At 39.1% G+C, this 144,179-nt stretch overlaps 3 protein-coding genes across 4 annotated transcripts; 1 reads left to right on the top strand and 2 right to left on the bottom strand.

Moving 5' to 3' along the window:
* Positions 1-11,728: 11,728 nt before the first annotated feature.
* Positions 11,729-17,122, top strand: LOC127552451 (thyrotropin-releasing hormone receptor-like). The gene is made up of 2 exons (XM_051982965.1): positions 11,729-12,556; positions 15,358-17,122. The coding sequence occupies exons 1-2, from the start codon at positions 11,735-11,737 to the stop codon at positions 15,715-15,717; spliced, it is 1,182 nt and encodes a 393-aa protein (XP_051838925.1). The 5' UTR covers positions 11,729-11,734; the 3' UTR covers positions 15,718-17,122.
* Positions 17,123-34,935: 17,813 nt separating this feature from the next.
* On the bottom strand, positions 34,936-93,492 carry JPH2 (junctophilin 2). Of its 2 annotated transcripts, none has more exons than XM_051976516.1 (6): positions 92,580-93,492; positions 73,454-74,243; positions 47,320-47,438; positions 41,639-42,429; positions 40,148-40,244; positions 34,936-36,861 (listed from the first exon to the last, which is right to left on the bottom strand). In XM_051976516.1, exons 1-5 carry the CDS (start codon positions 92,956-92,958, stop codon positions 40,164-40,166), a joined length of 2,160 nt encoding a protein of 719 aa, XP_051832476.1. In that variant the 5' UTR covers positions 92,959-93,492; the 3' UTR covers positions 34,936-36,861; positions 40,148-40,163. The 2 variants fall into 2 exon arrangements, with proteins under 2 accessions (XP_051832476.1, XP_051832477.1); XM_051976517.1 differs by lacking the exon at positions 47,320-47,438 and adding an exon at positions 44,655-44,773.
* Positions 93,493-97,566: 4,074 nt separating this feature from the next.
* Positions 97,567-111,194, bottom strand: OSER1 (oxidative stress responsive serine rich 1). The gene is made up of 4 exons (XM_051976515.1): positions 111,022-111,194; positions 107,344-107,452; positions 101,321-101,434; positions 97,567-100,987 (listed from the first exon to the last, which is right to left on the bottom strand). Exons 2-4 carry the CDS (start codon positions 107,418-107,420, stop codon positions 100,291-100,293), a joined length of 888 nt encoding a protein of 295 aa, XP_051832475.1. The 5' UTR covers positions 107,421-107,452; positions 111,022-111,194; the 3' UTR covers positions 97,567-100,290.
* Positions 111,195-144,179: the final 32,985 nt, after the last annotated feature.

Below are 144,179 nucleotides of genomic sequence, written 5' to 3'. Positions count from 1 at the left end.
TTCTATCAACAATATGTGTATGTATGTGTATGTTATATGCAATTTATGGTTATGTTTAATTGGAACCATAAGAAATTAGAGGTGAGGAATTTTTTCTGCTTAAAAAGGAGGTAACAATGGGATGGGAGTAGGTAGATAGTTGTGTTTATTACCAAAGCTAATTGAACCATAGAGTCAATTTCTGTGGAATCATATTCAGAAGATTAATCATAGAATTTAGGGACTTAAAGGATACATTATGTTGATTTTCAAATATTTGGAAGGCTCTCATTCATGTGGAAGAGATAAAATATTTGTCCTGCTTGGTACTAAGGGGGAAAAAACCAGAAGGAAGAGGTAGAAGTTAGCAATGTTGATGCATGTGTTCTGGTAAAAGTTTAACAGACTTTTCCCTGCCCATTCCCTTAAAAGTATGGTGTAATTTGAAGTTGAATGTGCATTATTAATACACCATTTTCTTAAGACTAGATAATGAACAAAACATTAAACTAAGCCCTTATTGTATTGCTGGTTTTCCAGATGTAAATATTAACTAGCAATATGCTCTTAGAGCTCCATTTGGAGCTGTCTCTAGCACACCTCTGAGTAGATGTCAGGTTGACATGTCATATGTGTATATATATGTGTGTGTATATATATATATGTATGCATAAATCATATATGTGCCTGTATATATATGTGCACATGCATATACATACACACATATATATGTATATAATATATCTATGGCTAAAAAATAGACCTGTCAAAAGGGATGGGCCACTCTGAGAAGCAGTAGATCATTCTTATAGGAGGTCTCTAAGCAAAATGAGAAGCAAAATAAAATGCAAGTAAACAACAACAAAAAGAGTGAAAATGCTATGTTGTGAACCACACTCAGTTCCCACAGGCCTCTCTCTGAGTGTACATGGCTCTCTTCATCACTAAACAATTGCAACTGGTCTAAATCATCTCCTTGTTGAAGAGAGCCATGTCCCTCAGAACTGTCTATCACAAATCCTAAAATAGAATGGATATGATTTCCAAGGTTTTTATCACTGCTCTTCTAGAACTCAGTTTCTCCATTGTTAAAAAAAAAAAAAGGTGCATAATACAATTTCTCTGGGTAGCTTTCTCTACCTCTTGAAGAATGAAATCAATATGAAGGAATTATTAACTTGATAACTTCTTTTGGCATAAAGAGATATCCAGCATCTGCTAGTAATTGCAGTTCCCCATCATTATTATAACATACCTCTATCTTCTTCTTCCAAGAGTCTCTCAATTCTGATTAGCTAATAAGGATCTGTTAAGTGCCTACTGTGTTCCAGGCCCGGTATTAATCCTTGGAAAAGCAAAGACAGTTATAACCAAGAAGGACCTTACATTTTAATGGAGGACATCATAGATAATATCAGAACACAAAGACAAATTCAGAGAGATGGATGGTAACCTTGGGGGGAAGGTGCTAGCAGCAATTCTGGAACTGAGATGGACTTTAACTCTCACATTCTGTGGATCTACAATTTCTGAGCTTCCGTGTCATTTCAGGAGAATCTGGAGAGAGGAGAAATTGGCCAAGATTTAAGCCTGGGGTTGCAATTCAGGCAGTCAAACTGCTTCCAAGTTCAGTCAAGTGGCCGGGCCAACAGACACATTCACTTGATTTATTGTTCATCAGCAGAGTGAATTCATCAATGAGACATGGTTTTTCTAAATGGCTTCCACTGTAAGCTATGCCTGAGGAGAAACAGAAAATCAGGTTTTATGTGTTGGAATAAAAAAAATAAAGAAGGCAAGCAAGCAGCTTTGGGCTGCCCCAGGTTCCTGTTCAGGCTGCCCATGCTAATGAAGCCAAGGACTCTAGGGCAAACAGTCTGATTCTCATTGGCTTTGTTGTAATCCATATAGAAAGCTTTCCTGGTATAGGTGAGAGGAATAGTTGATTTGGAGGCCATAAACAGCAGGGAAAGTCTAGTTCTCCCATTCAAATGCTATATGATTTGGGGCATATAAATCCACTGCCTGAGCTTTAGTTTCCTCATTAATAAATTAAGGAACCAATAGATCTAGTTTCAAGAGCTACTCCCATACACACACACACACATACACACACTCATTAACATGTGACTCTGTGCAAGTCCCTTAATTCCTCTGGTTTTCTTCATCAATAAAGGGAATAAATGAATGAAGAAATACTTAATACTTACTGTATGTCAGGTACTGTGTTAAGCACTGGTGATACAGATAATCAAAGCTAGCATTTATTGGGAGCTTTACAATTTTGAACTTGTATCTTATTTGTTACTTAGAAAAACGCTGTGAGGTAGATGCTATGATTATTTCCATTTAACAGATGAGGAAATTGAGACTGAGAGGTTAAGTGATCTGTCAGGTGTCACACAGCCTAGAGGAGAAAATGCTAGACAGGCTTGGAGAAGAGAAGTGGGGGGAGGGGGAGATTCTGGGAAGATGGCCAGGTAGGTTGGTAAATTTCAAACTCTCCAGATTTTCCTCATAAATAAAACAAACTTGCAACTCAGGATGAAAATGGACTGGTGAAAAATCAAGAAGACTTGGGCAGAACAGGGGTCCTCCTGGTACAATCCAAGAAGATCTGAGGAAAGTCTGGGGCTGGGAATTAATGCTGTGGAGTGCAAACACCTCCAGGCTATCTCCTCAGAATGGGGTTGGCTGGGTTTGGCTGGAGCCTCAGCAGGAACAACAGAAACTTTCACCTTCTGGACAGTGTGGGGAGTTGGGGTCCCAGTCCAAGAAGACTGAGGGAATCTTGGCTGATTAGGAACATCAGGTCCAGGTGAGCTGCAGTGACACTGGCCCTGGGTGAAAAGAAACCAACCCAGTAAGTACAAAGACAGTGGGGCAGGGACACTGTTGGCTGTCAGCCCTTACAGAAGGAGGGAGTTCTTGGTTTGGAGTTCCTAGCCAGAGAGAAGAGCTGAAGTGAAGCTAAAGGCACCATCCCTCCATCCCATGATTAGTGGTACTTACACTAATAACTCTTATTTTAATAAAAATGAATTGGCAAGGAAGAAAGAACCCCACGATAGAAACTTAATATTGGAACAGGGAAGACTGGGGTTCCATCTTCAGAGAAGGACACTGAAGTTAAATAAGGCTTCTACCCCCAAAGAATAACATTATATGCCTCCCTGCTCAGAGATAATTTATAGAAGAATGCAAAAAGAATTTAAAAATCAAATGAGAAACATTGAGAAAAAATTTTAAAAACCATCCAAGAAAAACAAGATTATGAAAAAAGGTTAACCAACTAGAAAAGGAGATACAAGATCTCAAAGATGAAAATAATCCTTTGAAAATGAGAACTGAACAAGGGGGAGCCAGTGAATCTTTGAGAGACCCAGAAATAAGAAAACAGATTATAAAGAATGAAAAAAATAGAACAGAATGTGAAACAACTTATTAAGAAAAATGACAGATCTGGAGAATAGATCAAGAAGAGAAAATATAAGAATAAATGGATTGCCTAAAAGTTGTGGCCAAAAAAACCCCAACTTGACACAATAATGCAAGAAATAATCCAAGAAAATTGTTCTGAAGTGATATAACATGAGGGGGAAGTTGAAATAGAAAAAATTCACTGATGACCACCTCAAAGAGATCTTTTGTGGAAAACACATAGGAATATAATTGCCAAATTTCAAAACTCCCAGGTCAAAGAGAAAAATTTGCTAGAAACAAAAAATGATTCAAATATACTGGAGCTACAATTAGAATTGTACAGAACTTAGCACCACAATAAAAGACTGCAGATCATGGAATCACACTTACTGACAATCAAAAGAACTAGGCCTGTTGTTAAAAATATCACATGTAGCAAAATTATCTATAATATTGAATGATAAAAATGAATATTCAATGAAATTACAGATTTTCAGGATTTTCTATCAACCAAACCCAAACTTAATAGAAAATTTACATATAAGAGCCAATGTCAAAAGTTCAACTTCAAAGAACTCAACATGAACAAATTGTTTATGATTTTTTTTACATGGGAAATATATACCAAATGTTTAAGATTGAGATCAACAATTCAGCAGCTCACAGGAAAGATTAGAACAGAATTAAGATAAAAATAATATCCATGGTATACAAAGGAGGTATAGAGGAAAAATAGATGGAGAGAAAAGGAAGGCTCATAGTTCTGAAAACCTACTCACATCAGGAATGAGTTCAATAGGTAATATTACATATATACCATGAAGCATATAACACCCTCCAAAATGCAGGAAGAAATAAGGGGGGAGATTTGGGCAGATGGGGAATCAAAGGGTGAGGGAAGAAGATGGGTAGGGAGAGGTTAGATAATAGCAAGGCAAGTTAAGGAACAGAATTAAAGCAATTTGCAAGGAACTTTTGAGGTTACCTAATTCAATCCCATCAATGTATATATTAGGAAAATGAGGCTCAGAAGCATTAAGTGATTTGCCCAAAGCTGCAGAGATAGTGAGTAACAGAGGTAGGATTCTCACTCAGATACTGTGTCTCCAAGTTCAGCTCTCTTTTCATGTAGGACTGTCCATATTTATCATTCCATTAATTCCTAACTTAAAAGCTTTGATTCTGTCTCCCCAAGAGACAGCATTGTGCCTGAGGAGTTGGAATCCACTTAATATGGAGAAAATCATGGGGGATGCTCCTAGCAGAGGCAATAATTTTGGTGTCTAGGTAAGGACACACTAGAGACAATTTCAACCCAACCTTGGACTCTCTGACATCAGCCTATGGGGGAGCCCTCAAATTGAACCACCTTAAGATCACCTAGGTGTCTAGGAAAGCCACCACCTGGGATGGATCAGGGCGTGTGTATTGGGAGATGGAGGGTAAACTGGACAAGAAATTACATAGTATTGCTGGTGGAGAAGGAATGGGAGGAAAGGAGGAAAGGACCCATTTTGGAAACTTTCTAGTTTAACTATTCCTATTATGCTATTCCTGAAACACCAACTGCCCCTGGATTCTTTTTAGGCATCTCAAACTCAGCTCATCCAAAATATAATCATTTATCTCACCCTCCCCCCAAAAAAAATCCAACACTCTTCCTAATTTCCCTATATCTATTCAATATAACATACCACCATTATCCCAGTTACTTAGGGGCACAATCTCAGTTGGCCAACATGACCCCCTCCCCAAAAGAATATAAAATGATTTCCAAGTCTTGTCACTTCTATTTCTCATGTCTATTTCCTTCTCTCCTCTCCTTTGGGATATTCAGGTTGACCACCTCTCATCTATTCCATTACATTCATACCTCCCTCCCTCTAGTCTCTCCTCACTCCAATCCATCCTCTGCACAGCTACCAAGTGATATGCCTAGAGCGCAGAATCCAATCCAATCAACCAGAATGTATTGAAGACTAACTGTGCTAAGGTCTAGGGATACAAATGAGTAAAAAAGAAAGATATTTCCTGTCCTGAAGGAGTTTACATGCTGATGAGGGAACATATAAAATAGAGCTAAGAAGGGGTGTGAGGAGGGGGAGGTACCATTACAGAGGAATGAAATTGTAGAGTCGGAAGCAGTCAGGAGAGAATAAAAGATGGCAGCACTCCCCGTGTCAGTGCCCTGCTTAAGAGGCTTAAAGGGTCCCTTTTTGTCTCTGAGATCCAGTACGAACCTCTCTGTTTGGCCTTTGAAGCTCTTCACAATCTGACTCCAGTCTCCCTTTCTGAGATTATGATACATTTTTCTCTCCACACACTCCACATTCCATTTAAATTGACTGATTTGTTGTTGTTGTTCAGTTATTTCAGTTCTGTCCGACTTTCGTGATCCTATTTGAGATTTTCTTGGCAAAGGACCTGGAGTAGTGTGCCATTTCTTCCTGCAGCTTATTTTACAGGTGAGGAAACTGAGACAAACAGGGGGAAGTGGTCACACAGCTAGTGAGTGATTGAGGCAGATTTTAAAGGGTTCTCCAGGTCCAGCGCTCTGTGCACTATGGTGCCATCTAGCTGCTCTTCACTTACTTACTCGATATATTTATATATATTACTCGATCTCACCCTCCGTCTGCATCTTCTCTCCTGCCTGGTTTTAATTCCACAGAACAAGCTGCCTCTCCCAGAACAAGATCATCACTTCTAAACTCACCAAGCTGCTAACTCATCTTCCTCAGCCTCCTCTCCTTTCTGATTGGAAGGCTGAAGGGCAGAAAACCATGCTTTCCTTTTTAGAGGCAAAACCTGCATTGTCAACTTCTTCCCCTTCCCATCTGCTACCCTCCCTGGTTCCAATTCAAGGAGCAAGATGTGCTGGTACCCACTTTCCTGCTTCCTTTTATTCCACCTTTAAATTGCAAGCTCACTGAGGAGAACTGTCTTTTTATTAATTGTAAGCCTAGATACAGTGCCTAGCACATAGCAGGCACTTAATAAATGTTTATTGGATGAGATTAGATTGGATTTTTCATCTCCATGCCCATGCATAGATTGTTCCCTATGCCTATATAAGGATAGAATTGATTTATATAGTTACTCAATCAAGTTACCAATCCCACCTAAAATAAGGATAAAATGTTCAATCTACCAATTCTCAATGATAAGCTTTGAATTAAATGTGAAGAACTTGTGAAAGTACTGGATGAAGCAAAATGACTCCAGGCTGGAAGTCTGTTCTAATTAATTTACAGATGGTAATATTATCTCTAGGTCCTGTATTATAAAAAATACAAGGTTGACTGGAAACTGGGAGTTCTGTGATCCCTTGTAAGTCAGGAGATGGAGCAAGTTCCAGTGTATCCCTAAAGAAGAACCATTATGGAGAGGTGGTAGAAGAACAAAGATCTTGGCTCAAGTCTTGTTTTTACTACTTTCCCCCACTGTCTTGGCTAGAGAAGAACTTTGGGAGTTTACTGAGTATGAAAGGTATTCAGCTTCCCATTTTCCCATTGGTATCTTAACCACATCCTCAGATCATCTGATGGCAGTCTATATTGAAAGCCAAAGACAGACTGAACATAGATCCAATCTTCCCCAAAGGAGTGAAGAAATTATACCATGCCTAAAGGGAATTTTTTCAGCACCCCACAAATATAGATCCCAGCAACTGAAAGCTATGAGTTATCCCTTTTGCCATATGTGATCTCTAAGTTTTATCCCACTTTCCCCTAGTTCCTTTAGGCATTCATAAGAGAGTATGTCACAAACTTTGGTGAAAATGTTTCGTGGCACCTGTTCTTGCTGTACCATTTTAGGAAATACCTCTTTCTAAAAGCTATTTAAAGCTTGATAACTAAATTCTCATTTGGTTATCTTGAAAGTGATGGAAACTATACTAGTGGGCACTCAAACTAATATCATTAGATCCACCCTAATGCCTCGGGAATTCATAGAACTCTAATCAGCTTTGCTTTGGAACCTAATTCTAAATTCTAAGATACACCCCTCCAGTGTCTACATTCTAGGGTCTCTTCTAATTGATACGTTGATAATGTTGATAGATAATATAGTTAGCCTTTATATAGCACTTTCAAGTTTGTGAAGCACTATATGTGTGTGTGTATTTATATATAATACACACTCATACACACACACACATATACACACATATAATTTGATCTTCACATCAACCCTTTGAGGTGGGGGTGTAATATTTAACAGATGAGGAAACTGAGGCTGAAAAAATAAAAAGACTTGCCCAGAGTCTCATAGCTATGTGTATGAGGGGTGGATCTTAGAATATAGAATTTGGGACACTGGGGGAGGAACCTTTAGAATACAAGATGTCAGGACTAGAAGAGACCTCAGGTTAGGTATAAAGGGAAGAACTCTAGTCTTGGAGTCAAGAGAAAAGACCCAGATTCTAACCCTACTTCCATCACTTACTGGCTTCATATCCATGGGCAATCTCTCTGAGCTTCAGTTTTCTTAACTGTAAAATAGGAGGGCTGGTATCACCTATCTCCAAGGATTGTTGTGAGAATCAAATCTAACTTTAGAGGTAGAGTACTTTAGAAACCTTAGCTACAGAGGGTTATTATTATTATTAGGCCAGAGAACATTAAAGCTTAAATAGGATGCTAAAACTTAGAGCTTAGACTACCAGAACTGGAAGAACTTTGGAATATAAATCATCAACTATCAGACTCAGATCATAAAAAAAATCACAATTGGAAAGTATCTTAGAAACCATCTAATCCAATCTTTTATATTATAGAAAAAGAAACTGACACCCAGAGAAGGAAAGAATCTTTCTCTAGATGACATACCAAGTTGCAAAGCTATACTTAGAACATGGATTTTTTGACATTGATAAGATTATATAGATTTAAAGCAGGGAAGAGACCTTTGAAGCTATTGGTCCCGCTCCCCCATTTAAAAATGGGGAAATTCAGATGTTCAATAAATCGTCCAAGATTACATGAATAAAAAGCTGCAGTCAGGATTTGAACTCTGGTCCATTCCAATTTCAGCACTCTTTCTATTGTACCATGATCCATTAATTCTTCTTTCTCATACATTAGCCCAAGGCTTCCTGCTTCCTGCTAATCTTATCTTTCCCCAGAATCCTGGAAGTCACACAATTTTTTATTTGCCTAGAGGTAAGGGAGGCCCTGTCCCATTGACCTGACTTTCAGGTCATTTGTCAATTATTTAAATCACAATTCATTTAGCCTACATGGTTGTGGATCTGGGTTTTGGGGTAAAGGAATGGTCCTAGCTCACTTGATCTCCTCTCTGGCTGCTGACAGTTCTAACTACCAGAGTTCCATAATACTCTTGGGTGGAGAGAGCCCCAGAGAACAACTGTTTTTCATATTTCTCACTATATGATTAAGCAAGTCAGGGTTTCCTCATCTGGAAAATGAGTTGGAGAAGGAAATATAAAGTGCTTTAGTACTTAGTTTCATCATCCATTTGGTGTTTTATTTTTTGTTTTTGGCAAAGATATTAGAGTGGCTTGCCATTTCCTCCTCCAGTTCATTTGACAGATGAGGAAATTGAGGCAAATGGATCAAGCGACTTGCCCAGAGTTACCCAATTATTTTAAGTCAGATTTGAATTCAGGAAGATGTCTTCCTGACTCCAGCCTCTCACTCTATCCACTTTTCCACTTAAGTACCTCTTGCATTGTACCTCTACCCACAAATAGGGATAGGAAAAGAGAAATAGGTTTAAAGGTTCAGGAACCCTAGTTTAAGTCCTGACTCTGTCACTAACCATATGACCTTAAGCAAGTAAGTCACTGGGCTTCTGTCTCCTTATCTGTTTATTTTACAGTAATATTTGAAAGGTGCTAAACAATCAGACTGGACATTTAATTTCCATAGGACCTTTCTACAGCTTCATTTTGTTGGTGGTAGCTGACAAGGATTCTCCATGATTCTGGGCTACTGGTCAGAGATTCGCTGGCAAGGAGAGGCTAGGGTATAGGACAGGAAAATAACAATGAGAAGGATTAGAAGCTGCGGTATGCTGAGTCATTGTGAGAGCCCAATGTTAAATTTTCAGTGTGAGCATTTACACCTATGAAATACACAAACAAATCTGGCTTGATTTATTGTGGGGGTATTTTTTTAATTGTCTAGATTTGAGAAAGTGATGGTTGGCTGAACAAACTGGTATATGAATATAATGGAGTACCATTGTGCAACAAAAAATGATGAGCAGGTAGATTTCAGAAAAATCTGGAAAGACTTGTATAAACTGATACAAAGTGAAATGATCTGAACCAGGAGAACATTGTAAGCACTAACAGAAACATCTTGTAACTTCAACTGCTCCTCTCAGCAATTCAATGATCCAAGGCAAATGACTCCTAATGGAAAATGCTGTCCATATCCAGAGAAAGAACTGATTGAATCTGAATGAAGATCAAAGCATATTGCTTTTGCTTTATTTTTTTTTCGTGTCTTTTCTCCTTTTGGTTTATTTCTTCTTTCACAACTGTGATTAACATGGAGACATGTTTTACATGATCGCACATATATAACCTATATCAAATTGCTTACTGCTTTAGGAATAGGGTAGAGGAAAGCGAGAGGGAGAAAATTTTGGTACTAAAATTTTGTAAAAAAACGAATGCTACAAGGGGCAGCTAGGTGGCGCAGTGGATAGAGCACCAGCCCTGGAGTCCCGAAGGACCTGAGTTCAAATTCGACCTCAGACACTTAACACTTCCTAGCTGTCTGACGCTGGGCAAGTCACTTAAACCCAATTGCCTCAGTGGGGGGTGTATGATGGGGTGGGGTGGGGTGGGGTGGGGTGGGGTGGGGTGAATGAATGCTAAAAATTGCCTTCAGATATAATAGGACAAATAAATACTATTTTAAAAAATGATGACTAAAATGTTAATAGTGCAAATTTAATTTAAAAGTGTGTTGTGCATACAATCCTCCCTTCCCCTTCCCCCACCCTCCCAAGCAGGTTGTAAAACATTTCTCCGCATACCCCTGACTGTCTCATCATTCTCTATCTGGTCATAGCCCAGTAAGCCCTGGGGTACGGAATGAAAGTGTGAGTGAGGACTTTGAGATAGAATGAAGAGATGCTGAGAGACCGAAAACCCCCAAGTTAAGCCAAAAAAAGCACAATTTCTTCCAGTAAGAGAAAAGACCATAAGATTTGTAGTTAGAAGAAATGTGTTCAAATTCTGCCTTAGTCACTATGTGATCATTGTCGACTAACTCCGCTAAACCTTGGATTCCTCCTTTGTAGAATGAGGATCATAATAACGCACTTCCCTTCCAGGTTAGTTCGGAAGACAGCAATTTGCGAGAGGACAAGTTTGGAGGATGCTGGGATGTATGCAAGTCCAAGCCACTAAAAGGTGGTTTGTTTCATAGAACGAACCGGGTGAGATGCAGAAAAACCCTGGTAGCTGTCGAAGAAAAAAGGGTCAGAGAAAAGCGCCGAGTGCTTAGCTGGTGTGTTAAACAATGCCCATCAACCTTTTCTTCCGCTGGCTTTCCCTGGGCTCTGAGCATCTCTGGCTAAGGTTGGGGGAAGCTGAAGGAGGCGCTAGGACCCCAGCAGGGCGGACCCACGCAAGGCTATGCGGGGCGGAGTTGAGTTGGAGCTGGTCAAAGACTGAGGCAGCAGCCCAGCGCCCACCGTTAGCTCCAGCACCCTGCTTCGGGTGAAGTCCAACCCCAGAGAAAGTCCTGCGGTGGGAAGGTAGAAGGGGAAAGAAGGCAGGGAGGGGCGTCTAATTATTTTAACTCGGGTCCTACAAACTCCGGGCAGGAGGAGCTTGGTTGGCGAAAGGACCCTCGGCTTGCATGCGCTAAGAGCTTGGAGCCAAAGGAAAGGTAATGTCCTGCCTGTTTCGTGCAAAGGGCAACCACAGCTGGATTTATGCCAGGGTGATACTCCTGAAGCCCCGGGCGGAAACAACTGAATCTGGAGGGACTCTAGCGGGGTCGGCAGCTGAAGACGGTTCTCAGTAGATCTCATAGGATTGAAGAGTTAGAGAGAGATTTTAGACGTTATCTAGTCTAACAACCAAATTTTACATATTCGGAAACTAAATCTAGAGAGGTTAAGTAACTTGCTCCGGCATAAACAGTTCGTAAATGTCTGAGGCAGGATTCGAACCTGTGTCCTATTCACGATGAATTTTATTGATTCTTTAAGTACAGTAACCTCCTCAGAGGATGGGGAAAGGAGGAGGAGAGGGTAATAGTTGAATCCGCGGTGGGAAGTGACTAGAGGTGGACAATTCTTCACTGGCTTCTTCCTGTCTCCTCCAAGGCTAGGTGGTTCGACCATGGAGAACGGAACATGGGAAGTCAGCAGTCTCTGGAGTAACGACTCGGATTCTGGTAGGACCCTGGGCCTGATGCCTCGGACTCCCCTGGCCGTTCAGGTGGTGACCATTGCGCTGGTGCTGCTCATCTGCGGCGTGGGCATCGCAGGCAATGCCATGGTAGTCCTAGTGGTGGCCCGGAGTCGCCATATGGTCACTCCCACTAACTGTTACTTGGTCAGTCTGGCGGCCGCTGATCTCCTGGTGCTTCTGGCGGCTGGGCTGCCCAATCTGTCCGACGTTGTGGCCTCCTGGGTGTTTGGCCACGCGGGCTGCTTGTGCATCACCTACCTGCAATACCTGGGCATCAACGCGTCCACAGGCTCGCTCACAGCGTTCACGGTGGAGCGCTATTTGGCCATCTGCCACCCCATCCGCGCACAGTCCCTGTGCACAGTGGCCCGGGCCAAACGCATCATCGCCCTAGTGTGGCTGGGCACAGCAGCCTATTGCGTCATGTGGCTCTTCCTGGTGGACACGAGCGAGGTGGTCTTCGCCGACGGCGTGCGGGTGCAGTGCGGCTACCGAGTGTCGCGCAAGCTCTACCTGCCCGTCTACTTCCTAGACTTCGCCCTGTTCTATGCGCTGCCTCTGGGACTGGCCACTGTGCTGTACACGCTCATCGCGCGCATCCTCTTTCTAGGTCCCCTGCCCCGCGCGTCCGACGCTGACTCTGCCAATTCCATCCACCAGGGCCGTTCCCTAGAGCTCCCTTCCGACTCCAAAGGGTCGGTTCGCTTTTCGTGTCGCGGGAACAGGGGCGCCCTGAGCTCCAGGAAACAGGTAAAAGGGAACCCTGATCTTTCCCTTTTCCCCTTTCCCCGCCGTATAAAGTGGACCAAGGAATACGAGCGGAACACAACCTCAAAGGCGTATTAGGAAAATTGGCTGGGAGGGTTAGGGTCAGGTTTAGGGAACCCGATAGGTCTGACTGTAGCAAGACTAAGAAAACGGGTGGAAATTTCGAGAGGCCAGTTTGGGGAAACAAAAATCAGAACCTGCTAACAATTGGAGCTGTCGCAGAAGTGGAATGGGCTTTCTAAAGAGGAGATGGGTTTCCCTACCACCTTTGAAGTCTTCAAACAGGCTATATGACCACGAAATGCATGTATTATAATCGGGAGTCTTTGGAGGCACGTGTTGGATTAGATGGTCACTGAATTAACACGAGTTTTCAAAATTCTGTGATCCCTGAGAAGTCCACTTTGATTTTTAGAAACTTAAAGGGCCACTTTTGTGGAATCTTCACAGTTGCTCTGTTTTTTTCAGGTAGTGAGAAAAATCGGGACGTTTGAGCTTTTTCCCATAAAAAATGAATCAGCTACGAATCACTAGATTTTGGCTCTTCAAATTTTGTCAAAGCACACTCATATTCCTTATCAATCTGATCTCTTATGATGTTTCTATAATCCGTGTCCTCTCCATTTCTTTGCTACCATCAACTCTGACTTGAAATATTGCAATAGATTTCTTTTTTCTTATCTGTAGACTTTCCCTTTGTTGAGACAAAAACATTTATCAAATAGCTATAATAGTTAGCTTTATAATTGTGGGGTTTGGGTGCATATATCTTCTTTGCAAAAAAAAAAAAAACCTTCTTGCCCACTTATATTTATAATTTAGAATATTACTACGGGATGAACCTTAACATTGAGTAGATCAGAAGTAGGAAGAATCTTTGAACATATAATTTTGGAAGTGGGAGAGAACATAGTCCAACCAGTTAATTTTACGGATAAGGAAATTGGGGCTCAGAGAAGGCAAGTCTTGCTCATGAACCCTGACTATATTTGAGTATGCTATGGTGCATACCATGCAGGACTAAGAAGACAAGGTGGAAGTTTCCACCAGGGTAGGCACCCAGCAGCTTGAATTCACAGGAATTTCTCAAATGGTTTTGGAGATGATGTTCCATTCTGGCTGCTTCTCATAGAGCCAAAGGGAAGGAAATAACCTGGGGTAACTTGTCCTTTGGGCTATATTTCCTGAATTTCCAGCAATTCACCAAACATGAGAATAACAGCCCTTCCAGGACCAAACCAGCTATTAGAACTCCCAAGTAGGTGTCAGGGGAGGGAGGTTGAGAGGCTGGCCTAATTAGCAAGTTTGAAGTGCTAATGGTGGGCTTACTCACCCAATCTGCCTAAGCAGCCCCCACTTTCACTCCCCTGGATTGTTTATAAACAATGAAGCTAGTTAGAGCTCTGGAGAAATTCTCTTATTCTACAGAGTTGCTGTCCAACTCAGCAGAGATGTCTTCAGCATGATTACAGGGCAGAATGTGAAATGGAAGTTGCAGGATGGGGTGAAGGGAGCAGATCCAGTGCTGGAGAGAGCATAAAGAAAGAATCTCTTAGGGAGTTTTCAGGTGGAGGAGAATTAACCTGGAGTGAGACGTGAGTTTGAGGGAAACCACAGACTTAGCTTCATTGGCTCATAGAAGAATTAGGCTCATAAATTCATTTTCTCACTTACAGATTCATAAATCTTTCAAATTAAAGAGGAACCTTAGAAATTATCTGTTTAACCAATTCAATAAAATGCATCTGTTAAGCACCAGCTGTTGATACAAATAGTATCAAATACAAATACAAAAAAGTGAAATAATACCTGCCTTCAGGGAATTTATAGTCTGTCGAGCAAAATATCATGTACATGACTGTAAATGAATGAAAATTAAACCAAATCAATACAAGGTAACTTGAAGAAAAGGTAAAGGTACTAAAACTTGGACAAATCATGAAAACATTATGTAAAACCTGGCACTTGAGCTGAATTTTGAAGGAAATTAGGGATTCTTTTAAAAGATGAAAAAAAGGAATGCATTTCTGGCATGAGGAACAACGTTTATAAAAGCATAAAGAAAGGAAATGCGTTGTGTGAGGAAAAGTAAGAAATCCAGTTTGTCTGAAATGTAGAGTTTGTGAATGTAGTTAATATAGAATAACTGGGAGAGGATGTTGAATCCAGATTGTGCAAGACTTTTGTTGCCAAACAGGCTTTGTATTTTCTCTTAGAGGTAATAGTGAGCCAAAGGATTATATTGAGCATGGCAGTGACATGGTCAGACCTATATTTTAGTAATATCACTTTGGCAAATGGGTGGAGGACAGATTGAAAAGGGGAGAGAAGTGAGGTAGGGAGACCAATTAGGAGACTCTAAAGAAAGACTTAATAAGCATTTGTTGAGTTGAGATGAATTGAATCAGGTAAAAGGTATGGAACCATGCCCACAAAGCTACCAAATTTTTACATTTCATGGTTAATAAACTGGGAATCCAGGTACTTGGGAAGGGTTAGGGAGAGGGTAAAATGAAAGAGGATCAGCCCATTTCTGAAGACAGAGAAATGTTGACAGAATGACCCAGTGAAGTTTCCTAGTCACCATTGAGATAAACATTGTTACTCACACTCCTTAAAGTTGACATGTGATTCCATATTGTCCTGATTTTATAGATGGTGGGTTCAGAGGTTGTAAAAAGGGGATCATAGCTAGTAAACTCAGATCTCCTGATTCTAACTTCAGTGCCTTGACTCCTCTGCCAAACCTGAACACAACTTCTTATCCTTTTCTTGTCTGGCAGGTCACCAAGATGCTGGCTGTGGTGGTAATTCTGTTTGCCCTGCTCTGGATGCCGTATCGTACTCTGGTGGTGGTGAACTCCTTCCTCAACCCACCCTATCTGAATCTCTGGTTCCTCCTCTTCTGTCGAATCTGCATCTACCTAAACAGCGCCGTAAATCCGATCATCTACAACCTCATGTCCCAGAAGTTCCGAACGGCCTTTCAGAAGTTGTGCAGGTGCAGGACAACCCAGCCCGAGCCCTCATCCCAATATATGGCCCCTGTCTACTACAGTGTCATGAAAGATTGTTCCCGAAATAACTCTGACTCTAATGCCAACCAGTTCAACAGCATCCCTGGGCCTAGGCAGGAGAGCTAACTGTGCAGATAAGATAGAGGCCTGGGGTCTCTGAGGCTATGCAACAGAACCCCCAATGCACCAAGAGCCCCCCACCTCACCTCCAATGCCATTTCAGATAGGCTGGATGAGTTAAACTGAGGGGGGTGAATTTCTGTAACAAATGCATAACACGAGCATGTTTAATTGTGCTGGGGATGAGAGGGGAAATGATAGATTGATCTTATATCATCCCTTGTTATAGCCCAAAGGCCCTTATAAATCATCCAGATGAATAGCACCCCTTTGTTTTACAGGTGAAGAGAGGGAATCCAGAGACAGAAAGAGAGCAATTTGAACAAGATTACACAGAAAGTTAAAAAGAAAGCCAGGATCTGAACTCTGGTCCTCTGATTCCACAAGACCACAGTGCTTGTCTTTTTTGAAAGAGATATAGAGGGCTGGAAGGGCCTCCTGCTTCTTTCTGTCTGACCCCTCTTCCCCGAGGAGATCATAGTTAAGTCAGAATCCCCAGGAATTTGTTTGAGCTCAAGGAGATCACTCTCCCATCTTCAGCCAGAGTTTGCCATAACTGGCTCAGACATTATTGAAGAGAGACTTCCATGGAGGATGGTTTGAAGAGTAGGGAGGAGGACATTATGGCAAAGCCAACTAATCATCTCACCTGGATGAGCACCTCAGTCCAGTTACTTCCCATAGATACTCTTGATTTCCAGTATCAGTTCTATAACTCCTAAGTATGGAGGGAGGGGGGAGTCATTCTACTTGCTTAAATTTGCCCAGATGTTTTCAACCAGATAAGGCTGTCTGGGTGAGGGAGAACTCCTTAGGAGCGTTCTAATTTCTTGTTGATCTGGAGAAGGAGCATGCTGAAGACATTTTGGAAAGATGAAATTTTTATAGGATAAAGGGATGGAGCTTTTTGCATGACTAGAAGCTATGCTTATTCTTCTGTTCTTGGATTTTAAATAATAGTAGGTTATTCTTTTAATTGAGCTGTTGCCCTCCACTTCAGGAACAGCTGCATTTCTATGTATGGTAAGACATTCTTTATGCTTATGGGAATCACTGATGGCACAGAGGCAAGGGAGAATTCTGAAGTGATTCAATGGGGTAAGGAATTAATTTTAAATTCTCTAGGAGAAAGAATCTATTCCCGTCCAATCCACAACTCTTGATGATCCCTAGCTCATAGGGACCTACTAAAATAATCCCCAATGCTTTGTGATAAAAGAAGAGTACCTAGAGAAAAAGAAGTGGAAATTGAACAGATGTAGTCTCTAGCCCTGACTTGGACTATTCCCTAATTTTCTCACTGGGACTCTAAGCTGTGTGAAGTCACTGGGAAGAGGGATTTGACAATTGCCAAAAAGAAAGCATCAAGGCTTCTGTATGCTATAATTATATCTTTGTAATTATAATGATAATACCCATAATTCACTTTTCTTTGGTGCTTTAAGTTTACAAAATGCTTTCCTAAAATAGTCTGGTGAGGTAGGCAATGCAAAGTATTGTCTTCCCATTTTGAAGAAGAGAAAACTGAGGTTCAAAAGGTAAAGTAACTTGCTCAGAACTTGATCCCATGTTTTTCTGACTCCAAAGCTCATACCTTGCAACTATGTGATTGCTGAGGTGTTGGACCTTAGGACTCAGCCACATGGAGTGTGTTACCTTACATCCTGATCAAAGGAAAGAGTGGGAAGGATGGTCAGACTGGGTGGAGATGCATCAGTGTGTGGATGTGGAAGGTTATTAGGTGAATGCTTGGGAACTTGAAGCATCTTAGTTTGATTATTTTAGACTATCCAGAAACACATACATGGGATTTCAAAATGGCCCTTAGAGATCATCTAAGCTAATGCCCTTCATTCATTTATTCGATAAGCTTTTATTAAGTGGAGTTTATGTGCCAAGCACTGTGCTGGGGTACAAAGACAAAGAAAGAAACAATAACTAAGAAAACTGAAGCCCAGAAAGAGGAGATGATTGGTTCAGCATCATCGCAAGGAGCAGAGTGGGGATGCAGAATCAAAATTCTCTGGCTCCTTTCACTCCCAAATTCGTTCTGTTTGATCTGTCTGATGATTTAGACTCATTCAACTTCCTCTCTTCCTCCTGTCACTAACCCCTCCTCCAAATGACCTCCACAGGATGGTTTGCCATGGTAACAGGAAAACAGCTCCCCCTCCTTTTCATCCTGACACCAAATCTACTAGAACTAGAGTATCTCTAGACCTTTTCTCCCAGAAAGCAAACAGCTGCTTCTCACTTCCCACACACACTTAGATTTAATTGGCCCATGTTAAAAGGCTTGAACTGATGGGAAACCAGAGCCTAAAGCCCCCTTCCCCTGGGGAAGAGAAGCCAAAAGGCCCAGATGACTCAGGCCATTAGGCAGGCAGAAAATGGGACAGTAATAACAAAAGAGCACCCTCTTATATATTCTACACCCACCCTGCCCCTGCATAACCAACAGATGCCATCCATTTGAAGGTCCAGGTGGTAGAGAGAGCTCTGATGATATAAGATCCAGTCTCCACATAGCCACGCAAATCATTTTCCCCTCTGGGGTTTAGTTTCCCCACCTCTAAAATGAAGAAGTTGACCAAATGGCTTTTTCTTTCTACCTCTAACAGTATAACTTTGTAATAATAGGATGAGAATCTCTAACATATACAAAAAAGCTTTATAGTTTACAACCATCTCATATAATCTTCATAATAGTTTAAAATCTCCTAGCACTATTATAGCAGACAGTACCATTGTACCCATTTGAAAGATGAGATGATACTTAAAAGTTCAGAGCATTTGAAACATGTCTCAAGTGACATAGTAATAACAGACCTACATTTATATAGTGTTTTATAGTTTACAAACCAGGAGCTTATTTGAACTTGACAGTAGGCCCATAAAGATGGTAGTACGGGTCTAATCAGCCCCATTGGATAGATGAGGCTCAGAACTAATAAGTAGTGGAATCAGGACTTAGGTTTTCTTTACTCTAATCACTATATCAAACCACACTCCTATTTGTTCCCCTTTCCCATTTGGGGTGAGATAATCACTTTGGCATGAGGGATCTGGGGACAATAGATAGAAAGTATTGAAAATAGACAAAAATTGAGGGAAGCGCTCCAAGAACAGATCTAGAAGCTTCATCCTGCTTTGGAGATCTATGCCTCCAAAACAGAATAATTGTAAGGATGATAGCCAACCTTTTCCCTGCCATCTATCAATCATGTGGCCAAACTCCTATTTCATATTCTTATTTATCCTGATGCTTCAACCTTTGAACACTGTCTCCTGCATGTGCGAGGACAACAGATCGATAAATAATTGCATTAGGGTTTCTTGGAACCTGACTCTGGAAGCCACTAAGATGAAGATGGATGATGCTGGGTTCATTACCCTGCCTGCCACAGGATGGACAATAGTTGCCTTGTGGAGAAGGAATCAATGCCCTCCTTTCATTTGGAAGCACCTTGGAAGAGGATGTGGCTACCCACAAGGTGCAGGATTGCGGGGATGAGAGGGGTCTTTGAATATAGAATGTCAGAGCTAGGAAAGGCTCTGGAGCACAGAATGGAGAGTGCTAGTGTTGGACACAATCTTAAGTATTAAAATAATATATGCTAGTTCCCAGAATACTGGCTGCTTGGGAGCCTATCCCATTATAGATCCATTTAAATACCGTATTTTACCCAGTTATCTCCACCTTTTTAAATCCCATTTGTACTTTCAGTTTATGCCTGAGAGTGGGAGAAAAGGAAATTCCAAAGAATTTCTATTTCACAGAAAAGAGAAGTTTAGTTTCTAATTGTCTGAGATATGTCCTCTTTATAAAAAAAAAGCCACCACAACAAAACACCAACAAAAAACAAGAAGATAGAATGTAATCCTTAGTGTGGTCACTAGAAAACTTAGTTTCCAAATGGGGGAGATTATCCAGCCCTGCTCCCCATTCACACTCCATCCTCACCGCCGATGGCCCAGACAGAACCCAAGAATTAGGATTATAGTTTTAGGACTGGAAGGAACTTTAAAAACCATCTTGTCCAATGTCCTCATTTTTCCAGTGAGGAAACTGAGTCCCGTGGAGGTTAGATTTATTTCACATAGGTTGTAACAGAACTAGAAGTAAAACCATATCCTTTGATGCCATATTCAGTTGCAGGACACTTCCTTTAGGAAGCTACCCAAGTCCTGCTTGCTAAAAATGGGACCCAAGGCCATAGAAACTGAAGTCTAGTGTCCAGAGTTATGATAGTCTGTGTCTTTTGCCATCCCTGGATAGCCTACATTTAAAGTGGTGCATTTCTTCTGGGCAACTACTTGGTGCCATAGTGCACAGAGTGCTGGGTCTGGAGGCAGGAAGACTCATCTTCACAAGTTCAAATACGGCCTCATGGGACCCTGGACAAGTCACTTCATCCTGTTTGCCCAAGTTTCCTCATCTGTAAAATGAACTGCAGAAGAAAAGGACAAGCCATTCCAATATCTTTGCCAAGAAAATCCTAAATAGGGTCACAGAGCCAGATTTCAAACAACTGAGGAATAACTTAATTCTGAGTACAACATTTTAAAACTATTGTCCAAGGTCTGGCATATTTCCAGGAATTGGAAGCTCATTACCTTATGAAGCAATCCATTCCATTCTTGCATTTCTCTAATGGTTGGGGACCAGAATTTTCCTCCCTACATTCTTCACCTCTATTTGTTATACAATTAATTTATGACCAAAGATTAAAGAGAAGTACTGTGCAGTGGAGAAAGTGCTAGAGTCAAAGGATTAAGATTTTAGTTCCAGTTCTACAATTTATTTGCTAGGCAGGTCTTTTGGCCACTCTTGGTCTCAGTTTCCTTATCTGTACAAGTAGGGGATTGGCCTCTAAACTCCATTCCATCTCTCTTTTTTGACTCTTGCACTTTGCCTATTCCTAGAGGATACTCCTAAGAGCTCTCATCACTACCTCTTTTAAAGGCAATCAACAGATGATGAAAAAGCATCAAAATGGAGGTGATAGGAGACAAGAAATAGAATAGAAAAATTCATGGACTTAACATCCAAAGAGCTGTCAACAAGTCTTATTTACTACTCATATACATTAGGACAAGTCACAATCTCCCTGGGCCCAGTTTCCTTAAACTCTCCCCTCTCAAACCCTACATACTGAGTAAAATAACCATCATTTTTGTCCTGAAAATCTTAAAAGTAAAATTGTAAAGGATTACAGAAAAGTGAGGTACTCATTATTATTGAGCAGCATCTTTTCTTTTCAAAGTTAAAATGTTTAAGGACCTACTGAGGGTGGCTGGATCCATAGGTAAACATCCATCGGTTAGGAGGGGGAAGAGGAAAAGAAAGGTAGGAAGTCTATAAAGATGGGAAGTGGGATGGTCTAGGTCTTCTGGGAGGTTGGAGGGATGGATAAGGGAGGAGAAACATTTTCCCCCATGGAGGGTCAATGATCTCAGTGTAGTGGAGAAAACACTGAGTTTGCCCAGCAACTGGATGGAAGAGAGACAGAATTCCCAAAGCTAGGGAATGGTTCATCAAAGAGACTATAAACACATCAATAGTCTAAAAAATAAAAACCAAGAAGAAATGCACTTGAGGGATTCACTTTAATTGGAAAGAAAAATTATTGGAAACATAAAAAAGCCCCAGTGATCCAGGCCTGGGCTTACTCTTGGCCTAGGCTGATGGCCTTTGGGGAGCCTCCGTCTGTTGGAAGGGGAGCCCAGGGAGAGCTCTGCACCCTTTTGGTTAGTTCTAAATACTTTCTTGCTGCCTCTTTTCTAGCTTCTAGGCAGGGAGGAAACTTGGCCAAATGAAATTTAGCTTCTGTTTTCTCCCACAACCAAACTTAGTCACTCCCCAATGGAAAGAATATGAGGGAATCAACATGACTAATATGGAAATATGTTTTGCATGACAGCACATTTATAAACTATGTCAAATTGCCTACCATCTCAAAGAGGGGGAAAAGGGAGGGAGGGAGAGAATTTGAAACTACAGATTTTTTAAAGGAATGCTAACGATTGTTTTTGCATGTAATCAGGAGGAAATAAAACAATAAATCATTAAAAAAGAATATGTGGGAACAAAGAGGGTGATAGGGATGATCAATCCTTGCCCATGCTCCATGTCTAAAGTTTCCCTAAGCACTCTCCTAGTGCCTTACAGATAGTTGGTAATTTATACATGCTTGTCTGGTTTTCCATCCTCAACCATATTATTGGCTTCTCACAACAGCCCTAGGAGAGCATCAGGACAGAGTGATCATCCCTGTGTGATTTTGGATTTGGAAACTGAAATGCAGAAAGGGGAAATAATGAGCTACATAATAGATCACCTAAGTAGACATCCTAAAACTAGTGCTGGAGTCCTTGCTCTATCATTAATTAGCTAGGGAAGCTATGATAAGTCATTTCCATTCCCTGGACCATAGATTCTTTATCCCTATGTAATCGGTGACCCAGTCCCTGAGGATCTGGGATTATACAGATTAAATTCAGTCTCAGAATGTGTATAAATCAGGGAATGGGGGCAGGATGAGACGGTGTTTCCCTGTTGCATATGGTTCCCTAGATAAGTGTCTTGGATATGTGGTGTTCTGCAGCTAGCTAAGATAGCAGCCTAGAGCCTCATTTTAGTGATCAGGATCCAGACTCATTCTTGACCTGGAGTGCCCTTTGGAAGCCTCCATCTGCTGGAAGGTGATCTCAGGCACAGCCCCTAATACTTACTGGTCACTTCTATATGCTTTCTTGCTGTCTCTTTTCCAACCTCAAGGCAGGAAGAAGGCTGAACATTCAGAAAACCCCTTGGTCAAATGAATTTTAGTCTCATCTCCTTACAACCCATATTTAAATTTTCTGTGTGAGTTTTCACACTTGGGAAATCAGCAATACTACAAAGCAGAGTTGATTTATTGTTTTGTTGATTGTTCAGACTTAAGGAAGTATTAATAATGAACTCTGAATGCCGATTGAAGCATACTTTTTTGCTTTCTTAATTTTTCTTGCTTTTTTGGATATATTTTCTTTTGCAACATAGCTAATAAGGAACCATGTTTTGCACAACTTCACATGTATAATCCTTTACATATATAATATCTTCTCAAGGGATGAGGAGGGGAAAAAGGAAGGGCAAAAAGGAAGAAAAACAAATTTTTTTAAATGAATGTTCAAAAAAATTTATATATAAATGAGAAATATTTAGTGAAATAAAAATATTTTAAAAGTGTAAATAATTTACATATATACATACATACTCTGGATATATAGGTATATACAGTAGCTATACAAATCAAGAATTCGGTGGAAATAATTCATGATTTTCCAACCCCAACATTGTTGCAGAACTCCATATGGAATTGCAAATTATAGTTTAAAAAGCTTTGCTATAGAAGACTAAGGGAATGAAGTTATTACTAGACACTTAGTGACTGTAGGCTAAAACTAATGGTGATTATGATAATAATAATAATATGATTTATATGGTGATTTAAGATTTGCAAAGTCCTTTACATCCATTTTCTCTTTTGAAATCTGGAGACTATAGGCGAAAAACGAGGATGATGATGATTGGAATTGATATAGCAATTTAAGGTATGTTAAGTGCTTTACATATATTGTCTCATCAGAGACTCCCAATACCCCTGGGTTGAAAGAACTTCTAGCATAAGTAGGTTTGGGTTTTTGTTTTTGGTTTTTTGTTTGTTTTTCTGGCTCATACTCCTGGCTTGGTTTCCTCAGAAACATCACAATTCTCTACAGACAAAGAAACAACTCCTAAGTATTTGTACTTGAGTCAAAAATGATTAAATATTAGGAAAGACTTAAAATTTTGGCATATTCTTGGGTATACACAGTCCATATAATTCACAGTAAAGGACAAGGACCTGGTTTATTCCTGTACATCATAGTAAACAAGGCTCTTCAACTCTGGTCTCAACTGCTTCTGGTCCATGATCTAGGGGTTCTTAATACTAGAACTTTTTAATAAAATGCTGAAGTTCCCAGCCTGACCAAGAAACTCTTCCTATATTTCCCTGTCTCCATCACCTGTCATCTCTAGGCAGGTTCCCTGCTGTGGAGAATAAATTTCCCTGATGCATATGGTTCCTTAGATAGGTCTCATGAATATGTAAGCATATAAGCCTTCCCCTTCATGAAATGAAGTCCAAGTGTCTGTAGCTCCTTTCTTTTCTGTAGCTCCTTTCTCTCTCCCTTTAAAATTTGTTTTCTATTTATTTCTATTTCTATTCTTTCTATCATGTATTGGTACATTTTTTCCTTGCCCTTCCTCACTACCAGAGAGCTGTCCTTTGTTACTCAGAATATTTTTTTTAAAAGGAAGAGGAAAAAATAAAATCCAGCAAAACAAATCAATGCATCAAAAAACATTCTAAAAATATATACTTTTTTCCATAGGCAAGAACCCCTCATTTCTGCAAAGAACAGGGAGATGTATTATTATATCTCTTCTTCAGGATGTGTTTGTTCTTTGCAATTCTATAGTGGTAATGGTACTACAGATACCATTTTGTTGTGGTATATATTTACATGTACATCATAGTAGTCATTGTGTATATTCTTTTTTTGTGGCCCTGTTTACTTCATTTTGTACCAATTCACTTAAGGCTTTACATGTTTCTCTGTATTCAACATAGTTATAATTTATTAGAGCATAGTAATATTCCCTGACATTCATGTAACCACAATTTATTGAGTCATTCTCCAATCAATAAATATCTACTTGGTTTTTGCTACCATAAAATGTGTAGCTATAAATACTTTGGTGTATATGGGGATTTTCTTCTGATCAATGATCTCCTTGGGGTAAAGGCCTAGCATTGTAATCTCTGGGCCAAAGAATATAGACATTTTATTCATTTTATTTGAATTTCTTTCCATTTTGAGCACATGGTAATAATTTGCTTCTCTATCAGCAACAACAATGTTTTGATGTACCTATTTCTTTTTTTTAATTTTAATTTTATTTTATTTTATAATAACTTTGTATTGACAGAATCCATGCCAGGGTAATTTTTTACAACATTATCCCTTGCACTCGCTTATGTTTCGTTTTTTCCCCTCCCTCCCTTCACCCCCCCCAGATGGCAAGCAGTCCTTTACATGTTAAATGTGTTGCAGTATATCCTAGATACAATACATATTTGCAGAACCGAACAGTTCTCCTATTGTACAGGGAGAATTGGATTCAGAAGGTAAAAATAACTCGGGAAGAAAATCAAAAATGCAAATAGTTCACATTCGTTTCCCAGTGTTCTTTCTTTGGGTGTAGCTGTTTCTGTCCATCATTTATCCATTGAAACTCAGTTAGGTCTCTTTGTCATAGAAATCCACTTCCATTAGAATATTGATGTACCTATTTTTTACAGTCCTTCCAATACTAATGATTCCCATCTTTTGTTATCTTTGCCAATTTTGCTAAATGTGAGTTGAAGTTCAGAGTTGATTTGCTTTTCTTTCTCTTGTTATTTGTGATCGGGAGCATACTTTCATGTAGTTGTTTATAGTTTGCAGTTCTTGGGATAGTGAATTGAGCCCTTAAGTCAAATTCTGCCTCTGTCTGGCTCAATTTCATCATCTATAAAAAATATAAGCACTCCTACCTCCATTGTTGTGAGGATAAAATGAAGTAATATTTGTAAAGACCTTTGCAGACTTCAAAGCTCTATTTAAATGCCAGTTATTGTTGCTGTTGTTTTTCTCTCCTTTGATGACTTATCTATTGGGAAATCTCCCCCAAACTCCAAGTCCAGGGGTTTAGTCCAGCGGTATGAATAGTCATATATCAGTCAACCTCAATCAATGTGGTGTAAGGGCAAGGAGAGTTTCATGTCTTAAGAGGAGTCTTGACAAGGAAATTCTTTATCTTTATTTTTCAGTGGATTCCAAACCAGGTTTTTGCTTTTATTCTCTGAAAAAATCACAAAGCTAGAGCAAAGGCTTTATGGAACAGTCACACTAGGCCTTAGGACAATGCCTGAAGGGTACTCATTGTAAAAAGAGGGAGGTAGACGAAAGCTCTAATGTTCTCATTCCGATAAGGAAGGAGAGAAGTCTGTTTGCTCTTTCTTGGTTTCCCTTCCATGCCTTGGTGCTAAAGGCAGGGAGCAATTTATGAGGAGGGAAGTCCCTTCTCACAAAGCTCATTTTGTTCTTAAATCTATAATGTGTGCTTAATTATCCCTTTGATCTCCACAGTTCACTTCTGGAGCCTTGGAGTTTAAAGAAGCTACCTGGGGACTAGGAGGAATGGGGAGATGGAGAGGGAGGAAAGGGAGAGAGGCAGGATTCCTGCCAAGCAGAGACCTTTGCTATGTAATTGGGGGATTCTATCCAAGATGCTGCCTTGTTCTTTGATTTCAGAGGTTGAAGTGGGAGGGATGCTCTACCAAGCACTCTCCTTTCTTAGCCTAGCTCTGGCTTCCAGCTCTCTTCTTCCTCTTCCTTATCAGGATAGTCTTCCAGGTAGAGATGGCAGTAGGTGGAAGGATCCCAGGAAGCTGGAATTGAGGGAAGCAGGTACAAATAGGAGGAGGACAGGCAGGGGCAGCTGAGAACCTTAACTCCTTGTAACACTAACGACTCACATTTCCTCATGATAACTCTGAGTTATTATGTGAGGTGAAACAAAGATTGTGCTAGTGCCTTTGAGAATATCTCCAATAATAATAGCTAGAATTTGTATAACAGGCTTTATAGATATTATCTCATTTGAGAGGTTGGTGTTATTAGGGATTAGTTAGGGAACCTGAAGCAGATAATGGCTAAGTGACTCTCTATGGGTCACAGGGTTTGTAAGTGTCTAAGGTGAGTTGAAACTCAGATCTTTTTAACTCCATACCCAGAGCTGTCCACCTTGTCTTATTGGTTTGTACATAGTTGTTTGCATGGTTGTACTAGGGACTGGTCTACGGCAAGTCTAATGACTAGTCTACTAAGTAGTCTGTCTCCATTCTGCATATTCCTCTTCCCCTCAGTCCTGGAGTGAGGATGAGGACAGTTCTCCTCAAAGCTCACAAGTTTTGCCTTTTCAAGACAGTCCCTGGATTCAGGTGGAATGCAGGTGAAACCTATCCCATGCCTTCATGGGGCTCCTCAGATGCTCAAAGATTCCCAACGCTCCACTTGGACCTGCCCTACTTTTTCATTTTTCTATGCTTTTACAGTAGGGCTTAGGTTTTTGTTTCATTTTGGTTTTTTGGTAGGGCTTTTTTTGGGGGGAGGGGGAAGGGTTCATTTTTTAGTATCCCATGTTACAGATGAAACTGACCTCCAACAAAAGTGGCATGAATTCCTAAAAGCATGTATTTAGGTAGTGTTGGAGGTAGGTCTTGAAAACCACTATTGAAATTCAAAATCTCCCTATCTCTCCAAGAACACCTAATATGTCCATCCAAACCAAGTTGTTACCTGTATTTCTTTTTGGGATAGGAAATCTTTTTTTTTTGCATTTTTTTTATAGCTTTTTATTTATAAGATATATGCATGGGTAATTTTTCAGTATTGACAATTGCAAAACTTTTTGTTCTGATTTTTCTCCTGCTTCCCCCCATTCCCTCCCCCAGATGGCAGGTAGACCAATACATGTTAAATATGTTAAAGTATATGTTAAATACAATCTATGTATAAATTGTCCATACAGTTGTTTTGCTGCACAAGAAGAATCGGACTTTGAAATAGCGTACAATTAACCTGTGAAGGAAATAAAAAATGCAGGCGGACAAAAATAGAAGGATTGGGAATTCTATGTCGTGGTTCATAGTCATCTCCCAGAGTTCTTTCACTGGGTGTAGCTGGTTCTATTCATTACTGCTCTATCGGAACTGATTTGGTTCATCTCATTGTTGAAGAAGGCCACGTCCATCAGAATTGATCCTCATATAGCATTGTTGTTGAAGTATATAATGATCTCCTGGTCCTGCTCATTTCACTCAGCATCAGTTCATGTAAGTCTCTCCAGGCCTTTCTGAAATCATCCTGCTGGTCATTTCTTACAGAGCAATAATATTCCATAACATTCATATACCACAATTTATTCATCCATTTTCCAATTGATGGGCATCCATTCAGTTTCCAGTTCCTTGTCACTACAAACAGGGCTGCCACATACAGGTCCCTTTCCCTTCTTTAGTATCTCTTTAGGGTATAAGCCCAGTAGAAACACTGATGGATCAAAGGGTATGCACAGCTTGATAACTTTTTGAGCATAGTTCCAAATTGCTCTCCAGAATGGCTGGATGTGTTCACAATTTCACCAACAATGTATCAGTGTCCCTGTTTTCCCACATCCCCTCCAACATTCCGCATTATCTTTCCCTGTCATTCTAGCTAATCTGACAGGTGTGTAGTGGTATCTCAGAGTTATCTTAAATTGCATTTCTCTGATTAATAATGACTTGGAGCAGCTTTTCATATGGCTAGAAATAGTTTCAATTTCTTCATCTGAGAATTGTCTGTTCATATCCTTTGACCATTTATCAATTGGAGAATGGCTTGATTTCTTATAAGTTAGAGTCAGTTCTCTATATATTTTGGAAATGAGGCCTTTATCAGAACCTTTGACTATAAAAATGTTTCCCCAATTTATTGCTTCCCTTCTAATCTTATCTGCATTTGTTTTGTTTGTACAAAAACTTTTCAATTTGATATAATCAAAATTTTCTACTTTGTGATGAATAATGATCTCTAGTTCTTCTTTGGTCATAAATTCCTTCCTCCTCCATAGGTCTGAGAAGTAAACTATCCTGTGTTCTTCTAATTTATGTATAATGTCATTCTTTATGCCTAGATCATGAATCCATTTTGACCTTATCTTGGTATACGGTGTTAAGTGTGGGTCCATGCCTAATTTCTGCCATACTAATTTCCAATTTTCCCAGCAGTTTTTGTCAGTGAATTCTTATCCCAAAAGCTGGGGTCTTTGGGTTTGTCAGACACTAGATTATTAAAGTTATTGGCTGTTTTGTCCTTTGAACCTAACCTATTCCACTGATCTATTTCTTAGCCAGTACCAAATGGTTTTGATAACTGCTGCTTTATAATATAATTTTAGATCTGGTACAGCTAGGCCACCTTCATTTGATTTTTTTTCATCAGTTGGGATAGGAAATCTTTTTTTTTTATTTAGAATTTTATTTTTTTTTTTCATGTTTTTTTATTATTATAACTTTTATTGACAGAACATATGCCTGGGTAATTTTTTACATTATCCCTTGCACTCACTTCTGTTCAGACTTTTCCCCTCCCTCCCTTCATCCCCTCCCCTAGATGGCAAGCAGTCCTTTACATGTTAAATATGTTATAGTATATCCTAGATATAATGCATGTGTGCAGAACCGAACAGTTCTCTTGTTGCACAGGGAGAATTGGATTCAGAAGGTAAAAAATAACCTGGGAAGAAAAACAAAAAATGCAAACAGTTTATACTCATTTCCCAGTGTTCCTTCTCTGGGTGTAGCTGATTCTGACCATCGTTGATCAATTGGAACTGAATTAGATCTATTCTTTGTTGAAGAAATTCACTTCCATCAGAATACATGGAATGGGAAACCTTAAGCAGACCAGGAGTAATTATATTTTTCATTCCTGCTTGGATTTGTATAAGGGCATCAATAGCTTTTCACCTTTCTCACCTAGAACTAATTAGGACAGTACTTGGTAAAGTAGACTAACCTACTCACTACAGGTCTGGGAGGAGCTGAGTTACTTGTCTCTATACTGGGAGGGGCCATGAGTCCTTATTTTCAATCTCTTTGACACACCTCTTTTTCTGAGACCTGTAATCAAATCACCAGCACCAATGCTTCTGTAAAGGTAAAGCTCTAATGTTTTCACTCACTATTCATGTGACTTGCCAGACATTATTTCTTTCTCAGGCTACCATTCCCTGCTATGATTCTTCAGATTCATAATATCACAAGATCACAGATATATAGCATCATCAGGAAAATGTTCATGTTAAAGAAAAGATGAAGTTTAGAGTTATGAAAAATCACAGTGCAATTTCCCAAATTCAAGCCTGCTGATTTTCTAGAAAATAGAAACTGCCTTATTTTTTCTATTTGTATGAGTGTCCTATTTGTATTCTATTTGTGCCAGTGTTCAGTCCTTTGCACATTATAAGTGCTTAAATCAGGTCATGAAGCATTTATTGGGGCCACACTATATATCAGTATTTAGTGTGGCCTGAATAAATGCTAACTGACCTGATATACTGATATATAGACTGATTCGCAAATAAGGGCAAAAATAGTTCCTGCCCTCAAGAAACTCCTATACTACCACAACATAGGATTTTCATTCTTTCTGTTATTGTATTGGTCTACCTGCCATCTGGGGGAGGGGGAGAAGGGAAGGAGGGGAAAAATTGGAACAAAAGGTTTTGCAATTGTCAAGGCTGAAAAATTACCCATGAATATATCTTGTAAATAAAAAGTTATAATAAAAAAGTAAAAAAAAAGAAAAAGAAAAAAAAAACTCCCATACTAATGTTTAATAAATTTCTATTTGTTCATTCATTTTTTTCTCCTATACAGTGTTAGGCCCTGTTTGTCTTTAGAGCTAGACATATTCTTGTCCCAAACATAAGATTGTCGAGAGTCTTGCATAGGATAGGAATTTTTCATTCATGTGGTTTTTCCTGTGTAGATTATTATGCCAATATTTTTGAGTAATTATAGATTTCATTGATGAGGCCCCATATAATGTTCTGGGGTTTGACAAAATTAGCACAGTATCATCTTCAAATAGGAGAATCTGAAGGATTTAATCATCTATAGGAAATCTTCTATTTCAACTTCGCTTAAGATATCATCTATCATATATTTCTAGATTACATTGCTGCAGTTTGACAGGAGTCTTCTGGAGGTAAAACCTTAGGCCAAAACAATGGCCCTAAAGAGAGGTGTACCTTTTGTTGTCCCTCAAATCACCTCTGGATTCATGAGAGTCTCTCTTTCTCTCTCTCTCTCTCTCTCTCTCTCTCTCTCTCTCTCTCTCTCTCTCTCTCTCTCTCTCTCTGTCTCTCTCTGTCTGTCTGTCTGTCTCTGTCTCTGTCTCTCTCTCTGTGTGTCTCTCTGTCTCTCTCTCTGTGTGTCTCTCTGTCTCTCTCTCTGTCTCTCTCTGTATGTCTGTGTCTGTCTCTGTCTATCTCTCTCTGTTTCTCTCTGTCTCTGTCTCTCTCTCTCTCTGTGTCTCTCTCTGTCTCTGTCTGTCTCTCACTGTTTCTTTGTCTCTGTCTGTCTCTGTCTCTGTCTGTCTCTGTCTCTCTGTCTCTTTCTCTTTTCTCTCTCTCTCTCTCTCTCTCTCTCTCTCTTTCTCTCTCTCTCTGTCTCTGTTTCTTTATCTCTGTTTCTCCTCTCTCTCTCTTTCTCTCTCTCTCTCTCTCTCCTCTCTCTCTCTCTTTCTCTCTCTCTCTCTCTCTCTCTCTCTCCTTTCTCTCTCTCTCTCTCTCTCTCTCTCTCTCTCTCTCTCTCTCTCTGTCTCTCTCTCTTCCTCTCTCTCTCTCTCTGTCTCAGTTTCTTTATCTCTGTTTCTCCTCTCTCTCTCTCTCTTTCTGTCTCTTTTTCTCTCTCTTTCTTTCTCTCTCTCTCTGTCTCTGTTTCTTTATCTCTGTTTCTCCTCTCTCTCTCTTTCTCTCTCTCTCTCTCTCTCCTCTCTCTCTCTCTTTCTCTCTCTCTCTCTCTCTCTCTCTCTCCTTTCTCTCTCTCTCTCTCTCTCTCTCTCTCTCTCTCTCTCTCTCTCTGTCTCTCTCTCTTCCTCTCTCTCTCTCTCTGTCTCAGTTTCTTTATCTCTGTTTCTCCTCTCTCTCTCTCTCTTTCTGTCTCTTTTTCTCTCTCTTTCTTTCTCTCTCTCTCTGTCTCTGTTTCTTTATCTCTGTTTCTCCTCTCTCTCTCTCTCTCCTCTCTCTCTTCTCTCTCTCTCTCTCTCTCTCTCTCTCTCTCTCTCTCTTTCTCTCTCTCTCTCTCTCTCTCTTCTCTCTCTCTCTCTGTCTCTCTCTCTCTCCTCTTCTCTCTCTCTCTCTGTCTCTCTCTCTTTCTCTCTGTCTCTCTCTCTTCTCTCTCTCTTTCTGTCTCTTTTTCTCTCTCTTTCTCTCTCTCTTCTCTCTCTCTCTCTTTCTCTCTCTCTCTGTCTCTGTTTCTTTATCTCTGTTTCTCCTCTCTCTCTTTCTCTCTCTCTCTTTCTCTCTCTCTCTCTCTCTCTCTCTCTCTCTGTCTCTCTCTCTCTCTGTCTCTCTCTGTCTCTCTCTCTCTTTCTCTCTCTTTCTCTCTCGCTGTCTCTCTCTCTCTTTCCTCTCTCTCTCTTTCTCTCTCTCTTTCTCTCTCTCTTTCTCTCTCTGTCTCTCTCTGTCTCTCTCTGTCTCTCTCTCTCTCTCTCTCTGTCTCTCTCTCTCTTTCCTCTCTTTCTCTCTCTTTCCTCTCTCTCTCTCTCTCTCTTTCTCTCTCTCTCTCTTCTTCCTTCTCTCTTCCTCACTACTCATCCTTTTAAAGCCTTACTCCAATGTCACATCCCCTGGGGAGGGTCCTTGTGATCCCCGTCAATCTCAGTCTTCCTTCTCTGAACTCATATAACACTTTGCACTCCTCTAATATACTTGTAGCCAGGTTAGAGTGATACTCTCCTTAGAAATAGCTTGGTATTGCGGGTATTGTGCTGTGTTTAGAGTCAAGAGTTCCATCTGGATACAGATCCTGCCTCAGACGCTTACTGGTTATAGGGTCACTGGTGAGTTATGTAACTTTTCAAAGCCTTAATTTTCTTATCTGCAAAATGGGGATAATAGTATCTTACCTGCCTCAATAGAGTGTCATGAGGAAATTGCTATAGAAGAACTATTGCAGTTAGATGGGCATGGACCATGTCTTGTTTAAACCTTGTAGCTCTCCCAGTACTCTGGACACAGGAAGTGCTTAGGAGTGTTTTAAGGCTTGGAAAGGGCTTTTTTTGCGAGCACACCATAAGAGCTGGATATGATTTAGAGAAGACCTGAGCCCCGTGGCTGGAGGTCTCTCTGTGCAATGGGCTAATGCTGTGACCTAGTCCCTGCCATCTGAGCCTGTGACCGAGCTGAAGAATTCCCCCTTGTCACCTGAAGGTAAGGGGTTGGCAGGGGGCGGGGTCGCACCAGTTGGCATTTGGGGATCCCCCAGCTCTAGAGGTACGGAAACCCTGAAACCCTTCCCCTCCTCCCAAACTCTCCCACACCTCTCTCCCCCCAAAGCCTTTCCATGGCCGGGCCTGGGACTCCGGGGGGAGAAGCCAGGATCGCTGAGGGCCGGGCGACCTTGTGAGCGAGCTGTGGAGCAGGGCCCGAGGCTGGGCTGGGGAGAACTGGTCCTGGCCCATCAGGTTTCTTGAGGCGCTCTGGAGCATCATGGCTCCCAGCAGGGGGCCCCCTCGCCTCATCCTCATCCCTCTGACTCGAGATGGGGAGCTCAGAAACCTCACCCGAGGGCAGCTGGGGCAGAGTCTGGGAAGGCTCTCCCTTTCACAGCCTCCGCCTTCCCCCAGTCTGGAAGCTTCTCCTTGCTCTGGAAGGGCCTTCTGTCCAGCCTCTTCATTTCAGAGAAGAGGAAAGGGAGGATCTGACACTTTCCCGAGTCTCACAAGGAATTAAGCGTGGTCTCCCCACTGCGCAGAGCTAAAAGCTGCCAGAGAAGATTGAGGTTGAGGTCCCTGATTCCTTTTCCCTTCCTCTCCTTATCCACCTTCTACATCCTATCCTAGCATCTTAATTTAATTTTTCCCCTGAGGCAATTCGGGTTAAGTGACTTGTCCAGGGTCACACAGCCAGGACGTGTTAAGTGTCTTGAGGTTAGATTTGAACTCAGGTCCTCCTGACTTCAGGGCTGGTGCTCTATCCACTCTATCCAGCCCTACCTAGCTGCCCCAATTTAATTTAATTTTTAAAATTTAACTTAATTGAAAAATGTTAGCATTTTTACTTGTTTATCTATTTCCTTATTTATTTTTGGTAAGGCAATTGGAGTTAAGTGACTCACAGCTAGTTAAGTGTCTGAATCTAAATTTGAACTCAGATCTTCCTGACTTCAGGCTCAGCCATCTATCCACTGTGCCACTTAGCTGCCCCTAAGTGACTTATCCATAATGACACCTTGTTACCGCTTGATGGTTAAGCCTCGGCCTACCTGACTAAAGAAATTCCTATTTCTAACAACTTTCTTCCTTCTTACCCAGTGGGTTTGTAGGAATTTGTTCTTACAACAGCCCATTGTTAAACACTATGAACATTTGCACCTTTGAAATCAGCAAATCCTACAAATCAGAGCTTGATTTTATTATTTTGTTGGCTGTGTAGATTTGAGAAAGTCGTGAAAAGAATGTTAATAAGATGGATTAAACTTAAAAGAGTATTATTCATACATTTTGGTTTGGAAAATTGGTTGTTAAATATTTTCCAGCACACCCCTCTCCAGCACACTCATACTATATTTTCAGGACTCTCAGACTGAAGCCCCCTCAAGATCACTAAGCCCCTCCTTCTCCTCTGGGACAGGACCAGTATGACACAGACATCTTACTGGACACTGGACAGTCCCCCCTGAAACATTTCTCTGGGTGCTTCTAACATGTTTAAATTTTTCTTTTCTTTTGAGATTCTATAAACACTGGATTTGAAATTAGGAGACCCATGTTCAAATCCCAGCTCTATCACTTACTAAATGAGTTTGGGTGTCTTTTTTCCCCTTTCAAACTCTTAGTTTCTTCCCTATTTAAAAATGAGGGGATTGCAAAAACCCTTTTCTCTCTAAAAACTATGCTCTTATATGGCCACTTCTCCACTTGCCCTCAATCCCTTCTCTTATATATGCACTATGAAAATAAAAATAGTTTGGGAAGGAGAGAAACTTGATCCATTCATTACCTCATCCCTTAGAGGGAAAGTAAGGGAAACAGTAATGAGGAGAAAGAGTGCGATGGACCCCAAAACATAAGCATTTTTCCCTGGCTCACAAATTCTGTAAAGTGATGTAGAGTTAAGTTCAGGGTCCCAGGGAAGGATGATACTTCCAAAGGTCATCTAATCCAACCCCCTGCCTCCAAGCTCCCTCCTCATCAAATCTCACTTATAATCAGGGGATATTCCTGAATATTCCACACTTCTCTTCCCTCCCCTCCATCCCCCTTAGCTGAGAGAAAAATTTGGCCCAAATATAAAACCAGAACATAGGCTTCAGCTCAGGACAGTGAGCAGGTAACTTTATTATCGCACAGAGTATAGCAGAAAGATAGGCCAGACATAGCATGTAGGTACTTCCCTGCCCTCATCCTCTGGCTCCAGACAGGACCAGAGAAGGCCTTAAAAGCTCATGGCCAGTCCTGGGGATAGAGATCCTCTGAGCTGAGGTAGCAGGTAGTTTTAGGCACCTCCTCTGAAAGGTCAATTCCCACCATCACACAGAAACCAGACTGGGCACCCCATTGCAGCCTGTAGCAAAAAAGTAGGTGCCTCTGACCTCCCTGCAGAGAAATCCCAAAATAAAGGGCAGCTGGGATCTGGACCTTGGCAAAGTGGACAATCGTTCTCAAGGTCCCAAGGTCCAGGAACAAGGCTCAGGAGTATTTAGAGAAAAGAGATAATAGAGAAAGCACAGTGTTCCTCAGCCCCACCTCCACCTCTATGCCCATCTCCATTGCAATTTCAGAGGCTTTGGGCAAGCACAGGATGGAGGCGGGGTGGGGTGTGGGAAGAAAGGAAAGGAGAGGAGAAGGAGTATTTTTCACCCAAAACCTTCTTTATAGTCCCTCTTTATGATGGGGCCTGGGAGATAGTCTTCCTCACATAGGACCAAGCGGGGAGCTTAGAAAATTTTAAAAACCAGGGACCAAGAAAGAAAACAATCCAAGAAAGAAGCCAGTCGGTCACTGCCTTAATGTGGGCTCCTATAATCTGCCCATTTCCTCCTAGCCCCATTTCTTGTCTGCTTTTATCTTTTATCTTTTTTATCTGCTTTATCTTAGGCCAGGGCACCAGGGACAGGCACTGATCTGAACTTCTTCCCTTTAGGTTTCCCTGCCTACTAGCTCACCTTTGGGGCTTTTTTACCCACTCCTCTCCATAGCAGAGGGGCACATTCTGGGAGACCCACCACTGACAAAACTGCCTTCAACATAGGTGCATGCAAGTGCCATCCTCTACCAGCCAAGCCAAAAGTCATCTTCAAGCATAAACAGACAGTGCTCTCCAAGCGCCCAGCCTCCCATCCCAATAAAACTCCATGGGATGCCTGGCCTGCCTCGGTCACAGCAGGAGCCCCTTTGCACCATGGGGGTCAGGAAAGGCTCATCCACTCAAAGTGGTGTTCCCCGTGGCCTTGGGTCTCAGGCAGCTGCACTGGATGGTTTTGTTCTGTTTCTTTTTGGCGGGGAGAGTGTAGGGAGGCTGGGTTAAAGCTGCCATCATCTTGCTTTGCAGTGTTAACCCAGAAGCAGAAAGGGGGGCAAGGCAAGCCTGAGCCAGGGCAGCTTTCCCCCTCTCTGCCCTAGATATCCACCTGCCACAAAGGAGAGCGAGGGCCTCTCCAATGCTTCTATTCCCTTCATACCACCCTCCTTCCTGGCTGCTTCTGGCCATGTGAGTCAGAGTGTCTGTAACCAGCTCTGAATTTCTAGAGCGGTCCTCCGAGAGAGCTTGGGCTGGCTAATCTCAGCAGCCTGGGAGAGTGGGACCAAATTGCTGCTTGGGGAAAGAAAGGCTTGGGTAAGGGTCAGGGAGAGTGATTCCATTGTACCGGAGGCGTTCCCTGAGACGCCTCAGCCAGCAGCCAGACAAATGGGAAGAGTGGGGGGTTTGCTGGTCCCCTTCTCTGGGTACGCATGCAGGTGCAGCCACAAACACTCATGTAGGTGATGCCATCCTCAGGGTCAAAGAAGGCTTAGAGTGGGAAGGTCCCTCCTCATCCCAGATCGGGAGGGATCAAGCCGATTTGCGATCAGGAAAGCTAAACGGAATACAGGGCAGTTTTCTTTCAGGGCTGGGGCTGCCACAGCTGGAAAGCCTGCAATCAGTTCCTGGGCCCAGTATTTTGCCCTCGGCATCTCTCCACAGCTGCGGTTGCATCCAGTCATTGCAAAGAGATCAAAATTTTGCATGGGTGGGAACTCCTGGGGCCAGGAAAAAAAAAAAAAAAAAACAATTAGCAAGTCATCACAGAGGAACAAGCTGAGTGACCACTACAGAGCAAGAAGGGACACCTCTCCCTAAGAGGCCAAACCATGGAGAAGGATCTTGGAAGTGTCTGGGGACTAGGTTAGGAGGCAATACTGGGGAAGAATGTCAAAGAGAAGGCTATGGGGTAGTCTCTAGAGAATTTTGTTCATGGGGGGCTATCTGGAGATTAAGGCCCCAGAACAATTTCTAGGTGGCTTAGGATATAGTTTCTGTAGCCAGTGTTTGAGAAATTAAACCATTGACTTAACCATTAAACCTTAAGGAAATCTGGGGGCTTAGGTCAGAGGGTAGTGTCTGTTCAAAAAGTGTTTGAGGGATCAGGCCACAAGGAGATGTTTTAGGTGGCTTGGCTCAGGGAGCAGTGTTTTAAAGGCTTAGACCAGAGGGCAGAATATCCAGAGAGAATATCTAGGGCCTCAGAGCTTCAACAGGGGAGAATATTCAGGGAGCGCCTGTAAAGGCAGAATATTTATGGGGAGATTCCCCAACATTCTTGCATGCAGGTTAGACTTCTCAACTTGGGGAAAAGGTCTGATAGGAGGGTTTGTCCTGTAATTGAAGCCCTGGCTACAGGAATAAAGATCAGCTCATACTATTATGGGACCAGTGATAAATCCTTCTCATGTTCAGAACAATTCTAGCAAAGTCTCTTGTTAAAGTTCCAGGGAACTTTAACTCTCCCACCTTCTGCTTGTTTCTTTCTTTTTGTTTTTTAAATAACTTTTATTGACAGAACCTATGCCAGGGTAATTTTTTACAGCATTATCCCTTGCACTCACTTCTGTTCCAATTTTTCCCCTCTCTCCCTCCACCCCCTCCCCCAAATGGCAAGCAGTCCTGTACATGTTAAATAGGTTACAGTATATCCTAGATACAATATGTGTGTGCAGAACTGAACAGTTCTCTTGTTGCACAGGGAGAATTGGATTCAGAAGGTATAAATAACCCGGGAAGAAAAACAGAAATGCAAGCAGTTCATATTCATTTCCCAGTGTCCTTTCTTTGGGTGTAGCTGCTTCTGTCCATCCTTGATCAATTGAAACTGAATTAGCTCTCTTTATCGAAGAGATCCACTTCCATCAGAATACATCCTCATACTGTATCGTTGTTGAGGTATATAATGATCTCCTGGTTCTGCTCATTTCACTTAGCATCAGTTCATGTAAGTCTCGCCAGTCCTCTCTGTATTCATCCTGCTGGTCATTTCTTACAGAACAATAATATTCCATAATATTCATATACCACAATTTACTCAACCATTCTCCAATTGATGGGCATCCATTCATTTTCCAGCTTCTAGCCACTACAAACAGGGCTGCCACAAACATTTTGGCAAATACAGGTCCCTTTCCCTTCTTTAGTATCTCTTTGGGATATAAGCCCAGTAGAAACACTGCTGGATCAAAGGGGATGCACAGTTTGATAACTTTTTCAGCATAGTTCCAAATTGCTCTCCAGAATGGCTGGATGTGTTCACAATTCCACCAACAATGTATCAGTGTCCCTGTTTTCCCACATTCCCTCCAACATTCCACATTATTTTTCCCTGTCACTCTAGCCAATCTGACAGGTGTGTAGTGGTATCTCAGAGTTGTCTTAATTTGCATTTCTCTGATTAATGATTTGGAGCATATTTTCATATGTCTATAAATAGTTTTAATTTCTTCACTGAGAATTGTCTGTTCATATCCTTTGACCATTTATCAATTGGAAAATGTCTTGATTTCTTATAAGTTAGAATCAATTCTCTATATATTTTGGAAATGAGGCCTTTATCAGAACCTTTGACTGTAAAAATGTTTTCCCAGTTTATTGTTTCCCTTCTAATCTTGTCTGCATTTGTTTTGTTTGTACAAAAACTTTTCAATTTGATAGAATCAAAATTTTCTATTTTGTGGTCAATAGTGATCTCTAGTTCTTCTTTGGTCATAAATTCCTCCTCTTCCACAGGTCTGAGAGGTAAACTATCCTATGCTCTTCCAATTTATTTATAATCTCATTCTTTATGCCTAGGTCATGAACCCATTTTGACCTTATCTTGGTGTATGGTGTTAAGTGTGGGTCAATGCCTAGTTTCTGCCATACTAATTTCCAATTTTCCCAGCAATTTTTGTCAAATAATGCATTCTTATCCCAAAAACTGGGTCTTTGGGTTTGTCAGACACTAGATTATTAAAGTTATTGACTGTTTTGTCTTTTGCACCTAACCTATTCCATTGATCAACTAGTCTATTTCTTAGCCAATACCAGATGGTTTTAGTAACTGCTGCTTTATAATAGGATTTTAGATCTGGTATAGCTAGGCCACCTTCATTTGATTTTTTTTCATTAATTCCCTTGAAATTCTTAACCTTTTGTTTTTCCACATGAATTTTGTTGTTATTTTTTCTAGGTCATCAAAATAATTTTTTGGGAGTCTGATTGGTATAGCGCTAAATAAATAGATTAGTTTAGGTAGTATTGTCATCTTTATTATATTTGCTCAAGAGCATTTAATATTTTTCCAGTTGGTTAGATCAGACTTAATTTGTGTGGAAAGTGTTTTGTAGTTTTGCTCATAAAGTTTCTGATTTTCCCTTGGCAGATAGATTCCTAAATATTTTATACAATCAGTAGTTACTTTAAATGGAATTTCTCTTTGTAACTCTAACTGTTGGGTTTTGTTAGTGATATATAAGAATGCTGATGACTTATGTGGGTTTATTTTGTATCCTGTGACTTTGCTAAAGGTGTGGATTGTTTCTAATAACTTTTTAGTAGAGTCTCTGGGGTTCTCTAAGTATTCTATCATATCATCAGCAAAGAGTGATAATTTGGTTTCCTCATTGCCTGTTCTTATTCCTTTAATCTCTTTCTCAACTCTTATTGCCAAAGCTAGCATTTCTAATATAATATTAAATAGTAACGGTGATAGTGGGCAACCTTGTTTCACTCCTGATCTTATTGGGAATGGTTGCAGTTTCTCCCCGTTACATATGATGCTTACTGCTGGTCTTCTGCTTGTTTCTAAGCATCTCACAGGTACGATGGTTCCAAGGGCCATTTGTGATTTGGGAAGCAGAGGGGAAGAGGCTTTTCACAAGAAAGCAACAGAAGGTGGATGTATAATTTGGGTAGTATGCTCACTCCTCTGATCTTGCCTTTGACTCCTTACCTTCATCCCCTCCCACCCTGGTAGGAGGAAGAAACCGGCCCTGCATCTTCCCCACCTAACCTCACCTGAGCCAAGGTCACATCAGGTCAGAAAATGCACAAAGAGGATGGCCAAGCCGATGTTCAGCAGAATCACCATGCAGATAAGGACAGTGTTGGGAGCCTGTAGGGGAAAAGAATATGGGAAAGGTCTAGAGACCAGGGTATGGTACTCTATCCACTGTACCACCTAGCTCAAAAAGCTCAAGTGTCCAAAGCCATTTCTAATTGTCCTGATCTATATCTTGGTCCTCTTTCAGAAAGAGGACAAACAACAACCTGTGAATGGTAGTAGCTGTCTCACTGGGGATCCAACTGGCAAGTTCTTTCCTCACTTCCTCTGTCTCTCTCTATCTCTCTGTCTCTCTTTTTTTCTCTTTTTCTTTCCTTCCTTCCTCCCTCCCTTCTTCCTTGTCTTCCTTTCTTTCCCTTCTTCTCTCCCTCCTTCCTCTCATCTCTCTCTGTCCACATAGGGTATCATATCTTTCACTATCCAAAGAAATATATATTTTGGTCACTGAAACTTTGCAAGGTATCTTGGGGTTTGCAGACTAGATTTCTTTTAACTCAAATCACTCTTGGCCAACAGTGGATCCCAGGCCAAGCCCTACTTGATCATTGTTTGGGCTCAGATTGGCTCAGAGTAAATGTAAATAGCACTTATTTATGTTTAGGCCAAGATCTTCCCTCCCAGACTGATTTTTTTTGACTAGGCAAAAGAGGACATTCTCATTTCTTCCCTAGTCTTACTCACTAATGGGCACAGCCACAGTCAAACTGAGACCTATTGAAATCTTAGCTTAAAAAACCCCAGGTCTCCCACTGCATCCAGGACCATCTCCAGTCCTCCTGATCTCTATCTGGCCACTGGGCCCAGATGGTCCTGGAGAGAAAGTGAGCAGGGGATCTTGTCCAGTCCTCCTGGCTTCAATCCAATTCACTTGCAGGTCATGGCTTCCCCTCCCTGATAACACCGTCCTTTTCGAGAACCAAGGACAAATAACAGCATCCTTTGGAGTTGAGACACTCATCCCTATGATGAGGTTCTCTCAAAGAGGACCATGCCATCAGGGAAGCAAATTAAGCAGAGGTACTGGGCACTTCACTCTGGTGTCTCTGCCCGTGAAGGAGACTCAGACTTCTGTGTTACCGGATCCAGCCCCTTTTCTCCAGGACTAGAGGGTGGCTCAGGAAGCACTTTCCCCTCCCTTTGTCAGCTCTCGGGCTGTCCACTGCTGTGCTGCCCACTGTATGGTGACGAGAACACTGGGTTTGAATCAGGCGCTCTGGGTTTGTGCCTAGCACTTCTTGAGGGATTTTAGACAGTGAGTTTCCCCTCTCTAGAGCTCAGTTTCTTTATTCATAAACTGAGGGGAGCTGAGCGGATGGATTCCAAGCTCCCTCCTGGCTCTAAATTGCTCAGTTCTGGAGATGCCATCTTTTCCACGCAGGGAAGATGGCCCCAACCCCAGCCCCAGACCCAGCTCCAGCCCCAGCCCCAGCCCCATCCCACATTACCTCCTCCAAGTCCATCTCGGCTTCCAAGGCCGCTGCCGCCACTTCTCGCCGGCCCTTCTTTTTGGCCCCAGCCTTGGACAAGCCTCGGGCCTCTGTTTTCCTGGTGGGCTTTGGGTGGCTTGTGGTGTCTGATTTGATGGGAGAAGGCGGATGCTTTGCCTCTGTTTTGGGGGCCCTGGCTTTCAGCTCTGGCTTTGGGGGTGCGGGGGCTGCTGGGACGGCCTCCTCAGACTGGAGGTCAGGCTTGAACACTGGGGAGGCTGGGGGTGTCACAGGCGTGGTGGGGGCAGCGCCATCAGCCTCATCCTCGTCAAAAGGCAGCGGGGCAGGGTGTGAGGTGCGGACAGCGTAGCTGTGGTACCCCTGGTAGAGCGCTACTTCTGGCTCCTCAGCTGGATGCAGGGGCGGCGGCTGCAGAGGCTGGATCTCCATGTGGTCGCTAGGAGCTCTTGCGGGGTTCCTGCTACTTCTTTCACCCACGTCAGATGGAGTCACTGGACGACTGCCTTCTCGGCTCTGGTCCCCGTTCCAGTCCCCTGGACTCAGGAAGCCGTCCTTCTGAGTTCCCGGCCTAGGCCGCTTAGCCTCAGGGGGTGTCCCTGCAAGGTTGGGAGATGGGGTGCGGGCTGGACTGCCGCCCCCCTGGAGGGAAGCCTCCCGTTCATGCAGCTGGGGGCTCTCAGGAGGGGGCTCCTGGATGCCTGGGGCCTGTCCACGGCCTTCATTCTCCATAACACTTTCAGCATTCTCTATGATCTCCTGGAGCAACCTACGTTTCTGGTACTCAGGGCCTAGGGAGAATAATAATGATAATAATAAACACATGGCTGAGTTGTTCTAGCTCATTTACAGAAATGAAGATGCTGATATAGGACCAAGTCACTGCCACCAGATATTAGAGAAATGCCAGGATTTAGTGATTGATGCAAATTATGGGGAAAAAACCCCAGTAGAAATGGTGCATCATGGGACTGCAGCTTGCAAAAATTTGGCACCTACCAAATACTAGAAAGATCTAATTTGATGGCAGAATTATGTACCAGCAGCTTGCTAGAACTATATATCAAATAACTAAGTAGTGCAGTGGATAAAAAACTGGGCTTAGAGTCAGGAAGATTCACATTCCAGAGTTCAAATCTAGCTGCTGACACTGTGTGACTCTGGACAAGTCATTTTCATGCTGTTTACCTCAGTTTCCTCATCTTTGTCTGGAAAACCCCCCCGTGGGGTCACAAAGAGTTGGACAGGACTGAAAACTAACTTAGCAATAGCAAAGGATAGTGACCTGTGCCAAGATCATTTCTACTTGAGGATATCATATGAGAAGAATGATAGATACAAAAAAATTTAAGACACATTTAAAAATAAATATCAACATGCCAAATAATTGCTTTATAATCTACATGGAATGAAATATAGAGATTTAGCACAGAGATCAAAATATTTTGGAAATGGTATGAAATGCCTATTTTCCCTTTTGTCCTATCTGCTACTGGCCTGGGACTGAGTATATTTTCAGTGATTCTTATACAAAGGATGAGCTTACATCTTGATCTTTTTATTCTATGATGTTATAGTTCATTCACTTCAGTCATATTCTAGTCTTTATGACCATTTGGGTTCTTAACAAAGATACTGGAGGGATGATTTGCCAATTCCTTCTTTTTACAAATGAAAAAACTGAGGCAAGCAGGATCAAGTGACTTGCTCAGGATCACACAGCCAGTAAGCCGGGATCAGTGTTCTTTCCACTATTCCACTTAGCTGTAAAAAGTAATTATTTTATCTACCCATGCAACATTTACCCACATAACATCAAATATAAAACAATGATTTCGGGATAGCAAGAGGCAATCATAAATAATGGGCTGAGAGTTGGTCTTGGGTCCAGGATGACCTGAATTTAAGTGTTACCTTACCTCTGCTGGCATTGGCTCTGTGATATTGGACAAATCATCTAACTCCTCAGTGGTCTAGACAACTCTTTAAAACTCTTAAGTGGTAGAGAAGATGTCAATCTGCATTGTTAAGCTCTCTCTACCCAGAAGTTCTCTACCAATATCATCCAAATCAAAGCTTATAAAACTCCCAAGTACAACTGGAAAAAGATACAAATCCCTTTGAGAAATATTTAACAAATAAATTGAAATACCATGCAACAAATATCTATGCAACATAGATAATAGTAATTTGTGGTTTTCTGAGTCACTCCCAGACTGCAGATCTCCATTTACATTGGAATTTGCTCCAACTTCTTTCTACCAGTGGTATCGCAGGTCTGACATCCTTATTTCTATTCCCACTAGGATGACAGTGGCTTATCCTAGAACCATTTCTATGAGAGCTCCATTGACAAAGAGGAAAAAAATGAGTATAAAATTTATGATAATAACTTCACATTATATAGTGTTTTATTTAAAATTTTATAAAGTATATTTTCTAAAGCCTTCATAGTATAAATATTATATCTCCCTTTTGGTGAGGCAGTCAGAATTAAGTGACTTGTCCAAGGTCATACAGATAGTTAAGTGTCTGAGGTTTGATTTAAACTAAATTTGTAAAGGGAATCCTGAAAAAAAAGAGAGGACTAAGTGCCCTAAATAGAAATCCTACCCATCCTTCAAGATCCCATCCAAATTCTACATTTTCTACATGTAGAGGGAATTTTATAGAGTGGAGAGAGCCTTGGATTATGAGTCAGAAGATCTGATTTGGGGTCCTTGTCCTGCTGCAAGGAATCCAGTGACCCCTGTAAAATGGGAATTATAATACTTGCCCTACCTATCTCCCAGGATTGTCATGAGGATTAGATGAGATGATGAATATGAAAGCATCAAACTATCCAGGGTTCTGGAAAAGTGAGTTGTTCTTATGATAGTTGGTGCTTGATTGGTTAGGAAACAGTAGAGAGGACTTAACACTCCAAAGTCCTGAAATCTTCTTCTCTCCCTCCCTCCCTTCTCTATGGCAGCCCAAGCCAAAGACCTCTTTCTATTCCCTCTGTGCTGTGCCCTACCTGGCTGGTAGAAGTCTGGAGACAGCTCCCTGGCCAGGGTCCGTGCAATGCTGGACTCATTGTTGGCTGCCTGGGCAGCCTGCTCTGCTCCATCCGCCTTGGCCTTAGCATGACTTGTCCTGGGGAAACAAGAGGCAGAAGAGCTCAAGGTCTCTCCAGTGTACTTCCACCCTAGCACAATAACATTATTGATCCCAGAGTGAGGTTCCAGTCCAGTTAGGGTAATTCCCTGGGATGGGTATTCACATATTCATGCATAAGTATTTACAGAGATATGGATCCGCACACACATGCTCGCCTTGGAATACATTTAATGCTGCCTTTGGTGTAGAGACTTGGAGGAGGAACTGACTCCAGAAAGGCCAACTTTGACCCTCATTTATCTCAATCTCCCACCCCCACCTCAGCATTGAAAAAAAAATTATGAATAAAAGATGCCAGTGAACCAGGCCAGTAGGAAGAAAAACTTCAAGAGCAAATCATAGAAGCAAATAACTGCCAAGAGATAAAGTGTGTGATGGCAACAACAAGATTATAGGATGATCAGTTCTGATGGATGTGGCTCTTTCCAACAATGAGATGATTGAGATCAGTTCCAATAATTTTGTGATGAAGAGAACCATCTACAGAGAGAGGATGTGTGAATTAAGTGTAGATCACAACAGCATTTTCACTCTTTCTGTTGTTGTTTGCTTGCATTTTGTTTTTTTTTTTCTTGTTGATCCAGTTTTTCTTGTGCAGCAAGTTAACTTATAAATATGTATACATATATTGGATTTAATATATATTGGACTACCTGCCATCTGGGGGAGGGGGAAGGAGGGAAAAATTTGGAATTCAAAGTTTGCAAGGGCTAATGTTGAAAAATTAGCCATGCATATGTTTTGTAAATAAAAAGCTTTAATTAAAAAAGAGAGAAAGAAGGTGTATGAGTCCAGCAGAAGATCATGCTGTACCCAAGTACATAGGAGTGCCAGAGATACCTAGCTCTGGAGCAGGTAAAGTTGGTCCAAAGTATGACCTCCTAGTGAAGCCTTCTTCCCCATTTCCCCTTAGCCCCCTGGCTAGCTTGTCTTTTTCTTATCAGTTGCTCTCAATTTAGGTCTCATTTAATTACTATAAAACTCTTTTGGCCACCAGAAACACAAAGCAACTTATACACAGAGAAAGGATAAGATAGAATGCAATTCTGACTCTAGACAAGGGTTCTTAATCTGGGATCTCTGACCTTTTTCTTTTCTTTTTTCTTTTTTTTTGTCTTTTGAATAAAATACCTTCTATTATTATATATGCTTGATTTGCCAATTCCTTCTTTTTACAAATGAAAAAACTGAGGCAAGCAGGATCAAGTGACTTGCTCAGGATCACACAGCCAGTAAGCCGGGATCAGTGTTCTTTCCACTATTCCACTTAGCTGTAAAAAGTAATTATTTTATCTACCCATGCAACATTTACCCACATAACATCAAATATAAAACAATGATTTCGGGATAGCAAGAGACAATCATAAATAATGGGCTGAGAGTTGGTCTTGGGTCCAGGATGACCTGAATTTAAGTGTTACCTTACCTCTGCTGGCATTGGCTCTGTGATATTGGACAAATCATCTAACTCCTCAGTGGTCTAGACAACTCTTTAAAACTCTTAAGTGGTAGAGAAGATGTCAATCTGCATTGTTAAGCTCTCTCTACCCAGAAGTTCTCTACCAATATCATCCAAATCAAAGCTTATAAAACTCCCAAGTACAATTGGAAAAAGATACAAATCCCTTTGAGAAATATTTAACAAATAAATTGAAATACCATGCAACAAATATCTATGCAACATAGATAATAGTAATTTGTGTTTTTCTGAGTCACTCCCAGACTGCAGATCTCCATTTACATTGGAATTTGCTCCAACTTCTTTCTACCAGTGGTATCGCAGGTCTGACATCCTTATTTCTATTCCCACTAGGATGACAGTGGCTTATCCTAGAACCATTTCTATGAGAGCTCCATTGACAAAGAGGAAAAAAAATGAGTATAAAATTTATGATAATAACTTCACATTATATAGTGTTTTATTTAAAATTTTATAAAGTATATTTTCTAAAGCCTTCATAGTATAAATATTATATCTCCCTTTTGGTGAGGCAGTCAGAATTAAGTGACTTGTCCAAGGTCATACAGATAGTTAAGTGTCTGAAGTTTGATTTAAACTAAATTTGTAAAGGGAATCCTGAAAAAAAAGAGGACTAAGTGCCCTAAATAGAAATCCTACCCATCCTTCAAGATCCCATCCAAATTCTACATTTTCTACATGTAGAGGGAATTTTATAGAGTGGAGAGAGCCTTGGATTATGAGTCAGAAGATCTGATTTGGGGTCCTTGTCCTGCTGCAAGGAATCCAGTGACCCCTGTAAAATGGGAATTATAATACTTGCCCTACCTATCTCCCAGGATTGTCATGAGGATTAGATGAGATGATGAATATGAAAGCATCAAACTATCCAGGGTTCTGGAAAAGTGAGTTGTTCTTATGATAGTTGGTGCTTGATTGGTTAGGAAACAGTAGAGAGGATTTAACACTCCAAAGTCCTGAAATCTTCTTCTCTCCCTCCCTCCCTTCTCTATGGCAGCCCAAGCCAAAGACCTCTTTCTATTCCCTCTGTGCTGTGCCCTACCTGGCTGGTAGAAGTCTGGAGACAGCTCCCTGGCCAGGGTCCGTGCAATGCTGGACTCATTGTTGGCTGCCTGGGCAGCCTGCTCTGCTCCATCCGCCTTGGCCTTAGCATGACTTGTCCTGGGGAAACAAGAGGCAGAAGAGCTCAAGGTCTCTCCAGTGTACTTCCACCCTAGCACAATAACATTATTGATCCCGGAGTGAGGTTCCAGTCCAGTTAGGGTAATTCCCTGGGATGGGTATTCACATATTCATGCATAAGTATTTACAGAGATATGGATCCGCACACACATGCTCGCCTTGGAATACATTTAATGCTGCCTTTGGTGTAGAGACTTGGAGGAGGAACTGACTCCAGAAAGGCCAACTTTGACCCTCATTTATCTCAATCTCCCACCCCCACCTCAGCATTGAAAAAAAAATTATGAATAAAAGATGCCAGTGAACCAGGCCAGTAGGAAGAAAAACTTCAAGAGCAAATCATAGAAGCAAATAACTGCCAAGAGATAAAGTGTGTGATGGCAACAACAAGATTATAGGATGATCAGTTCTGATGGATGTGGCTCTTTCCAACAATGAGATGATTGAGATCAGTTCCAATAATTTTGTGATGAAGAGAACCATCTACAGAGAGAGGATGTGTGAATTAAGTGTAGATCACAACAGCATTTTCACTCTTTCTGTTGTTGTTTGCTTGCATTTTGTTTTTTTTTTCTTGTTGATCCAGTTTTTCTTGTGCAGCAAGTTAACTTATAAATATGTATACATATATTGGATTTAATATATATTGGACTACCTGCCATCTGGGGGAGGGGGAAGGAGGGAAAAATTTGGAATTCAAGGTTTGCAAGGGCTAATGTTGAAAAATTAGCCATGCATATGTTTTGTAAATAAAAAGCTTTAATTAAAAAAGAGAGAAAGAAGGTGTATGAGTCCAGCAGAAGATCATGCTGTACCCAAGTACATAGGAGTGCCAGAGATACCTAGCTCTGGAGCAGGTAAAGTTGGTCCAAAGTATGACCTCCTAGTGAAGCCTTCTTCCCCATTTCCCCTTAGCCCCCTGGCTAGCTTGTCTTTTTCTTATCAGTTGCTCTCAATTTAGGTCTCTATAAAGAGAGCTAATTCAGTTTCAATTGATCAAAGATAGACAGAAGCAGCTACACCCAGAGAAAGAACACTGGGAAATGAATATAAACTGTTTGCATTTTTGTTTTTCTTCCCGGGTTATTTATACCTTCTGAATCCAATTCTCCCTGTGCAACAAGAGAACTGTTCAGTTCTGCACACATATATATTGTATCTAGGATATACTGTAACCTATTCAACATGTAAAGGACTGCATGCCATCTGAGGGAGGGGGTGGAGAGAGGGAGGGGAAAAACCGGAACAGAAGTGAGTGCAAGGGATAATGCTGTAAAAAATTACCTTGGCATGGGTTAAAAAATAAAAAATCGAAAACTTAAAAAATAAATAAAAAAAATAAAATAAAATAAGAGAATAGCAAAGTCTTCTATAGTTAGTCATCCCAGAACATTGCTATTACTTTGTATATAGTATATTTCACTTTGTTTAAGTTCATGGAGGACTTTCCAAGTATTTTTTTTTCTCTGAGAACATCCTGCTCACCATTTCCCATAAAGCAACAATATTTCATCGCAAATATATACCACAGTTTATTGAGCCATTATCCAATTGATGGACATTCTTTCTATTTCCAATTTTTGTGCCCTGAGAAAAGAGTTGCTATGAATGTTTTTATACATATAGGTAATTTTTCTTTTCTTTTTCTTTTGAATTTCTTTTGGATGCCTAGTAGCAGATGTTGTTAGGTTGTTAGATCAAAGGATATGCATGAATTTATAGCCCCTTGGGTACATTCTATTTTTTGATCATTTTTCAATTGGGACATGGCTCTTTTTTTTTTTTTTTTTAAATTTGACTCAATTCCCTCCACGTTTGAGAAATGAGGCCTTATTAGAGAAACTTGCTTCAAAATTCTTTTTACAATTACTATTGCTAACTGTATTTCCCCTCCATTTATTCTCTTTCCTTTCACTCTGTCCCTCCTCAAAATGACCTTTTTATTTTTAATTCTATATTTTGCTTAGTGCCTGTCCATGACATAAAGGAGGTTAAGAATCCTTGCTGTAGGAAGATGAAAGGTTTGATCAGTAAGAGCCACTCTGGGGGCTCAAAGCTATTAATACAAAGTAGGAGAGCAGTAAATAGACTGTATAATCCTGCCATGTAGATTTGGGTTTCAGCTGCACCTAGAGTATCAAGCTGCAAGGGAATAAAGCATAGGCAGCTTTAATTTGGTCTCATTTCTGAAGCACTGCTTGCCATACCTGGACAGCTGGCTCCCAAAGGAAAACCATTCCATGAAAGGAGAAGGGAGGGAGAAAAAAAAACAAGCTGTATTTCCACAAAGGAGATAGGATGGAATTGATAAATGGTCAAAGGATACGAATAGACAATTTTTAGATGAAGAAATTGAAACCATTTCTAGTCATATGAAAAGGTGCTCTACATCAGTAGTGATTAGAGAAATGCAAATTAAAACAACTCTGAGGTACATATCTTAGATTGACTAAGATGGCAGAAAAAGATAATGATGAATGTTGGAGGGGATGGGGGAAAACTGGGACACTGATACATTGTTAGTGGAGTTGTGAACTGATTCAACCATTCTGGAGAACAATTTGGAATTATGCCCAGAAGGATCTCAAACTGTGCATACCCTTTGATCCAGCAGTGTTTCTACTGGCCTTGTATCCCAAAGAGATCATAAAGGAGGGAAAGGGATCCACATGTGCAAAAACATGTGTGCAAAAATATTTGTGGCAGCCCTTTTTGTACTGGCAAGGAACTGGAAACTGAATGGATGCCCATCAGTTGGAGAATGGCTGAATAAATTATGGTATATGGATGTTAGGGAATATTGTTGTTCTATAAGAAACGACCAGCAGGATGATTTCAGAGAGGCCTGGAGAGACTTACATGAACTGATGCTGAGTAAAGTGAGCAGAACCAGGAGATCATTGTATATGGCAACAAGAAGATTATATAATGAGCAATTCTGACAGACATGGCTCTTTTCAACAATGAGATGATTCAGGCCAATTCCAATGATCTTGTGATGAAGAACACCGTCTGCATCCACAGAGAGGCCTGTGGGATCTGATTGTGGATCACAACATAGTATTTTTCACTCTTTTTGTTGTTGTTTGCTTATATTTTGTTTTCTTTCTTATTTTTTCCTTTTGACCTGATTTTTCTTGTGCAGCATGATAATTGTAGAAACTGTAGAAAATTGTAGAAATTGTAGAAATATGTGTAGAAGAATTGCACATGTTTAACATATATTGGATTACTTGACATTGAGGGGAGGGGGTGGGGGAAAGGGAAAAAATTTAGAACACAAGGTTTTACAAGGTTCATGCTGAAACATTACCCCTGTATATATGTTTTGAAAATAAAAAAAAGCTTTAATTAAAAAAAGGAGATAGGATGGGAGGGAGCAAGGAAGCCCCTCTCCCATCATTCACCAACCCTTTCTCCATCACTCCATCACATCTTGAGCAAATCATGTTACCTCCAAATAAATGGGGATGTTAGCATTTATATTTCTAACAACTTAAGAATTGTGGGAAAAAAACTTTATAAATGGGAAAACACTATAGAATTATTCTCCTTATAAAGATAAAGATAAAGACTTGAAGGGGAAAAGAAATCATAAAATGGCAATACAAAGACGGACAAGCTATGACATTCCCAACATGGCTAATAAAATGGCTTCCAAATAACTCACATATCTATAGCATACTAAAGATTCTAAAACTTGAGGTTTTTGTCCCCTTATAATATGGAGAGGTATCACAATTATTGCCATCCCATTTTACAGATGAAGAAGCTCAGGCTCAGAGAGAGTAAAGATTAAGAATTAGTAGTATTCCTGAACTATTCCTTCTCCCCATTTCCTACCCCTAGAAGTATGTGCACCCTATTCTAAGCACACATCCACAGTTTTCCCAAGAGTAGCTCTGGTACTACTAGTGGGCTTGCAAATATCCAGGGGAAAATAAAGCTAGGATAGGGGCTTCTCAGAGTTGGTTCACTATTAGGGGAATAATTCTGAGTAGGAGGACTGCTGAGGAGAGGGGTGGGCAGTGCTGTGTTTGGAGGGGGGTGTTCTTCCTGGAGGAAGGGTTAATACTAGAACAGAAGCTCTCTCTTCTTGATTTCACATGGGATTATCTCCCCCCTGTCAGCAGGGTTAAAAATAATGCTAGTGGTTCTGGGAAAGAGAGCAGACAGTCCTGTAGCTGAAATCCCTGAGGGAGGGAGACACATTTGAGACGCCTAGCCTAGCTAACCTAGCTTCCCCTTCTGACCCAAGGTTATATTAGGCACATCTCTGGCTTCCCAACCATGAATGTTTATCATGGGTGTCAATGGTTGCCCCATCTGTCAGAATGGTAAAACTGAGGCCCAGAGAAGGATTGTGCCTTCCCCAAAATGACAAAACACATTGAAGTAGGGCTGGGCTAGCTGTTTTCCAATAATTTACCTAATTGTTAAATCACATGAACCTCACTGAGAGCTCAGTTATGGACAGGAAGGCAGTGGTTTGGTCCTCTGGGCTTTTCTCAGGGAGAGATAGGAGGTCCCTACTCTGTCTCAGTAAGTCACTTAATTCTTGGAGCCTCAGTTATCTTACCTGTAAGATGAGAGATTCAGGATAGATTTCTTCTGGCTTTAAGAATTATAGAGATATTTCCCTTATTAGGAATATATTTGAAGAATGGCACAGCCAAGGGACAACATATGAATGCATGGATAGTTTTCATAGGATTGCTCACTTAGCTTTAGAGAGAAATCCTCCTCTTTTCCCCCATTTGCAGACATTTTCTGCATCACTGAGAGTTGAAAACAAACAAACAAAAAGCTCCCAACCTACTATTTTCTACATGTGAATCTTGTGCCTTCTTTGAGAGTGAGGACGTCTAAATTCTAAATTCTTGATAGGTTCCTAATGAAGGTAGTGATAGTGATGATTGCCTCTCCTTAGGATTTTAGAAAAATTTGAGTCGAATTTGACTTAATAGTTGAAATGAAATTCCTTCTATTGATGATCTTTTCCCCATGTTTTAGAGAAAAAAATGAATTTTCATAAGAATTCTACTTTGAGTTAAAAAAAAACAATTATAGAATGTGATATTTTTCACAGATCCTTTAGAGCTCTAACACTCTGTTCTAAAATCTTTCCCATTTCTAACATTCTTTGTTTTTCATTGTTTCTATCCTGTTTGAGATTTCCCTTCCCCCATTAGACTGTGAGTATGCTTAAGGTAGGGACTTTGCTTGTTTTCCAGTGCACAGAGCAAGAATGGTCACACCAAGAGAATCAGCAAGGTCCAGGACACACTGGAAGGCATCATTGCTACATTTTAGTTCAACTTTTCTCCTCTACCCCATCTCATTCCTATACTTGAAGGTGGTGCACCCCTCCTCCCAGGTCTTCTGCTGCAGTTGGCGCCCAAATTCCCTCGCTTGTCCCTAAGCTGGGGGATTCTAGAACAATGCAGGCTTCTTTTTGTCTCATCAGGAAGCCTGCCTGAACCCAATTGCAGGAGCAATCTATGGTATTTGCCCTGCCCAACCATTCATCTATCTAGGGGTATGGCAGAAGCTTCCCCTCCTGAAACCGGAGCTTCCTCCCTTAAATAGCTCAGGGACACCTGGTTCTCTCACTGAAAGCCCGCAGGATCCCAGGATTGAAAACTGGAAATGACCTTAAAGCTTATTTAGGACAACTGTCCTCATTCTGATGATGAGGAAACTGAATCCCAGAGAGTGAAATGACTTACCCACAATCATGTAGCAGTAAATAGCTGGGCCAGGACTCAGACCCGGGGCTCTTGCCTTCAGCTCCATCTATAGCCAAATCAGAGCCAGCCGAGCCACCTCTAACTCATGGCAGAGCCATGTCACCACAATAGTCAGTGGCTATTGAGTCCCTTAGGTCTTCTGGCCATGGGGCAAGATAGAAAGGAGGAAGGAATAAGCATTTATTAAATAACTCCTCTGGGCCAGACATTGTGCTGAGTGATTTACAAATATTGTCTCATTGGATCCTCACAACAATCCTGTGAGCTAGGGGCTTTGATCCTCATTTTATAGCTGAAGAAACTGAGGCAGATAGTAGTCACCCAGGGTCACACAGCTGGTAAGTTTCAGACTCCAGAAACTCTTTTCACTTAGGAAAAAAGTAATGATAATACTACACACCCATGGAGTATTTTATCTTCTCTCACAATAAACTTGAGAAGGAGGTCAGAAAAACATTATTAGTTTCTTTTTACAAATAAGTAAATTAAGGTGCAGAAAAGGAGGATATTTTGGCAGAGACCACCAATCTAGGGCCAGAGTTGAGAGCTGGACTTGGTATTCTACCATCCCACACTGCCCAATATAAGGAATGGATCACTTTAAACTCTGGTTCAGTGACTAGAGAGTCAAGGGAAAAGATTGAGAGTTTTTTTTTTTCCTCCCCCTTTTTCTGTCTGGATTGCTTAGCTAAAGGATCCTATGGTGTTATAAAATATTTGCTTATTCCATTTGCTCACTCTATGGGGATGCAAATCACTATCATTAAAAGAACCTCCTACTCAGGGGATGCTGGAGCCAGCGAGTGCTGGTTGAAAAAGATGATTGCTAAATTTTCATTGTGAGTATTTACAGGTTGGAAATCAGGAAATGCTACAAGTCAGGGTTTGATTTGTTGTTTTGTTGATTATCTAGACTTAAGAAAATAATGGAGAAAATGTTAAAGCAGATGAAATTTTAAAATGTGTATTCAGAGTGCCCATTATTAAATATTTACTGGTATGCGTTCACCTGTCCTCAGTATCAGTTCAGTTCTGTCCCTAACTTACTGAATGACTTCCAGCCAATCACTTTCCATCCCTAATTACAGGTAATAAGGCTTGTACTCTGGACCTCCCAGGGCTGCAGTGAGGCTGAGAGGATAGCTGTAAACTGCTTTCTTTATGACAATAACCATCTATGTGTGAGATAATAGTGGTTGAAATGTCTGAATCTCCTCTTCCTTGACCACCATCTGTCCCCCCTCGTGTCTTTCTGGCCAGAGACCACTTCTTTATGGAGTCCCTTTTGCTTGTTCAGTCTCTGAGAGCCTCGAGACTTGGGATGACAGGAATTTCCTGGATTGTCAGGAGCCTCAGCTTGTGAAATACATGAGGCAGCCGGAATGGGAGGTTCTTCCCAGAGCAAGAAGCCGGGAGGGAGCGAGGGAGGAGGAATTTGGCCTCCAGCTGAAGAGGTTGAGGGGTGGGTTGTTGGAGAGAAGCTGAAGAAAACTACCAGCAGGAAATCTTAATGAGACAGAATCCTTCCAAGTTTGGGGAAGGCCAAGACTGGAGAATAGTTACAATGGCTTGTGACAATTATGTGTGTGTGTATGTACACACACACACACACACACACACACACCCCTTTGGATAGCAAAGCCAGGGCATCTTTTATGGAGAGCACAGAAAGGGGCATTTTTTTTTTTTTTGGTAAAGCTCTAGCAAAAAGTTTCTCAGACACTAAATAAATAACTTCATCCTCATCTCTAAAGACAGCAAAGAAATAAAGGAGTGAAGTAGACCTGGGGAAGACAGAAATGGGCCTTCACTTTTTTCTCCCCAGCCCCCACTGCCCAGTTCCCAGCTATACCTTCTCTCCTCAGCTGCTATTACCCCCGCGCCTCCCCTCCACCATCATCCCCACTTTACTCTGGCTCTCAGGCTCCCCACTCCCTTTCCAACAGTGACGGATAGTGCGTATGGCTGTTTTAACTGCTTAGATGAACATCACCAACTGCAACCCTGCCTACAAGATGGCAGACCTCTGGGCCTTACCATCTGCATTGCTGACGCATTCCTGAAAACCACCAGGCCTTTTCACCTGCCTCGTAGCTAAAACCTCTTCATGTTATTAGAAAGCGAACTCTGAACCCGGACTGCCTTGCTTTTCTGCGTGTATCTCTAGAACTCACCACAGTACTCGTGAGGAATCAATCAGTCAAGAAATATGTATTCAGTGCCTATTATGTCAGGCACTGGGCCAAGCGCTGGTTTTACATAGAAAGGCAGAAAAAACCTCCAGCTCCTAGCCTTGAAGCAGGAGACAAATTAGGGGCCTATTGTAATAGTCCAGGCATGAGGTAATGAAGGCTTGTACCAAGAAGGTGACAGTATCAGGAGAAAGAAGAGGGCATGTGTGAGAGATGTTACAAAAGTCAAATCAATAAATCTTGGCAGGAGCTTCGATGAGGAGTATGTGTGAGAAAGAAGTCAAGAATGAGACCTAGATTTCCAGTCTGGGTGACTGGGCAAAGGGAGGTATTCTTTGACAGTTTGAAAGAGAAAAGTGTCTGAAGGGAAAGATGATGAGTTCCATTTTGAACATGTAGAGTTTAGGGCATCTAGTTTGTGATATCCAGTAGACAGAGATGCAAGAGTGAAGGTCAGAAGAAAGATTAAGGCTGGATAAATATACCTGAGAATCATCAGTATTAACTGATCATTGAATCCACTTTTCAGTTAGTGGAAAATAGTACAGGAGAAGAAAGGGCCCAAAACAGAACCCTGTTAGACACCCACAGTTAATGAGCATGATTTGGGTGTGAATACAGCAGAGTAGGCAAAGAACCAGAATATCATTTCATTTGATCTTTCCAACAACCCTGGAAAGTAAGTGCTGCTATTTTTCCCATTTTACATTTGAGGGAATTGAGATAAACTAGGTTTAAATACACAACAAGAAAGTGTCTGAGGCCAGATTTCCTGACGCCAGTCCCTTGGGCTCTGCCTACTGTATCTTGTCCTTCAGTGCCTTGAATATATAAAGAAGAGTGTCGTTAAGTGAAATGAACATGGAGAGCTAGGAAGTGATTTTGAGATAAGACAGGATAAAAATGAGACTTCATTCCCCACCCAGATTGGAATTCTGGAGGGTAAGTTTTCACAACTTCAGGTCCAACAGTTATCATCTAGCTGTCATGGGGCTCCATCTGTGGGTTTATTTGTTTGTTTTCTCACTTACTAAGATAGGTTCTAGATCCAGATTTTATCCTATCACCTAACCCATAGCCTGGTTACATTTTTCCCATTGTTGTTATTGTTTTTGTGACTGACTCCAATTGGAGTTTTCTTGACAAAGATACTGGTGTGGTTTGCTATTTCCTTCTTTAGCTCATTTTACAGATGATGACTTGCCCAGGGTTACACAGCTTATAAGTGTGTGAGGCTGAATTTGAATTCAGGTCTTCCTGATTTCAGAACCAGCAGTCTATCCACTGTGTCACAGAGCTGCCTGCTTACATAGTAAGCACTTAATAAATATTGCATACTAATTATTGATAGAAAGGACCTTTGAGGCCATCTAGTCAAGCACCCTTTTTTTATATATAGGTGAGGAAATGAAGTGAAGTAGCTTGTTTAATGTAACAGACATAGGACTCCAACCCAAATCCTATACACCTTCTTCTTAGCTCTAACACTTACCAGAGGCATGATGATTTGGGCCAATCATTTTGCCTTTGCTGGGCTTCTGTTTCCTTATCATTAATATGGGGCAATAGCAAGGGTGTGCTGGAACCAGTTCAAATCCAACAGCCAATTGTCAAATTTTCAGTGTGAAAATACCTTCCAAATCAGGGTTTCATTTATTGTTTTGCTGACTATCTAGACTTAAGGAAGTGATGGAGAAAATATTAATAAAGTAGATTAAAATTAAAAGTGTTTTGAATGTATCCTTCTCCACTCCTCTGTCAGAGCTAGTTGTAAAATACTTATTAGTACACTCCTGGGAAATACCTAGCTATCTCACTGCTATTGTGAAGAAAGGACTTCTTAAATTAAAAACAAAGCATTTTTTATTGTGGTCTAGTAGAAGAAACCCTGTTTGGAAGTCCCGCATTTCTTCTGTAAAATGACCTCTCTGATGTAAATGAGAATAAAGGTAAAAGTCATGAGAATTCAGCAAACTGCAATGACCAATTCTGGTCTAGAAAAACAAGAAGCAAACACTCCCATCTTTTAGCAGAAAGGTGGTAGACAATAGGGACTAAATAGATAATTTTAGACAATCTACAGGTGCTTTTATATCATTATTTTCTAATATCTACCTTCCCCAGTAGAATATTCCTTTATAACAGAGAAAAACAATTTAAAAAATAAACTATCACAGCCACTGCATCTGATAGCATTCTAGTGGGAGAGGGTGGATATTAGAAAGTAATAATGATACAAAAGCACCGATAGACTTTAAAATTATGAAATAAATAAAATCAAAAGGTTGAACTACACCAGGGTGCTTTAACTTAGGATTCATGAACTTATATTTTTAAAAAGATATTTCAATATTATTGATTTCTTTTGTATTTTATTTGTGCATAATATTGAAATATTATTGATTTTGTTTATAATCTTTTGTATTTTATTTGATGCATTTAAATTATTCTGAGAAGGGGTTCATAGGTTTTCCCAGATTGTCAAAGGGGTTCAGAACACAGAAAGGGTTAAGATCCTCTGCATTAAAAAGTCTCTAAGGTCACTTCTCAGTCAGTCATTCAGCAAGCATGTATCAAGCATTTGCTATGTGCATCTAACTTTCCATGTGGAATGTTTTAAGGTCCCTCTCCATCTCTGACATCCCAGGATTCTGAGACATTTAATATGCTCCCAGACACAGTCATAGTGATTAGTAGTACTTATAGGCACCTGGAGGACTCTGCCCCACCCCACTTCCCACCTGCTGTTTCCCTCCCTTCCTGCCACACCCGGGGTCTTCCAATGCCTTTCAACTTCCTCCTAACTTCCTAGGTCACATACTAAAAGGGCCTGGCCCTTTGGCTGGTGGGGTTAAAAATAAAGTCCAGCCTCAGCCTACTAGAAGTGAATACCCAGTTTTCTAATATTAGCCACTGCATCGGTGCCTCTGATCTGGCAGGGAAATTGAGGGCAGGGAGAGAGGGAGCAGATGCCATGTCAGGTCTTTGATCCTCCCTGCCACTCACTAGTTTAGCCAGGCTTTTATACCCTGGTGGGGAAAGGAGAAGGCAGGTGCTTCATCCCTCCCAGACCTACAACTTCATTAGCAGGGCTCACTCCAGTGTAAGTAAACTCTTGCCATAGAAGAGAGATCAGAATTGACGTCACCTCTGTCTGTATATTCTCTCTTTCCTTAGCTTCAAAATCTTTCTCAGTTTTCCTTCACATCTCTGTTCTTTCTTTATCTGAAGAACATTGATAAACTGCAGAGCTTATCCATCCCCTGGGTGGAGCCCTTGCTATATAAGAAGATAGAGAATATAGCTATATGAATTATATGCTATATGAAAATCAGTTGAAGAAGATTGACACCCTTAGCCTGGAGGAAAAAGAAAGATTTGAGGCCACATGAGACTATCTTCAAGTATTTAAAGGACTTCTTTTCTTTGATTCAAAGGGAAGAACCAGGAGGAAGGAGTGGATGTTACAAAAAAGTAAAATCAGGCTTCATGTCTGGGAAAACTTTCTAACAACTAGAGCTGTCCACAAATGAGATGGACTTCCTGAGTTCCTCCCTCCCCTTGGAGTCTTCAAACGACTGGATGGACAACCACGTCTTGGGCACATTATAGTGGGGGTACTATCTGTCTCACAAACTGGGCATTTGGTGAAATTCACTGATTGAGAAACTCTACAAAGAAAACAGATGAGGTATTCAGAAAATGAATGTCAAACCCCATTCTGAAGCACAGCATAGGAGCAATGGGAAATTTTAGCTATCTGAATTTCTGTTGAGATGTGTCAAAATATCTGGTAAATTCTTGACTTGCTTTGAAAATCGCTTTACTCATCAAAAGGCAGAGAAAGTAATAAGAGAAACTTAGTGTATGTCTTAAGCAACTAAGGACCATTAAGGAAGAATTAAGAGGTTATAGAAATGATGAAGGAAAACTGACCACTTCATTTTAAAGCATCTGATAGAAAAGGGGAAGCAAGGCAGATCTTGTTTAGCACAGAATTCCTGATTTAGGGATGTCAGATTTAAAATAATTTAGAGAAAAGATAATTTGAGATTCCATGGGTTGACATTTGATAAGGAAATTAACTGAGAGCAGATGAGGAATTCTCAAGAACAGAATTCCAAAGACAAGACAGAAGGAGATGGTTAAAGATCATCCAGCTGACTTCAATGAATTCAAATCACTGGGTCCATTAAACTACATTGCAGACAACCCAAAGAACCACCAGATTTGATCACTGAACCCAGGTCATTGAATTTGAAAAATGATAGAGAACCAGACATATCTCTAACCTGGAGAGGGGAAAGGGTTATCTCAATTAAAAAAAAAAAAAAACAAAAAAACAAGAGGGTAGAATTTACAAACTCTGTACCTATGAGCTCATTCATACATTCTAGAACATCGCCATGAATTAAAGTCAATTTCACAGGCCTATAACTTGAAACCTTCACCTTCTTGTCTTCTTAGAAAACTAGGATGACATTTGCCTGCTTCCAGTCTTGTGGTACTTCTCATGTTCTCCATAGAAGCTGGCTCAGCAAGTATCTCTTTCAATTATTAGGACTCTGGTCCTTGATTCATATTTTCACCCCTTGATGAGAACTTTGTCCTCAAATTAAAGAAAAAGACAGTCTCTTCCCTCAAGAAGCTCACATTCTAATGAGGAGACTACAAGCAACAAAATGTTGAAAAGTTGTGCTGATTTTTTCTTTAAAAATACTATTTGTTTTGTAGGATGGCTCTCTGGAAGAGAGTGGAGGAATGGGGAATAACTCTAATGTAAGAAATAAGAAGACTTCAATAAAATCTTAGTTTAAAAAAAAACCTTAATGCTTCAAAATTATAATGACCAAGTTTGGTCCCAAAGAAAAGAAGTTACTTTCCCAACTTAGTAGAGCTGAAGGATTTAAATTAAATTTTCTTATTATAATGATCATTGACTGGGAGGAGATGGGACAGAAATAACAGTTGGAAATGTAGGTGACAGAGAAAAATAAATTTCAAAATATTACTAGGCCATCTGTAATAAGGAAAAATCTGTCAACATAAAACTAAATAAATGATAAATGTCAACTAAATTTATTTTTTAAAATGAGATGACACCTTTTCCTCTTAGCAGAGGCAGGGAACAATATGTGTACAACACTGCATATGTCAGACTTTTTAAAATATATTGGATAGTTTTGTGGAACCTTATTTTTTCCTCTTTTGCATTTTTTATGTTTTGTTTTTGTTTGTTAAAAGGGGAAGATCCTCTAAGAGGAAGAGAGTGGGGATAGACTGGGAAACAGATGATTTCGAACAAAAGATAACAATAAATATTTTTAAACCATAATTATGAATGATTGAGTCATAGTTACACATATGAATGATGTCTTCAGACTTGAGATGCAAAATGGAATTGCAGGGACAAAAAAGGTATGAAAAGAACCAGAGGTGAGATGGCTATGAAGAAGTTGGTTGGGCACACATAGATTTTTCTCAGTTCGGGGGAAGTTCTTCAGCTCCTACCCCACCTGAGGCCAACAAAAGGCTGGTACAAGACAGTGGGATGGAGGGAAGAGGGAGCAGTGAAGACAGTTCCTGATTTACACTAGGGATTGTGGAAATGAGAGCCAGCACAAGTTGGGCAGCGGCATTGGAGATCCAGAGTCGTTGCCTCACAAGCCGGGGAATTCCAGAACCAAGACTTGTAAACGCAGAGGAGTTCCTAGACAACATCAAGTTTTGGACCAAGGTTCTTGGAGAGAAGAGGAGTTCCGGTACTAAGCAAAGTTCTGGGACTAAGCAGGAGGCTGAAGCTGAAGTAGTAGGAAGGAGCAGAGCCGTGATTTACCGAAGCAAGCCCAGCCGGCGCCCTTCAGTGGTGCTGGGAATTATTACATGGACTGTCTTCAAGTGCTCCTAGGGCCGAAGGTTTACATTTGCTCTGTTTGGTCCCAGGGGGCAGGACTAGGAGCAGGACGCAGAAATTACAAAGAGTCAGATTTAGATTCCATTTAAGGAAAAAAATTGCAAACACTTTGAGCTGCCTAAAAGTATAATAGGTTGCCTAGGGAGGCAGCATTGCCCAGCATGTAGGAGGTTAGATTTGTAGTTAAAAAAAAAAAAAAAAAAAAACCTTGGTTCTAATACTACTACTTCTAATGCTTATTAGCCATGTGATTATGGGAGAGTCATTTGAACCAAGTGATCCTCAGTTTCCTCATATGTAAAAATAATACAATAATAATAATAATGCCTCTCAGAAGTGCCTTGCAGAGTTAGGTAAGTGTAAATAGGTATTCAGACTTTTTCTGTTTGCGTCTGTGAAACATAACTAAACTGAGAATTGTAATCCAGAACAGAATATTTTTTCCTCACTCTGCGAGAAATATTCACAAAGGCACTTTTAACATGGACACAAAGGACTGCGAGGAGGCAGAGTTGAAGCTGGTACACAAAATCAGTTGAGGTTTGGGTTTGGAGAGGAGTAATCTTGATGGTAGTGTAACAAAGGCAGTGTGGAAGGAGGAGAGGCAAAAGGGGCTAGAGAGGGCAAGAAGATGAGGAAGAGAGTGAGGGTAAAGGAGATAGGGAGAGGAGATTTGAGCTAAGATTTGAAGAAAGGGAATACAAAGGGGAGAAATAGTGTAAACAAAGGCACAAAGGCAGAAAATAATAAAAATCATCATCACCATTATTGATAGCATTTATATAGCACCTACTATGTATTAGATATTGTGCTAAGCACTTTATAAATTATTATCTAAGCATGTGGTGGAGCCAGAGATTCTGATCCAGCCCTTCAACTCTTCCTACTATATGCCATTCTTTCCTTGGGCTATGAGGCAGCTAGGTGGTACAGTGGGCAAAGTGGGTAAAGTTCTAGGAAGATCTGAGTTAAAATCCAGCTTGGGTATGTACTAGCTGGGGTAACTTAAGCAAATCATTTAATTTCTGTCTACTTCAATTTTCTTATGGAGATATTAGTAACACCCTTCCCAGGATTATTAGGAGAATAAAATAAGATAATAATTGCAAAGCACCTGGTACATAATAGGTGCTATATAAATGCTAGCTATTATTATTATTTTCTGTCCCTATGCCTTTGTTCACAGTTGTGCACATCTCCTTATATTCTCTTTATCCATGGCACTATTCAGCTAAAGTAACTTCATTTCAACTTGTATACAGAAAAATAGAAATTGAAGCCATGAAGTTGAATGAGAGTGTATATGGAGAGAAGAACGAGGCTGAGTCTTAAACAATGCCTGCATTTAGTGAGAAAAAGATGAAGAAATAGTGATATAGGAGATTCAGGAGAGAATAAATGCCTTGGAATTCAAGGAAGAAAATAATATCAAGAAAGGAAGGGGTTATTGTCGCTGCAATGCTGTAAAGAGATCCAGGAGGATGAGAACTGAGCAGTCACAAGATTTAGGAAGTAGGAATCCACTCACAATCTTGGGAGATGTGGTTTTAGTGAAATGTTAGAGATGGAAGCCAGATTTCAGGAAATTGAGGTTTAAGTGGACCTTATGGAGTGTATATACTACTTTTGAATGAATGAAAAAAGCATTTATTAAGTGCTTACCATATACTAAGCATTGTACTAAGAGTTGGGGAAACATTTAGAAAAAGTAAGAAAGTCCCCGTTCTCTAGGAGCTCACACTCCAGATGAGAGAGGCAAAGAAAAATCAGTCACAGAGTAAGGGGAAAAGGCCAGAAATCCTGAAAGTTCAAGAAAGGAGCAGATGGCACGGCCCAGGGATCCTTAGTCTAAGTATGGCTCAGCTGATAGTTCCAAGGGTCACAGGGCAGATGGCAAAGCCTGGTGGTCTTAGCAGAATTAGTAGAGTTGGTGCCTCTCCTCTCATTCAAGCCTTGTGATCAGGCAAGCAGCCAGGATGAGTCCAGGTAGCCTCCTCCTACCACTCCCACCCCGACCAGGGGTGAAAATGGAAAAAAGAAGAGCAGGGGGCAGAATGCCCACAGCGGTGGCAGATCTTTCCAGCAATCAGGCTGACCTAGATGGACTTGGGGGAAGCCCAACAAGGAGGAGGGGGAAAGAAGGAAAGTAAAAGGGGAATGGCATTCCTAGTACCAGAACTGTCAATCTCCCAGAAGAGAGACTCCCATAGCTTGAAGTTATAACCGGATCAAAAGAACATTTTTAATTATTATTTTTTTAACAGACACCTGATTATGTTTTTAGACAGAAGGGAAAGAGTCAATAGAGGAATAAAGCCTAAAGATTTTAGGTTGGGGAATGATCTTTTTTATTATGTAAAAATGTGTTATAGAAATATATAATTTTTGTTGTTTTCCTTTTCAAACGCTCTCCCTTTCTCATGCATTAAGAGGGCAAGAATTATAATACTATACTATACAATACAATACAATACAAAGGGCAAGAAGTCATGAAAACATATCAAGGTGGGAAGTATCTTAGACATCTTCTTGTCCAGGGTTCTTAACCTTAACAAGGTTATGTTTTCCTTTGTGAGATGGACTCCTTTGGCAGTCTGCTGAAGACTATGGACCTCTTCTCACAATAAAGTTTTTAAATGCATAAAATAAAACACATATGTTAAGAATCTTTGCACCTAACCCCCTCATTTTATAGATGAGGAAACCAATGAACAGAAATGAAAAATAATAAGCAGAATTGATATTCTAGTTATTGGGCTGTCTTCTGACAAAAAGGTGGTAGTACAGAGCTCCTAATTAATAAGGGTGGGAAGCACATGGAAGCTTCTTGCTTGAATTAAAGAACACTAAACTGTCAGTCAGAGAACCTTCGTCCACTCAGGCTTTGCCACTAACTTGAAGTGTGACTTTAGGTAAATAATTTCTATTCCTCCCAGGCCCTCCTTTCCCATTTGTTAGCAAGATAGCTTTTGTTTTGTCCTGACCAAACTTTGACCTGAACTGAATTGTTCATTTAGTATTCTCTTAACTCTATCCAAGAATTGTTATTGTCATGAGGGAGCCTGTTGGGGAACATGATCTGAACCCTGGGCCAGGGATAGCCAGACTCCAACAGTTTTATGAACAGACTTCACTATGGATCAGCACAATTGATCAGTGTCTTCTTTTCCACTATGCCCCATCCTTCTCCCAGAAACTGCTGGTGATGTAAACACCACAGAATTGGGGGGGGGGTGTGTGTATGTATGTGTGTGTCCACAGCTGGGTACATTCGCAGCACTCTGCTGGGAGTTGGAATCCTGCTAGAGAGTGATGGGCAGCCCAAACCTGGGGTGCCTGAGTATGAGCCCCAATAACTAGCAATAGGTTTAAGGCCTGAGATTTCATTGGTCTAAGGAACTCAAAATGAGTTACCTCCTTTACCAAGGCAGATCAGTGTCTTCTCTGAAATATAATATTGGAGAGCTGCCTAAAAGGCTGAAAGGTTATAAATTACTTTCCCAGCCAGTATATGTCAGACAAGATTTGAACCTAGTTCTTCCTGGCTCTGTGGGAATTTTCTATCTATGATGCCTTTCAATAAATATTGACTATTTGATTGCCGACTGACAGTGGAAATACCACCGGATTCGTGAAAGCTTGGTTCTTGTCCCAGCTGTTCTTTGACACTTTCCATTACAGAGTCTTGGCATCCTCTATAATATGAAATGGTTAAATTGGAGGAAGTGTTCACCCTCAGGGGCTCACAGACTCTGGAGCACATGAACTTGGATGGTAAAGAATTACATCTTTATTTTCACTAACCTCTAAAAGGAATTTGCATTTCCTTCACTTATTTAAAAACATTCTTCTGAGAACTGAGTCATAGGCTTCACCAAACTGCCAAAGGGATCCATAACATAAAAATGATTAAGAACCCCTGGAATGGATGGCTTTTTAAGGTCTCTTCCAATCATGCCATTTTACATCCTGTGTCTTTACACAGGTTTTAATCTTATTTTTTCCTCAATTAGACTAAACTCCTTGAGTACCTTATTCTTTCCCCCACTAAGGCAGTTGGGGTTAAGTGACTTGCCCAGGGTCACACAGCTAGGAAGTGTTAAGTGTCTGTGTTTGAACTCAGGTCCTCCTGACTCCAGGGCTGGTGCTCTATCCCCTGTGCCACCTCACTGCCCCTAGAGTAGCTTATCCTTTTCTGCATCCTGAGTAGTATGTAGCTCACGGAGCTGCACCTGGGAGATAGCAGTAAGCATGTGTGCAGTGATGAACAGCTCGAGCCTGTTTTAAGTCTGAGACTTATCAGATCTAATCCAAGGACCTGTCTGTCCCTGTTGAGGAACATAAAAGTGCAACCACAAAAAATCTCAGAATATCCAGGTTGGCGGAGACGTTGAGAGCTTATCTAGTTCCCACTTGTTCATTTATTAGTCCCTACTCGTCCATTTACCTCTCCTTTCAAAGAAGAGTGGTAGTTTGCCCAAGCTCACCCAGTTAATTGATGGAGGTAGGAAGAGAACTCAGGCCTTCTGATTCTTGATCCAGAACAAGAACCTGAAGGTCAACTCCTTTAGTAGCCCCACTGCTCCCTAAATCTCAAAGAGGACCCACACCCAGACACTGAAGATGATGCATAAAATTCCTGCCCTCCCCTCCCCACCCCTACTGACTTTATCAGTTTTCAAACTTAATTCTAAGCTCTTAAGAAGGTCCAGATGGTGGTGGGGGCAGGGCCAAGGGGTGTCTGTGACACTGGGGGTAGTTCTGGAAGGAGCTTGCTCTCTGGAATGCTGAGGCAGGGCCCCACCTGGAATTGGGGGGGGGGAAGAGGGAGAAAGAGAAGGGAGAGATACAGGCTGAGGGGGGCTGGAATTTCATGGGCAGGCTCCACTGCTCAGCTGTCACATTCCCCCCCAGGCTCGGCTAAACCAGTGCTCCGATGCTTTCCCATATTTAGACAGGGAATGTCTGCTGACTCCAGGGCTTTTCAAAACGTCATCCACACCACCCGCCACCATCCTGGGTCAGGGGCTGGGGCTGGGCCCCATTCCAGCCTACATGAAGTCCTGAGCACACAGAGATATGAGGCAAAGCAAGGGAGGGAAGATGTGCTTCGCCTAAGAATTATGAGTCCCAGAGAGTAATGTGTGTTAGGAAGACGTACTTCACTGCACCTTATTTCAAGTGTGAGCTCTGAGGGGGTGTAGTCTGCACTGGGTACAGACTTTAAGGCCCCAAGGGAGTCAGTGAGGTCTGAACAAAGAAGGGAAGTGGGCCAGGCAGGAGGCCCAGCCCCCAGATGTCCCCAGGCATGTGAGCAGGAGCAGCTGGGCCTTCTGAAAAGACTGCTGGGAGAGGGTGAGGGCACTGCTCTGTGAAAAAGAAACACTCTATAACTCACAGGCTGTCTGACACCTGGTGGGAAGGGGGCCGCTAGGAGACACTCCTGAGGATTTCCAAAAGGTCTTGGCTTGTGCTTTCCATAGAGGTGAGGGTTGAGGATTTCAAGAAGATCCCAGAAGCTGAACGGGTAAAATGGTGTCTGAACCATTCCTCAAAGCCCCAAATGCCTCATGTAGGATAAGGGCAGAGACTGTTGTTTTTAACCTTGCTTTGTATCCCGAAGGTATCCCCCGATGGAACGAGAAGGAGAATCCAGCCTTCTCTCTCCCAGGTCTGAGTGGGAACTTGGAAGCCAGGTCCTTCTGTGATCCTACTGCTTCCTAAGTCTCTAAAAGAATATAAGAGCTGGAAGAAACTTGGGGGATAATGTAACCTAATCTCTTGGGTACAAAATAAATGCCTTTTAATTGATTGGAAACACTCAGAGCCTTATTAAGAAAAAAGAACTCACACACATGAAATTTTAAGAGAATCAGAAGATCACAGTGGGAGACAGAAAAATTCAACCCTATCATTTTACAGCAGAGGAAATAAGCTGAGAGGGTTAAATTTGATTATTAAGATCCTTTCTATCTTTTAAAATTCTTCTAACATGTGACATTCTAAGGAGATTCTCTCTAAGCTCTACTTAAGATCCTAAATTATGTTCCCTTTGTGGAAGTCTCAGTTTCCCTATCTGTAAAATGAGAAGACCTGAATAATCTTTAGGGTTCTTCCCATCTCCAACATTCCCTGTACTCAGGTCCCTTCCAGTTTTGATAGTCTATGTTTTCAGTCCTTCTGAGTTCTGGCAGTTTATGATCTAAGACTCTATTTTTTTTTAGCAAAAGATATTAATCTCACAGATATAACAGGAACTAAAGTACAAACATCCACCCTTAAAACTGGAGGCACATTCTCTCTCATTTTTCATTGATCTCTGGAGACAGTAGTCTGAAATTTAGCTTAGTTTTTACATAGCATTTGCCTCATTAAGTTCTCTGTAGATCTTCAGCTTGGTAGGCAGCCTAACAATATTCTTTTAGAATCTTTTAGCAGCACAAAAGCAGATTTTGGCAGTGCATACATCAGTATCATTATCTATAAGTACATTCCTGAAAAATATACTGCTAAGGTAAATTAACTTATCCACAGCATCCAAAATTTCTCCATTAGCTGCAACCAATGTTTCTACATATGAATGATGCAGTGCTGTCTGGTGGAGAATCTCTCTTTTCTTGGTATTAAATATTAGGCCAAATTTAGCACAAAAAGGAGAGAATGGATTCATACTTTGTCTCAACTCAGCCTCAGAGGCTACACTGAGTGCACATCATCTACAAACAAAATGTAGGACTCTTTATAGTTCTGACATTCAGTGTTCTAGGATTCTTACTGACTTCCCTGGAAGGAAATTGCTGCTTAAGCTTTACTGATTTTTACCTAGCCCAACTTAACAACTCAGCTACATTGTCATTTCTCTCGATGCCTCAGTCTGTTCTCCCTTTCCTCATGGTCATCATGTCATTAAGAACTGAGGTGTCATGTGTGGTCACTGGGACACCTGGAAGCTCCTCTTTTGTCCCCTTCCCAAGTATTATATGGTCTTGGGCAGGCATGTGATGAGCACCAGATGACATACACCAATAGTGAACACCTTGCATCTCTCTGTTTATATTTGCTCATATGAGCATGGGAAAGAAGCCGGTGTCCTCCCTGGGGCTAGTGGCTCACTGTAGTTGCCATCCAGCTCCTAATTCCTTTCTAACAGTGTGCACGGATCACAGCTCTAGGCATTTGTGGAAACCTGGCCTAAAACCAGACAGGTCTGAGTAGAAATCTATGACTGAGCTTCATCTCTATGTCCTTTGCATTTCACAAAGACTCCTATAATTTAGAACTCAGGGTTAAGCATGTGAGTCAAGTGGAGTGAAGCTAAAATACAATTTGCATCATCAATCTGAATTTCTCCTCTTATAGCTCTCTGAAGCTGCTTTTTGCCCTTTGGTGACACCTCTTCCCTGAAACAACTTTATCTACAGCATGCTGTTTCTCATGTGAGTGCTCTGAGTTCCACAGTGAATGCTATCTTGGGCAGCATGGTGCCAGGAGGTTGTGATTCTGGTTCTGACTTTGCCACAAACTCCTGGATGACATCAAACAAGCGATTTCTCCTTCTCTAAGTCTTGGATTTTTCCTTCATAAAATGGCAAATATCCCAAATCCCAGCTACCAGAGAGGCTGAGTCTTGTGCATCTTTTGATCTGAGGGGGTTTAGCTTCTTCTTTAGGCAGGGAATAAATTTCCTATTAAGGGCAACTCTGAGCTTAGAAGAAAAGCAATGTTAAGGCTCTTAGAAAAGAGTAGGGCTAAGAATCCCAAGGAGTGGGGACCGCAACGAGTTACCTAAAGAAGGGGAAATTGGTCCAGAATGGAAATGAATCAGATCAGTAGTGAGATCTAGCATCTTCATTTACAGCTTCGGAGGAAAGACCCAGTCTTTCAAAACCAAAACCACGTTGATTAGACTAAATTATCTCCAAAGTTTCCTTTAAGTCTCATATTCTGTTTTTTAAAGGGTCTGGTTAACTTGGACATTCTATGTTCTGTGACCTTTTCCAGTTTTAATGCTCTCAGAACTTCTTTATATTTGGGGACTAAGCCATACTGAAGGGAGGGAGGGTGCTTACTAAGGGGGAAGTTGACTAAAATTCTTCTCCATTGGATTGATGTACAAGGCATTCCCAAAGCCCTTTCCTGTTAGAGTCCTTGAGGATTAGACCCTGAGGTCCTTCAATTAGAAGTACTTTAAAATGTTGGTATATTATAAAAAGGAAATCATACTTGGCTAGCACAGGGAGGCTGATGACTATATAGACAGGCTTAAGCTTCTAGGAGAATATTCTTCCCCAATTTATATCAATGGCATGAGATGAACCACTTCTCGTGTTCAGGACTCAGTTTCTTCCTCTATGAAATAAGGGGTTTAGACTTAATCTCTAAGGTCATTTCCAGCTATGACATTCTATATTTTATGATCCCTTCTTAGCTCTGGTATTCAATGCTTCCAGCCTCAACATTCTGTGGTAAATGATTCACCCAGCTGTCTGTCTCCAACTTAGAATCAGATTCCCAGAGCTCAAAGGGACTTTAGGGGGTCATCTATCTAGTTCAACCCTGACCTGAAATAAAACTTATCTTTATAACCAGCTATCTTTCTTTTTCCTCTCACCAGCTCCTAAAGTGGTCTGGGGTGAGAAGAAAGAACCTCTGGCAGGAAAGAGCTTTAACACTGCATTTCTTCCAAGTTCAGAGTTGCCCTTAATAGGAAATTTATCCCCTGTCTAAAGAGTAAGTTGGAACAGCCTCCCCTCCCCCACCAAGCTTGCCAGCCCAGAAAGAACAAGGCATTCCCAGGCTGATGGAAAGTGCAGCAACAACTTTGGTTGCTTCACATACAGCCTGAATCCAAGGGAGATTTACATCAACGAAGGAGACAGAGAAGCCCAGGAGTCTCAGATCACTATTTATGGCTCCTAGAACTCTTCCAATGGGAACTGCTTGCTCAGAATTTGAACCTGAGGAGTGAGAATGGTACTGTGAGGCTAACTCCCTCAAGGGGCAAGCAGGGGAGTAAAACCAAGAAGGGACAACTATTTGGCATTCATTTTCCTTCCTCATTTGCTCCATAGCTTTTGGGATTTTCTGCCAGACATGGGCAGTTTCACTCTGGACTCTGACTCCTAAAGTGAGAAATAACTTTAGGACACAAAGCACAGAATGTTACAATATAGGGCATTCAGACTGAGAAGGTAGCTATAAGGCCAGCTTGGTCTAAGCTTCCAGTTTTACAGAGGGAAATGAGAACAAGAGAGGAGTGAAGAGCCTTGTTTAGGATCACATAGGATAGTGAGAAAAGATTCACCAGGCTTTTTCCTGAGGAAAGATGGCAACTGCAAAATAGTGAGGGTAGATTTCGATATGAGGTAGACATAAAGCAAATTATCTTTTCTGAACCCTAAGTCCAAACATATGGTCTGGCAAAGGAGTGCCTTGTGCAAACCCTCATTAAAAGTGCACTTTCCCGGGACCTGTATGTGCCAAAGTGTTTGTGGCAGCCCTGTTTGTAGTGGCTAGAAGCTGGAAAATGAATGGATGCCCATCAATTGGAGAATGGCTGGGTAAATTGTGGTATATGAATGTTATGGAATATTATTGTTCTGTAAGGAATGACCAGCAGGATGAATACAGAGAGAACTGGCGAGACTTACATGAACTGATGCTAAGTGAAATGAGCAGAACCAGGAGATCATTATATACCTCAACAACGATACTGTTTGAGGATGTATTCTGATGGAAGTGGATCTCTTCGATAAAGAGAGCTAATTCAGTTTCAGTTGATCAAGAATGGACAGAAGCAGCTACACCTAAAGAAAGAACACTGGGAAATGAATATAAACTGCTTGCATTTTTGTTTTTCTTCCTGAGTTATTTATACCTTCTGAATCCAATTCTCCCTGTGCAAGAAGAAAACTGTTCGGTTCTGCACACATATATTGTATCTAGGATATACTGTAACCTATTTAACATGTATAGGACTGCTTGCCATCTGGAGGAGGGGGTGGAGGGAGGGAGGGGAAAAATCAGAACAGAAGTGAGTGCAAGGGATAATGCTATAAAAAATTACTCTGGCATGGGTTCTGTCAATAAAAAGTTATTTAAAAAAAATTTTTTTAAAGTGTACTTTCCCCTCCCCCCAGAAAAAATCCACATTTAATAGTTATTGTAAGTGGATAAGAGACAGCTAGTTATTGAGGAAATTTAAGACTATTAAATTTTGGTGACAAGAATTAACAGTGATCTTTAGAAATTATCTTGTTCAATCCTTTCATTTTACAAGTGAGTGCCCAGACAGCAAAAGGGATTAACTAAAAGACAGATCTGTGATTCATACCCTAATATTTGGAGGAAAGAATAGAAGTATTTATTAAGTACCTACTATATACTAAGTATCTCTGATTTGATTCTTACAGCAACTCTGGGAAATAGGTGCATTATTATCCTCATTTTATAGTTGAGGAAAATTTGAAACAAAGAGACCTTCCCAGGATCACATAGATAAACAAAGTGACCTTCTCAGTGTCACATAGTTAAAAGAATTCAGGTCTTCCTGTGTCCAAGTCCAGAGCTCTATTCACTGTGTGACCTAGCTGTGGCAGAAGCTGGGGCCCCAGAGTCCAAATCCATTGTTCTTCCCCCTATAGAACCAGCTACCTTTTATCCTAGGAAATCTGATTTCTATTATTTACCAATTCTGTAGTCTTATGTTTATATGACGCTCATTTTAAAATACTTTCAAATAAAAAATATATTAAAGCCTTTCTAACAAATCTACAACTTTAAATGAGCTAAAAGAAGACAGTATATGGGATAAGCATGGACTACTTGTATTTCTAGTGAGAAATAGAAAAGTAGCCCTCCCGGATTTAAAGAGGGCTGATGAAAAAAGGTCAGTAGAGCAAAAGAGGGAAAAAACTTTGATAGAATTGGATCTACCTCTTTTCTTTCTGACTCCGAGTCTCCTTTCCTCACTTTGTACAAAGAAGTATAGATAGTGGGATTGGTCCAAATCCCAGCATTGCTACTAACAACCTGTATAACTTTGGCCAAATTATTTCTTCAGTTGTAAAATTAGGGAGTCTAGATATCTTGGACCCTTCAAAGTTTAAAACCCTATAATCACAACTCCAAGGTAGCCCCACACTTCTCAGATTGGCTAAGATGACAGGAAAAGATAATGATGAATGTTGGGGGGGGGAATGTGGGAAAACTGGAACAATAATGCATTGTTGGTGGAGTTGTGAAATGATCCAACCATTCTGGAGAGCAATATGGAACTAGCCCAAAGGCTATCAAACTGTGCATACCCTTTGATCTAGCAAGGTGGCTCTACTGGGTTTGTATCTTAAAGAGATCAAAAAAAAAAAAAAAAAGAAAGAAAGAAAGAAAGAAAGAAAAAAGAAAAGGGAAAGGACCTACATGTGCAAAAATGTTTGTACCAGTCCTTTTTGTAGTGGCAAGGAACTGGAAAGTGAGTACATGTCCCTCAGTTGGGGAATGGCTGAATAAGTTATGGTATATGAATGTTATGGAATATTATTCTTCTATAAGAAATGATGAGCAGGAGGATTTCAGAAAAGTCTAGGAAGACTGAGATGAACTGATGCTAAGTAGAGTGAGCAGAACCAAAAGAACATTGTACACAGTAAACACAAGATTATGTGATGATCAACTGTGATGGACTTGGCTCTATTCAACAATGAGGTGATTCAAGGCAATTCCAATAGACTTGGAATGGAAATTGTCATCTACATACAGAGAGAACTATGGAGACTGAATATGGATAGAAGCATAGTATTTTTTTTTTTTTTTTGCTTTTTCTTTCTCATATTTTCCCTTTTGGACCTGCTATTTCTTGTACAACAAGACAAATATTAAAATATATTTTTAAAAGTTGAAATATTTAACCTACATCAGATTACTTGCTGTCTTGGAGCAGGAGGAGATAAGGAAGAGAAGGAGAAAACTTTGGAACACAAAGTCTTACAAAAAAATGAATGGTGAAAAGTATCTACATGTATTTGAAAAATTAAAATACTATTGAAAATTTAAAGAAGAAGAAATGCTATGGTCTCTGTCTCCCGGAGGAGCCTCTTCCTCTCCCAGTTGCTGTCCTTGGTAATCCCCCACAAACCCTACCTGGAGGCTGCGATCTCTGACTTCTGACGGGCGATGGCTGCTGCCCGCTGAGCGCCCTCCACGCTATGGTCCACCTTCTGCCGGATTTTGGTGCTCTTGAGGGGGAGAACGCGTTTCTTCATGCCTTTGACCAGCACATTGTGCCTGTACTTCCCTTCCTCCTTCTTGCCATCAGGCAGTGTGGTGCACCCGTAGCCATGCCTCAGGTTGTCTAGCCACTCCCCCTCATACTTTAGCCCACTGGAACGCTCGCTGACCCCGAAGCCGGACCGCTTGTCGTTCTTCCACTCGCCCATGTAGGTTTCTGTGGTGGTGGCATCGATGTCAGACTCAAACGGGGCAAAGTCCTCGCCCTCAGCCCCTTCTCCCAGGCTGGTAGTGGAGGCGGCATCACTGGCGGTTGAACTCAGGTTACTCTTCAGGAAGCTGACCTGGCTCTTCTGGCTGGCCAGAGAGCTCCGCGACTCCGAGCGCCTCAGCTTCCCCAGGAGGGAGCCTCTCTGGAAGAAGCCACCACTACCCCGGGAGAGCTTGGCAGCAGCCTCTGCGTTGGCGTAGAGACTGAGGGCGAAGCCGCCGCGGGAGATGGTGGGGGGAGCTAAGGCGCTGCCGTCCATGGGGGTGGGGGGAGCATCCTGCTGAGCCAGGGTGCCATTGCTGTGTTCACTTCTCAGGGAAGAGAGAGATGTTCGGAGTGGTGAACGAACCACCACCGCCATGCCGTATGGGACACTCTGCCGGATGCCATAACCATGGCGCATGCCATTGGTGAACTGCCCTTGATAAGTTCCTAAAGAAGGAGAAAATAATCAGGTTAGCGCCTGACCCCAGGTTTTTACAATGATGGGAACAGCCACATACAAATCCCTTATATTTATAGAGAGGCAGCAGCAGAGAGAATACAAAACTGAGAGCCGGATCCTAATACAGTAGTATTACTTGGCTTGACCTCTAATTGGGATCACAAAATTATGATTTATTGTCAATAAATGTTTGATTTGTATACTTATTTTATATACGTATAAACTTTGAGTCACATAAAAAATTCTTGGATAAAAAGGAATCACGGGTGAAAAAAGTTGAAGAAGCCCTGGCCTGGACACTAAGAGGAGCCCATTTACAATCGGTTCTGCAAACATATATTGTATCTAGGATATACTGCAACATATCCAACATATAAAGGACTGCTTGCCATCTAGGGGAGGGGGTGGAGGGAGGGAGGGGGAAAAAAATCGGAAAAGAAACGAGTGCAAGGAATAATGTTGTCATTATAAAGTAATCATTAAATTAAAATATATATATATATATAAAGATAAAGCTGAGGCCCAAGCAAATTAAACAGTTTTCTCAAGGTCATGACAAAATTCAGCAGCAGGATTGACACACAAATCCAGGACTTGCCATATTTACTTCAATAGGTCTGGATTTTTCCTACACAGCACACAGTATACTGCCTGGTACTAATAAGTAAATACTTAATAAATCATGCTGACTATGGGATGTTTTCCCATGTATGCAGAAACTAAGCACTTAAGAAATCAAAATGTGGTAGAAGTGTTGGTATCTGTCCTTGAAGAGTTCACAGTACAATGGAACAAGATTGTGCTCTTTTAAATGTATAAGCACATATAGACTTTCCAGTCTACATAAACATATAAACAAATGCCTTTCCAATGTTCATATAGATAGCAAAGACTTGAAGACAAGTTTGCCAAATTGAAATTCAGTGCTCTTTCAGTCCAGAAAACAATTATACTTACTATACACAGAGCACCTAGATCTAGATGACACAGTAGATAGAGCACTAAACTTGAAGACTTAGAAGACCTAAGTTCAATTTTGGTCTGGCTATGTGACCCTGGGCAAATTACTTAACCCTGTTTGCTTTAGTTTCTTCATCTGTAAAATGAGCTGGAGAAGGAAATTGTAAAACACTTCAGTATGTTTGCCAAAATAATCCCAAATAGGGTCATAAAGAGTTGGACATGACTAAAACAACTGAAGAAAATTGTATCCAGAAAACCTAAATGCTAGCCATCAGAAATGATACAAAGTTTAGATAAGAAAATTTCTAATTTTCCTCCTGAAACTTAGAGTTGATTAGAGGAATAAGATACAGATAAGCTGTAATATACAGTAACATGATGAGTTTGACCCTTTCAATCACTCCTTGTCTCCCTAATGTACCATTTCTCCTTTTTCACTGGCTCCTGCCCTACTCCCTACTGACATGCCCAGATTTCTCCCAATTAATTCTTTTAAAATTCTACATTTGGCCCTACCACCCATTAAACTATCATCCTATCTCTCTCTTTCCTTTTAATTTCTAGAAATTTAATTTCTAATAGCCTTCTACATCCTTGCCTTCATTCTAGGAGACAGATGTTCACCTGTCAAATGTAAATAATACCTGAACTACCTATACATAAGATGGCTGTGAAGAAAGCATTTTATTAATGTCAAAATGCTTTAGAAAAACTAGCTATTATAATTTGGTACAATCCATCATTTGAGAAAAGAGGCAATTAAAGTCCAAAATGGGGAAGTGACCAGAATTGTACTGGTAAATGATTAACAAGTGGCTATTGTTTTTTTTTTTTAAGTTACCATGACCTGATTTTAGTTTAGTTTGCATTATTAATATTTATTCCAAAACTTAATTGAGCCTAAATGACTAGCAAAACTATGTCAAGCCCTGATTTGTAGCACTTCCTAGTTTCAAGGTGTAATGCTCACACTGAACGTTTAATAACTGGTTCTCAGTCATTATGAGCTAGCTCCAGTACAAAACTTGGAAGTGGCTCACCCAAGATCACATAACTAATCTCAGTTCTCCACCCTAGATTTAACTGTTTAAATTGGTTCAGTGTAATTCACTCAACTCAATACCTGGTAGTTGGATGCCTCATTCTTTTGGGGGAAGTGCATTGATGTGAGTGGATAAGATTATTAGTCCAATACTCAATATCTCCATTAAGAAGGGAAAGTTGCCAACCTTCCCCACCATCCCTTACCCTACCATCAATTTAGAATCAGGCTGAAGACAATCTTCACCAGGAATTTTAAAAAGTTGTTCTACCCACTTCAGCAAGAGATATATTAACTCTTGATCACAGGATGAGTCATAGAAATGTTTATAAGAATATTTTAAAAAAGAGTCTTCAAATCTTACAGCCTAGGAGGTTAATCATAACCTCTTCCAGTAATCAGTCATAAAACTTCAGAGCTGGCAGGGGTCTCAGACGCCATATAGTTCAACACATCCCTAGATAGAAATCTCTTCTATGATCCCTGACAAATAGTCATCTATCTTCTTAGTTTTGGGAAACTTTTTAGCTACTATTTCATTAGCAATCCATTCCATTTTTACATAGCTCTAGTTATTTGAAGATTTTTTTTTGTTATATTGATCAGAAATCTCATTCCAAACATCTCAGCATCATGGAATCTAAGAGCAGAGAGGGAATTTGGAGATTATTTATATATTATAACCTATACTTAAACACCAATTTCTTTTTCTTCAAAATTCAAGCCCACTGTATTCATCCTAGTCTTGGCCCTCATTCCTTAGTGCTTGGCTTAATATGACAATCTCCAATATCCATTGGTCCAATTTTGTCATCTGGGGTCAAACAAAATAATCTAATCCTCTTTCCACCTAATTGTATTTTTCACTTTTTTTACAATTGTAAATTGTGACAATAATACAGGGCTTGATATCCAGGGAATTGAGTTCATCGTGACTTTGCTTCCCCACTAGTTATCTGACTTTAAGTGAGTCATATTCCCTTTCTGTTACTTTATTTTTCTTTTCTGTAAAAGTAGAAGGATTGAACTATGAGGTCTCTCAAAATTCCTTTTAATTCATAACATTCCATATGATGGCATACTGTAAGAGTAAGAAAAGAGTCAGGAGACAAAGATTCAAATCTAGTAAAGTAGTAAAGTAGTAAAGAGTAGTTGCTCAAACTTTACTAGAAATATTTTTATGGAACAAATGCCAACATTTTTGTTTGTTTTTTTATACCTGTAAAACAGTTAATCACACACAAACATGGTATGAAGAAAATATGCTGCAAAGTTTAAAGTGCTATAGAAAAGGAGCTACTTTCATAACTATAATTATCAAGACTATTAGAGGAAAACAACCTTTGTACCTCAGCTAGGAATGTGCTTCCAATGATAGGACTGGAATTGGGGAGCAAAAACTTCAACTCAGTGGTATCCTCTGAGTAGAAAAACTGTCTGAAGTTGCATTTTTAAAGTCTCTAATGATCAGAGCCAAGATGGAAACAAAGGAAATATAATAGATTTAAATGAAGACAAAATGATACCAGGTGGGTATCTTGATGAAATTATTTTCACATTTCTTATAAAGTACTATCTTAGAGGGGAGGAATTGATTAGCTGGAACCTAGACAGAAGACAGTGACCAGGATGTAAAAGAAGGTTGGACCTTGCCATAAAAAGATCACTTGAAGGAACTAGAGATGTTCACCCTGAGGAAGACAAGACTTTGAGAGAGGTATGATTTACTGTCTTCAAATATTGAAAGATAGTCTCATATAAGGATTTAAATTATTCTCTACATTTCCAGAATACAGAACCAGAACCTTTAGAAGTTATAAAAAGGCATTTCAATAAAAAGATAGAACTTGTTCATAACTAGAGTTCACAAACAATAGAAAGGGATGCCTTGATAGCAATGAGTTTCCTATCATTGGAGATATTCAAGATCAAGATATTCAAAGCTAGATGATCATTGATTTATCTGTCCATTAGAGATTCATGCTTTGAATAGAAGTATGGTTAGATAACCTGAGCTCCTTTTCAGGCCTAACCTATCATCCTATATTTAATCCTTTCTTTTTTTGACAAGCTCACTAGAGTGGTAAATCAGAGATATTCCATAGGTGATATATACCTGGATTTCAGGAAAGCATTAAAAATTTTTTTCATACTTTCCATGGTAGACAAGATGGAGAAATATGGTTCAGACAATAATATAGTGAATTTAAAACTGGTAAAACTGGTTTTACCAGACCTAAAGAATAGTCAGTCATTAATGGATTTTAAAATTGATCTCTTCTGTTTTTATATTACTTCCATTTCCAAATATATTCCTCCTCTATTCAAAGAACCATCCTTTTCATTTTACATTACTTCCATTTCCAAATATGTTCTTCCCCTACTCGAAGAATCATCCTTTGTAACATCTAATCAAGAAAATATTCTTTTAAAGGGGTGGAGAGAAGCAGTTCAGGAAAACTCACTAACACATTAAGTGAGTCTAACAGTTTATGGGATATTCCACACCAATTTCCCCACCTCTGCAAAGAAGGGGAGAAGTAATGAACTGATGATGGTGCCTTGGGGGAAGGTTTCTAAAGGAGTGGTCCAGGGATCTGTCCATGGTCCTTTTCTGTTCAATATTTTTATCAATGATTTGAATGTAAATATTGATGGTATATTTGTTGAATTTATAGATGACAACAAAATTAAAAGTGATAACATATTGAGTGACAATGAAAATCTAAAAATATCTCAACAAGTTACAACAGTAGGACAAATCTACTAATATGAAATTTAATGGAGCTCAATGTAAAGTCTTATCTTTGGGTGCAATCACTGTCTAAGTATAGGATTGGAAAAACATGTCTAGACGATAGTTTGTGTAAAAAAAAGATTGGTTGAAAGGGGCATGTTTGGCATTTGTAGCCTGCAACTTCAGTAGGATTCAACAATGTAACCTAGGAACCCCAAAATGTAACAATATATTAGGCCTTACTTATTAAAAGAGTTATAATATCCTGAATATGATGGGCAATAGTTGCTGTTCTAGTAAAGCCATTCCTATCTACTTTGAGATACCAAATTTTAGGAAGGATGCTTTTAAACTGAACTGGATACAAAAAAGTGCTCCCATGACTGGAGATAACACCATATTAGGATTAGTTAAAACATAGTAAGGCTATGTTGCCTAGACAAGAGAAGAATGGCTGGGGGAAAGACATGAAGGCTATCTTCAGGTATTTAAAGGGCTATCACACAGAGAAGGAATTAGACTCTTTGTTCTTGGCTGTAGAAAGCAGAACTCAAGGCAAAGGCTAGAAGTTGTAGACCTTTTTTTTTGGCTTCACATAAGAAGAAGCTTCTTGGCAATTAGGGCTATCCAAAAGTAGAGTGAGCTACCTCAGGAAGAAGAGAGTTTCCTCTCACCAGAGATGATGTAGAGAATGGGTCCTTTGCTGGCAAACACAGAATCTCAGAATTAGAAAGGACCTTATAGGCCATCATGTCCAACTCACAATATACAAGAGTCCCCCCACACACACACACAATATATACTCAAAATGTGTTCACCCTCTTCTACTTGAAAAACTCAGTGATGGGGAATGCACTTCTTTACAAAATGGCCTACTCTATTCTGGATAGTTCTAATTGTTTGTTTTTCCTTTTTTCAAAAGCTCAACTCTCTCTTCACTAATTCCATCCACTGCTTCTTATTAAACTCTCTGAGGTCAAGCAGGACAAATTAAATTTACTTTTCATATGGATAGACTTTTAAGCCCTTGAAGACAACTAGCATATCTCATCTTCCCCAATTATTTAAACAGATCCTTATATGGCAGAAACTAGGGCTTGTTTCAGAAGATTCTCTGATTTATCAACGTCCTTTCTAAAATGTGACCCTTAGAATGGATTACAATATTATAGATTTGGTCTGACAATAGCTCTATCATGTTCCTAGTGGGGTGGGCTCTCTCACAATAGATAACAGACAAAGATAGTTTTTGTGATACATTTCAACTCAAATTTTCTGATGTTAAAATGAAAACGCATATGACACAAAAATGAGCAATTTGATTAAAATCCTGTCATGACCCTGGAGTAAGGCTGTATGATCAGAAGTTCACATTAGGGCATCTGGAGTTCACACGGCAGGCAAACTCAGGCCCATGACAAGGACACAGCCTGGCTCTTGTCAGGAGCAGGGCTGAGTGATGAGTGGCTAAAGATGGGAAATGATCCACAGAACCCTTTCTAACATCACCTCATTCCCTAATTAGCATAGAACTTTAGACACAGGACTCCAAAGGGGTAAAAGGAAACATTCACATTCATCAGCACATTTACTAATAGGGCTATTAATCTATATTTTTCAGATGAGGAGATAAAAGAAATGACTTTTCCAAGAGCACATGGTGAATTTGTGACAGAACTGGGACTCAGATTCAGTTCTCTTGGCTCCAAATCCAGCTGGCCTTTCCACCATGCTCCATGAGGAATGTTCATGCAGGCAAAAAGTTTCTGTTGCTATCTAAAAAGCCTAGGATCAGCCTTTCATTTCCCATTTAAAACTGCCTGTGCTGAAAGTCAACACCCTCTGGCTTGAAGAGACTCCTGCATGCCACCCAAAGCAACAAGGCTGATTTGGGCTATTTTTACACTCTGAGTAGAAAGGATTGGGTTGCATATTATGGGGAGGAGAGCTCTGGCCCTGGGACCTCATGGCTCCGATACTCTTTGGCTTGCAGACAATCTTTAATTAATTATCCATCACACCTTACAGAATACTTGAGAATGAGACTGACATCTTCCCTATCCCCTGCCCCAAACAGAGTGCTGACAACCTTGAGACTGCAGCTGACATGGGCTGGGACAAATTAAACTTCTAGGCTAGTGCTTTTCCCTTTATAACACCCTGCCTCCCTGCAGGTCTTATGGATCTTCGTTTAAACTGAGAGACCATGTTAGGTCAGTGTAGCAGAAAAAGTGGATCAGAGGAACTGTTTTATAATCCTATATATCTTTAAGCGTGTCAGTCTCTCTAGGTCTCAATTTTCCCATTTGCAAAATAAGAGTATTGTACCATATAATCCCTAAGGTTCTTGCCAATTCTAAATCTTCTAAGTTTAGAAATACATCCTGAACCCTGACTTGACTCTTCTCCAGGGTTAAAGACACACTTCCCCTCTAGTCCCATCTACTTTAGAAGCAAATAAAAAAAGTTACTCTCCTTGGCAGAGCCTCATAAGTAAATTGGGGAAATGACTTGCCTGTGGGAAATATGGTTTGAAAGTTTGACAGGAAGGCAGAAAGAAGTAAGGACTTGAAGAAGATCAGGATTCTTTGATGAAGATACCAAAACACAGTATTGGAGGTTCTAGAGGAAAAGTAGCACATAAATATGCTGGCTAATTGGGCTACTGATTGGTCCAACCAACCTGGAAATTAATTTGCAAAGAGTCACTAAATTGCTTAGAACCTCTGACCAGCTTATCTCATTGTTAGGCAAATATTCCCAGGAGGTCAAATAGAGAAATATCTTGGGTATAACAAAATATTCACAGTAACATTTTGAAACTAGACAAAAATAAAAAAGGAGGTAAAGGAAAATGGGTGCCATTGACTAGGAACTGACTAAATAAATTGGGCATAGGAATATAATGGAATATTATTGGGATGAAAGAAACAACAAATATGAGGAATTTGGAAAAGCACAGGAACATTTGTATGAAGTAGTGCATAGTGGGAAAAGAAAGCAGATGCAAGAGAGTGGTATAAAATAAAAATAAGAATGCAGATTATAACAACAGCAAAAATATATGAATTGTAATGAACAATCTTGGTTCTGGATTTCTTATAAAGAAACATACCTTCAACTTTTCAGTATAAAGGTAAAGTAGTGGTAATGGTGTTACCTATTCAAAGAATGTCTGTGTGTGTGTGTGTGTGTGTATGCATGCACACGCACACACATATACACACAAATATATATATATATACACACACACACACACATATATCCCCATATATGTGTATTTATATGTACACACAGATATATGGATACATATTTCATATATTCAATGTATATGTATGCTTTACATACAAGTATACGTGTGTATATTTATACACATATGTTTACATGTGTAATACATATAGATTGTAACAGCTCCAACAGCTGCAATCATTGTTTCTATTGGCTTTAGCAATTTTTTTCTTTGTTATTAGTGGGGAAAGGTTACAGTGAGATATCTATGGTATTAAAAAGCAAAAACAATGAACAGTATAACTTTTAAAAATTCAAAACCTAAAACATACCCAGATTCAGATTCTATTTCTAGCTATTCTATATTCTATATTTGCGATGTATCCTTAGAGAAATCATTTCTCTTCTCTAGACCTCAATTTTCTCAGCATAAAAGGATAATATTTGTACCAATCTCACCAGCTTATAAGAATCAAATGAGATAATCTTTTTAAAGTTAAAAAGGCCAAGGTCTCCCACTGCATCCAGGGCCATCTTCAGTCTTTCCAATATAAATCTTCCCACTGGACCCAGATGACTCTGGAGGAAAAAGTGAAACTGATGACTACAGACCCTTCCCTCACTTAAATCCAATTCATTTGCATGTCACAGCATCACTTCACTGATGTCATGGTCCTCTTCAAGAACAAAGGACAAATAACAACAACCACCAAACTTTTTAAAGCACTTTATAACTGTAGAGTCATATAGAAATATTGACTACATTGTTGGTGAAATTGTGAAATGATCCAACCATTCTGGATAGCAATTTGAAACTATGCCCAAAGGGCTATAAAATTTTGATCTAACAGTGCCACTACTGAGTCAATGTCCCAAAAAAGATCATAAAAGAAGGAAAAGGACCCACATGTGCAAAAATGTTTGTAACAACTCTTTTTATAGTGGCAAGGAACTGGAAACTAAATGGATACCCATCAGTTGGAGAATGCCTGAATAAATTATAGCATATGAATCTTATATAATATTATTATTCTATAAGAAATGATGAGCAGGATGATTTCAGAAAAGCCTTGAAATATTTACATGACCTGATACCAAGTGAAGTGAGCAGAACCAGGAGAAATTGTACATAGTAACAACAAAATTATGTGAATTTGATAGACTTGGCTCTTTTCAGCAATGTGATGATTCAAGACGATTCTAATAAATTGGAACAGAAAATGTCATCCTCATACAAAGAGAGAATTACGGAGATTGAATGTGGATCAAAGCATAGTATTTTCACCTTTTTTGGCTTTTTCATTTTCGTAGCTTTTTTCTTTTTGGTCTGATTTTTCTTGCATAACATGATAAATACAGAAATACGTTTTAAAAGGTTGTACATGTATAACCTATGTCATATTGCTTGCTGTCTTTGGGAGGAAGGAGGTAAGGGAAAAGGGAGAAAAAATTTGGAACACAAAGTCTTACAAAAAGATTGCTGAAAAGTATGTCTATATGTATTTATAAAAATAAAATACTATTGAGGAAAAAAAGAAATGTTGACTATATTTTATTTATTTATTTATATTTATATATATTTATTACATGGTAATCAAAAATTCTTCTCCCATTCATGGTCTAAATATTAAGAATCAATTCATTATTTGGGGGGAGGATGAGAGGTTTATGATTCACTCTCTTGAGTCTTAGTTTTCTTATCTAAACAATGGGAATGTTCACTTATTCAACAAACATCAAATATTTACTGTATACAAGACTTTGTGCTTACTGTTGAATCATATGAAAGTCACTTAATTTTCAATTTCATCATCTGAAAAATGATGAATTGAACTAGGTGATCTCTTTTTAGGGGCCTATCCTGCTCTAAATTTCAAAATCCTATCCTTACAGTCTAGTATGATCTTGTAATAATTGCTCTGATGTTATACCTGGTAGGTAACTCAAATCAGATGAATATGACCGTGTCTTAAAAAGCAAATATTCATGACTTCCAACTTTTAAGAAGCAGAGATGAAGGACATTCTAGATCAGAATGATTCCACCTGTGAACTTAGCCAATTTCTGGACACTTCTGACTAAACTAAAAGAGAATTTTCTTTGATTATCCCCACTAAACTCCCAGAAGTCACCTCTCCCTCTATAAATGCCACTTTATTTGGACCTCTTTCAAGTAATTATAGGGCAGCCAAGTGGCACAATGAATAGGGTGCTGGGTTCAAATCTGACTTCAAACATTTACTACCTGTGTTATGCTGGGCAAGTTGCTTTACCCTGTTTGCCTCAGTTTCCTCACCTGTCAAATGAGCTGGAGAGGGAAATGGCAAATCACTTCAGTATCTTTGCCAAGAAAAACCCCAAATGGGTCACAAAGAATCAGATAGGGCTGAGATGACTGAACAAATGCAATTATGACTTAAATTATAAAAATCTATGTATATCGTAATGTGATTTGAAGCAGCTAAATGGTACCATGAATGGAATGCTAGACTTGGAATCTGCAAGACCTGAATTCAAATTCTATCTCATATACTAGCTGTGTGATCCTGGGCAAGTCACTCAATCTCTTTTGACTTCATTTTCATTTTGTGGAAAACAGGGATAAGATAGCATCTACCTTATAGGGTTGTTTTGCACAACATACCTAAAATTTTGCCAACTTACCTAAAGAACTTTGAAATCCTTAAAGTGCTATAAAAATGTTAGCTATTATTGTTATTTTTGTCTCATCCCTCTTACTAGATTATAAGCTTCTCAAGAGCAGGGACTATACACAATTTCATTTCTGTATCTCAAGCACCAAGCACATTACATTTGGTGAGCTGAATTGAATTAAATAAGTTAGTTTTCAGTTTTCCACCAAAGCAAAATGGGGAAGATTATGGGAATCAGGTTCCTACAAAGTTTTCTTTCTTTCTTTCTTTTTTTTTTTTTGGTAGCTCTAGACCAGAAGGCCTCATGGGTAGAAGAAAGGAGGAGGGAGAGAAAACAAAAGATAAGAGAGAAGGCTACTCTAATGCAGTTAGGTATCCAGGAACAGGAGAACAGCACAATTCCACCTCCTAGCCCTTCCAGGCTCTCCTGAAGATATAAAGCCCTGGCTTCTTCCTTGAGGTATATCAAGTAAGGCACAAGTCAGAGGACAGACGGTTCTTGGGAAGTCTTAATCACACTCTAACTAGTAATTTCAATCCTTCAATTCATTATCTGACTGTTCCATTAAATTTGCTCTCTCTTCCTTCCTTCCTTCCTTGTCTTTTTGTCTTCTTCCTTCTTTTTCTGTGCGTGTGTGTGTGCATGTATGCACACATCTTTCTCTCTCTAATGTAACTGCCTGGGAGGAACTATAGACACTACAGACCTATATTTTAGTCAATAATTTCACCAAGTCTCTTATTCTATTCTTGTGGACAATACAGATACATGTGGAATAGATGATAGTACAATTAGAGCTGTATGAATGATCAGATCCAAAGATCCTTCATTAATAGGTTGATGTAAACTTGAAAAGTGTCTTCAACAGAGTGCCTCATGAATATGTTTGTGGCTCTATTATTATATTAATAATTTAATCAATAATTTCACCAAGTCTTTTATTCTGTTCTAATGGACAATATGGATAGAACAACGGGCCAAGTCTTATAGAATAAAATTTAAGAGGGATAAAAGCAAAGCTTTCATTTACATTCCAAAACAAACCAACTTTTCAAGAAGTTGAGAGAGCTGCTGTTAGATGTTCAGGTGAAAAAAATCCAGAGTTTTTAAACAGATGGCAAGCACATGAGTCAGTAGTGTAACAAGGCTATCAAGAAGAATACTGTTATTCCAGGTTGCATTAAGGAAGATAATGTCTAATATGAGGGAGATGATAATCCTATTATATTCTTCCCTGGCCAGACAACATCTGGAATATTCTGTTCTGTTCCAGGCATCATATTTTAGAAAGGATATGCTTCTGGAATGTGTCCAGAGGAGGGCATCAGAACAGGATTGGAAAACATATCAGATAAGGGTTAATTGTAAAAATGCACTCATAACTACATTCTAGCCAAACTGGATTACTGTCTTTCCCCCCAAATCAACATTCTCTCTCCATGCATTTTCACAATTCAGAAACACAGAATCAAAGCTTCTGGGAGTTTGAAGTAACTTCAGCTGTCACCTAGTCAACTATTCAAAAGTCATCCCCACTATAACATATCTGACAAAGGATTTCCCATCCTCTGCCTGAAGACCTCATCCTCTCTGAAAGTCAGTCATTCCATTTTGGGGAAGTAAATGGAGTACTGTACTGAGCCTCGAGTTAGAAGGACCCAAGTTCAAATTCAGCCTCAGACTCACACTAACTGTGTGACCCTAGGAAAGTCACTTAACCTCTGTCTATTTCAGTTTACTCAACTATCAAATATATTACTTTAATAGCAGCACCTACTTCCCCGGTATTGTGAGGATCAAATGAGATAATATTTGTGAAGTTCTTTACACAATATTTGGCACACAGTAGATGCTTAATAAATACTTATTCCCTTCCCTTCCTTCCATCCCATTGTGAGGCAAAATTTGCCTCTTTTCACCTTCTACCTATTGTTTCTGGTTCTGCAAACAGAACAAATCAAATCCTTCTCCCCTACAGGGCAGCCCCTCAAATACTGAAAAAGAGCTATCATGCTATCCTTAAGTCTTCTCTTCACACTAAAGATATTTAATCTCTTTAGATGATCCTCATATGTCAGAGACTTAAGTCTTCCACCATCCTGGTTGTCTTTTTTTCAAATACTTTAGTTTATCAGTGTATTTAAGCCATGGTGCCTACAACTAAATATAATCCTACAAAATGAGAAATTAAGATGACAGAGTACAAGGGAACTATAACCCCCTTTTAAAGTCCAAGTTTGTATTAGCTTTTATAGATTCCAAATCAAACTAACTCATATCCAATATGAAGGCCACTAAGATTCCTGAATCTTTTTTTAGAACCACTACTGTTTGCTTCCTCTATTTTGTACTTGTGATGGTTTGGGCTTGAATTTTTTGTTTTAGGTTTTTGTTTTTGTTTGGGTGGGAGAGAGGTTGGTACCTAAGTACAAGACTTTACATTTGTCAATATTCAATTCATCTTTCTAGATCAAGCCCAATTCTCTAGTCTGTTAAGACCTTCATGAATCTTTTTGGATCTTGACTCTGTCATTTACTGTTGGCCATCTCTCTTTTGCTATCCATCTGATGAGATATCATCTATGCTTTTATCCAAATGACCAATCTAAATGTTAAATCTCACAGGGTCAAGCACAAATCTCTAAGGCACTCCACTTGTGACTTCCTCCCCATGTTGATGTTAAACCAGTTGACTGGATAAATGCATACTCCAATCTTCTCCACAAGAATAGTAAGATACTATTATTGAAATATTTTATTTAAAGTTTTGATAAGTGTTGATCAGAGATATGCAAATTAAGACAACTCAGAGATACCACTACACACCTGTCAGATTGACTAAGATGATAGGAAAAAATAATGACGAATGTTGGAGGGGATGTGGGAAAACCGGGACACTGATGCATTGTTGGTGGAACTGTGAATGGATTCAATCATTCTGGAGAACAATTTGGAACTATACTCAAATACCCTTCGACCCAGCAGTATTACTACTGGGCTTATATCCCAAAGAGATCTTAAAGGAGGGAAAGAGATCTATATGTGCAAAAATGTTTGTGGCAGCCCTTTTTGTAGTGGCCAGAAACTGGAAACTGAGTGGATGCCCATCAGTTGGAGAATGGCTGAATAAATTGTGATATATGAATGTTATGGAATATTATTGTTCTATAAGAAATGACCAGCAGGATGAATACAGAGAGGTTTGAAGAGATTTACATGAACTGATGCTGAGTGAAATGAGCAGAACTAGGAGATCATTATACACTTCAACAACAATAGTATATGATGATCAATTCTGATAGACATGGCTCTTTTCAACAATGAGAGGATCCAGATCAGTTCCAATTGATCTGTAATGAACAGAACCAGTAACACCCAGAGAAAGAACACTGGGAAATGAGTATGGACCACAACATAACATTTCCACTCTTTCTGTTAATGTTTGCTTGCATTTTTTGGCTTTTTCTTCTCAGATTGTTTTTACCTCCTTTCTAAATCCGATCTTTCCTGTGCAACAAAACAACTGTATAAACATGTATACATATATTGTATTTAACATATAATTTAACATATTTAACGTGTATGGGACTACCTGCCATCTAAGGGAGGTGGGGGGGGGAGGGGAAGAAGGGGAAAAGTTGGAACAGAAGGTTTTCCAAGGGTCAATGTTGAAAAATTACCCATGTATATGTTTTGTATATAAAAAGCTACTATATATAGTAAAAGCAGTTTATTTCTGATCTGCAATTTAGGATTCAATAAAAATGCATTTCAATGTGCAAAAAAAAGTAAGTTTTGATAAGATCTAGATAAACTATATTCATATTATTAGTTTGATAAGTCTATTAAAAAGACATGGGTTTAATTAAACATGAACTGCTCTTTGTTTTTTATTTGTTTATTTTGTTTTGTTTTTGTTTTTTGAGGCAAAAAGGATTAAATGCTTGCCCAGGGTCACACAGCTACTAAGTATCTGGGACCAGATTTGAACTCAGATCCTCCTGACTCCAGGACTGGTATTCTATCCATTGCGTCACTTCAGGTAGGACCTCTTCTTGATGAAGAACCATTCTGCTTTCTAGAAGTTCAACAATTATTCTCTTTAATGGTCCATTGTAGGATTTTCCCAAGAATCAAAATCACGCTTACAGATTGCTCTCTTTTCCTCCATTCTCATCTTCTCTTTTTTCTTCCCCTATCTTCTCCTTTCCCTCTCATTCCCTCTTTCCTTTATTTCTTCTGTCCTATTCTCTCTTCTCCCCATCATCTCCTTTTCTGTCTACCTTCCCTCATGCCTTCTCTCCTCACCTCTGCCTCTCACAAGTTTCCATTTTTTGGTCAAAAGATATGAACAGACAATTTTCAGATGATGAAATTGAAACTATTACCACTCATATGAAAGAGTGTTCCAAATCATTATTGATCAGAGAAATGTAAATTAAGACAACTCTGAGATACCACTACACACCTGTCAGATTGGCTAAGATGACAGGAAAAAATAATGATGAATGTTGGAGGGGATGTGGGAAAACTGGGACACTGATACATTGTTGGTGGAGTTGTGAACTAATCCAACCATTCTGGAGAGCAATCTGGAATTATGCCCAAAAAGTTATCAAACCGTGCATACCCTTTGATCCAGCAGTGCTACTACTGGGCTTATATCCCAAAGAAATACTAAAGAAGGGAAAGGGACCTGTAAGTGCCAAAATGTTTGTGGCAGCTCTGTTTGTAGTGGCTAGAAGCTGGAAATTGAATGGATGCCCATCAATTGGAGAATGGCTGGGTAAATTGTGGTATATGAATGTTATGGAATATTATTGTTCTGTAAGAAATGACCTGAAGGATGAATACAGAGAGACTTGGAGAGACTTACATGAACTGATGCTGAGTGAAATGAGCAGAATCAGGAGATCATTATACACTTCGACAACGATATTGTATGAGGATGTATTCTGATGGAAGTGGATTTCTTTGACAAAGAGACCTAACTCAGTTTCAATTGATAAATGATGGACAGAAGCAGCTACACCCAAAGAAAGAACACTGGGAAATGAATGTGAACTATTTGCATTTTTGTTTTTCTTCCCGGGTTATTTTTACCTTCTGAGTCCAATTCTCCCTGTGCAACAAGAGAACTGTTCGGTTCTGCAAACATATACTGTATCTAGGATATACTGCAACATATCTAACATATATAGGACTGCTTGCCATCTAGAGAACGGGGTGGAGGGAGGGAGGGGAAAAATCGGAACAGAAACGAGTGCAAGGGATAATGTTGTAAAAAAAAAATTACCCTGGCATGGATTCTGTCAATATAAAGTTATTATAAAATAAAATATTAAAAAATAATAATAATAAAAAACAAGTTTCCATTTTTTTGAGGCTCAGCTGAACTGTGAAGCTTTCCCTGATCTCCTCCAAGTAGTCTTTCTTTCTCCCTTATCATATTCCCACATATTTTACTTATTGTACATATTCCCCTTTCAGACACCACTACCTTGTGTGATTGAAAACAAGTTGGGTCATTTCTCTGAGCCTTGCTTCTCTGTAAAATGGAGATAATACCATAGCACCTACCTAACACAGTTGTTGAGGATAATTTTTTTAAGCCTATTTGTTCTGCAAACACTAAAATACTATGTATTTTTTTTCAGCTTTTATTATTTATATATTGTATTACTCAATAGAATGTAAATGTTATGAAAACAGACACTACTCTTTTAACTTCATAGCACCAGTGGCTTGCACACAGTAGGTGCTGTTGCTATGTGACTTTAGTTAAATCACTTCCTTTCCTCTGGGCCTCAGTTTTCTCATCTATAAATTTAGGAAGTTGGGCTAAAATATTTCTAACATTCTTTTTAAACAATATCCTATGTTTTAAAGACATGTCCAACTCTGACATTCCATGATTTGATCTCCTATGAAGCACACTGAGTTCCAAGAGAATCTCTGAAATGCCATAAGGATAGCAGCACATAACTGAAAAGTTGATTTTCAAGTGTGGATTCTGTGCCTCCCCCCAATCAACAGCTTTTTTTAGGCTTGCCATATATGGTCATAGCAGGAAGAAATGTTGCCCTAACCAACTGGTAGCAAGTCTTAAGATCAGAGTTTTCTCTCAACTTTGTAGGTACCTTAAAAAAAAAAAAAAAACTCACAAGGCAACATTCTGGACCACTATTGAAATATATAGCCCAAGGAATAACTGCTGAAGGACAGGTAACAATGATGAAGAAGAAATGGTTGGATAGCACAACTTATAAATCTAGTTATTGGTGGTATTTTCTGAAGATTGATTATATTTTTCTATATAGGATGGAGCAAAAAGAGCACTGGACTTGGAAAATCTAGGTTCCAGCTCGGGCTCCATCGCTTACTGGACTGGTGACTGTGGGCAAGTCAGATTCCCTCTCTGAGCTATTTCCTTATCTCTAAAATGGAAATATTTGTCTCATAAGGTTATTGTAAGAATCAAAGAAGAGTAGAAATGAAAGTTTGTGAAGTGTGCATGATTGGCTGACTAAATTGTAAAAGGTTATATACATGTAAAGTATAACACACATGCAAAACTGAGAATCAATCTTATTTGCTCAGACTAACCTTATGTCTTAAAGAGACTTCTTTAAACAGCTTTTTATTCCTTATAGTGTTGAATATGGGGTCAGATGCAACAGGATCTCAATAAAGAAGGATTGATAGATTGGTACTGGAAATAAGATATTTCCCAAAACAGATGGATCTAACTTTACACATATCACATAGTATTTTATTTAAGCCAAGATGGTCCCATTAGCATACAGCCTACTTTCTCACTGGTAAAGGAAAGAGTAAAATGTAGTTGCTGGAAGTCTCTTGTTGAACACCTACTTCTCAACAGACAGATCCTGAACTTAGCACATTTTCTACTCATCTAGGCTCATTGTTACTCTCTTGCTACACAATACCTCTGAGTCAAAGAAGTACCCCTCACATTCATACTTGTACAATATGTGGGTACAAATACAGAGCATACCTACCAATTGGCAAGTATACTTCCTCCTTGAAAATGCAAGTCCATATTTAGTAACGAGCCTACATACATACTCTATCACATATTGAATTGACTTTTGATTATCAAAAGCAAAATTTTCCTGCTAGACTGGCTTTCCCCGTCTTCTTCCACACTCACAGAAAGCAAGAGATGGAGAGTCCTTTATTAGGTGCTCCTAGAATGCAAACTATTTTAAATGTTAGCTTATAGAAAGTAAATATATCAAGCATTCTAAAGCCAAATGGAAACATTTTTAAATTTCTCATAATTTTGAATCGTCTATACCACTTTCCCTTTCTGTTAGAGTAAATTATCATAATATCAGAGGTAGAGAAAAGACCTTAAAAACCACTTGGTCCAACCCCCTCAACTGAGGTTCAAAATTGGGACACAAATAGAGGAAGTGGCTTGCCCAAAGAGATACTGTTAATGGTAGAGACAGGACTAGAAACCAAGTCTCCTGATTCCTGTCCATTTCTCTTTATTATACTCTATCAACCATAAGAACAATTAAAATTTTATATACAGAATATATGTGCAAGTTGCCTCAATTTGACCCACTCCAAAACTTCTTTTTCTTTCAGGACAAATATTCTCTACTCCCTCTTTCCCTCCCTTTCCACATTTTCTTTGCTGCTCTGCTGGCCACAGGTCCGACATACCTCCATCTGCATAGGTTTCGGTGCCATAGCCATCCTGAAGTCCGTTATTCCAAGTGCCCTCATACTTGGCTCCGCTGCTCGAGCTCTGCCGGGTCCCATAGCGCCCCTTGAAGCCATGAGTCCACTCCCCCTTGTAGAGCCAGTGCCCCTTGGTCTCTATCCCCAGGCCGTGCCTCTTGCCTTGACACCAGTAACCCTCATAGGTGTTGCCACTGGGCCAGGTATAGATGCCCACGACTTCGAAGCCAAAGTTCCAGGAACCAGAATACTCGCCCTGACCCTTGGGTCCTGTGCAGAGTCCATGCCCGTGGGCCTTGCCATCTTGCCAGCCCCCACAGTATGCACCTCCATCGTCAAAGTCAAAGCGGCCTCCACTCATTTCATCGTAGACCCCGGCTTCCTCTCCGCCCTCCAGCTTGAGCCTGGGGGGGAGCCCTAGGGCTCCACCCCCCACCCCCTTTCCAGTCCTGGCTCAGGGCTGTACCTTCTCCCTTAGGATGTGGTTCCAATGTGGCATGAACATGATCCTGTCAGGGGTCAGAGGGTCCCGAGAACCAAGGTGATGGTGTGTCTGTCAATGACAGGCAGAGAGGGGACCCACCCTCCCTCAAGGATGAGTCTGAGAAGTGGAGGAAGTGTTGCTTCTAAGACAAACAGGCGTTCCCCAAAGTCTCCCTTTACTCCAGAGGCAGTTCTAGAGAGGACTGGAAAAGTTGCATGGTCCCTTTAAGAAACCTCACTGGGGAGGTTACAGGAGAAAGGATAGGGGTGATGACTCTCCATCTAGTTCCAGTAAGGGGGAAATCCCATTCTGAGCACCCCTGGCTGTACTGAGCTCCCCAAGCAATGCTACTACTCTCAATGCTCAGCTGGCTCCTTCCGTAGTTCTAGTGGGTGTGTGGGGTCTGATTGACTCTCTCCTGTAGCCCCCGCCCCCTTCTCCTGATCCTGCCCTCCTCCTCTGGTGGAAAGGTCAGCGCTACCCTAACAAGGCTTTTAGATCCGAGGAGCTGTTCCCAAAATAACCCTATAGCCCAACCTCCCTGGGCCCCTTGAATGAGGTAGGTAAAAGTCCCTCCTTCCCCTGAAATTAGCAGGGTAGGGGGAAGGGAGAGTGGGGGCAGAGGATAGGGAGGTTAAGGGGAGTAGAGAAAGAAAGGAGGGGAGGGAATGGGAAGGCATGTGTTTAAAATCAGGAGCCAGAGCTTCAGATCAGGGAGTGACTGGAAGGGGAGGAGAGGATGGGGATGGCTATCTGTCTTGACAATTCTTTTGCCTTTTCTTCCCATTGGCATATATCTAACCTATCTCTGGGTCTGGAGTTGGGAAGGTGGGGAGTATAAAGAAGTCTCAGAAAAAGAGGGAAGGAAAAGGCCAATACTTAAATCAAAGAAGACTAAAGTGGGAGAGCATTAGTGGAAGGTGGGGAATATCCCCATCACTTCTGCAATTATTCACTCCCTAAAACAGAACCTCCATGCCAAACCCTGACCATTCTATTATAGGAACCCACTAGCATAAAGTACCAAGCTTCCTCAAAAGGCACAGGGAATGAGTTTTGGTTTTGTTTTTTTTTCTGTTTACTTTTGGGAGAAAGTACTAAGAAGAGGCTAGGTTCCAAGCATAGGCTAGAAGATTCAAGAAATCCAGTCACTTCTACTTGCAACATCTTTACTCCTCCCCACCCCCAAACCCAACATATATTTTAGGAATCCTGGGGAACACTGGACAACAGAGCCATATATACTCACACACATGCACACACATTTTTATATACTATATATTTCTATATGATTTACATATTATATATATATTTCTATTTCTATGTATATTTTTTCCTAAAAGGGATAAGGGGCCATGTATTACTTTACTTCAGTCTCCAGTATGTTCTGCCATTATGAAAGCCCTTAAGTAATATAAGATATGCACACCTTTCTCACCCCCTAGTCTTTAACTATGGTGTATCAAGTAGATATACTACTAGAGAACCTTTGCTCTCCATCGCTCACAACCAGAATTCTCTTTCAGAAAGATCTTGGTTCAAATGGCTTGCGTGGATTCAGCAGCATCTCAGTTCCTACCAAATGGTTTTGAGACCAGTGAATTTTTCTGATGTGGAATGCCAAAATCTGAAATATCCCAGTAGATCCTTGGATTTAGAAGGGCTGCAGAAGTAATTTTTGGGAGAGTGGAAGTGTGGAAGTATTCAGGAATCAGGATAGACATAAAGGAGGAAAACTATTGCACTCTAAACCCAACAGCTATATTCAGTTCTACACCCCTCTGCTACAATTCAGATTCTAACTTGTCAAACCTTAAATGATGTTTTTCTTTATTTGACTCTTTGGAGGAGTAGGTAAATTCACTTGCTATTGCAAGTGACTTTGTCTTTTTAGCTAGGATGCCATCAAGCATGATGAGATTAACAAAAGACTATAAATTCCCCAACAACTATTTAGGTCTTAATCTAGGGTCATCATATTATACCAACTATCAGAAAAACAAGGATTATTGAGTAATCTGAAGGCCAATTTTCTAATTCACTTAACATCACCCAGGGAAAGACTCTGACTTTATTCTTTCAAGAGCGTCTGGTTTTAAACTTAGCTTCAGCAGGAAGCTACCAATACAAATCCCAAACTGGCTTCAAAAGTCTGGCCCAAAACTACTTTGTGCCAACTTGTATTTCTGCTCCATATACAAGGGGAAAAAACAAAGGCAATGTTATCTTCACTAATCATGAGCTTTCTTCAGCTAACCTTTCGCTTCTTAAGCCAACAGAAAAAAAAAGAAAAAAAGAAAAAAAGAAGCTGTTCAGTCTCTTTTCTTTTAATATGGCCACACTAGCTCTTTTTGCCAGTTTTCCAACTTCTCCTACACAGGCAGAGAAGATTAAAATAGGGATGACAATATATATTAAGAGTTTCTGAAACACCATTCTCCGATCCAATTAAACATTGCAAATACAAGGAATACAACTATGTTAACTACTTATATTACTACTTTCATGATAACTGAGACAAAAAATTTAGATTGTTACAGTTGTGTGCCTGGTGTAGGGGGGAAGCACATTTGCTTACATAAATAGTTAAAAAGCATGTGAAACTACTGGCCAGCCCAGTATTTGAACAGCATTCTGCTAATTCACCATTAATTTTCTTTGTAGCAAAACTGGCTAATTGACTATTTATTGGTAGTATAACTATGGCAAAGTTGTAATTCTCAATCCAGTCAAGCTGACAAGCTAGAGAAAAGCCAAAACACTTGCTGCCAAATATCTCTTTTGCTAGGTGCCTTTCTCCCTTATGTTCTTTTTTATGATAACCAATTTTTTAAAATTTAAAACTTAAAAAGAAAATTGTCATGGGCACACACAGCATAATATACAAGAGGATTTGAAATATGTAACAATAAATTTATCTTTCAAAGATTCATATAAATATAACACATTGTATTCAGAACTATCCATCTTTTAAGTTTTCTTTTGTTCTCTGCTATGAACTTTTACTTTATTCTTTTTTCCTCCTTCCTTCTTCTCTCTTCCCATCCCCCTGACCCCAAGAAGGCTACAGTTATGCACAGATATATTTATATTTATACATATACGAATATATACAAACACAAAAATGTATTATATACTATAATGCCCATATATAGATATCTCATTTTCTATCCCTGCTAACTCTTCTACTTTACTTCTACCCAATAATTTGCTTTACTACTATTTAACACCCCCAACACCAACCCCCCCTCCAAGGATCTCTTCCATATGCCTAAGATTTTTCTATTTTAATGAAAAAAATGAAAATTGATTTCCTGTAAATTCAAAAGCTTTTAAAGAGAGTGATACCCATAGCAACTCATTCACAGGTAACGTGTGTATGCTGAAAGGTCTCTTGAATATCTGATTGAATTCTCATTTTATAAATATAGATGAGAATGAGACCCAGAGAGACTAAATGACATTTTCCCAGTCATATGGCTAAAGGGAACCCAGTTTTCAATTCTTAACTTACATTTTGCTGCCTATTATCTGACTCAACTTTTCTCCAGTGTTATTTCATGTCTTCACTGTAGAGCCTCATACTTTGATTCAATGATCAACATTTACTTTTTCTTCTTCCCCATTTAAAAAATGGCTTCTGAAAAATGCTCCCCCCAAAGCAGTGATTTAGTTTTAAGGAACTTGTAATTTGCATCCAAATCACTTCTGCAGGGAATATATTGTGGAATGAACCATGGATTTAAGTCTGGGCAAGTAATCTAACTTCTCTGGACCCCAATTTCTTCATCTTATTAAAAAAGGATGGGACTGAGAGTTAGATTAAATAAAATTTAAGGTCCTTTCAGTTTTAAATCCATGATCCTTTCACTCTGGACCTATCATGCTCCCTTACTAATAACTGCTGGATCGAAATCTGATAAGGGAAAAAGCCAACAATGAAAAACATCATAGCTCTTACATAGCTTGACTCGTCTTCTGACTAGATTGTTATTTTGCTTGGACTAGTGGATTAATAAGAATTCCTCAACACTGCACCAATAGAGGCCTGCTAGGACAGCTTCTGGGTCCTTTCGGAACTCACATGTACTTTGGCTCAAAAGTAGTAACTTGTCAGTTGGGGAGGAGAGCTCTTCTCTGGAATATCATCCTATCTCCCAAAGTAAACTGAATCATCTACATGACCTTATAATCTTCTTGATTTAGAGCAAATTATCAGCTAATCCAAAATAGAAGAAAAATTCTACTTACACAAATATAAGCACTTTTCTTTTTTAGCTGAGGCAATTGGAGTCCAGTGACTTGCCCAGGGTCACACAGCTAGAAAGTGTTAAGTATGCGAGACCAGATTTGAACTCAGGTCCTCCTGACTTCAGGGCTGGTACTCTATTCACTGTGCCACCTACCTGCTCCAAATATAGGCACTTTTCATCAAAGGCAAAACTCCTTGGAAAGATTACAAAAACAAAACAGCTTCACCAAAAGTCCCTTTCAAATCTGTTTATTCAGGAGGCAATTTTCACACTTTAAGAAGCGATCATGCCAAACAAAATAGTGAGCAAGTGAAAAGGATCTCCCATAAATGTTACTTAGCTATTGTTCCCTTCCCCTGCCCACCTCCTTCAATATTAGTACATAATTGTACTTCTTCCTCTTTAACAAAACTTCTAACTGGTAAAAGCTCTCTAATTTCTTAGAGCTTTGCTCTAAGTAAATGATTTTACAAATTTGGTAGAGATTCCCTAGCCTATGTTTATGCCACCTATTTCCATTTCGCACGAATGAAAATATAGTTAAATGGATGAGCAATCAACCACTTTGGGGCTAATGCTCTCTCGGGGCATCTCCACAGTAGTTATTGCTGGATTTTTTATGAAGAAAGGGCGACCTCACCTGGCCAGATGTATTACAAAGCAGAACAAGCCTTTTTTTTTTTTTTTTTTTTTTTTTTTTCCCTTGTCTCCAGGAAATATTTATGAAACTGGATTGAACCATTTTGGAAATTTTTTGAATTTTAGTAATCTGCTACAAGCAGAAAAGGAAATGGTAGAATTTAAACTGCAATGAAATTTGCCTATTTTCAAGGCAACAGCCCAACTCTGCTTTCCTCTAATTCAGATGTTCCATTCATAGCAGAATAACTCTATACTTGAAAGAAGTCATATACCTCCCTCAGCGCATTTCCTTTAAATTCCTACAGCCTGATTATTTCATGTAGAATACACAATGGGAAAAGGAAGATTGAATGTAATGTAGGCAAACAAAAAGCAGTATCCAGAGGACTGTATATAGGAATCCCAGGTATCTTAAAACAGGATTTGTTTGCTAGAAACATTACTGATTCCAACATTTTAGTAAAGAAAGTTTTCCCAAAACTGAATCTCTCAAGGGGCCATTATAGAAAAATAGATCATAGGATTCAGAGCTGGAAGGGACTTTTAAAAAGGTCAAATTAACCTCCTCTACATTGTAGAAGACAATCATCACCGTTAGATATCCATGTCCATTGAGAAGCATGTAATTTTAATTATGTATTTTATTACCCACAAATCTATCTAAATCCCTATCAAAAACTAGATTTCTTCACCAGAAAAATATTTACAATTTACAGTCCTTACATCATTTTATGTTTCCAACAGGACAACTGACTACCCTTTTCTACTTTTCCCTATAAATTGTTCCAACATTTGCAATTGAATATTATTTTTTAAAAAAGAAAAAACCTTTCTTTTTTTAAATTTTAAAAAGTAACTAAAAGATGTAGACCATTTTAAGCCAGATTACTCAGAGCTGTCTGCTTTGCCCCTCTCTAGTATCAATACTGAAGCTAAGGAGTTTGGGTTGCTTAGGAGGTTGCCAAACAATAGCACCCGGAAGTTTGTAGGGACATAACCATGAAGAATCTAACAGCCCCTGGTTACTTCTAAAAAATCATCTCCACTTTAGTTTTAAGTACTCCAATAAAAGAGTAGGCCACCTTACTCCTGTGTTCTAATTGCAGTGATCTGGTGGGACAAAGCACCCAGACTGTTAATTTCACTGTATTCATACAAAATGAATGACTCAGCAGAGTTAATTTAAACAAAGGGCAAGTGGGTTCATTCAAATAAACTTGGGGCCTCTCACCTACCAACAAAATCATCCATTTCTGAGGCCTATAATTACATTTCACCACCAAATATAAAACACCTAACTTGTGGTAAGATTCAGTGAATATTGACTAAATTATTTTATTACTTAGTGAATCACAATTCTATGGCCTTACACCAACAGATTAACTCTGGAATCATAAAAACTTGTACTGAATTAAATCAGGAACAGTAAATCCATTTTAAGGCTTTTCAATCTTTGAAGAATTCTTTGGGTCATTAACTATGGCATAAAAATCATTCAAATAATTTATAAAACCCATTTGGATTTTCCCAAGTTATCTGTTACTTAGCAGGTCTCAAAGAGAGTGCCTAAATTTAGGAAAGCATTCCTTTTAAAAATTCACCCACCAATAATTTTGTGAGAGTGGCCTCTTCATTGATTTGGAGTCAAAAGATCTAGATTTATATATCCCAGTTGTCACTGTGTAACCTTGGACAAGCCTTAGAATCCAGTTTCCTTTAAAGTTCAGGTACCACCTTTTAAAAGCAGCTTTTTTGAGTCCTCTTACTGTTGATGCTCTCTCCCTCCTCAAATTATACTGTGTGCTTTACTTAACTGTTTACATATCTATACTTTAACACAAGGAAGCTCCTTGAGGGCAAAGACAAATTTTCCATTTTATCTTGTTCTACATAGCACGATTCCTTGCACAGAGTAGGCACTTAAATGCTTGTTGAATTAAACTGAAAATCTGTTAGCTTTCATGCACCTCAGTTTCCTCCTCTATAAAACTGGGGTTGAGAAAAGCAGGGTTGGATTCTTTAGTGCTCTAAGGTCCCTTTCAGTTTTAAATCCTATGATCCATCTTAGGATGTTTCAAAATGAAAGGGATTTTTTGGTTTGTCCAGGATTTCTTTTGGAACAAAGAAGATGGAGAGAAGGGAAACTAGTTTAAAGAATGAAAATTAATTGAGATGCAAAGAAATGTTTTTATTGCAAGCACAGTGAGCAGAGGAAGGTATCTTCTCACACAGAGTGGCTGAGCGGTCTGCCAGTAACTAAGTCACTTTTCCAACCCTTCATTGGTTTTAAAGCATGTGATTTTGCTTATTGCTATCAGGTGTACATCATTTCTGCCATATGGGACATTTTCTTGGGAATATACAAGTAATATTCCATGTAGCCTGAAAGATCTTCAATAGTTACATCATCCACATAGGCCCTAGCTTGCTCAGAACAAGAGCGGGGCGAGCCAGATGGAGTTCTGGTATGGAAAGACTGCGAGTAGTCCTCGAGGGTGGATCTTCGTTCTGGTGCCAAGGGAGGGACATTCTGCAAGCCTGAGAAGGAGTACACTTCCATATCTTGCCACCTCTTACACTGGCACTCCTTGCCTACACATGCACATGGCTTGCCCAGGCTTAGCCTGGACACTGATTGAAAGTCAGAGAGCTCACTGGCCTTGAGACTTGCTTGGGAGGCCAGGGCAGCATCAGGGGGATCTTCTTCTGCTTTGCCTTCTGATGCACCATCAGGAACTGTAGCCCCCAAGGGCTCTTTCACAGCTCTTGTGTGATTAGCCTCACTAAGAGAAGAAATAGAGCATTCCCTTGCACTGAACTCGTTAGCAGGTAGAATCCCTAGGTGGCTATTGCTGTCAGGACAGTCAGTTTGGCTTTTGTGTCTGAGCTGACTGGTGGAAGACACAGCCTTTGCACTGCAATGAATGAACTTTGGAGGATGAAGGACTGGAGACTTGGAACGCCGGCGACGCTGGGTTCTAACTGCTCCTCGTGAAGCCTTTCTTGTAGAACTGAATGGAAAAAGCACAAAACATAATATTTAGATGAAATACAAAAATTAGAGAAGTCAATGACTTTCTGTTCTATTTTTTACTATACTTAACTAAGGAGGTAAACAATATAATATTGTCATCAATGCAGTTAAGTCCATAAATCTAATCAGTACAGTAGCACATATTATCACTTAAGTAAACTGCAACTGTAATTGCTTTAAACAGGTTTTTAATTACCTTTGCATTTTTATAACAAAAGTTTCAACTTTCCTGGGGAAAACATAGTACTATCTCTCTTAGGTTTAATGAAGTTAGCTTTGACTAAAAGGAATTTGCAAAAAATATTCTTACCTGTGCCAACTGTCTTTAGATGCACATATGGTTTTAGTTTTGGTCTCATCTGTAGCTGTCCTAACTGATGCTCTGATACTTGCTCCCTCTCCAACAGAAAGAGAAGCTATGGATCTAAAAGATGAAGAAAAAGATCATGGTCACTACAGACATCTCTAAATTGAGTTTTCAAGTGTTTCCGAGAGAGTTTGATCTCTTGTCCTGTGCTATTTAAAATGTTCTACCATCAAAAATCTCTAGCCAAATAAAGAACATACAGATACTAGCACAGTCCTTGACATAGAGCTTTAGGAAACTTTTTCTCTATTCTTACTATGATGTTTTCCCAGCTTTTATGAAAGAATAAGACAAAAATTCTCCAATGGAGTAATTTGTGTGGCATAATTTTTATGAAACTTATATAGCTGATTAACATGACAATCTAATTCCTTTGACAGTAGTCAATTCTGCCCTGCTCATCCTCTCCCAAAATCTCTGCTTCTAGTTTATACTTACCAAAAAAAACTTTGTACAGAAATTCTCTCTTATGCCCTGGTTCCCCCAAAAAAGTGGCTTCCCAAAGGCCCTCAGTTTTCAAAGCCATAAATCAAAGTATTAAGTCCTAAATATAACCATCACTGGACTATTAATAGGCTTTTAGATTGTTTATCTGGGGCAGATCATTCTTCATGGGGGGTGGACAGAATGTAAATGACACTGAACATCTTTTGTTGGTAAGCCAGACTTTTCAATATAATTATTAAGCTTCTGAAAAACTTAATCCAAATTGGATTATGTTCTAGTTCCAAATCTCCAACTTTCATTAAAATTTTTTAAAAACCAATTTTTTCTTAATAACATAATCTGGAAAATATGCACATTTATTCTCACCATAGAATTCAGGACTAAATCAGATCCATTTAAAAAAGATATGATGTTTTATGGTCACCAATTTCTCCAAAAAGAGACATTACATTTTAATAGATCTATGATTTTATCTGAGAATACCTTCTTCAATAGGGTACATTGCAATAGGTCCATGGCTTCTAATCCATTGGTGGTCTAGTCACCAAACCAGAGGTCTTACTCTAGGTCTTAAGCATTATGGGTGTTCAGTGCAACTCAGATTATCCAGTTACTCACCTTCATTCTCAATAAATGACCAGTCAGGCTCTTTTTCCAAACATATATCTATAAAACATTTTAATGCTATATTTTACATTCAAGTCATCCTTGGCACTATTACAAATTACTTATGTATAGTGTAACCTCTTCCACTTCCTCTGTGTCACCTAAAATTTTGATTTCTTCGGGTAATGTGATGTGCCATGATATGAACTAAAAAAGTACCAGAAAACCTAGTGTTAAAAAGATGGATTTCTGATTTTGGGGAAAGCTTGGGATTGCTGAAAGCATAGTACAGAATACTCAAATGCAATTTAATTTACTTTTTCTCCTACTCAATTCTGAGTCTAGCTCATCATCCCTCAATAATATCTATTCAAGACTTAGATACTACTAGAAAACTTCAATGGGCTTTTCCATCTCACTATCTACTTTAGATCATTGATGTCAAACTCAAAAAAGATTCTTGTGAGTTGCATATTAACTCGAAAAACCTCAAATTAACACTATTGTATTTTTTATTTATTTTGTTACACATTACATGTATTGTATTTTTTATTTATTTTGTTACACATTTCCTGATTACATTTCAATCTTCTTCAGGGAATTTGAACAGCAAGTTTGACGCTTCTGATCAATATAGTTGTCATCTTTGTGCATCTGTTTTTCCTATGTGTATGTATTAAAACAAAGCCCTTTAATGATAACTTTTAGATTTAGAAATATTTGTGATAATCTTAAGACTTGCTAAGATCAGCACAAAATCCACAAATAAGAGTCCTCTGGAAAAACATCATTTGTAGACTCCCTTTATTTATGATATGTCGTCGATTCTTTCCTATTTGTTCCATGTTTTATATTGATCATCAATAAAGCACTCATCAAAATTATCTTTGTTCTTATCAAAGTATCTTATATGAGCCTAATAAGTGCATAAGAAATACTTTGTTGAAGAAGAATCTTTAAGTGTTCTGCTTTACCAAGTCAAATGACTTTTAGAAATAAACTGAGATACACAATAGGATCTTATTTATATGTGTCAAAGGTTTTCACTCAATTATGTGACTATAAGATATAAATATCATTCATCAAACCCAGTCTGTTACAATCTCCTATTTTCATCAAAGATATAACTTCAATAAACATACAAATTATTTTCAAAGACTGTAGAGAACTGATAAACTAGGCAAAGGGTTTGGCAAAGGGTCAAGTGCTTTTTCTGATCATAATGGAAGATGTGGTTTTTTTCCCCCTAAACATATATCTTCCATTCTTTTCAGTCAGGTTGGGGCCAATCCCTCCTTACCCTCAAAATTATATTGAATTCAATACAGACTTCCTCAATTTACACTATCTGCTCCAAATGCATAAGATTTTCCTTAATGTCATTTTCACATTCTCATTTAGCAAACTGGAAGTTCAGATGCTGAGTCCAAATTTGGTGGGGTTCCATTTTCAAAGATGAAGAAAACTGCTTATGGTCGAAATGCTGACAGACTTGCTCCATTTTTCCCCTGCTTCTTCCTTCAAATTTCATTTTTAAATGCCTAGTAATGATCTTCCTTGAATGGGTCTCAGGCTAAGTTTTCTGAAAAGTTTTCTTTCTTTGTACCAGTTCATGCCATTTAATGAGGTGATATTGTTCAAATTCCCACTGAGCTCCTTCATGAGGTTTTATAAATTAATTTATATTCTAAACTACTGTTTCCTCTGACTGTCATCTGTGTCTACTTGCTAAGAAGATAAAAGTGTTTGCTGGCTGAGGAGACTTCTGTATATTTTTGGAAATTTCCAAAAAAAATGATAAACTGCATCACTTTTCCTAGTTTCACTAAATCATTTGACTGTGTCACATAACTGCACATTTTTATCTTTTATTCAGATTTGTATCGAATTTCATATCATTTCATCGTATTTCATCTCTGTTCTAATAAACTGATATTTTGGCTGCAGAGAAACATCTGATTGTGTTTTTCCTATCTTAAGATATAGTCGATTTTATTTCTTGGGATCTTCTGAGCTCTCCAATGTTCTCTTTAAAAGAAATATGTATATTTAAATATACATAATATGTAGGCATAAGATTTCTGATTGAGGGCATGTATATCCTGCCTTATTCCTTAAAAATGAATCATATTTTCTCATAATATTTCTCACTATCTTTTCCATATGTAACTTTACATTAAAATCATTAGTTATATTAATGGGTTCTGCAGAGAATTTCTCAATTTCCTCAGTTTATATTGAAGGATAGGCTGCAATTACTTTCACAATGGTCTTTTTAATTACATTCATCATGAGCACTGAAAGGCAAGATGATCAAATGTGCCATAAAATGATGTTTCTTGTTTTCTTTAGGCACAAGCTAAAACCAACTTCTTTATCTGCCTTTTCAAGAAAAAGCTCTAAGTTGTCTTTTCATTTAGGTCTAATTTCTTTATATCTACTAGTTTCATTTACAGTACGAATGTTGATGTTTATATAGTTCAATTCTCCAAGTAATATGCTGACTCATTAATTTCATACCAGAATCTCACATTTAGGAAAAGAACTGTTAAAATAATAATTGCCCTATGCTTGTAATAAAAAATATTCATAAGATACTAGACCAGATAAAAGAGATTGCCATCACAAATCAAAACAATCTATTAGAAAGTATCACATAATTTAAATATTTCTTAGATTTATAAGCATCAGTTGGCACTAGTTAATGAATCCCACAGATTTTTCTTTATAATAGCTTGCTCCCTTACATAGTACTTTAGAACTTACAAAACACTTTTCTTATAACAATCTTGTGAGGAAGGTAATACAAGCATTATCAATCTTATTTCAAGATTTATTTTAAGATGAGATTTAAAAGGAAACTGAAGCTCAAAGGGGTTTGTTTAAATTATTTGTTATAATCATTCAACAGAGTTGGAATTTTAACGTACATCTTCTGGACCCATACTTTTTTTATAAATATATAATGCCTCAGTTTCTGAACATTATGAATAATGATATAAGAGACTGGGAATTGCTAGTATTCTCACTCTGCTTAGTCATTGTAATGACTCATTCTTTGTACTATTTAATATTCTCTTTTACATGCTTGCCTTTCTCCCTTTCCTACAAACATAGAAATGAAATCTTGTACCATATAATGAATATTATTATTTTATCAGTATTTTTAAGGATTTCAAATGAACTGTTGGCAGTGAAAGAGAGGAGTCACAAAAGCAGACTGCTTTAATATTTTCCGTTTCTTAAAGCCTATAAAAATGATTCCCTATACATAAGAACATTTCATTGCCTTTCATATATGATAACTCAATAGAAGGGAAAAACTGTCATAGAAGTATAATTTAAGAGTTATGGGGAAATGACATAGGCTTATTAGATTTTGTTTCATGAAGATCTAAAGATTTCTGAATATGAATCTTCTTGTGTGGACTCAATTTTTTTCTGATTTTAGATTTTAATCAGTCCAAATAGTTGTCACATAAATGAGCTTACTACCTTCAGACAAGCTTAGCTTACATACCAAAAAGAAGTATAAAGATGTTAACTACTTTATAGATCTGATAATACACCAAGGATAGCCTCTAAATTAGTTAATAAATTGATCTGTTTTCCAGAACATTGTTTATAATCATAGAGATGTTTATATAGATTCACATTACTGAGAACTTTATATCCATATTCTGATTTCTACTTTTAATAAAAACATATTTCCATATTTGTTATGTTGTACAAGAAAAATCAGATCAAAAGGAAAAAAAAAAACAAGAGAAAAAAAAACCAAGCAAACAAGCAACAACAACAAAAGGTGAAAATACTGTGCTTTGACTATTCAATCTCCATAGTTCTCTCTCTGGATTTGGATGGCATTTTCCATCTCAAATGCATTGAAATTGCCTTGTGATTTCCACTTTTCTCTACAGGAATACATCTAAGAACACTTATTGTGAGTGCAGAATTTCAAAAATGTCTATTTCCTTGCTTTTATTAAAATCAAACCATATCTGGGAACAAATGCTATTTCCCTCATTTCTCTCTGCTGCTAACAAAATGCCAAAACAGTAATAAAACTATAAACCAGTCCTTATTTGGATTATCATGGAAGTGAAAACTGAATGCTTTTGAAGCAAACATCTGTCATGAAATTGTCATACTAGGAAAATTAACTAAACCATAAGCAACACTAACAATACATTTTATATATACACATACCTGTTGCTGGGTGCTCTTGTTTTGCACTTCCAAAGAGGAAGCCTCAAAATCAAAAGAAAAATCCTAATTACTAATAAAAATTTGGGAATTCTTTTTATTTGAGTGGAGAATAAAAATACACATGACATTTTAAAAAGGTCACGATATTAAGATTCAGTGAGCAGCTGGTCTGCAGGTGCACTAATTACTCTGACCAGAGGGTCCAAGATTATTGATCTCAGTGACAGGACCCTACTGAATAGGTTTCCATAGTGATCAGTTCAGCAATAGAGATCCACAAAATCTATAGTCTTTAAAGATTCAGTTTTATGAAAGATCCTATGATTCCTTTGAGACATATAAGTTAAATTCATCCTGGAAATTGCTGAGATTTTATCTAATAATTTCCAATTTAAAAAAATCCCCTAGCACAATATAAAGCTACTCACAGTGAAAGACAACCAAAATACTCTTAAGTGTTTTAAAGAATAGCATGCTACCTTTCAGATTTAATGGGAATAAGAGGACAAGGACAGGCAAATCAAATAATTTTTACTACCTGAAAGGTGAAATTTTGTAGGCAGACTTTGGTGAGATATTGCATCATGAGAAAATGTGCATTGATTTCTTAATATTTGAGATATTACATAGGGGATAGAAATTCAACTAACAAAAGATATTATTTAAATACAATGAAAAATTTCCAAATGTCATATCATATTTACCCTGCTGCATCCACCCTTAACTTCTTGAAAGCAGTCTGCAGACTCTCTTCTTCTCCATCCTTGGCTTCAGATTTCATTGTGGAAGTTGCTTCACCGTTATGGCCGTTGTCTGTTAATGTTGAAAATAAAATTTAAAAAAATTAATTTAAGAAAGGATATAGATTCTTAAGATCATATTTCCATATTAATTGGCATTTCTCAGGGGTAAATTCCAGTTTGAAGAAAAGTATTTTTGAAAGGGAATTTCATGTCATAATAGTGAGAGATAGCTGGAGGGAATCAAAAGTGAAACATTTAAAATATAAAACATGCTATTTTCTTAACTGAAATCAATTTGATGTTAATGTCCTAACACTGGGCTTGAGAGAGAGAAAGAGCAGGCCGAAGCCTGAATTGCAAACTAGAACACTTATTCTTAGAAATGCTACCGAGTTTCTTGCTGGTCTTAACACTTAACCCCAGCTCAATAAAACCCTATGATACATATACTATTCTCCTCCTGAAGTATCCACTTAAATACTTCCTAACCTACACATTAATGGTTTAATTAAATAAGGTATCATTAAGCCAAGATTAAAGCAGGTAGATTGAAAAAAAAAATTAGTTCCTTGATTACAGATGTATTCCATGTAGAACCAATATGACTGACGAAGTCTTCCAAGCTAGAAGTACATAAAAGGAACTTCTTGATTTCAATGTGTAAAAAAGTAGTAAAAATATGAAAAATGTAAAAGTCACTTAACAAGGGTTCGACCTATACAATATATTTGTAAATTAATGTGAAATTCTGTATTACAAAAATAGGCAAATTAATATCTTCTTTCAAAGAATAATACCATACACACACACATACACACACACACAAAACAGGATATTCTTGAAAAAATAATTCTATTTACCTGTTTCTTCATATTATTCCCCTTTCTATTCTCATACCATTTCCCACCACTCCACCAACTTCCCCGGTGGTTCTTCTAATTTTATATGTGCTCACTTCTCAGTTTGATGTAATTATGAAGTATCATAATATATTTGATATGTTTCCATATAAAGAGGTAGAATCAAATAATGGCCATGCAAAATAAATTGCATGGAAACTAAATTGCTCTAGAAAAGACAGTATTAACTTATATTTATTTTTAAATTTCCATTCTCATTGGCATTTCAGACAGTGAAAATGTGCTCAATCAGCAGATTTCATCTCAAGATCCTAATACAAAGATTTAAATATATTCTCCATCAACTCCAAATCACCGCCCCCAAGTTTACAGACATAGAGACACAATCTTATTCTACTCAGTACATTATCAGTCCTTTAAATTCTAGACATACAGCAGAGCTACTCAAATGCATAAATTAACAATTTTTGTTTAAAGCTTTTCCAGAGGGCAGGACCTTTTACTACTACTGTATTCTTACATAAGAATACCTGTAGATCACATATTGATTTAGAACACCACACATAAACATTATCTATGTCCCATTATATTTTTGCTTATTTTGTTAAATATTTTCCAATAAAACTTTAATCTAGCTCAGCCCCAATCACACTTCAGCTCCACAGCAGCTAGAAGTTATATGCACATTATAGATGCTCATAAAAATACAAAAACAAAAACCCACTAGTTTTTCTTAACTCCAAATCCACCATCTGTTATAATGAGTGATCTGCATAAAGCATTATGTCAGTAGAGACACACACACACATAAATTAAGTGAAAAACTATGTTCCTGGTCTCTAAAGCTTCTAATTTAATACTACACAAAATAAACTTCAAAGATTTCCTTCACTTCCTTCCCAGTTCTAGAACTCTAAACCATAAATATTGATAAAACTTCTGATTCATACCCAAACTAGACATGGAGCTTAACTATTGACTGCATTTGTGTATGCTGATTATTTTTTTTTAAGAATTCTTTTTTTCAAAAGCTGACAGACTTAAATTTCTGTTCTAACAAAACAGTTCCTACTGATCCCAAGAACTTAAAACAAGTACTTCAACAATTTTCCAATGTTTAGCATTTTCCTCATGCGGTTTCTTTTTTTCTTTTTTAGCTCAAAGGAGTTAACTTTTACACTAGGGGGTTAATCCCCCTTAACTCCACTGCCTTCCTTGTAAGATTACCTCCAATTTATCCTGCATACAGCCTGTTTGTACATGGTTGTCTATAAACTGTCTCTTCCATTTGACTCTAAGCTCCTTGAGGACAGACATGATTTTTTGATTTTCTTTGTATCCCCAGCATTTAGTACAAAGCCTGGCATTTGATAAAAACTTACTGACTGATGATAGATTAAAGTATGTCATAGTTGTAAAGGCTTTATTACAGTGTATATAGTTTCTTACATAAACAGTTTCTTAAGAGTTGTACAAGTTAACTTTAAGGATAAAGATGGGATTAATTTGTAGTATGGGTTGCTCCAAATTCTCCACAATTAGCAATTAAATTCCCTAGAATCTAAATTTTATGATACTGTTGCTATTTTTAAAGCACAAACATTACTTTTAAATTAACCAGATCCGTGGGAATCCTAAATTAATTCAGAACTGTGTCAATTCAACAATTTCACACATAATACTCCCATCTTTCCAAAAATTATAGGATTTGGACCTGGAAGGGTCCTTGGAAGTCATCTGTCATTTAATCAATTCTTTCACTTCACAGATGAGGGAATAGTGGCGCAAAAGGTTAGGAATTCAAACCATCTTTTTTCCCCCTACAATGACAGTGCTAACCAGACTATGGTGAGTCCAAGAGTCGTTATGTTCCTCAGTAGGAAAGGTAAAGTCCTAATTTCCTTTTCTTTGAAGAGATACTGATAACTGTGGTACTCTGCGTCTTTCCTACTCACAACAAACAAGCAGCGAATCCACCAGCACCAGGGCCTCGTTACAGACGGGAATTCCCCTATTACAAATTTAGATGCTTTTCCAGAACCTGGGAAACACAGAGCGTAAAGACTGCAAGCCACCCCAGCAAATCCCCCTTCACTCCGGGGCACAATGTGGAAATAAACAGCCCGGGAAGATAAAATGCCACATTTTGCATGTCAGAAAGAAGGCAATTCTCCCAACCTCGGGAACTTGCAACAGGTCCGGGGTCGGATGAGCACGGCACAGCCCTTGGCCCCTCGGCCTTTGCCCAGAATGTCTGAAAATGACCCAGGGCCTGGGCGCCCCTGCTGCCGCCGCCCCCTTCCCAATCCAGACGCCCGAGAGCCGGAGTATGGCAGGGGCTGTGGCAGGCGGAACGGAGGAGAGATGGGCCCGGAGCGGCCGAGAGAAAGGGCGGGAAGGGGCAAAGGGCAGCCACCGCCAAGGGGAAGCTGGTTGCCAACCGCGGCCGTGAAGAGGGGCGGGACCGGGCAGAACCCGGGGATAGAAGCGACGGGCGGGAAAGGGAGAGGATGGGGGACGCGCCGGGGCCGGAAAGCCCGGCGGGCTGTCACAAATGCCCCCCGGCTCCTGGCCAGACAGAGTGGCCCGAGCTCAGTCGAGGGGCCGCCCAGGAAGCGCGGGGAGACGGCTCCGACAGGCAGACTAGAAGACTACAGGCAGACTAGAAGACGACAGCCCTGTCGGCCGGAGGGCCAGGCCCGGCCCGGGGGCCATCGCAGGCTACGGTGGGACAAGGTCAGACAGAGACCACCAGGGACCTGCCCAGTCAGACACTCACCTCCCAGAGGCAGAGGCGGTTGCTCGACCCGGTCCAGTCGGCTCCGCTCTTCCCCCCGACCCGGGGCCCGGAGAGACCCGGATCCAGAGCGGTGTGAGAGGCGCCCAGCGCCACTGTACTCTCCCACTGCGCTTGCGTCGCAGGGACCGCAGCCCCGCCTCCGCTCCTGCTCGTTCCACCCTCGTGACTAGGCAGCGCGCGGCCGACAGGGGAAGGGGGAGTGAAGGAGGGGGAAGGAAAATCAAGAACCAACGCGCAAGCGTACTTTAGAAGCACGTGCGGATGACATCATTTCCTGTTATTCTTTTTCTTTCCCCCTCCCCCTTCATCTCTTGTAGTTTTCTCTCTCTTACGCCTTTTTTTTTTTTCTTTTTTCTTTTTTAATTAAAGAGAGGCGACTTTGGAGACTTGTCTTTCCCTTGCTTCTTTCTCACAAAGAGAATCACTTTCCCCGCCTCCCAACCCTCTATTCCTGTAGTCTCCATGGCGACTAAACTCGGATTTAGTGCCTCTACCTGGGATCACTGTGGCAACGAGACTCCAACTTGTCCATCATGGCCATGAGGAGGGCGGGACGATTAAAAGCTGAGTTTCTATGGAAACAGAGGTTCGACCTAAGTCCCGGGAGGAGGTCACCACGGAGACTGGCTCAGCCAGGCCCACGAAGAGGACATGGAACCAGGACAAGGCCTATTAGATGCCAACGGGAAAGGGAAGAAAGACACTGGTTTCTGGCCCGACTGATTTGAAACTAAATGTAGAAGAGGAATGGGAATGGAAAAAATGTAGAAACGTGAGTTGTTATTCAAGTTTTTTTTTTTCCCTCAGGCCCTTTACAATTTACAAAGCCTCAACGATCCTTGTGAGGCAAGTCTGATTGCTTAGAAACAGAACTAGAACCAATAAGTCTTCTTATCCCCATTTTACAGATCATAAGGTATTTAGAGATCATATAGCTTAACCCCCTCATTTTATAGATAGGAAACCTGAATTTGGAAAAGAAATGTGGATTGGCCACTGAAGGGAATTTTAAAAATAAAGTTTTCCAGAGCTTTACAATTTCAAAGCACTTTCCTCAACAGCTCTGAGGGAAGGAATATAAGGATTATTCTCTCCATTTTACAGATGAGGAAACTGAGGCAGAGGCAAAAACTGCCTATAATCTTCACCTAGTAAATAACTGAACTGCTGTACTGTCTAGCATTCTTCCAACTGTACGACATTGGTTCCTGATAAATGGAAATAGAAATCCCTGACCTAATGACTTTATATGGGGAGTTATAAAGTTCAAATGAAATAATGGACATAGTACTTTTCATTGCACTATATGAATATGAACTGCTGCCATCTTAAAAGTTTATAAAGTATATGTATGTATATGTGTATGTACATATGCATAAATGTTATATATGCAAATAGCTATTAAATAAAATAAGATTTAGACTTTCAAGAACTAATCCAACTCCTTCATTTTATAGATGAAGAAAATATAGCTTCAAAATCTTACAGATGATGAATGGAAAAAGCAAAATTTGGACCTACATCCTTTGATTCCAAATCTAGCATATTTTTCTTTGTATCATAATGCTTCCCAACTAAAAATCGCCTAGTCTACCCCATTTATTTTAAAGATAAGGAAATTAAGTGCAGAGTACAGAAGAGTGACGGATTTGGGCCAAAAAATCTGGTTGTGACGCCTGGCTTCTCTATTTCTATCTGTAAAATCTGGGCTTCACTATTTATAAAATAAGAGGGTTTGATAAAATATCTAAAGTTCTTTTCTAAAAAACTAAGAAGCCCATTTCTAAATATATTAACCCATGAACCCCAGAGAAATTTTATGACTTTCCCAGGATCATAGCTAAAAAGTAACAGAGCCAAAGTATGAACCCAGTTCTTGTGATTCTAATTACTGCACTTTTCCTTCAATATCATGTTCTGCCTACCAAGAACAATTACCAACTGTCTTTCTACCCAAATTATGAATGCCCAGGTGAAACATTCTTGTTCTGACCCAATTTGGAGGTATGTGATAATGCATCATGGTGTGGAGATGAACCTTGTATCTTGAAGCCATATGTAAGCAGAACTCAAATTCTGGCAAGTTCAGCTAAGAGGGAAAGGCTTTCTGTGGGGTCCTGATTATACTGCTTTCTGCATGAAAAACAGCCTACATAAATCTTGAAAGGCTCCTACGTAGCCTACTTCTACTCTGAGGAGCGCAGAAGCAGGCACAGGTTGCCAAGACTCACACAGTTTTCAAGTCATTCACAAACTTAATAATTTCTCTATCTGCCCCAGAATCAACCTATGTTGTATTCCCATAGGTACAGTGACTTTGAAGCAGGATAAAGAGACAAATGAGGCTATTTCCTCTCTGTACCATGCTCGCTGTATCATCTGAGTCCCTGCACTGTGTCCACCTAAGGATCAAATCATTGTATTTCCCTTCTCCACTTGAATTAATTGAAAAATTAAATCATAAAAAATATGGCATTAAAGGAGAGCAAATGACAAATATAGCTTCAGATTGCTTAGAAACAGGACTAGAACCAAGAGTAAGAAAGATAGGCAGCTGCTTAATTCACCCACATGGCAGGGAGCACAATATGAATTCTCTTTATATTGCTTTTATCAATTTATCTGCTTTTAATGTCAGAAAATCCTGTTTTCCACAACCCATATTAATTTAATGCTAAATCATATAGCTTCTCCAGAAATCTGTTCCAACATCATCTTGTGACATGTAGATGATATAGAATTTGTGAAATTTTTGCCAGCACAACAAAAGTTCTAATTGGGTCAATTAATCGCAAGAGGCTTAGAGTATATATAGTCTTAGTAACAGAATTTACCTCCTGAGTAAGAACCAGCTTCACTAAGTGTGGAGAAGTTCCAATCTATCCCTCTTTATCTTTAGTGTCAATGGCAAAGTGTGCTAAGAATCACATAGTTTTTAAGTCATTTGCCAACTTTCCCAAAGTCAGGGCTGGAAAGTAATAGAGCCAACCCAGGTCTTATTCTAATCCTTATGCTTTTTCCTCTTGTATCATACTCTACCTAAGATTCCTAAGAACAGTTACTATCTGCAAAGAAAACATTCTGGGGCTTTTCCAGCTTGAAGGATCCTCAATCTAAATATTTATATTCTAAATGTAAATTCTTTGTTAACAAACAATTTAATACACTGTTGAGGAAGCTAAATGTTCTCTGTAGATATTGTCACCAGAAATGAAACCAGAAAACCTAAAGAAATTACAGTTAGATGGAAGGATGATTCATTAGTTTTCCTCAAAGAAGCAAATAAATTGCAAGAGTTGGTTTCATCTTGCATCCAAAGACTAAAAAACTTTCATTTGCTCAGCTACATGGTCATATCACCTTGCAGGACTTGAGAACCATAAAGATAGATGCAGCTTATATACAAAGATTTATTACAGAAGATGAAAATAATTCTACAAAAAAATCTTTAAAAATTAACATATATCAATGAACAAGCAATTATTAAATATTGACTATGTAACTTTCATGTATAGGAGCCGGGGAAGGGGAAGAGAGAAATATGTTGGAAAATAAGATGCCAGAGCTTATAGATTATTCAGGAGCCTTGTGCCTGTATCTCATAAATACTTACTATTAGGAAGGTTAACAACCATAAAAACTGACACTGACCACATTTTATCAGACAAGAAGCAACTGGTTACCAACATATGAATTATTTTAGAACCAATTATTTGAAAGCATTCAGATTATTAGCTGGTCAAAGAGCAAAATTAATACAAAATTAGAAGAAAGATGGGGAAATCAAAACTCTGATTTAAACCTATTTAAACAACCTTAGCTCTTTAAAAAGAAATTAATTTTTTAAAAATATGAAATGAATAAAGATTAATACATTAGCTAGTTCTTAACAGTTTGCTTAGCCATAAAAAAATGGCAAATAAAAAGTAAATATATTGACTCTGATTATCTTAATTTCCTAGAAGTTTAATCAGGGTAAAATAGTTACAGCAATGAAGAGGTCTGAAGATCATTCCTAAAACTTTTATGCAGAAACATGAATTACTCATGGTTAGTTTGAGCCAATGTGATAAAAATTACAATATTAGCTAAATTAATTTCCTTATTCAGTGTCATGCCAATTAAACTACCAAAAATATTTTTACAGAGCTAGAAAAAAACAGTAAAAAATTTGATAAAAAATTAAGAAATTAATGGGTAATAATGAAAAAAAGTAAATCTAGAGGTACTAGATCTCAAACTATACTATAAATTGTTCTTCATTAAAATGATTTAAACTGGTTGAAAAAATTAGTCAATGGGAAAAATTAAAAATATAGCATAAAGAAGCAACATAGTAGCATTGTGTTCCATAAACTTAAACCAAAATATTAAAGGAAGACCTCACTATTTAACAAAGACTACTGAAAAAGTTAGCAGAAGTCTAAAGGACTCCAGCCATTCTGGAGAGCAATTTGGAATAATGCCCAAAAAGTTAGCAAACTGTGCATACCTTTTGATCCAGCAGTGCTACTACAGGGCTTATATCCCAAAGAGATATTAAAGAAGAGAAAGGGATCTGTATGTGCCAAAATGTTTGTGGCAGCCCTGTTTGTAGGGGCTAGAAGCTGGAAATTGAATGTATGTCCATCAATTGGAGAATGGTTGAGTAAATTGTGGTATATGAACGTTATGGAATATTATTGTTCTGTAAGAAATGATCAACAGGATGAATACAGAGAGACTTGAAGAGAGTTACATGAACTTATGCTAAATGAAATGAGCAGAAGCAGGAGATCATTACACACTTCAACAACAATACTATATGAGGATCAATTCTGATGGAAGTGGATATCTTCAACAAAGAGAAGATCCAGTTCAGTTCCAATTGATCAATGATGGACGGAGTCAGCTACATCCAGAAAAGGAACACCGGGAAATGAATGTGGACTACTTGCATTTTTGTTTTTCTTCCCAGGTTATTTTTACCTTCTGAATCCAATTTTTCTTATGCAACAAGAGAACTATACGGATCTGCACACATATATTGTATCTAAGATATACTTTAACATGTTTAACATGTATGAGACTGCCTGCCATTTAGGGGAATGGGGTGGAGGGAGGGAAGGGAAAATTTGAAACAGAAGTGAGTGCAAGGGACAATGCTGCAAAAATTACCCATGTATATGTTCTGACAATAAAAAGGTATAATAAAGAAAATTTTTTAAGCTTTTGCATATATCAATCTAATATAGTTAAAATTAGATAAAAAATAGGTAAATGGAGGAAAAAATCTTTGCAGCAAGTTTCTTTGATAAAGGCCTTAAATCAACAATGTTTAAGGAACTAAATCAAATTTGTAAGATGAGCCATTCCCAGTAGATGAAAAGTCAAATAATATGAATAAGCAGTTTTCAAAGAAACAGATTCTTGGATTTTTATCAACATTCTATCAATAACTACATAAAAATGCTCTAGTTCTCTTACAATTAAAAAAATACAAATTAAAACAACTTTACACCTCATACTCATTAGATTAATGAAAATGACAGATGATGGAAGGTCTATAAATTCCATTGTACTGTTGATAGAGCTATGAATTGATTTAACTACTATGGAAAACAATTTGAAACCATTCTAAAAATGTTACTAAATTGGGTGTGACCTTTGACCCACTATTAGGCCTGTACTATTAAAAAAATGCAAAAAAAAAAAAAAAAAAAAAGGAAAAACCTATAGGTTCACAAATATAACTCTTTTTGTGTTAACCAAAAATTGGAAACTAAAAAGGGGTGTGTGTGTGTGTGTGTGTGTGTGTGTGTGTGTGTGTGTGTATTCCATCAGACTGGCAAAGACAATATCTATTAAAATGCCTACTTTCTTATTTCTTATTAAAATGCCTACTTTCTTATTTCTTTAAAATATTTATTAGAATGATCTATGCACGCAGTAAGGATATCTTTGATGAAAACTTAGGTAGCAAAGAGGCTTTTGCTAACAATTCTTATATCTTTACAAGTGAGTAGAACCAAGAGAAGATTGTACACAGCAACAAGATTATGTGTATGTATAAAAATTTGGGAATATTTTGTGCCATAAGAAATAATGAAATAGACAAATTCAAAGGTACCTCAGAAGTTTTCTATTAATGAAGAGCTAAATTGAGCAGAACTAGAATAATTTATATAACAACAACTTAAAAAGACTCTAGAACCCAACAATGTAATGAACCATAATCCAAAAGATTAGATGAAACATTCTACTTAACCTCATGCTGAAGAAGTAATAAACTTGAAATGCAGAAAGAGACACATATTTTTGGACATGGCCAACATGAGAAATTTTGTTTGCAATTTTAAAAACTTTTATGGGTAAAATTTTTTAAAGGGTAACATAAATATTAAATAGATTTTCCCTTTGCATACTATGCTTATCTACTTATTTTTGGTCTACTGTTTTCTGGACATTTTTATTATACTCATTGTATCATGACAAACTTTTATAGTCTTTTTCTCTATTCCATTGCTTTTTACTGTTTTATGAGGTGATACTGCTGATATTCTTTTGAAAATTTGTTTGTATTCTAAATAAACATTTGATCTTCATGCCAGAGAGGACTGGCAAACAAAGACAATATCTATTTATTAAAATGCCTACTTTCTTATTTCTTTAAAATATTTATTAGAATGATCTATGCACGCAGTAAGGATATCTTTGATGAAAACTTAGGTAGCAAAGAGGCTTTTGCTAACAATTCTTTAGGGCAAAATATATCTTTACAAGTGAGTAGAACCAAGAGAACATTGTACACAGCAACAACAAGATTATGTGATAATCAATTGTGATAGACTTAGCTCTTTTCAATAATGAGGTGATTCAAGGCAGTTCTAACAGATTTATGATGGAAAGAGCCATCCACATCGAGAGAGAGAACCATAGATACTGAATGTGCATCACAACATAGTATTTTCACCTTTGTTATTATTGTTGTTGTTTGTTTACTTGTTTTTTCTTTCTCATTTTTTCCATTTTGATAGGATTTTTCTTGCATAACATGATAAAAGTGGAAATATGTTTAGAATAATTGCACATATTTAACCTGTATTGGATTACATGCTGTCTAGGGAGAGAGGGGAGGGGGAAAATTGGAACACAGGGTTTTACAAGAGGGAATGTTGAAAACTATCTTTGCATGTATTTTAAAAATAAAAACTACTATTATAGAAATACATCTTCACAGTTATTCAGTTGAATGTAGATTGATTCATAAAAGATTCCTTGATAGATGCCACCACAGAGATATCTTTATTCCACATTTATCTGATTACCAATTATCAAGTGAGACAAAACAAAGATATAAACTTGACAAACATATTCACTACTGTCCTAAAGGATATCCTGCACAAAATATACATAGGAGATTATATATAATGACGAGGTCCTCTAGCTAGCAAGAATATTGTACAAATTGTATTAATATTACAGGATCTCCTCAGTGTATCTAGACATTCAAAAGAGATTACTAGGTTAACCTAGTAATTTCCACAGGAGTATGTATTATCCATATTATAGCATATACTTGGATGGGCAAATCAGTAAGTTAATTTGTGAGTACATGTATCTTAACCAAGCACTGCATTTGGGCAATGAGGTAAGCACAGAATTGACTCAAGAGTGAGACTTGATTACATTTGGGAAAGAGAACCCTGCTTTCAGGGATGCCAGCTTGTCCCATGATACAAAAGTCCATGAGTTTTTATGTCAACATTGATGTGCTGTGGTTGAAAATCATAAAATGGCACTCTTTAAGAAGAATCAAAAGGATTATGAAAAGAAGTGTGATGATCTGTACAATTATTACAATTATTTAATGCATGGAAAGGTAAAAAAATAGCATTAAGGAGTATGGAAGCAGGAGGTGAGCCTGTTGTGGTGAGGGCAAAGGATGATTGAAGACATAGTAAGTGTAGCATTAGTATTGGTAGTTTGGCATTACTATGTTTAGTGAGATTCTCTGACCTCATCCAGATCAAGGCCAGTTACCCTCAGAGTTCCAAAGTACTCTTGAGGAAATGGGGTTGATAGTGCATATGGTTTAAACTCCTGCTAATTGTGTTCCCTTCATTGTTAGTCAACAGTGACTATCACTCAAGTATTTGATATTAATATTAACTTTGTCAGATGTTTACTTAGAACATACAGTAACAACAAAAGTACAAACCTTTTCCCTCAGTACTTTGGTGGTATACCTTCTCCTATACTGTCTTAGTCTGTGGGGATGTAGAATTAAACTTAGCATGATTTGTACGTAGCATTGCTCCTTCCAAGTTCATGTCAAAATGCAACATTAATGCCAGGTAATTCCTCACCTTAAGTACTGCTGGGCAGGAGTCCCAAAGTTCAGGACACCCCTCACTCCTTGAAGCATTGATGCTGAGCTATCTGAAAATCGCAGCATGGATTTGATTCCTGGACTCCTAAGACTCTCAAGGGGCTCACTCTCACCACCTTTTGAAACTCACAAGTCAGACCCTCCAGATTAAAGTCCATCTTAAACAAAAGAGGATGTCACCTGGGGGGAGGGGGGAAAGACCCCAGATCCATATTCATGGGGCTCAGAGGAGAGAGGACCTGAAAAATTTGATAACATTGTGTCTTTAGGGAGACTGTCAGCAAAGCAATTAAACCAAGAACAGAAATTCACTAAAAGAAAGAGGCCGAGGCTGATTGAGGCCTTTTTGAAGATATCCCATTTCTAGTTCTAAACAAGGAGGCTGCTGTCCACCATGAGGTTAGAAGGCCATAATTCATTTACTAATATATGTATATACATCATAGTCTTTCTGTGGCACTTCTATCACACATTATTATGGAATTCCCAAAAGCAGGTTCCCCAAACTTTTCCATATAGAGAAAAGTATCAAAAGCATTGTACTTTTGCCAGTCCCCTATTATACATATATGCAACATAAAAGATCCAGATTGATGAGGTCTAGATTTGGGGTACCTAAATGAAATTAGGATTAATTGAGGTCTAGTGGCAGGATTGGGGTACAGGGAGTCAAACAGAGCCCCCTGCAACCCAATTGGATTCGGCGCATGGATACGGAGGTAAATGAGGTCTAGTAGCCAAGCGAGTCCCCAATAAAAGCATTTATCAGCCCCAAAAGCTAGACTGATAAAAGAGGTTTATTATGGAGTTTGGAAGCAAGGTTAAAGCATAGTTAAGGAAATAGGCGAAGGTAGAAATAAGGAGGGCACTCAACAGAGGGTCCAGTGGACAGAAAGTCCTGACATGGCTAGCATGTTTGGGACCTCTGCAAAGAAGGGGTCCCAGTGTGGCCCTTTTATGAGAGATTGAGCTCGAGGGGCTTTTGGGTGTAGCCCCGAGTTGGCTCAGATCCTGCTGGGGGCTGGGACAGGCCTGGATCTTCTATTGGAATACAAAGGGACCAGGATTTGTGAGTCAAAGGGTAATTACATTGGGGGGAGAGGGAAGGTTGGGAATCACATCATTCCCCGCCAAGCAGTCGGAACTTAAATTCATTTAAGAAAAAAGGACATGGGGCAAAGTCTGTTATTGAGGTAAAATTGAAGATTTTCTCCTTCCAGAATTTTCCTAGTTCGGGGATCCCCTCTTCATTCCCCCCTCAAGCAGTCACCTCCAAAGGCATGTGGGAAAAGGGGCAATGATGATCTCTTAACTGCTTCGAGCTGGCAAGGATCATAGAGATTTGGGGGTTCATTCCAGGAGGTGAGGCGTGAGGTGTGGGGTTCTGGGATGGCAGCAGGGCATCTAAGGGGTGTTTGTCCTGGTCAGTCATTCCCAGTCAGTTGTCCTATGTTCCTTAGGCTGCAGGGCAGTTGAGAGTCCAAAGATTGAAGCCCAGATCTCGGGAACAGGTTAAAACCCAGGTATTATCCAGGGTGGAGATGGCAATATCAGGAGAGGCATCAGGTCCCTTCTATGTACGTGGTCTGTAAGAATGCTGATGGTCCATCTAACTATCAAAGAGAAGTAGGAGAAAATGCTGGGAGCAAAAGTGTTAAATAGCCTAGAGTTTAGCCCTTTCACTCTTAATTTCCAGGAAAGCTAATTTCTCCTGGGGTCGGGATTAAAGGGTGTGGACTAAGAAATCAAGGGAAACAAGAGGCTTTGATATCTAGTCAAGATAAGAATGCAGTTTAAGCTCTTAGAAATCTTTTAACTGGGTTGCCTTTCTTTAAAAAATAAAAGAGTTGGCTCCTCAATAAGCAAAGATCCTGAGCCTTCCCTCCCACTTTCCCCACTCTTATGGGGGAGGGGGATGAAAGGGATCAGAGGAAGTGCAAAGTATCTCAGTATTGCCCACCCAGCTTACCGGCCCCTGAGGTGTTGGGACTGTCCCAGGACAAAAGGGGAAACAGGGCCAGATCCCAACTCCCTACTGGGGAGCAGGACGCCGAGGGCCAATTCAGCTCCTGTGGTGTGCCACAGTTTCTCCAGTGTTCCTCCTGCTCGAACTCAGGACAGAGACTGGGGTCTCCTCGGACAGTTTCTCGGGCACCTACAGGCCTAAGCCTGGGAGAGATTTGTATTAAGAGGCGCTTCCGCTCCGAGTGTTTTTTCAGGAGGCAAAAGTTGCCCTGAGAAGAAAAGAGCTGAGAGTCTCAGGTTAGAGAGTTAAAGGGAAACCAACAGGTATTAGCAGCAGAGTGGAAGAAACATTGAGTTTTGGACCCGGAAAAAAGTTGAGGTGGGTGGTCCTAGGTTTCATTAGGCCGAGTTTTTCGGCTTTAAAAGAGACAAGTGGGCTGGGTGTGTTTTGGCTCCACGCTTTCTGCCTGAGGGCACAAGTGTTAATCAGTCCCAGATTCGAAAGAAAAAAGCACTTTAAAGGATGGACTTGTCCTGAGAGTTGGTGGATGGAGAGAGATTGGAATTCAGCTAATCCATTCAGAGTTCAGGTGTAGAGACTGAGGTATTTTTCTCAAGCCCAGTGTTTGTCTCTGCATTAAGAGACAGCTTAAAGGAGAATCTCTAGGAATGGGGGGAGAGAGGGAAGCTAATTCGTTGCAAAACCCGAAAACTTTCTCATTCTATAACGTAACCTTCCATAGATGTCTCTAGGAAGACAATCGCAAAGGCCTTCCCAGAGGGCCATTGCCAAAAACAGGATTTCATCTGTGTGGGCGTCCCCTACTACAGACGAATCCCCAGAGCCATTTTGATCCCCAACAGTCCGGCCAATAATTCCCGGGAATTTGGACTGTCCCCCCGCTATAGAAGGGGGATGTGGTGGGTTTGCCTCAATGGAAACCTCCTAGGAGGGCCACGAATATTGAGGGCAGGGTAGCGAAAGAAAGGTGTGGTAGGAATGGGTGTGTTCTCCATTCAATAGCTTCTAGCCTAACTCTAGACAGTATTCATATTCTATAGCCCCTGGGCTCCTTGAGCCACAGTGTAGAACAGAGAACTAGTCTAGAGAGCTTGAGAAAAGGACAACAGGAAAGACAGAGACCTCAGGCGATCACCGAATTGAAGTTACGTTTTAAAATGGCTTCAGTTTCTCCCATTAACTCATTTCTTGCTGCAATCAAGGAATGAGAGAAAAGAGAGAAGCCAAAGAATCCAATTCTAAAGAATTTAATTTGCCTTGACCTGGAATTTTATTCCCCAGCCATCATTCCAAAGGTCTTTCTTGTAGCTGCAACCTGGCCAGGTTTGGAGCCCAGAAAAGATACCTTTAATTGTTGGCAGAGACATAGAACGCCAATCCAGAAAAGAATAGAACAGAGTGTGCTAAGAGCAAAAGGTCTTGGAACTCAGAAAATTAAGAGGGAAAGAGTTCCCATCTGTAGGGTTAGGTAGAAAAGAGAAAGAGACAGATCTAGCCTGGTTTAGCTAGGTTATCCTCCACTAGCAGCTGAGAAAAGGTTTTAAGTAGTGCCCTGGGGCTAAGAAAAAAACCTGAGAGCAGTTTAAAATCCCCAGTCTTTGTAGACAGCCTCATGAGCATGCAAAAGCTTAATTCTGAGGCTTCTACAGTTAAAAGGCTGTGACGGGAGGGGGGCATTGCTCTAACACAAAATGACCAAATTGGAAACCGAGTCCCCTTTTATTGGATTGTAATGCTGGAGAAACTGAGGCAGGAGAGAGATTAGAGAGTTTTAATATTTTTATTAATGGGAGAGTAAGATTGACTGGACAGGACTCTTGTCTCAGATTATCCAGTCAGACAGAGATAAGTATACTGGGACCAAGGAATCCATATTGGTCCCAGGGCTGGAGGACCCAAAGAATCCAGCGTCCAGCATACAGCTGCCAGATGCCATTCTCCAGCAATGAATGGAGGAACAACAACTTCTTAAATACATTTTTGGAGACAAAGAAGAGAAAGGGAGGGAAAGTTTTTTTATCAGGGAGGGGAAGCCATAAAACCTAAAAATTCCAGAGACAAAGAAGTAAAGATATCATGGGTTGGTCTTGGAATATTCTAAAGGAATATTGTAAATCCATAAAAGAGTCAGGAGAGCTACTCTTTTATCTTGCTAATTTATAACCCGAGAGCGAATAATCCTTAGTTTTACTGGGTCAGAGACAGAACAGTTAAGGTAACTGAGACAGGGAAACTGAGTCAGGACAGTTAAAGAGAACTGTGGCATAACAGGATGAGCATGCTTCCCGAGGGGTGGAAGCTATGGCTTTTAAGAGCCAGGTAAAGGTCTGGGAGGGTCACGGCTCACTTGTCCAAGTTGCTAGCAAAGTTCCCTTTTAAAAGTTGGTGAAAACTTTTCCAGAGATTTGAGAAGATTAAGATTGAGTCCCCTGAAATAGCCCAGGCAATAAAATTCAAGACGGCCATAGTAATTCACAATTTAGAAATAATTTATTTGTAACTGGCCTAGACAGTGTGCATGGCCAGGACGGACCTCCAGAAGGATTCTGGCATGGTTCCGTGCCCAACTGAAGTAGGGACAACCTTATAAGCATTCTTGTGAAATAGCCCAGGCAATAAAATTCAAGACAGCCACAATGAGGAAAATTTAGAATTTATTTGGTACTGAGCTCGGGACGGAGTTCTGATCGAATTCCGTGCCTCATAGAACTAAAGACAGCCTCATAAACATTTTTTGTTCCGCTTGTTACATTTTAATCTGTGATTTGCATTTTACAACAGGAAGATAGGGGGTTTTACAGGATAAGAGGAGAATCCCACCTGGGCAGATGTTTTAACATAGATAGAGGGTTTCGGATACCACCCTCTTGGAACAGATACCCTTGTTGAGGTCTAGCTTTGGGGTACCTAAATGAAATTAGGGTTAAGGTCTAGTGGCAGGTTTGGGGTACAGATTCGGCGCAAGGGGGTCTAGTAGCGGCGCGAGTTCCCAATAAAAGCATTTATTGGCCCAGAGAGCTAGATTGATAAAAGAGGTTTATTATTAGATAAGCAAAGTTAAAGTATAGGAGAAGGTAGAGATAAAGAAGGCACTGGACAGAGGGTCCAGTGGACAGAGGGTCCTCACATGGTAGCCATGTTTGGAATCTCTGCAAAGAGGGGTTCCCAACGTGGCCTTTTTATAATAGGAGACTTAGCTCGAGGGGCTTTCGGGTGTAGCCCCAAAGTTGGCTCAGATCCGGGTGGGGCTGGGAACAGGCCAAATCTTCTATTGGAATTCAAAGGGACCAGGATTTGTGAGTTAAAGGGAAATTTACATTATTAATTAGGAGAGGGTGGGAATCTAGAAAGGAATCTTTTCCCCATCACCCTTAAGAGTATTGTTGAGCCGGCCCTTTGAAGTGCAAAAGAAGACCCCCAATCTAGCTGAGCAAACTTTCTTCTGCTGGCCCGAGGCGGAAAGGAGGGCCATTTGTCCATTTCACTGGTTCACCCTTGCTGGCACCTTTGACATTACACAGTGACTCCACTTTACAGGAGGAAAGATACAATGGCAGATGTTTGAACATAGATAGGGATCAGGATTAGGTGACCAACCTCTCCAACAGATATCCTTGGGAGCATTGTTGATCTGGCACTTTAAAGTGCAAAAGAAGTCCCCTACTCTAGCTGAGCAGACCCTTCTCTGCCAGCCCCAGGCCCTAAGACTGAGGGAGGGGAGGAGAGGCCAGTCCTTTGTCTATTTCACTCCAATCTCCCCACTGTTGCCAAGCCACATGGGAGAGGTCTGAAACAGGCCTTGAGTTCTACACTCTCCATTCCATGGAAGAAGGGGGAGGAAAGGCCAGAACGAGAGTGGGGGAGGAAGAGATGCCATCTTACGTCCCGAATGGCGAGGGCTCCTCTGGAGATTTCATGCTGGAACTTGAGGACGGTGTAGCTCATCTAAGCCCCCAAATCTTGCTGGGAGAGCAAGACCTGAAGGAGAGACCGCTCACCCCTATCCAGGAAGCAGCCGCCGTGGGCAGAGACATATCTCTAAACTCACCCCAATTCAGTGACTTTTCTCCTCATGGCTAGAGCCTGACCATTAGAGACTCCATTGCATTTAACAGTGGCGTGGGAGAAGGGCTCAAGTTTCTCCGGCTATCTCCCCAGAACAGAGCAAAGAGAGCGCTGGCCTGGGATCCCCAAGAGGGGTGGGGTCCCCAGAAGGGCCATGTATCTCCTTGGTCGGGGGAGGGGGGAGGGAGAAGGGAAAGAGGAGGCAGAGGGGGCGGGGTGTGGAAGCCTAGGAGTCCAGGCTATCTGGTGACAAAAAAGATTAGAAATGCATTAAGATGCGAAGGAAGTGTCTTTGTCTCTGGAAGAGTTGGACAGAGGGAGTTTCCTCAAGCAAAGCGTCTGCTTGAGAAAAGATTTTAGAGGCAGAGGAGGTCTTGATTGTGGACAGGTAAAAACTTTTAGTTTTCCCAAATTCTTGCAACCTCTCTCATATCTCTTAGAGACAGAGAGCGAGACAAAAGAAGGCCTTTTGTCAGTCCACAGCAATTTGTAAAGAATTGTGCACAAACTTAGAGCTCCAACAATGACCCAAGCCCAACGGAGTGGCTTGGGTGTCCACTGCAAGATAAGGAAAGAAAAAAAGTCTTTTACCTTGTCCAGAGTTCCGGATTTCCTGGTAAAAATAGAGGCCTTTTCATCTGAAATGTAAGTAGGGTGAGACAGAACGCAGATATTCTTTCCCACTACCTTTAGAGATAGAGTAAGACAAAAGAAGGAACACAGATTCTTCCCGGAAGAATACTACCTGAACAGCTCAAAACCCAAATTGGTTCCCAGTGCCCTGAAAAGGTTAGGATTCAGTTTGGTCTCAAATTATCCAGTTTCAGGGTTCATTCATCAGGAAACCAAATGATGCGGTCTAGAAATGGGGTACCTAAATGAAATTAGGGTTCAATTGAGGTCCAGTGGCAGGATTGGGGTACAGGGAGTCAAATAGAGCCCCCTGCAACCCAATTGGATTTGGCGCATGGATACGGCGGTAAATGAGGTCTAGTAGCCAAGCGAGTCCCCAATAAAAGCATTTATAGGCCGAAAAGCTAGATTGATAAAAGAGGTTTATTATGGAGTTTGGAAGCAAGGTTAAAGCATAGTTAAGGGAACAGGCGAAGGTAGAGATAAGGAGGGCACTCAACAGAGGGTCCAGTGGACAGAAAGTCCTGACATGGCTAGCATGTTTGGGACCTCTGCAAAGAAGGGGTCTTTTTATGAGAGATTGAGCTCGAGGGGCTTTTGGGTGTAGCCTGGAGTTGGCTCAGATCCTGGTGGGGCTGGGATAGGCCTGGATCTTCTATTGGAACACAAAGGGACCAGGATTTGTGAGTGGAAGGGTAATTACATTAACTAGGGCGGATTGGGAATCACAAAGAAAGGAATCTTTCTGGTATCAAGATGATATTTAAAACCATAACAAACATCATAAAACCATTCCCAATAAAATCAGAGGAAAAACAAGATTACCCACTATCACCATTACTATTCAATATTACATTACAAATGCTAGCTTTGGCATTAAGAGAAGAAAAAGAGATTAAAGGAATTAGAGTAGATAATGAAGAAAACAGATTATCACTCCTTTGCCAATGATATGATAGTATACTTAGAGAATCAACTAAAAAACTTCTAGAAGCAATTCATAGCAAAGTTGCAGGATGCATAATACATAAATCATCAGCATTTTTATATGTTATCAACAAGTTCCGCAGCAAGAGCGACAAAGAAAGATTTCATTTAAAATACCTGTAGATAATATAAATAAGGGGGAGTCTACCCCAATGCAAAGTCAGAAACTATATAACACAATTACAAAACACTTTCCACACAAATAAGATCAGATCTAATCAATTAGAAAAATAAAAAGTGCTCATGGATAGGCTAAGCTAATAATTATAATAAAAAATGACAATTCTGCCTAAATTGGTCTACTTGCTCAGTGCTATACCAAACTCCCAAGGAATTATTTTACAGAACTAGAAAAAATAACAAAGTTCAACAGGAAGAAGAAAGGCCAAGGATTTCAAGGGAATTAATGAAAAAAAAGTAAATCAAGGGGCCCTAGCTGTATCAGACATAAAACTATATTATAAAGCATGTTCATCAAAACCATTTGGTACTGGCTAAGAAATAGAGTAGTTGATCAATGAAGTAGGTTAGGTTCACAAGATAATAGTTAATGACTATAGTAATCTAGTGTTTGATAAACCCCAAAACCCCAACTTCTGGGATGAGAACTCACTATTTGACAAAAATTGCTGGGAAAATTGTAAATTAGTATGGTAAAAACTAGGCATTGACCCATACCTAGTACTGTATACTAAGATAAGGTCAAAATGGGTTCATGATTTAGACATAAAGAATGATATATAGTTTAACATATATTGGATTACTTGCCATCTAGGGGAGGAGGTGAGGGGAAGGAGGGGAAAATCTGAAACACAAGGCTATGCAAGGGTCAATGTTGAAAAATTATCCATGCATATGTTTTGAAAATAAAAAGCTTTAATAAAATTTTTAAAAGAGGCAAGATATTTGCTCCATCTAATCTAAAGGCTCTCTCAGATGACCAGTACTAGCACTCACTTTGTGCCCCTGTATTTTGAATGTGTCTATCTCATTGATAAGTAATAAGTATTCTTCCAATGGAATAGCTTTGCTTGATTATTTAAAGCTATAAAAATAAAGACCAAGAAGAGATGACTTAGCATTCATCTTTCTGAACACTGGGAAATGAATATAAACTGCTTGCATTTTGTTTTTCTTCCCGGGTTATTTATACCTTCTGAATCCAATTCTCCCTGTGCAACAAGAGAATTGTTCGGTTCTGCACACATATATTGTATCTAGGATATACTGTAATCTATTTAACATGTAAAGGACTGCTTGCCATCTGAGGGAGGGGAAAAATCAGAACAGAAGTGAGTGCAAGGGATAATGCTGTAAAATATTACCCTGGCATGGGTTCTGTCAATAAAAAGTTATTAGAAAAAAAAAAAGAAAAAAAAAGAAAAAAAAAGCATTCATCTTTCTGATAAAAGAGTCAAAGAAATCAGAATAATACCAACATATAACTAGCCAGTGTCACAAAAATGATTTTACTGCCCTAATCTTTACCATATCTAAACGGACTATAATAAATGAATAATTACCCAAAAAAGAGTGATGTTTTAAGCAAATTAAAAGAACAAAGGATAGTTTACCTCTCAGATCTGTGGAGAAGGAAGGAATTTATAGCCAAAGAAGAACCAGAGTACCTTTTGAAACGCAAAATGAATAATTATGATTATATTAAGTTAATAAGTTTTTGTACAAACAAAACCAATGCAGACAAGATTAGAAGGGAAGCAATAAATTGGGGGGCAGGGGGGGAGATTAATATCCAAGATTCTGATGAAGGCCACATTTCTAAAATATAGAGAATTGATTCAAATTTATCAGACAATTTTCAGATGAAGAAATTGAAACCATTTCTAATCATATGAAAAGGTGCTCTCACTATTGATCAGAGAAGTACAAATTAAAACAACTCTGAGATACACTACCCACCCCTCAGATTGGCTAAGATGACAGGAAAAGATAATGATGAATATTGGAGGGAATATGGGAAAACTGGGACACTGATATATTGTTGCTGAAGTTGTGAACTGATTTAACCATTCTAGAGAGCAATTTGGAACTATTCCCAAAGAGCTATCAAGTTATACATATCTTTTGATCCAGTGGGGCTCTGCTGGGTCAATGTCCCAAAGAGATCATAAAGGTGGGAAAGGGACAAAATGTTGTGCAAAATGTTTGTAGCAACCCTTTTTATAGTGGCAAGAAACTAGAAACTGAGTGTATGCCCATCAGTTGCAGAATGGATAAATAAGTTATAGTATATGAATGTTATGGATATTATTGTTCTACAAGAAATGATCAGCAGGATGATTTCAGAGAGGTTTGGAGAGATTTATATAAACTGATGCTAAGTGAAGACCTAAGACATCATTGTACACAGCAACAGCAAGATTATATGATGATCAATTCTGATGGATGTGGCTTTTTTCAACAATGGGATAATTCAGGTCAGTTCCAATGGTCTTGTGATGAAGAGAGCCATCTGCACCCAAAAACAGGACTGTGGGAACTGAGTATGGACCACAACATAATATTTTCATTTTTGTTGTTGTTGATGTTGTTGCTTGCTTGCATTTTGTTTTCATTCTCCTTTTTTCTTTTTTGATCTGATTTTTTTCTTGTGCAGTGTGTTATCTGGGGAAATACGTATAGAAGAATTGCACATGTTTAACATATTGGGTTACTTGCCAACTGGGGAGATAGTAGGGGGAAAGAAGGGGAAAAAATTGGAACACAAGGTTTTGCAAGAGGGAATGTTGAACACTATATATATATTTTGAAAATTAAAAAAAAAAAACTTTAATTAAAAATAAAAGAACCAGATGAAGACCTCTAGGCATTTCCTAAGTCAGGGATGAGTAACATCTGCCTCACAGGCCATGTAAGGCCCACAAAATCATTTGCTAAGGCAACTGCAGATAATGATGAGCTGAAAACTAGGTACAACAATATTTTACTGCTTGACTTCTAAAAGTTGGTCATTTTGAATGGCTTACGAATGATATTATAAATATCCAAATGGCCCTTGGCAGAAAAAAGATTCCCCACCCCTGTCTAGACCCTAAATGAAGACTTTATGGAAGAATATCTATATGAATTACAGGATTAGAAGGGTTGAGATCTACATTTTCTTACAGCTTCATAGCTATTAAGTGGTGGAGCTAGGACTTAAGGTGGAACATAATTTTCTTTTTGTTAATTAAAGCTTATTTTCAAAATATATACATGGATAATTTTCTTTTTTTTTTTTTTTAATTTTTATTTAATAATTACTTTATATTGACACTCGTTTCTGTTCCGATTTTTTTTTCCCTCCTTCCCTCCACCCCCTCCCCTAGATGGCAAGCAGTCCTTTAGATGTTGGATATGTTGCAGTGTATCCTAGATACAATATATGTTTGCAGAAACATGGATAATTTTCAACATTCACCCTTAAAAAATCTTGTGTTCTAATTTTTTTCTTTTCTTCCCCCCACCCTTTCCCCTAGACAGCAAGCAATCCAATATATGTTAAACATGTGTAATTCTTCTATACATATTTCCACAGATATCATGCTGCACAAGAAAAATTAGATCAAAAAGAGAAAAGGAAAAAAAATAAAAGACAAGCAAACAACAAAAAGAGTGAAAATACTATGTTGTGGTCTACATTCAGTTCCCACTGTCCTCTCTTTCTGTTCTGTCTCTGATGAAGAGAGCATACAGCTCTCTTCATCACAAGACCCTGGAGAAACTTCCACCCTGAGTTTCCTCTACTCATTGCCGATTGCCTCTCCCAGCATACTTTCAGAAAATCATCTCATTGTTAAAGAGAGCCATGTCCATCAGAATTGATCATCATATAATCTTGCTGTTGCCATGTATAATGATCTGGTTCTGCTCACTGTACTCAGCATCAGTTCATGTAGATCTCTCCAGGAATCATCCTACTGATCGTTTTTTATAGAACAATAATAGTCCATAACATTTATATACCATAACTTATTCAGCTACTCTCCAACTAATGGGCATCCACTCAGTTTCCAGTTTCTTATCACTACAAAAAGGGCTGCCACAAACATTTTTGCACTTGTGGGTGGAGCATGATTTTCAAATCCTATCAAAGTTATGTTAGAAATTACCTTTCATCTTAAGCCTTTTTCTTGCTTTCTCCCTTCATCATCTTGTGCTCTTTGAGACCTGGTTCCCACTCAGTGACACAACTCATTGAATGGTCAATTCCAATTCTGGCTGTGCTTTCACTCATATCTACAACTCACTGGGCATGGTGAAGAAATCGAAATATTTGCTCCCCATTGCCATTTTGAGGCCCTTTCTCTAACACCATTACTGAATAACTTCTTCTGCTCTGAAGTTCATTCAATCTATATTTATCATCTAATCAAGATTCTAGCTATTATCTCCCAACCTCCAGGATTCTCCTAAATTCTTCAGTGACTTCAGTTCCTGGCTCAGTTTTCTGTCCTCAACTCTTGATCTTATAGTAGGAGATTTGAACATAGAGAGTGTGTTGCAGAAAATCATTTAAAAACTATTAACACTTCTAAAGTACAAGTCTAACTGGCACCACCATCACTACCAGTTAAACTCCAGCAACTCTCTATTTCATCCAAGATAAAATATAAAATCTTCTATTTGACTTTTAAAGCCTTACATAACCTGGTCTCTTTCCACCTTTCCAATCTTCTTAAACCCTACTCCCCTTTGGGTAGTCTGTGATGAAATGACACCACCCTTTTTTGCTGTTCCTCACACATGGCTTTCCATTTCCTAACACAGATATGGTCACTGGTCACACCCCATCCCTGGAATTTACCTCTTCATATCTTCCTCCTGGCCTCCTTTAAATCATAGCTAAAGTTCCATCTACAGAGAGTCATCTTTATCCTCCTTTATCTAAGTTCCTTCCCTTTAACATTATTTCCAATTTATTCTGTTTAGATCCCGTTTGTACCTAATTGTTTTTATGTAGTCTGTGAGGCCCATGAGAAAAAAGATTGTCTTGTTTTTCTTTGTTTCCCTAGCATTTAACATACATCTTGCAGATGGTATATAATAAATACTTCTTAACTTGAACTTATATGACATTTGTAAATGTCATATAATTTATCATAAATGTTATAAAACAAACAAAATCGTGGGTTGTAATTAAATTCTAATCTTATTTTTCCCCTTTCCACCCCTAACTTGTCTCCTTACACCCAAAAAAGTTGAAGTTTAGAAAATATTAGTTTAAGCAACTGAATGGTAAAGCAATAGAGTAACTGACTTGTAGTCAAGAAGACCTGAATTTCAATCCTTCCTCTGATACTATTATACTAGCTTAGACTTGGACATTCTACTAAGATTGTTTGCTTGTTTGTAAAAAGGGGATGTAATAGCAATGTCACAAGGTTGTTGTGAGGATCAAATGAGATAATATATGTAAAGCATTTTGCAAATTCTGAGCTCTATAAACAGTAATATAAACATTATAAACATTAGCTCTTGCTATTTTCCCTTCTTTCCAAACATCTCTTCTAAAGTCATCAGATATTACCTGACTTCTATAGCAAGTCTTACCCTGGAGAAACTTCCATTCTGAGTTTCCTCTACTCATTGGAGAATGCCTCTCCCAGAATACTTTCAGAAAAGCCTCAGCTCTGCTTCACTTCACTTTTTCTTCTCCATCAGTTTCCTAGACAACAGCTCCAGAGGACCTGTGATGAAACATACTCACTTCCTGAAAGAGGTGAAAGACACAGTTTTTGGTTGTGTCCAATGCAGGAATTTATTTTTATTTGTTATAAAGGATTTTGTGGGGTGAAGGAGTTCCCAACAGATATAGATGGAAGAAAAATAAAATTGATTATTTTGTTAATTGCTTTTGAAGGTCATTTTCTGCAGATATTTTAAGCTGGGGAAAAATATGTAAGTTCTGGCAGAGATAATAACTGTCAGAACAACAACATAGATAAGAATAATAGGATTACGTTTAGTCCTGTGAAATTGATGTTTCTACCAGGTAAGATTGGTGTAATTTTCACTTGCAAAACATCACAGTAAATCACAAAATTACTTTCCAAATCAAAAAATAATAATACAAAAATTAAATGTAAGCTCTTCGAGGATAGAGACAGCTTTTCCTTTTTTCATTTGTATCCCAGTGTTGAGCACATTGCCTTTTACATTGTAAGAACTTAGGAATTGCTGTATTATTCATCCATTCAAACGCTTAGCTTGTCTCATTTCTGTGACTTTAGGCAGATTACTTTACCTCTCTAGGTCTTAGCTTCCTCCTCTTTAAAGTCATAGGGTACAACTAGATGAAAGCCAGCATTGCTTCCAGTTCTGATATTCTATTAGTTGATGAATCTCTCTTGTGGCAGTATTTATGTAACTCAGTCTTAGAAGCCGAAGCTTCCTTTAGAGGGATATGACTCAGATAGCAGTAATGTGAATGAAACACCTTGTCAAGTGAGAAACCTTGTGGGAATGCTGAGTTCACACACAACCTAATGTGACTTGAAGTTTCTGGTTTTATATATAGGCCTATTAGTTCTGGCCTTTGTGCAGCATGACTTGGAATGATGCATTGAAGCTGTAAGAGCATGTGACCTGAGTGAAGAATTAGAAGGAAGGTCTAGCTGCCTCCAACAGATGAAACATGTGACATTTTAGCATTCAAAATACTTTTCATTCATAGGGTACCTTTCCTGGCAAGTCACAGCCTACTTGGTTCTGATTTTTCTCATCTGTAAAAATGGATATATTACCACTTGTATTTCCTGCCTCACAGAGCTGTTTGCAAAAATAAAGTATTATAGAGATACCATTTAGTATATTTTATCTGTAGACCTTAGAAAAATTTTATGTACATCAATTAACATATTTATATTTAATATATACAAATATATAAAGAGCTAGTAGTTCCATTCTTACTTGGAAGGTTAGCAATAATTAAATTATCTCAAGATTCCTTAATAAATCAGAGAAGTGGATTAAGACTACTGAATTACTTGACAGTGTTACTTCTCTATTGACCTGTTACGTCTCTAAGATCTTCTCTAAGCCTAGTTTCCACAAAATTACATCATGATATCAGTTGTTTCAAAACCCTTGTGACAGTGACAGGACAATCAGTTGGTTCAGTGATAGAGTGCCAAGTCTGGAGTTTGGAAAGCTTATCTTCATGAGTTCAAATCCAGCCTCAGACATTTATTAGCTATAAGTAAAGGCAAGTCAATTTACTCTGTTTGCCTCAATTTCCTCTTCGGTAAAATGAACTGGAGAAGAAAATGGAAACCCCCCTAAATGTTTTTGCCAAGAAAACCCCAAATAGGTTCACAAAGTATCAGACATGACTGAAAAATGGCTGAACAAAATTATGTCAATGAGTTTACTGTCGTAGAAAGAAATGATATGGTGATGATTTGAGAAGCTAGGTGACTTGAGTTTTAGCCTAAATCATTAATACACTATTAAAATCACATCCCCTCGATGAACCAATAAAACTAGATTTTTTAATGTACCTTTCAACTCTGACCTTCCACAATCTTGTCATCTTTTTTTTTTCCTTTGAAAAGTTCTTTCATTTGCATTCCTACTATTTATTGCCAGCCCCCTATAGTATACCTGGACTATTATAATAATAATTGTCCTCCCTCATCTTTGGCCTCTCATATTCCTCTATCCCACACACCAAAGACAGATATCTGTGCTCTATTCAAAAATTCTCAGTAGCTCCCAATTTCTCTTATAGAAAATAAGTCCAAACTGTTATCTGACACTTGGGACATTCCTTATTCTCACCTTACTATATCTAAGTTCATATCCCATATTCTAACTTTCAGCTCTAGCCAAGCAGATCTTCCTTATCCCTTAAGTTCCTCTGAGCTTATTGGCAAAGCTTAGCCTTTGTTCACACTATTTCTTTTTTGCCCATTGTCACCCATATCTTTTTTTTTTTTTCTGAGGCAATTGGGGTTAAATGACTTCACATAACTAGGAATTAAGTATCTGAGTTCAGATTTGAACTCAGGTAATCCTAACTTCAGGGCCAATGCTCTATCCACTATGCCATGTAGCTGCCCCTGCCACCCATATCCTACCCATCCTTCATGGTTCAATTCAAGTCTCAGTCTTCCACACAGTCTTCACCAACTATTCCAGACTATTGATTTTTTCCCTTTCCTTCTCTGAACTCCTGACATTCTAGCTGTATTACTGAAGTCACATACACACAGACACACACAAACACACACACAGAGTTGTGCATCATTTAGCAGTGTTCCACATGCTTGAATTATGTCTTCCTTCACACTGTCACATTGTTTTGCACATAGTAGGCATTTGGTAAATATTTGTCAAGTGAAACACAAATTACACAGTGTTTGTGAGAAGACACTAATTTAAATGAGCGCTGATTTTTCTATAGTATCTGCCAGCTTACAAAGCACCTTCCTTATAACAAACCTATAAAGTAGATAAAGCAAGCTATTATTAATCCTGTTTTACAAACTAAAATTCAGAAGTGATTTATCACCCAGAGCCAGAGCAAGCCTTTCATAGGTGAGCAGTCACATAGTCAGTAGGTAGAAAAGATAGCAATAGTCAGCTTATCCAGTTGCCTCTTTTTACACATAAGAAAACTGAAACATGGAGATAGAAAACTCAAGGTCTAATAAATAATAACGATAATAGCAACTCATTTTTATAGCACTTTAAGGTTTGCAGCATACTTTATAACTATCTAATTTGACCCTCACAACAATTCTGGGAAGTAGATGCTATTTTCAATCCCATTTTTAAAATGAAGAAACTGAGGCAGATAGGAATTATGTATCTTGCTTAGGATCACACAACAAGAAAATGTCTGAAGCTCAATTTGAATGCAGTTATTTTGGACAATATTCTATCCACTGCACCACCTATTTAAATATCAGAAAAATGATTCAAATTCAAGGCTTCTGATTCCAAAACTAGTGCTCTTTCATTATACCACACTCTCAAGGAAGTGCTCCTTACTCTGTCATCAAAGGCAGTTGAACCAGGTCATCCAGTTTATATCTATTGTTGCTACACCAAGCTGCCTTTCATAGCATTGTAAACAAGATTTAGTCCAACAGGTAAGTTCAGTGTATATTTACTGGATTTTGGCTAGGTACTAGGGAAGATGCAAAGGAGACTTTTGATTAGTCTTTGTCATGGTCTTCAAAAATAAAATCAAATGACAAGAAATCCAAATGCAACTGACATTCTTATCATTGATTTCAACTTTAGAACCTGGCAATGTCTTGGAAGAAAGAAGAAATGAAAGAAAGAAAGGAAAATAGAAAAAGAAAGCAAGTTATATCCCAAAGAGATCTTGAAGGGAAAGGGACTTCTATATGTGCACGAATGTTTGTGGCAGCTCTTTTTGTAGTGGCCAGAAACTGGAAAGTGAGGGCATGCCCATCAATTGGAGAATGGCTGAATAAATTGTGGGATATGAATAATGTGGAATATTATTGTTCTATAAGAAACAACCAGCAGGATGATTTCAGAAAGGCCTGGAAAGATTTATATGAGATGCTGAGTGAAATGAGCAGGACCAGGAGATCATTATATACTTCAACAACAATACTATATGATGATCAATTCTGGTGGACGTGGCCCTCTTCAACAATGAGATGAACCACATCAGTTCCAACAGAGCAGTAATGAATTGAATCAGCTACACCCAGTGAAAGAACTCTGGGAGATGATTAAGAACCATTACATAGAATTCCCAATCCCTATATTTTTGCCTGCCTGCATTTTTTATTTCCTTCACAGGTTAATTGTACACTATTTCAAAGTCCGATTCTTTTTGTACAGCAAAATAACTGTGTGGACGTGTATACATATATTTTATTTAACTTATACTTTAACATATTTAGCATGTATTGGTCAACCTGCCATCTGGGGGATGGGGTTGGGGGAAGGAGGGGAAAAGTTGGAACAAAAGGTTTTGCAATTGTCAATGCTAAAAAATTACCCATGCATATATCTTGTAAATAAAAAGCTATAATAAAAAATTATAAAAATTAAAAAAAAAAAAGAAAAAGAAAAAGAAAGCAAGCCAGACATCTGGTTCTCAGTTAAAAGTTGCTCTCAGCCCAGACCCACACTATAAATAATACCACTTATGTCCCACTAGGTGGCAGCTTGAGTTCACTGGACGTTACTAGGTCATCAGAAGACAAATTGTAATTACTTTTTGATTACTCCATTATAAAAGTGTGTAAGATTATCAAATGCATCTGTCTTCATGGATTTGTAACTTTTGCTCAGTTCTTTGATCCAGGCTCCCCCAAAGATAAAAAAAAAGACTGAGTCACCTTAGGGGGACTATTACCTGTGTAACCCTTGATAGGCCAAATTTACGAGTATAAACTTCCTCCTTTTGTCCTAATTTCCTCTTTTGTCAAATGAATTGGACTAAATGACCTCTAAGGGCCTTTTTAAAATCTCAAAATAATGTGATTTGACAACATGTTTCTGCTCACTAGCTCAGAATCCACATCCAACCTAAGTCTATCTTTGCAGTTTGCTGATTTCAATTTAACAGCATAACAGACAAAACTTCATTTCTTAAATACAGAATCAAGAAAAAAAAATTCATGAATAAGTTAAGATCTCCAAGTCCACAAGATGATCAATTGAAAGGTTTCCTTCCAGTTTTAAGGTATATTTGCTATGCTTCCTCCTGAAGTCACACTTTCATTTAAGCTCATAATAAAATAGGATCAGTCACATCAAAACACAAAAATTGTTGCAACAACTGATAAACTATTGCTGGAAAACAGACTAATTAATCTTGAGAAAATAAACAAGATCTTCAGGGAGATCTGGCAGTTGGAGAGGTTGTCACTGATCCCCCTACAATGTGAGATAGTAATGGGCAAGACAATACAAAGTCTGAGGTACTGGTGAAATGCATTCTTTCATTCCAGGATATACGAAAATCATTGTTTGAAGAATTCCACAAGTTTGGGGATTTTTTTTTTTCTTCCAGTGTATCTGGAAATCTTTTTTCCATTGAGGGAACAATGAATTCTGGTAAATATTGGTCTACTTAGAAGAATTATTCTGGAATTACAGTAATTCTGAAATAGAGGTAGAATGTTACATCATGCCACATATTAAGAACCATGCCACAAAATGTTAATTATCCAGTGATGGCAATTAATGACCTGGGAACTTGACTGATTTAAACCTATTGAAAACTATGAGCTATAAACAAAATTAGATTTAGAAAAATGTTTGTCAAAAGTATTGCCAAATTGTGCAAAATAAATGATTGTAGTTAATGGATATATAGTATATTTAAAGTTTTTTAAAATGTAAAAAGTTATGAGGTTTATTATATAAATCAGTACATTCAGTTATTTTACTTTGTCCTAAGTAGTTCACAGGACACTGTTTATGCTACTTTTCCATTTCCTCTTCTCAGTTGTTACCCTCTTCTCTATTCTTATCCCAGCTTGGCTTATTCTGGTTTCTCCATCCTGGGGATTTCTTTCTAAGGAGTTTCTGAGGGAAGTCTTCTTCCCTCAGGACCTTCTCTAGCACCTTTTTTCTTTCCATAAATCTCCACATGCCCCCTTTTGTAGATCAAAGTCATCTGATTTTTTTTGTTTTCAGCATTTCACTAATATTCCTCATTGCTTTGCTAGTCATTGGTGGTGATAGAAGGAATTATTGACAACCCACTTGCTGAAATACTCTGAAATTAAGTGGTTCTCACATAGAAATCTTCTCCTTCATTATCACCATGCCACCCTCTTACTCCCAACAAGTGATGTGGTTACAAAGATCACAGGTATACACCTATGGACACAGTCATTAGAGTATGTATTCAGGGAATTTTGTTTTCTAAAAGTGAATATTTATTGGAAATACGCTCAAATTTAGAGAAAGTACATTTAGCAAAGGGATAATTCACAGCTCCTCATTACTAGAAGTCTTTTTATCTAATTCATGGAGAGCTGAATAAATATTTTTAGGCATAGTATAATTTCTTTGCTAAGTTCCTTGTAGAGCAATAAATCCAGTCTGTTCTTGGCTGTTGTTGATGTAGACATTGCCATAGCTGATCAAGGAATGCAGCTGAGACACCAAAGGGAATGTGGGAAGTATAACATCAGTCTGGATCCTATGAATCTTGAAGGCCTTCCTCTCATTGAAGGGAGGGAGAAAGGAGATTAGACTCCCCAGCCTAGGTTTCTTCCTCCCCATTGCCTCAGTCAATTCTGACTTAATGGTGTGCTAGAAAGCTATATTTATTCCAATTTCTGGAATTTCCCTCTCTCCTCAGTTGGCTTGATACTATAAAAGTATTCCAAAGAAGCTTGGTTAACTTTTCTTTAATTCTTGAAATAGACTTCTTGTTAGATATCATTTTGTTTGTTTTCTTTAATGACTTCCAAAAACTTTTTTCAAGAGCATCTAGGTGACAAAGTGGATAAAGTACCAGGCCTGGAATCAGGAAAAAAATCATCTTCCTGAATTCAAATCTGACATTAGAAATTTACTAGCTGTGTGACCCTGGCCAAGTCACTTAACTCTGTTTGCCTCACTTCCTCATCTGGTAAAATGAACTGAAGAAGGAAATGGCACCAACTGGGGCCACAAAGAGTTGCACACTATTGAAACTGAACCATAACAAAGATTATTTGATTGGTTTATTAAGACATTTTCATCTAATTAAGTTATGAAGACTAATGGAGTAAGGTAGATTCAACCCTACAGTTAGATAAGAATATACTAGTCCTCTACTTATACTAAACTATAAATCTAATACTACCTCATTAAAGCTAAGAATAATAAAATTTATTCCACCTCATAGTTTATTTGAACTTTTTCAGGTAACAATATGTAACCGATAACTGGTGTAACAGTTCAGACTAAGGGATGAAATTAGAGATGAATGCTACAAAAGAGTAGGCTTAAAATTGCCTTTAAAAACTCAGAGTAGATGCATCTAGGTACGTATGTTTTCAGGGATAAGTGACTAATTCATTTTTTCCCCTTTTACTTAGTTTAATAAAAACCACACACTTTAGATTTAATATTCTCAGTGTAAAGAAAAAAACCAATGGATTTACTTGAGTTAAAATCCTAATTCTGACTCATACTGTGTTAGCATATGCAGATCAGTCTCCGTGTGTGACATTAGTATAGTAACACACATATTCCCTGTCTCACTGTTCCTCAGTGAGAAATCTTTTGTAATCTCTACAGCCTTATGGAAATGTGAATTTTTGGTTATGTTGATGTGATCATATATCACTAGGACACTGATGAAATAAGGCATCACACTTTGTCACTACTTAGACTCCATTATGGATCGTTCCAATCCCCAAGCAGTTTTTCTCCTAAACAGTAATAACAAAGCCAGCAGCTACCCAAAACTAGTTAAAAGAAGAGGGGGGGGGGGGGGGGGGGGAGAAGAGAAAAGGGAAGAGGAAGGGGGAGGGGTTAGAAAGTTAAGGGAGTATCTGAGGAGACCTTCAAATGCCAGGCAGAGCAGTTTAAACTTCATTTGGTTAGCATTCATGGGCTCCTCAAGACTTTTTTGATCAGTAAAGTCACATGACTAGTTCTGGCAATAGTATGAAGGTCAGATTGAAAAGGAATAAAGGAGAAGTAACAAAGACTCATAAGGAAAATACTGATATAGTCTAGGGAAGAAACAAGGTGTTTTGCTAATATCACAAAAATGAGAAGGAAGAAAATGACGTGAAGTTGTTGTGGGGATAAAATAGACAAGACTTGGAATTTGCTTAGATAAGAGAAGTGAGGTAGAGAAAAGATTTCATGAATGTTATTTGAATTTATTGAAGTAATTTGAAGTTATGAATATGGGAGATGAGGTACCAATAAGAGAAACAGGTAAGTCAACATAGACTGAGATGTAGCCCGATGTAGATAGAAGAGCATTAGATTTAATCAGAAAACCTGTCTTCTATTTGCTTTGCCATTTAGTAGAAACAAGTCATCTCCCCTCCTGGGTCTGTGTCCTCATTTGCTGGCTAACAGTACAAGATTGTTATAATAGTCAAATGAGAAAACGTATATGAGTGTATTTTGTATACAACAAAAACTACAATAATGTGTTTTATTATGTTACTGACTCAACATTGCAGCCATGTAGATTTTATTTTAAAATTTGATTGCTGGCACTCATATGAGCTCAAAATAAAATTCTTACTTAATGATCACTGGGCTCTGATTTCTAGTTTCCTTCATTAACATTATTTTGCTTACTTTTAAACACACACACACACACACACACACACACACACACACACACACACGAGTGTGCCAGCATTTTGTACTTACTCAATTTCCTGGAGGGGTGATGAGTATGTAGTTTATTTTTGTTGCAAAGCTGGTTAGGACCAGAACAGGAATGCTGATGGCATGGAATCTACTTTGGGAAGACAGATACTCAACTCATCTTTTTTTGTGGAAAGGAGTAGCTATATGACCTTGAGCCCATCTCTTCTACACTATGGGCTTCTGTTCCCTCCCCTATAAAATGACTAGAATGGATTATGTGATCTCTGAATCTCTTCTTGCTCTAATAGTCCAAGTCTCTGATCAGAAACTGAAACATTAATACAAAGTTGCTAATATATATCTAGCCACACATGTTTAGAGGGCTTCTCAATACCTTTTGGTTTTGTGATCTGAAAAATTGAATTTAACAAGTAGCATCATCATGTGAAAAACAGAGTATGGATTTTGGTGACAGGAGATCTCAGTTTTGAAGTCTTGTTTCCCAGTTCTTAAAAATCTAGTCATACTTGACTTTCTAGTCACTCAACTCTCTAAGCTTCAATTTCTTTATTTATAAAATGAAAATAATCTTTTTTACTACCTGCCTCCCAAAGTTGTTATAAAAATCAAACAATATAGTAATATCTCTCATTTCTATAACTCTTTAAGGTTCATAAAGCTCTTTACTCTTAACAGTCCTGGGAAGAAGGTGATATTTTACCTTCCATATTTCAGCGATAAAAAAGTTACATTTCATGAAGATTGAATAACTTGCTCAGGTTTGTATAGTTATAGTAAATGTGAAAGACAAGTTTCAAACCATTTCAAATCTAGTGTTATTACATACATTTATTATATAAATATGAGCTACTTGGAAGATGATATTTGTTTTCATCAGTATAGGAAAAACTTATTAAGTATATACCATGCATTGTACTAAGCTCTGGGGATAAAAAAGGCAAAAGAAAACTACCCTCAAGGAGCTTTAAATCTAATGGAAGAGACAACATGCAAACAAATATAAACAGAGTAGATACATAGATACATGCATACATCCTATGATTAGGGTATAATCAACATAGGAAAGGCACTAGAATTAAGAGAAACTGAGAAAGGCTTCCTATAAAAGGGATTTTAATGGAACTTAAAAGAATCCAGAAAACAATGAAGAAAGAGAGCATTCTAGACATAGGGTAGTCAGTGAAAATGTTTGTAGCTGAAAGATGGAGTGTTTTACTTTTGATCATTAAGGAGGCCACTGCCATTGGATCAAACAGTATTTGTCAAGTAAAGTGTAAGAAGACTAGAAGAGTGAGAGGGGGCCAAATTATATGAAAGAAATAGAATGCCAAATGGAGGAATTAGCATTTGAATTCTTGCATCAAAAGGACACCAATGGAATTTATGGAAAGGGGTTGGGGGGAAGGGTTGAAGTGGTTAGACCTGCACTAGGAAGATCATTTTAGTGAAGAATGGATTGGAGTGAAACTAAAGACATGTAAACACAGCAGTAGGCTATTAATATAGCCCGGGTATATAGTGATGAGGGCTGCTCCAGGCTGTTGGTAATGTAGAGGAGAGATGTTGCAAAGATACAGATGATACAACTTGACAACTGATTGGATGCATGGGATGAGAGAGGGAGGAGTTGAGTATGGCATCTAAGTTGTGGAATTTAAGGATTGAGAAGGTAATGTTCTTGACAGTGATAGGAAAATTGGTTGGGAAGGGGTGTGATTTGGGAGGAAAGCTAATGAGTTCAGTTTGAAACATGTTGAGTTTAAGATGTCTAAAAGGCACTCGGAGATGGGAGTCAGTAGAGAGGTTAGAATAAGATAGGCAGATGTGAGAATCATCTTAATTATCACAGAGAAGATAATTAAATTCATGATTAGGTCACTAAGTGAATAGAGGGAGAAGGACAAAAGGCAGAATCCTATGGGACTGGTGAGAGGGTCTGATTTGGGTGAGAATCTAACAAAGGAGACTGAAAAGGAGAAATTAGATAAGTAGGAGAGTCAGAAGAGAGTGGTATCCCATAAATGTAAAAAAAGAGAGTTTTAGGGAGAAGAGGGTGGATACCAATAGTGTGGAGGGCTGGAGAGAGATGAAAAAGAATGAGGATTGAGAAAAGGCCGTGAGATTTGGCAGTTGGCATCCTTGGCAGCTTTGGGGAGAGCAGTGTCAATGGAAAGAGGAAGTCAGAAGCCAGATTGTGAGGGATTAAGAAGTGAGTGGGATCTAGCTATGTGACCCTGGGCAAATCACTTAGCCCCAGTTGCTTTAGCAAAAAAAAAAAAAAGTGAGTGGGAAAAGAGAAAAAGAAGGCATCTATTGTAGGGATAGGGCCACAATAATGGAGGGATAGGGCAGAATATATAGAGAAGGATCAAGTTTGTGTTTTTGCTTGTTTTTTTTTTTTAGCATGAGGGAGACCTAAACATAACTGAAAAGTAGGAAAGGAATCAGTAGACAGGGAGATTCTGAGGAGACAGTCTGTTGAAGGAAACAAAAGAATGGGATTTTTGTGTGAATGGAGTAGTGGGTGTTGGTTAAGAATAGAACTACCTCTTTGTGTCAGATAGTGGAGATAAGGAAATAGTGGAAAAGGACATCTGAGTGATATAATATGTAATAAGAGTGTAGAAGCAGCAGCTCATGGTGAATGTTCTCAATTTTTTTGGTAAAATAAAAGACAAAGATTCTCATTTGAGAATGGAGGAGGGGAAGCATAAAAGGTTTGAGGAAAGATTAAAAAGTTGGGAAGAGCTGCTGTGGAGAATGGTATAACAAATGGATAAGGAAGGCATAGAAGGA

The sequence above is a fragment of the Antechinus flavipes genome, chromosome 2, assembly GCF_016432865.1.
Source record: "Antechinus flavipes isolate AdamAnt ecotype Samford, QLD, Australia chromosome 2, AdamAnt_v2, whole genome shotgun sequence".
Classification (NCBI taxonomy): domain Eukaryota; kingdom Metazoa; phylum Chordata; class Mammalia; order Dasyuromorphia; family Dasyuridae; genus Antechinus; species Antechinus flavipes.
This window is presented reverse-complemented; position numbering and strand designations above follow the sequence as displayed.

Coding starts and splice junctions, on each gene's coding strand:
- LOC127552451 (XM_051982965.1), top strand. CDS start 11,735: ATGGAGAACGGAACATGGGAAGTCAGCAGTCTCTGGAGTAACGACTCG. Junction 12,557..15,357: donor CCCTGAGCTCCAGGAAACAG/GTAAAAGGGAAC, acceptor CTTGTCTGGCAG/GTCACCAAGATGCTGGCTGT.
- JPH2 (XM_051976516.1), bottom strand. CDS start 92,958: ATGAGTGGAGGCCGCTTTGACTTTGACGATGGAGGTGCATACTGTGGG. Junction 47,439..73,453: donor TCAGAGATCGCAGCCTCCAG/GTAGGGTTTGTG, acceptor TTGTTTCCCCAG/GACAAGTCATGCTAAGGCCA. Junction 40,245..41,638: donor CCGAGATGGACTTGGAGGAG/GTAATGTGGGAT, acceptor TTTCCCCTACAG/GCTCCCAACACTGTCCTTAT.
- OSER1 (XM_051976515.1), bottom strand. CDS start 107,420: ATGAAATCTGAAGCCAAGGATGGAGAAGAAGAGAGTCTGCAGACTGCT. Junction 101,435..107,343: donor TTAAGGGTGGATGCAGCAGG/GTAAATATGATA, acceptor TTCATCTTTTAG/ATCCATAGCTTCTCTTTCTG. Junction 100,988..101,320: donor TCTAAAGACAGTTGGCACAG/GTAAGAATATTT, acceptor TTTTCCATTCAG/TTCTACAAGAAAGGCTTCAC.